General features: G+C 43.4%; 1 protein-coding gene across 1 annotated transcript; it reads left to right on the forward strand.

The window, feature by feature from the left end:
• Positions 1-59,756: 59,756 nt before the first annotated feature.
• LOC144756183 (vitellogenin-A2-like) lies at positions 59,757-119,800 on the forward strand. Its single transcript, XM_078645780.1, has 34 exons — positions 59,757-59,861; positions 60,125-60,145; positions 60,268-60,419; positions 61,901-62,152; positions 63,840-64,001; positions 64,091-64,239; positions 66,725-66,875; positions 70,008-70,165; positions 70,252-70,417; positions 72,401-72,526; positions 74,178-74,396; positions 76,451-76,674; positions 76,793-76,890; positions 78,003-78,127; positions 83,571-83,672; positions 86,939-87,058; positions 87,149-87,338; positions 87,489-87,582; positions 92,732-92,917; positions 95,759-95,906; positions 96,536-96,761; positions 96,878-97,050; positions 97,431-97,964; positions 105,176-105,226; positions 105,898-106,002; positions 108,307-108,519; positions 108,615-108,757; positions 110,536-110,674; positions 110,767-110,902; positions 111,780-111,966; positions 114,577-114,665; positions 116,618-116,715; positions 116,810-116,991; positions 119,534-119,800. The coding sequence occupies exons 1-33, from the start codon at positions 59,822-59,824 to the stop codon at positions 116,966-116,968; spliced, it is 5,136 nt and encodes a 1,711-aa protein (XP_078501906.1). The 5' UTR covers positions 59,757-59,821; the 3' UTR covers positions 116,969-116,991; positions 119,534-119,800.
• Positions 119,801-144,179: the final 24,379 nt, after the last annotated feature.

A 144,179-nucleotide genomic window follows, 5' to 3' on the forward strand; every position in this document is an offset into this window, starting at 1 on the left:
ATAAAACTACTAAATATTCTGTCCAGTTTTCTAAAAAAAAGATTGCTAAGTGAAAGAGGAATAGAACGGAATAAATAAAGAAATTTGGGAAGTATTTTCATTTAAATCAAATTAATCCTGCCGATGATATTTAAAGGGAGTTTATGCCATTTTTTTAATGATATAACAGTGGCTTTAACTAAAGCATCGTAGTTAATTGTTACTATTTCCTTAATTTTTGCTGAAATTTTAACCCCCAAGTAAGTGGCCGTCTGACATAGTCTGGATATTGCAACTGATGGTTTATGATTGACAGTTATTTGAGTTTCATTTAGATTTAATTTATACCCGGAAACATCTCCGAATCTACTAGCCTCCTTAGTTATTTCATGTATAGCTTTAACAATATCCGTAGAATAGATGGCAATGTCATCGGCGTATGCCGTTATCTTCAGTGAATGAGGGTCCAAATTAAAGGGAATAAGACATGATTGTAACTGTAACGCATGAAGAAATGGTTCCATCGAAAGGGCAAACAAAAGAGGGGACAGGGGACATCCCTGAGGGTGCCCCAAGATATAGAGAAAGTAGCTGATGTCAGACCCGCATAACTAACTTTCGCTGTAGGGTTATTAAATAAAGACCGAGTCCAGCTCATAAATTTACCGCTCAAGCCAAAATTGGCCATCACTGACCAGAGATAATACCACCCAACTCGGTCGAAAGCCTTCTCTGCATCAAGCAGAATCATACCGAGTGGGGTGGATTCAATTTCTGCTATATCAAAGGCAGTTATGGCCATATTGATATGCGCGGTGGTATCCCTACCACTTACGAACCCATGTTGTTGTGGGTTGACTATTTCAGGTATAAAAGGAGCCAGACGAGTAGCCAACACTTTTGCAAATACCTTAGCATCTGTGTTAATAAGCCAGATGAACTACAATTCTGTCTATTAGAACAAAGACTAGGCTTAAAAATCCTGACAAGCAGTGCATATGTTTACAATCAATTCCAATTCCGGCGGAGATAGATACATATAAATTGATATGTTGATGTGCAAATTATGCAATACGTTTTTAAGAAAAAGTACAAGATTTGAGTGATTTTTAAAACATCATGAGTAATTGTTGTCAAAGTGATTGTTAAAAAACACATATCATAAGATGTAAAATACGTTGTTGTTATTATGTGTTTAAAATTGAAGCAAATAGATCCAAATAATAAAGTGACTAGTGCATATATTTTGTGAACAGTGATTTGTAAAGTACATTTCACTCACTTTACCTGCTCACTTCGGATTAAAATGAATCGTTCTTTGTTGAATAAAGTTTGAAGTGTAGAATTCTCATTGACTAATATTCAAAAAGTACAAGGAGTAGGAAGTGAGAACTACGAGGTCAGATTTTCTATAGATACATTCCTCTACCCTAGCAACAAGATGCAAGATGAGGGAGAGGAGAAGGGAGGGAGGGGAAAAAAGAGGGGTATAATTTTCAATCCTCAATTTTAAAATGACTAGTGCACATCCTAAAGTGATCAGAAAAATTACATAAATTATTATAACAATTTTCTGTAAAGTACATTCTAGTTTGGTAATCCCCATGCTACCTCATTTCTTTGTTCAGTTCTTACTAGATCTTTCATGATTAAGAAGACAATACGGTTTCTACACTCAATTTTCAAAATTACAGTAATTGACACAATGTTCCATTTGGGGGATGACAGTGTCCAAATTGTTCACTTCTTGTATTTTCTTTACTGCCTTAATAATGAAATAGCCAATAGGTTAAGCTGTTGTCATTTTTCTATTGATTTTTCTGAGGAGACCCATGATCCACTTTTAGAGAATTTAATTAGTATAAAAGCAATGTATGATCAGGTTTATAGGTTCCTTGATAGTGATGGTGATGACTGTATTATTGTCGATCGTTGCAGGTTTAGTGCATCTACAGTTTCCTTGATCAATTTGCATGTCCTCATTTATTGCAGATGGATGTGCAATTCTGCATCCAGGTTGTGACAAATGTTTTTTTTCTGTGCCAATTGCTACGATTAACCTGGATTCTGTTTTTCACAAGTCCAGAGTTCTGTCCCCACCTGTTTCTTTGGCTTTCACAATTTTGATCCCCCTATATTTTAGGTCATGACATTCACTTGAATGGAACTTGTGAAAGTGTTTGGCCATGGGGTAGGTGAAGGCTTTATTCTTTATGGCACGTAAATGCTGTAGAATTATCAAATGTAACTTATTTATAGTGCTCCCTACATATTGTTTTTTCCAGGGGCATTCCAGTCAGTATACTACAATTTTTGATTTGCCAGTTATGTGGTCCCCTATGTTTTCAATTTGGCCATTGTACAACTGATAAGATGCAGCATTCTCACCATGTTCACACGCTTTACAATTAAAGCATTTCAGGAATCCTGGTAAATTCAGCCATGATGTTGTTGTTGATTTTGGAGTCTCAAAGTGAATCTGTATGAGAATGTCCCCCAAAGATGCAGTTTTTTTGTATGTGATGTTAGAATGTGGGGACAACGTCTTTTGTAATGTTTCATCCAACATTAAAATGCTCCACTTTTTTCGAGCAATTTTCTTTAATTTCCCACTCTGATTATTGAAGTCCATTATAAGTCGAATGGTGTTATTTTCGTCTTGGTTTCTTCCTGCCATTTCTTGTTTTGGTTTTAACAGTTCTGTCCTTGCTTTCAAGTCCACTCTTGCTTTCACTGTTTTTATTACATCTTGTGGGTAGCCTCGTTCTGAGAAGCGGTTGCTCATTGCTTCAATTTGGGAATTGATATCTGTTGCTTCAGAGCAGTTTTGTTTGCCCGAACATTCCACCATAGGATATGGACCATTTTAAATTCCGTGGATGCCCACTGTCAGCATATAAAATGCTGTTGCACAAAGTTGGGTTCATGTGCACTCTGGAGCATATTCTCTGGTTTTCAATGAACACTTCCACATCCAAAAAGATGATGTTTGAGGGGCTTATTGTTGATGTGAAGGATAGGTTATACTTATTTGTATTCAGTGATTCAATGAAATGTTGGAGATCAGTGTGTTCTCCCTCCCAAATTATGAAGAGGTCTTCGATGAATCTAGACCAAAATGTTATGTTCTGGGATTTCCGATTCTTCAATACTTCTGCCTCCCAGACTGCCATGAGTAGATCCGCGTAGGTTGGTGCGAAAGATGTACCCATGGTAGTCCCTTTATTTTGTAGAAAGATTTCACCTTGAAACAGAAAGATGTTGCGTGTCAGACAGTATTTGAGCATTTCAATTAACGTTTCTGAATGTTCAAGATAGCTGACTGATCCGGTCTGTAAAAATTGTTTTAAAGCAGCTATACCATCAGAGAATTGATATATAAAGAGATGTGACATCAATCGTTGACATAAACAAGTCATCTTCCCATTCAATTGTTTTGATTTTGTTCAAGAAGTCCATAGTATCTCTCAGATATGAGATAAGTGCAGTGACATAGTTCATTTGGAAGATATCAAGGAAGCGTGATGTGGATTTAACCAGAGAGCCAATGGAGCTGACTATTGGTCTGCCTGGTCGATTCAGTAGTTATTTACAGACTTTTGGGAGAAATTAAATTGGAGCCGTAACAGGGTAATCATTCTTCAAGTATACAAATTCTTCTATATCAATTAGGTTTCTTTCTTTCCATGTATGTAGCATCTGATGGTAATTCAGTCCAAATTTCTATTGGATTTGATGTTAATTTCTCATAATGATCTTGATATTCCAATTGTCTTACAGCGTCAACTATATAATCCTTTTGGTTTTGAATCACAATGTTTCTGCCCTTATCTGAGGCTTTTATGATTATCGATGTATCTTCTCGTATTCCTTAAGGGCTTGATGTTCCAGGATTTCATCTTCCCTCTGTTCTTCTTTTCATCTGTGTTTTTTGAGATATCTTTGTTTCTCTCAAAGGTGTTATATGCCATCCTGTTGATTTCTTCCACCATCATTTTGTGAAACAGGTCGACCTTGTTTCCTGCTGGCAATTGTGGACAGAAGGTAGATTTCGTTCTTAGTCCACTGTTGCCTCCTTTGTTTGGTTCAATTCCTATTCTTTGACACAACTCTCGATCAGTTTCTAATCAAGATTGTTGTTGTTCTACTGCTAGTTCTTGCTCTTCTTGTAAGGTGGTTAATGCTCGTAATGTGGGTATATCTCTTTGCTTCAGAGTTGAGATTTCCTGATTGGTTGTTGACGGCTGTTGGTATGCTGGTGTTTTTCCTCAAAGTACTTCTCCAATTTTATTTTCTGGCAAAATTTGTAAAGATCAATGCGCACATTTGGTATGTTCAGGTCTTTATTGGGGCAGATATATATATGTGGAATTATTCATAAATTAATGATACTGGAATTTGGGGGTGTGGCCAGCAGCTGCTAAAGATGGCCATGTAGTACGAGAACTGCACTAGACAATCGCGTATAAGCCCATTAAATCCAACATAATCCGGATAGCAACCGAGGACAGGACGCCACCAGATTGCGAGGAAGCCACCCTGCAATGCTTCATTGCTGCTTAAATCGCTGACGGCCGAAAAGCTGAGGAACGAAGGAGTGGCAGGCACGAGCAAAATGGCGCCGCCTGTGTAATGTTTGAGATGAGGAGGCTCATTGGAAGTCCTGAGAAGAGAGGGCGCCCTGCGGGCTCGCAGGAAAGGCTCCAATACAGGTGACAGGCATAGCACTCATCGTGACAAAAGTAGTGAATGGCGCTGAGCCCGCAGCAGCAATATCGATTATCGAAGCAAGTGAGTGTGGGACTGCGCAACGCCCTGAATCAGGCTGTTCGCGTGTGCTAAAGCCTGTGTCTGAGCCGGTGAGGGGATACACGGCCAGGGGTGCGAGCACTACTGAGTCAGCGCAAGACTAGAGATTTATTGACTGAGGTGCTGGAGGGCCTAATGAGTGCTGGTGATGCGCCCCCCGCTGCAGGCTCGAGAGGAGGACTGTTTTTGATCAGGTCAGGCTGGGGCATGATCCATCAGGGCCTTGGGCATGGGGGTTGGACTATGGGCAAGAGTCTTGATACCAGAATGAAAAGCACAGCCAACACGTTCAGTAGCATAATCGGCAGCCAGACTGGGAGCCAGGAGATGCACTCCCCTCACCACCCCACCCCCCTGCGGAGATTATTGTGGAGTTTCCCTGAGCTGAGTTGTCACCATGCTGCAAGACGAGCAAACCACTGCAAAGAGAGGGATCAGACCTGGTGAATCCACTTGGTTGGGGACCACATTGAAGGCAGTAAATAAGTGCCACGTGCACTGTGGGCATCTGGACGAAACAGTTGGGGGCATCTGCAAACTGGAGGAAGTGACTGAGACGGTCTTCTGCACTGTGGCGGTGCCCGCGAGGGGAGCACATGCAACATACATCCGAGAGGTTGGTGTTGGGGTCTCATATACCAGCTGGTGCTGAAGCATTTCCAAGAACCTGAGACATTGCTACTGGCTTGCAGACCGGGGGCCATGGGTCGCAACAAGATGTTGGGGCGAGGTCAGGCCAACCACATTGACAAATACACAGTGGCCATGCGTCGCACCGATGGTGCGACCGGAGGGTGTCTGCAGGAGGAGCAAATAGACCAGACCCCAGACCCCTCCCTGAAAGACATCATGAAGGCAATCAGGGAACTGCATGGGACCCTGGAAACGAAACAAGACTCCATCACCGAGGAGGTAAACCTCTTGCGAGCAGATCTCGGGAAAATGTCTGAAAAAGTGACCACAGCAGAGGCTGGAATCGGAGGGCTACAGGCCAAAACTAAATGGTTTGAAGACCAAGTCCCAATGCTTATGAAGAATCAAACCAATATATTCGCCCAGCTCAAAGACTAGGAAGGGAGGACTCGACGAAACAACATTTGGTGTAGTAGGCATGCCGGAGGGAATGGAAGGACCGTCAATGGACCTCTTCTCTTTAAAGATTTGATCCTGAATCACTTGAAGCCCAAACGCCTTTCCACATTTTTCTCCATAGAGCATTCCCCCAGGGCTCTGGGGGGCAGGCCTCTCCCCGGGGCGCCTCTGCGCACGATTATATCCCACATTCTGAACTTCAGAGACAGAGATGTTATCTTACAAGTGGCTCATTTGCATGGCAATCTCCAGCATGAGAATGCTACTATGCGTTTTTTCCCAGGTTTCATGTTTCACTTCCAACGCCAGAGGTGTACTTTTGATGCTGAAAAAAGGGCCCTCCGTGAGCACAGTGTGAAATATATGATGCTCTTCCCTGCTAAGCTCACAGTCATTGATGAGGCGAAGACATACTTCTTCGACTCACCAGTGGAGGCGAGCGACTGGCTGGAGGGATGGCGCACTGTGGGTCACAAAGGAGGTAAAAGTCAAACATTGTCTAAGAATGGGAATACCACAGCGGAGCAGGCATTCGGTAGTCAGGAATAATGGCACGGAACAGATAAGTGACTTGAGACACGTTCTCCCAGTCATTGGAACTGAGCGTTTCCTTCCCAGATACATCCGGGGAATTTCTGGTGGGGTCCAATGGTGGTGATATCAGTGGAGGAGCCCACATGAAGTGTGACTTTGAATGGGCACCCGCAGCGTGAGACCCTTTATTTTCCAATATAAAGGCCAAACATGTAATCCTACGAGTGAGGTTGCCTCTGAGTTAATCTACGTGGGCTTAAGTGTATTACACAGCATATATAGTTTACTTCATGCTGGAGGCTGGCTCACTGCCCCTGATTAATGTTTGTTAGTGCACAGTTAGGGTGACAGGAACTCTGTGCATTTAGGAGGTGGGAGGTTGGTTACTCAACTAGCAGGGTTGCAGGGTTGCAGGGAGGGGGGAGTTAGGTACAATGTGTAGTTCTTTTGGGGGGGGGTTAATGGGTTCTATACACAAAATTAATATTTATTTTCACTCAACATCATGGGAGATCTAGCTAGTCTGCAGGTATGGACCTGGAACGTAAATGGACTGGGGAACATAATTAAATGTACACTTGTCCTTCAGCATCCTAAGGGGCATTCCCCAGATGTAATATTAATTGAGGAATCACACCTAAGAGGGATTAAATGCAAGGCATTAGGATCGCTTGGGATACAAGATGGTGGCCCACTCCGGATATTCGATTGGGGCTTGGGGGCTGGGAATCCTGTCCCGCAGCACACTGCCCCTAGTTATAACAGGTACTTGGACAAATGACACAGGCTGTTGCATTGTAGCAGCTGGCTAATGGGAGGGGCGCTTAATCGTACTGTGATTGATTTATATACCCATGGGATTCCATGCAGTGGTCTTCCCAAAGATAAGTTAGTTCCTGATGGCACTGCCCTTGGGTACTCTTTTGATCGATGGGGACACAAACGCAGTTAGGAATCTAGAACTAGATGGGTTTGGCTCCCATACGGGCTGGAAGGAGGAATGGGGTCTGGCAGGCTTTGTCACAGCCAAGGTCCTACCCTGGCTGGAGAAGCAGGATAGAGAAAGATCGTGGGTGACGGGGGTGCGAGACATAACTGGGTCAATGAAAACAATAAGTACAGAAATAGCAGAAGCCTTTGCTAACCTTTTTGAAGTGGTCTATGCACCGGAATGCACTAGGTATGAAAATGATTGCGAAGCACTTCTAGGAGACTTTGCTTTGCCCACAGTATCAGGGAAAGTGCGCGAAGCACTAAAAGCCAACCTCAATGAGGAGGAGCTGAGTGGTGTCCTGGGTTCCCTGAAATCAGGAAAAGCAGCAGGTCTCAATGGGCTCCCGGTTGGATTATTCAAAGGTCAAGCCTCCATAATAGTACTACCACTCCAAATATGCTGATAGAGGCACGAGGGAAGGGGCAACTCCCATTAGATCAATGAGTGGCCAACATCGCAGTAATACACAAAGCGGGGAAACCCCCGGATCAATGCAGCTCATATCATCCTATCTCCCTGATCAATGTGGAGGCGAAGATATGGGCCAAGGCCCTCGCTAGACAGCTGGTGTCAGTCATTTCAGAATTGGTCCACTTGGATCAATCAGGTTTTATGCCTAACAGAAGTATCCTATGAAAAATCCAAGTTCCAAGGTTCACTTGCCCCTACCCGCAATGCTAAGTGTGCTTACTGATTGCTAAATATGTATGCTAACTGCACTCAATTCAATATACAACATTCAAAATGCTTTACGCAGTTTTTTATAAACACACATATGTAAATGAGTTTATTGCGGATCAACTCTCCGCTAATATATCACATTGTTCTCGTGAAATACAATTTGCATATACAAATTCATGAACGATCGCAAAATATAGTCATCTCCTGAACAATGATGTAATGACAAATATTCTCCAGAAGAGACTTTTCCCAATGCATTTCGGGATCTGCACTTATCCCTATTTCAGGGGAACTGTAATAGATTCTGAACATGAAAGTCTTTGTATGAAAGGCCAGGGAGGATTTACAGAAAAAAAATATTTAAATTGATGATTAGTACATCCAGAATGTTTTCCCACACCACCGATCTCTCGTAAATAGTGTTGTGTGTTAACCAGTGTGATAGGTTTTGATGTCCAGGACACAAAGAAGATGAGAAATGAATATAAAAATGACTCAAAGAAAGACAAAGTTCACTGCATGCTTCCAGGTGTCTTACAAAGTCACTACTCCAAACATAATATGTGAGGCACACCTAACCAAATGCAAAAATCAAAACCACTCACTTCATTAAAAACCTGTATATCTTGAAATCTTATCGGATTCATGAACTTTGATAAAAATTCCCTCTGAAATAAACTAACTTAACAACAATGCATATGTGCAACTCGTATGCTGTAGTTTCACAAAATACTATCGGACCAATCCGAATCAATACGGGTTACCTTTCAAAGCTTCATGGTTCTGTGGGAGAATGCAAAAAAACCTGTTGCCTCTTATTTATAATGGACACCGGAACAAGTGCCTCTGTGACCAACGAAATGTAACAATCAATATAAGCTTACTCTAAATAGTGCTAACTCATTTCCTGCCAAAAACCACAAGCCTTTCACCTGCGTCTTGTATACCGACACACTACATTGTGTTCTCTCCTCGATCTCGAAAAACGCGGTCTACTCAGTATCTTTTTCCCATATAGCCCTGCGCTCGGTACAAAAACAACAAAGGACTATCTCAGTATTACTCATCTCTACTGATTCAAACAAAGGTTTTTTAGTAAACAATCCTTTGAAATCTGATTCACTTTGGAGTAATTCCCAACGATGGTTAATGATCTTTTTGATTTGATAAGACCTTGTTGAAAATTTAGAAACAAAATCCATCCTGTCTTGATCTTTTTGTCTTTGGTTTCTAATAAATATCTTCTTGGAACTCTCTCCACTCTTTCTTTGGCTGCAGTAATAACTGTCCTGGGGTATCCTTGTGCTTGAAACGTATCAATTTGTTTTCCAATTTCTTCTGATGATGCTTCTGATGTAGATGAGATTCTCCTGATTCGTAACATTTCAGAATATGGTAAAGTTTGTAAAAGAGTGGGTGGGTGAAATCTAGTGTACAACAAAAAATTTGTTGTGATCCGTTTTTTATGGAAAACAGTGCTAACTAGTCTTCCTTGTGTTTTGGTGATGAACACATCTAAAAACGCTATTTTGTTGTTGCTGATTTGTTGTGTGAATTGTAGTGGTAGGTGCACCTTCACACTTGAATTTTTCATATAGTTCTACGTGAGGCAGGCCACCTCATTTCCCTACCAGCATGCTAGTTTTTTGGAAAGCAGAGTACAGTAGACAATTGTGTTTATACAAACTAAAGGAGTGCACAACACATTATTCAAATTCATAACAGAAGCACCTGACATAATCTACAGAGACTCTACGGGGTTATCCATATAACTGGTGATCCTGCTGCCCAACAGACAGCATTGATGGCGCTAGATCCATCAATGGCAGTCGATGGTATAGAATAGCCCTATCTGTTTATGGTGCTCCACAGGATGTGTTTTGGCCCTAACTTCTGTAGTTGGGTATGGTTACTGTATGATACACCTTTGTTCCGGGTGCGGGTCAATGGGGCGTTATCCAGACCCTTCCAGCTGCGAAGAGGCACCAGGCAGGGTTGCCCTTTGACCCCATTACTTTTTGCCCTTGACCTAGAGCCACTGGCACATTCGTTTAGGAGAGATCCAATGATCTGGGGTAGATTGATGCCAGGAGGGTGGGAAGAGCGAATTTTGCTGTATGCAGACGACAAAGTCTTGTATCTTGCGCATTTGTACTACTCACTGGGAAGATTGCTTCACATTTCTGAGCAGTTTGGTAGCTACCCGGGATACACCATCAATTGATCCAAGTTAGTGATCTTCCCACTACCGAGCCCCCCACCCTGGGTTCCAATGAGGTGTGCAGCCCCAGTCATAATGGAGAGTTTTAGGTACCTAGGCATCCATGTTACGCGAGACCAAAAGGCATTTCTAAAAGAAAACCTTGAGCCCCAGATGGACTGACTTGTTACAGACATACCTCCCTGGCGTACCCTCCCGCTATCTCTTATGGGCAGGGTTGCCCTGTTTAAAATGATGGCATTGCTGCACCTCCTATATGTTCTCCAGAACACCCCAATTCCCCATGCCCCAGACAATCTTTAAACGGATAGTGCAGGAAGTTAGAACGCTGTTGTGGCAGGGAGGTTCTCCTAGAATAGCGCTCCATAAACTGCAAAAGGGAGTTGATGATGGAGGTCTGGCAGTTCCACACATCAAGCAATAATACCAGGCCTCACAACTACTGGTGATAAATGACTGGGTATACACAGACACCAATGAGCCAGCCTACAGAGTAGACTGAACTGTTATGCCAGAAGGGAACTGTAAGCCACTACGATACTCCCGGAAAAAACATCTTGAGCGGCCAGCACACACTGGGGTGGTGGTAGAGTGCTGGAAGGAGATTACTCGGTTGGACTGGGAAACTAACCAGTCGAATTCCATTATGGGTGGGCGATCCACTAAAAGATGCATCTGGCCTAACGGGCTACAGAGGGTAGAAATTGATAGGCATTGAGTACCTGGGTGACCTATGAAAGGGGGACACTCCCCTTGCTTTTGAGGAGCTACAGCGGGAATATAATTTAAATCTGACACAGAGATACCATTACCTGCGACCAATGCATGCACTACGGAGCCACATTCAATGTGTTACCCATGTCCTGGATCACTCCCCATTAGAGGATAGGTTGTTACTCAATCCCACTCCTGAGAAAATGACATCCACGATATATCGCAAGCTGATACACAACATACCAGACGCCCTGATGACCCTGCGGGACATGTGGGTTAATGACCTGGGGAGCATAGATGATGAAAAATGGTAGGAGGAGTCAATACAGAGTCCAAGAGAGATTACAACTTGCCCCAGATTTAGACTAGTACAGCTTAAGACACAACATCGTACCTATTAGCCCCCATACACACCTATATACCTGGGGCAGGGCTCCAACAGCATGCGTCAGAGGTTGCCAGCAGGAGGGAACTTTCCTAGATATTATATGCGAATGTCCAGAAATTACCAGATACTGGCGGAAAGTCACAGACGTTATGTCTAGGATGGCAGAAATGAGGGTTCCAATGGACACAAAATGGCTTCTTTTGATGATTAAAGGTGACTCTGATTGTCCCAGATAGGTAGGAATATGGTTGGCATGCTTAGCTGGGATCACCAAAAAGGAACATTGCCAGGGTGGGGGCGTCTTCGCCTCTGTCATTAGAGCAGTGGGAACGGGATCTTGACTGTTGCCAGTGGGCTGAAGAAACAGTGTATCAGAGATGGGGTTGTGTTAAAAAATGGGAGAAAGTATGGGCACCATGGTGGCGACACAGAGAGACGCTGGTGGGAGAGTGATGCACAACAACTTCAATGGGGCGGAGTGGGGGCTAGATTGGAGGAACCAGGCTAAGACACTTCTTGGATATTATGTTGTGCTACGAAATTACTCCTGTAGAGCCATTAACGATGTACAATCTCCTATTTCTTGTAAAAACTACTCCTTGTCTATCTAAACCTCACCATATATAAACACAAGTGATTCATGTAAACCATGGTCTTTTGAGCATTGTTAATAAAAAGAGCGTTTTTAAGAAAAGAAAAATATACTGGAATTTACTGAAAGGCATTGTGTCAGTTCATTCAAAGTGATTTCTTCACTTTTTAAATTTCATTTTATAAGTCTAATTTTACAATTTGTATGTGCAATCTATTTCTCTGTTTTAAAATTGGTTTTATCGTACTACAAGAATAGATGGTATTGGAAAACAGATGGACTATTCCTAGATAATGATGAAATGATAAATGGTAAATTGCATTACATGTCGTAGTATAAATAGAAAAAAACGGTGTCAGGCATTCTTTGTGAAAAAAAACGCAGAGACGATCGAAGCGCGTTACCTTAAGCCACAATAAAGTCGATTGCAAGAGAGGCCGAGTATGTTGATATATAAACGGGTATGTTGAAAAATATATATATAGATACTCTGTGGTGGAATTGGCACTGAGGAAAGCCTCACGGCTGAAACGCGTCTGCCAAGCACTTCACAGAATTTTTAAACTTAATGTCATGTGTAAGATCTGGTGGTAATAAATTCGACTTGGTACCCTACCCAAGCAGTGTCGGACCCTTCGCAGTGTGAATGGGTTGTTGGACTTTATATATGTATATATAAAATATATGACAAAATTATACATTATACGGGAAACATCCTTTACAACACAACTTTTACCACGCAGTGCCTTCACGACGCAACTTTTACAACGCAAACCATTACAACGCATTGCGCTGGGGGGGGGCTCTAGGATAGGGAACAAGTTTAATTTACTATCCCACACCTTCCCTAGTGTCCACGGGGACTGGAGTTGGAATAGTAAATTAAACTATTCACTATCCAGCACCCCAAAGCGCTATGCGTTTTAAAGGTTTTCGTTGTAAAAACCGCGTTGTAAAGGCATGCGTTGTACTGTCATACATCCACATTATACTGATAAAATTTAATTACTTAAATAAATTAAACTTTTACACTTAAAATAAAGTTTTCAATTATTATATACCTAACTTATAGCCAGGTTTACTAAATATTACAAATAAATAAAACTTTTAGTTAGGGTTCATGTTGTTTTAATTATTGTTTAAAACGTAATACTCTTAAATGAAATTAATATATTTAAATTGAGTTTTCATTTACTACTCATTTACTTTGAAGAGTTAAACTGTGTTTCATCATTTCTAGGTTAATAGTAAATATTTTAAATTAATGTATATTTTACTTAAAGATATTTTTGTTGTTTAGTTTAAAATAAACGTTATTAAATTTCCCAAAATGTTCCCCTATGGAGACCTCCACCCAAGTGGTGGAGAACTCCACCAATAGGTAACAAGTTACAAAGAGTACATAAACTCTCATGAATTATATTGTTAAATGCTACAGCTCCTCATTAAGTCTACATCTAGGTGTAAATCTCCGCTTAAAAATTGTGATCAGCAAAGTGGGGATAGAAAAGTGAAGAGTTAAACCTAGGTGTCGAAATAAAGGTTCAGGTGGGTAAAGACACTCAAGTATATTTACCTTTGTGACTCTGTCTCTTTGTTTTCATTCAGGCTCAAAAATGTAATGTCATATTGGTAAACCTAGTGAGAAACAGTTGAGGATACCAACACAAGTAACATCAGGTGTGCTGTGATGGATGATGCTTTATTGCTGCACAAGCCATGGTAAAGCTTCCTGTTTTCTAGGGTCAATCAATCAATCAATCAAGACATTTGTAAAGTGCGCTACTCACCCACGAGGGTCTCAAGGCGCTGGGGGGGTGCTGCTTCAGCTCAAACAGGCAGGTCTTGAGCAGACTCCTGAAGGTTAGTAGGTCTTTGGTCTGCCGTAGGAGGATGGGGAGGGTGTTCCAGGACTTGGCAGCGAGTGGGAGGATGATCTGCCACCAGTGGTCTTTCTCCTGATGCAGGGGACGGCGGTTCGGGCAAGGTCAGTGGAGCGGAACTGGCGGTTCGGGGTGTAGAAGGTGAGCCGTTTGTTGAGGTATGCTGGAACGGTGTTGTGGAGGGCTTTATGTGCGTGGGTGATGAGCTTGAAGGTGATCCTCTTGTTGACGGAGAGCTAGTGCAGGTCTCTTAGGTGGGGTGTGATGTGGCTTTGGCGTGGGATGTCGAGGATCAGGCAGGCAGAGGCGTTCTGTATGCATTGCAGTTGTTTCCGTAGTCCAGTCTGCTGCTGAGGAGGGCCTGGGTGACCGTTCTTCTAGTGTCAGTGGGGAGCCACTTGTAGATCTTTCAGAGCATGTGGAGGGTGTTGAAGCAGGAGGATGAGATGGCGTTGACTTGCTTGGTCATGGAGAGTGTGGAGTCGAGGATGAATCCCAGGTTGCGTGCGTAGTCGGTGGGTGTTGGAGCAGCTCCCAGGGCGGTCGGCCACCAGGAGTCGTCCCACACTGAAGGTGAAGAGCCGAGGAAGAGGACGTCCGTTTTGTCCGAGTTCAGCTTCAGACGGTTGTTCTTCATCCATTCCGCGACAGCTTTCATACCTTCGTGGAGGTTGGTTTTGGTGGTGACAGGGTTCTTGGTGAGTGAGAAGTTGTGTGTTGTCGGCATAGGAGATGATGTTGAGGTCGTGCAGTCATGCGATGTGGGTGAGTGGGGCCTTGTATATGTTGAACAGCGTTAGTCTGAGTGAGGATCATTGGAGTATGCTTTTGCTTGCGCTGCTCCCTTGAGAACAGCGTCTCCCCAGAGCACTCGCGTTTGATTTCAATAAAGTTTCAATGCTTGTAACCAAAGTTCATTGCGTTTTTATTCAGATTTTTGTTTTCTTTTTTACACATGATATTTCTCTTCTATGCCATTGTAACCCATTTGGCCCAATGCATTTCGGGCACTAGCCCTTCCTCAGGGGCCATGTAATTCCTGTAAGGTAAACAAGTACAGTTTCAATTCACTGTCACATCTATTTAAACACATATATATACATCAGGTTCAGCTTACGCATTTCATTGGCATGCAATTTGAGAGAGGTCACGTATTCCAAATTTCATATATAAACTGTATAGAACAATGAGTCTTGTCATATTGAGCGTACACATTGTACCAAACCGCAAAATTATACCAAACCAAATTATTTTACCAAACCATAAAATTGTATAACTGTATTGCCTCTGAACCGTGTTCCTAAGCGGTGTTCTTGTGAACGTTAAAAAATGTTTGTATATAAAGTAAAAAGCTCTGACCTTGTCTGACGAGTGGGCTTTTAGTTGACGGTTAACGTGCGTGAAAACGGGTCTGCGCGAAAGTAAAAAACGTTGTCAAACAATTGTAACGGGATGTTCAATGCTTAACGCTCACGCTGATTAACTAAAATTGTTTGGCCCGAAAACGGGACTTACCACGAAAAAGTTCAGTTGCGCGTTCTGTGCTCCTCGTTTACCGGCGTTGAACACAATCAGAAGTCCCGCGTGTTAAATGGACGTTCTGAAGTCACGTGGGTCGTAAAATTGTGTAACGGCGTGTGATAGGTCCAGGTTGTCTGCTATGTGTGTCGGGGATTTTGTTAGGTCGTGTCAGTGTCACGTGTGTAAACACTGTCATCCGAAGGTAGTGCGACTGAAAAAGAATGTTTAAAGTGTACTGCACTTAATAACAATGCGAAACCTTGTGAAATTTACAATGAGTAAACCATTATATTGGCAGTGACTTATCAAAACGTTTTTCAAAACGAAAATTGTGTAAAATACAGTAAATATATTACATTTAAATGTATAACGATTGCTGATGATAAGACTCTACAAAAAGTCTATAAATGGCAACTAAATTCCAAACGTTCATTAAGCCCTCTCGGGGCGGTGGATGATAGTCTATTAATCCAGTACAGTTCTCTTTTTAAGAGGTATTGTTCATTGTCTCTTCCTGGTAATATCGGTACAATTTCCAAAATGCAGTATTTCAGTTGACTGAGATTGTGTTGATGGTCATTAAAATGTGTCGCTACCGTGGATTTTGCAGATTTCAATCTGATGTTGGAACGATGTTCTGTTAGGCGGGTTTTTATCTTTCTGGATGTCTTACCCACATAGGGGAGCCCACATGGGCATTTGAGCATATAAACCAAGTTAGTACTGTCACATGTACCATTCACTTTTAATTTGATTTTTGCGCCACTTGATGGGTGATTTATTTCATTGCCTTTAATGATTGAATTGCAGTTGCCGCAATTGTGACAAGCCAATGTACCCCTGTATGTTGTTGGTAAAACCGTAGGTTTGGATTTTAGAAGTTCTTTGAGGTTTCTGGTCCTTTCATATGCGAATCTTGGATTCGAGGTGAAGATTCCTTTGAAATCATCTTCAAGGGCCAGTAGTTGCCAGTGCTTTAAAATGGTTTTCTTGATGTTCTGACTCCTTGTAGAGAATTTTGAAATGAATTCGGATCTCTGCTCTTCCCTTTTAGTCGACGGAGTAAGTAGCTTCTGTCTGTTCATCGAAGATATTCTGTCTACAGCGAGTTCCAATGCAGCTTCTGGGTATCCTCGATCTTTAAATTTCTTCATCATGTGCACTTTTTGTTCTTCATATAAGCTCTGAGATGATGTTATACGTTTGACACGTAAAAGTTGTGAGAATGGCAAGTGCTTTTTTAAGGATTCCTGGTGGAAACTCTTGTAGTGTAAAAGATTGTTTTTATCGGTTGTCTTTTGGAATACAGTAGTATGTAGTGTGTTTTGTTCTTTGATGATCAATACGTCCAAGAAGGATAGTTGTTTGTCATTGACACTGTGCGTAAATTGAATTCTATCATTTACGTTGTTTAGTTCTTCAATTGATGTGATTAATTGTTCCATTGGTCCTTTCCATAGTAAGAAAATATCGTCAATGTACCTTCCATACAAGATAAGATTCTCCTTCCATTGTGGTTTGGTCAGAATGTACTCGGTTTCGAAATAGTGCATGAAGATGTTTGCATACGCCGGTGCGGCGCAATTTCCCATGCTGGTTCCGTTGCACTGGGCAAAAAAGTCATTTTTCCACTCAAAATAGCTATGAAATAGCGTGAAATGCATTAATTCCATGATGAATACTTTCAAATCTTCCTCTAGGTCACTCTCGAGTAAAATATTCTCTAATGCTGTTAACCCTATATCATGGGGGATTGAGGTGTACAATGACTTTACATCTATGCTTGTTAATATCATGTCGGTGGTGAATGATGTCTTCTTTTCTTCCAGGATGTTCAAGAAGTGGGTAGTGTCCTTTATATAACTGGGAATTTGTTGTACTAGTGGTTGCAAATGTCTATCGATAAATTTTCCTACGGGCTCATGGATGGAATTGATTGTGGACACAATTGGGCGGAATGGTGGTATTGTTGGGTGCTTGTGTATTTTGGGTATCATGTAGATATATGGTACTGACGGATTGTCCTTAATCAAAAACTGTTTTTCTTTGTTGCCAATGGTTCCAGTGTCAATTGCTTTTTGAATGATCGTTGTTAACACTTTTTTGTATTCGTTTGTTGGATCTCCATTGAGTTTCATGTATGTATTGATGTCGTTGACATGCTCATTCACATTTCTTTCATAAAAGTCTGTGTCCATGATAATGAGGGCGCCGCCCTTGTCTGCTTGTCGTATTGTTAATTCGGTATTTTCAGCCAAATTTTGAATGGCTTGTCTCTCTTTTTGAGTGCTGTTGGTTCTTTTGGATCTTGGAGCTTTAAAGATTTTTGTAATGTCATGGTTCACTAGTTTCTCAAAGGCGTCTAATACCTTGTGACTCACCGGTGGTATAAACTTGCTTGGATTCCTTAGTCCCTTGAGTTTGTCAGGTTCAATGTTTGTAATAGATCTTTCTACAACATTTGAAAAGAAGTGTCTTAGACGTAAATTTCTCAAAAATTTGTATACGGCGATCTGAGTTTCAAGTAAGTTGGAGTGGTATGTCGGAACAAAAGATGTTCCTTTTTGTAATGTTTGTAGCTGAAATTTGCTGATATTTTGGTTGGAAATGTTGATTAAACAAAGAGTGCGTATCCCAAACACCGCTTTGGCTTTGAATCGATCATTGGAGTATGCCACAGATGATGTTGGTGGCTTCGGATCCGAAGGGAGGGAGGCGGATGCTCTGTGTTCTACCAGAGAGGAATGAGGTCGTCCAGTCCAGACCTTTGCCTTGTATTCCTAGGCCGTGGAGGTGGGTGCGTATGATGCTGTGGCAGACAGTGTCGAAGGCGTCTGACAGGTCCAGGAGGATGAGGGCCGCAGTCTCGCCATTGTCCATAAGGCTCTTGATGTCATCGGTGGCGGCGATGAGGGCTGTCTCGGTGCTGTAGTTGCTGTGGAACCCGGACTGTGATGGGTCCAGGATGTTTTTCTCCTCGGGGTAGCGTGTCAGCTGTTTGTTGACCTTTTTCTTGATTACCTTCGCAGGGAATGGGAGCAGGGAGATGGGCCGGAAGTTCTTGAGGTCCTTGGGGTTTGCTTTGGGCTTCTTGAGCAGGGAGTTGATCTCGTTATGCTTCCATCTTTCCGGGAAGGTTTCGGTCTTAAAGGAGATGTTGATGGCTTTACAGAGATGGGGTGCGATGGTGGTGCTGGCTTTGTCGAAGATGTGGTGGGGGCACGGGTCTGATGGGGAGCTGGAGTGGATGGTGCTCATGATTTTGATGGTGTCGTCATCATTGATGTTGGTCTAGGTGAGGAAGAGGAATCTGTGGGCGGTGGCCGAGGGGCCTGAGGTGTCGCGGGCTGTGCAGGAGGCCTGGTTGTTGAAGCTGGCGTGGATGTCTGCGATTTTGCGGTGGAGGAAGGAGGCCAGGGAGTTGCACAGGTCTTGTGAAGGTGGGATGTCGTTGGTGCTGGCGTTGGGGTTGGAGAGTTCCTTCACAATGTTTTTTGAGCTCTTTGCTGTTGTGTGCGTTGTTGTTGAGGTGGTCCTTGAAGGAGGTCTTTTTGGCAGATCTGATGGGGTGATGATGCTGGTGTATGGCGTTCTTGTGGGCTGTTTGGTTCTTTGGTGTTTGTTCAAAGCGTAATTTCTTTTCCAGCTTTCAGCAGTTTTGCTTGGAGGTCTGGAGGTTCGCGGTGAACCAGCTGGAAGTCTTGTTCGTGTGGCTGTTGGAGGGATTCTTAATCGGGCGAGGGTGTTGGCGCAGTCTTTGATCCAGCATCTGAGGCTGCTGGCGGCAGAGTCAGGGTTGGTGGGGTCTGTGGGTGGGCTACAGGCAAGGGCGGTGTGTGGCTGGTCTTTGGTGATTTTGCTCCAGCAGTGGCAGGGGATCTGTTGGGTGCTGTGGTGTGTGGTAGGCTTCTTGAAGGAGAAGTGGACGCAGCGATGATCGGTCCAGTGCAGTACGGTGGTGTGGCTGAAGGAGACGTGGGGGCTTGCAGAGAAAATGGGATCAAGCGTGTGTCCAGCAGAGTGGGTGGGAGTCGAGATGAGCTGTTTGAGTCTTAGGTTGTCGAGGCTGTCGAGCAGGGTGATGGAGTTGGTGTTGTTGTTTTTCTGGAGGTGGAAGCTCAGGTCCCTGAGGAGGATGTAGTCAGTGGACGTAAGAACGTGTATGCTGACGAAGTTGGCGATGGAATGGCTGAGCTGTGTTCGGGGTCCGGGAGGCCTGTAAATCAGAGTTCCTCTGAGGGTGGTGTTGGGATCAGTGTGGATTTGGAAGTGCAGGTGTTCGGCGGTGTTGAGGGTGTCGTCGGAGTTGGTTGAGATCTTGAGGGTGGACTTGTGGACAACGGGGATTCCACCTCCTACTCCATTGGTGCGGTCTTTGGGGTGATCTTGTAGCAGTCTGGGATGGCTATGGGGATGTTGGGAGCCGAGGAGTCATTCATCCAGGTCTCAGTCAGGAAAGCAATGTCCGGGGAGGATATATCAAGCAGGTCCCAGAGTTCGATGGCGTGTTTATGTGCGGAGCGACTGTTCAGGAGTATGCATCTGAGGTGGTTGCGTCCTGTCATGGTGGGTGGATTGGCGGGTCTGTTGCTGGTGAAGCTGCAGTTCCGGCAGGAGAAGGGTCCTTGGGTGTGCTTCGGGTCGGCCTGGAAGCAGGAGTGTGTTCGACCGGTGCTGAGTGCGTGGAGGGTGCTGGCATCGGAGCGTAGTCGGGAGTTGTGGCGGTGTTCTTGGGGGTGTGGGGTTCTGACGCTGGGCACCGTCCAGGCGTAGAGGGACACAGACGGGTGCAGACGGGCTTGCCTTAGGCGCGCTTTCGGCGTGCCAGCGGCACACCCGCTGTGCGCTGTCGCCATAAGAAGGGGAGGGGGCGGAAGCAGAAAGGGGGCAGGTGCGGGCTGGATCAGTGGGCGGGCCGCAGGGGCAGCAGCGGCAGGAAAAAGCGCGGGCAAACACTGAAGATGGCTGAAGGAAAGGGATGCGCAATACCAGAAATACAATTTAAAAATTAAAACAACGCACACACAATATGGGGCACAGGAAAGGAAGCAAGACAATTACAGTGAGCGCATGATGGCAGCAGCAGTTACCGCCGGGCGGACTGCTGGCTCAAACCTGGAGCTGGGAGGCAGTCAGGAGCAGTCTGACGTGTGGCGTGCAGGCGAGGCTGCTGGGGATAGTGCTGACCTTGAACCATTGTCAGGTTTCACATTCTTGCTTGCGCATAGCAGTACCTCAAGTATCAGACAGAGTTCTCAAAATCAATGAACCTTCATAGTTTTAAACTCCTTTGAATGGTTTAGGACAGTAGGGTTTCTAGTCTCCTTTGAAGTTTGCATTTGCATGACACAGTGCAATTTTGAAACACATTTTGCACTTTTATCATCTTTACTGTGATTTTTACTTAATGAATAAACCATATGCACAGTAGGGGTGGCTTTACTTTCTGACATTCATTTTTTCTGATTGAAAAGTCTTAATTACTTGTGACAGGATGAGTATTGATTTACTTGAAGTAAAAAAAACGTGCCCATTAGATGAATTCGGGACTATTTGATATTTATTTTAAAGGTCCTGCCATATTGACACCACAAAGCTGCCCACAACGCTGAAAGTCTTTTCACTTGCTAAATGCTTGCCTAATCAGACCACAACTAGCACGTGTTAAGTAGACCACAATATGTAGAATTAATTATTATTTTAAAGAGTAACCTGTGCCAGTTACCATTCAGGCAGTAATGTTTTTGCTGTACACTCCCATTGAAAAGACACATCAAGTACCTTGGAATACACTGCTCTAACTTCTGTTTGCAAGAAGCTTGTTACATCAATGAACAGGTCCTGTGGCCTCCTTTTTTTCATTCTTTCTACACCCCTTTTCATGAATGTATTCTACTCCCGAGATCCCTTCCATCTCTCAGAGAGGAGGCAATGTGATACCTATTGTGCTGAAAGATACCCTAGCAAGTAGCTGCATAGTCTTGCACTGGTAGCCTATGGCATGTGTAGTGCACAAATCAGAAGAGATTTTGATGATGTTAAAAGGTCCAACTACCACAAATTTTGTAACACTTATAGAAGTTTCAGGACTGCTTTTCACATCAGCAACAATCTTGTACATCTTAGCCCTTCGCTTAGTCAGCCTGAGGCTTTCTCTCAGAATCAGCAGCAGCACCGAAGTAGAGAAGACAATCCTGCATATTTGCAGGTTGCAGAGGTCAGGTGAGCCATGTCATTACTGCCAGTGCCTGTAACTCATTTACACAATGGTTTGCATCACACAGCTATGAGTGTGAGCCAACAGTGGTCTAACAGCATATGCGAGTTTGGCAGCTACATTGTTTACCTGGGGCTAATACAAAGATTGGACTGATCTGACTCAGGCTCCACTCCACTCTAGTGTATTGCATTGTCTTATAGTTGAATTCATATAAGACTTACTATCCCTGATGAGTGGTTAATTTATTAAAGAATAAGTGCTGATGTACAATATCTTTCTTAGAAGGACACAGCCCACTTCCATCACTGATGCATCCATAGCCGATGGAAGTAGGGCTGTGGGAGGGTGGTACAGACCCCCAAAATAGCCATGCTGGAGTTCAGAAAGTGAATGAGTGTGAAAATATGGATTACTGTATGGTGTGGTTGAACAACCTCACCATGTATTTCTGTCAAATTTCCGGTATATTACCCCATTAGCTTAGTTTGTAAAACCACAACTCAATCATGGCTAGTAAGTGTAAAGTAGCAAATTAGAAGAAAACACAACACAATAAAAATGTGACAAAGATTTGTACATATACTTAGCCAGGAATATCCAGGACATGCAAAATATCAAATTAACATGCTATTAGAATTCCAAATGTCCCCAAGTAATAGGATGTATAGATGGGACACAAGTGCCTCTTTTTCCTCATCCGTTCTTGAAAATCTTTTTAACGCCTTAACCACGGCCGTTCCGAAAGGGTGGGCGGGGCTGCGTCGGCCGTTGGACATGCGGGGCACCAGGGAGGTAGCTCGCGCGACGTCCAACGGCCGACGGCAGCAGCGAAGGGGTAAATAACATGAAAAATGCACATTCTGTCAATATTCAAGTGGTGTGGGATGCCCACAATTTAAGAACTGATATTGTGTTACAATATCCTCGAAGCACCCACGACTCCTTCATTTTTAAGCACAGTGGAATATACAGACAGAGGGAAATAGGGGAGTTTTGTTATGGATATTTATTACATAATGATTTGGAATCTAACTACAAATATGTTTGTGGTAATCCATTTCAAAATGTATGAAGGTTCAAACTTATTTACATGCGTCAGGTGATAGTGTGTATTCCTTAAATCCCTTGATTCTGAAACCATACCTTTCCCCCACATCCCAAAATGAACAGTGATATAACAGTGCACATCATCACACCAGAACTGTGACTAAGAAGAGATTTCAGCGACTGAAAGCTAAATTCTGCATAAGAGTGGGGGTGCCTTACAATATGTACCAGGATTGCATGTAAGATAGTAGCAGCGTGTGCCATCCGACACAATATTGCCACCAGGATAGGTCTACACATCACTGTTTCAGAGTCTGACTCAGAGGATGAAGATCCTGAGCCACCTGTCCATCAGTCTACAGATGAGAGTAGAGCAGTGGAGGGGAGAAGGTACAGGGACAGCATTGTCACACATTACTTCCCAAAGTAAGCCATATGTGAATGTAGAAGATAAAAACAATTCTACAACACTTGTTTGATTCTTCAAAGTAAAGATACCCTTATTGTCAGGTGTATTGAAACTGTATAAAACAATCTGGAGTGTGAAAAATAAAATCAGTTACAGCACTGACATACCCTAAATACTCGTCCCAGAAAATAATTCTCATACATGACAACAATCATTTTTTACTGGACTTAATGCTCACTCTAGCCTGCAAGCTCATTCTAAACAACTGGTAAAACTTTAAAGTGGTCTCTTTTTCTATGTGGCAAGAGTGGTAAACTTTTCGCAGAAGCGTCAATAACATTGTTCACCAATTTTCCCCATGGATATCTGCGCATTGTTCAATTTGATTTGATTTGATTGGATGGATAGGTTTTTATAAAGCACAATATCACCACCAGGTCTCAAAGCGCTTTGCATTGGGAACCCGTCCTGGTTTTTCCCTGTGAGATAGCCCCTACTGGGTATCCCCAAGGTGAAAGCCAGGCATCCCGCCGTGGGGGGCCGTAGTGGAGATTAAGCAAGCTATTGCCCAGAGTTGCAGAGTGTGAACCTGTGATTCGAGTAGGCACCGAAGTGAGAATTACGTGGACATTTTGGGCTCAAGACCCTGCCGCGTCGGGAATTGAACCCAGGTCCCGTGTCTGATCTCAGCGTCCGGGTCTGCCTCCTCTAACCAGTGAGCCACACTTCTCCTCAGGATTTCTAGAGCGCGTAGCTACCCTCGGGCATCCCAGCGCTAACGTAAAGCTTGACAGTACTCCTGGGGGTGGATTATTGGGGGAACAACCAGGGTTTCAACAATCTGCGAAATGAGAGGAGATTATTTTCTTTGCGGATATTAAGGGGGAGGCTGTTCCAAAGCTTGGGAGCGTTATAAGAGAAGCGGCGACCGCCAGTGCGAGCTTTCCTTATTCTGGGTACGCTCGCCAGAAACAGGTTGTCTGACCTGAGTTGTCGGGCTGATTTGTGTGGCTTGATTTGGAATGCGCTAGACACAAGTGCCTTCATTTACAAGCCCCCATGATCTCTCGTCCATGAAAATTACTTCCCCTTCAGTAATCTCCTTTTACAACGGATAAAAACTCGTTCCTGCAACTACTACACCAGGCTCCACGATCACCCTCGACTCCATCTTCCCTCATTCTTGTGAGACAAAATCATTTTATTCACACCTGTGCATATCGATGTGTTATAGAAATCAATGTATATTATTCAGTTTGCATCTATTTCTCAACAGCATCCAAAAATGTATTGTATGAACATGTATGAACTTCGCTGAAGTAACACTTATTCGAAAATGTAAAGCTCTTCGACGATTTCATTGTGTTATTTATGCCTCTCTGCTTATGTATTAACTCTTATGCAACATACTGATCTTTACCAACTGAATACTGTTTACTGTATCATCTTATGCACAGCCTCTCCCCCTCCCCCTAAATGTATCCTGCCTTTCCTACTGTATATTTGTTTCTTTGACTACTGTCTAGTACTGGTTGTAAACGTAATCAAATATATTGAACATTAAAAAAAAGTGTAGCAATGTAGGTATTTCCTGTCCTGTGCCCGTCCCTACTTCTTCTGGCTGTTTCCCCAATGAGATGTGCTACCATGTTGAGCTGCAGGAGTATGTCTGCATGTGTGCATCTGTGGCGAGATGCTGCTAAAGCTGGAAATATCCTTGCTAGCATGAGGTTCTGTGACTACCCACTTGCAATTTGGCAAGTGGGTAGCAATCTGACATGAGCCCCTGGATACATTCCCACTGCAGTTGTGGCCCATTTCCACCTGTAACTGCAAACACAACAATGATGGACAGAATGTGGATCAATGTCACACATTCACCCCAGTCCAAAGATCTGGGCCCAAATCCATCGTTTTTCCACTCCACACCACCCTGGGTTAGACAATGGCGATATGCAAATCAGCGCTGACCCTGTGCCCCATGGGAACAGTCCAGTCCGAACTACAAAAGCCATGTCCTTCCCAGAACGGAAACAAGCATCCGAGGACCGGCCCGGTTTCGAGGTAACACCTCTCTTCAGCCCGGCTAGCTTGATTCCAGTGGTGTGGAGTGCCTGGGACTCACGACACCTGTGGCATAACAGTCTGCCTGGATAAGGTTAAGGTGGTATTTGAGAAGTTGCTGTCATGGTCGAACAACTGTTTGCAGGATTGTAATAGGTGGCTGTATTACATCAACCTCATCCACTGATGGTGGATGTGGGGGAAACATGCACTGCTAGAGTGGCCATGAGGTGTAGTTGACTACTTGTCCCATAATGCATTATGATAGGTGTTTTTGATAAGTTACAAAACATTACTAAGTTGTCTGTATTAAGATAAATTATACATGCATAACAAACAATATCCACGTACTTAATGCTACAGGTGCTGATGTGTCAATATTGGTGAGGTAGTCTCCACCATTGCCTCCAGTGTAGTGGATGGTTGAACAGTAGAGAGGCCGCATCCTATTGCCGGGGACTCACTCAGGTGCGTTGCTTTGTTCTCTTTAGTGCAGGACCTGGGGGTCATACCACCTCTTTTGTATTTGTGTTCTATGGAGCTCTGTGCAAACCCTACAGCATTTATATTCTGATGCATCTCCTCCCAGATTTTACACTTCTGAGCCTACGGCACAGTCATGTGTGACTGCCCAAACAGAAGGGCATGATTTTTACAGCACTCCTCTGTCAGTATTTCTAATACTTTTTGAGATAAATTCAATTTTCTCTTTTGTCCCCCTTCCTCCTTCTCTGAGTCTTGGCTGACCATTCTTGATGTTGGAAGATGTTCTACGGAGGGCCCAGTCGCAATTCTCTCAGACAGCAGTTCTCCACCTCCACTCTTGCTGCTTTCCAGGTATGAAATGAGCACCACTATCTGGCTGAGTCATCACACAGAACAGGAAGTACTTTTCTTTCTGTGACCGCATTTGCTATTTGCAACTGCGTTTGAAATGTGATTTCGAAACTAAAGAAGTGACTCATTTAACCGCATCGCTGTGGCGGCTATTCCGCCGCAGCTCTAAGGGAGCGGGGCGGCCGCGCGGCGACCGCATGCTGATGACGGAACCGCTCCGTCATCAGCCGCGGTTGTGCTGTGCTCATGACGGAGCGGTTCCGTCATGGCCCCGCCCGCTCAATAGAACGCGCCTTGCAGGCGCGGTGGCCGGGCCATGACTGAACCGCTCCGTCATCAGCACAGCCCAACCGCAGCTGATGACGGAGCGGTTCCGTCATCAGCATGGAAAGGGTTAAGAGTTGCTATTTTCTCTGTTATAACATATATACATTTTAATTTGCAATTTCTTAATTGAGATAAGCAAAACATCGCAATTAGGTCATCGTAAATCAGAACGTTCATACATACTAAGTTCTGATATGCAAGTAATGCCAGCTGGGAACCAAACATTACAGCTAACTGCTTCTGAATTGTCAGACAGTGCTCAATTCAATTCAAAACCCACAAGTACTGCAACAGTACCTCCTGTGTTTGAAGCTAAATTCCCACAATAATGTAAAGAGATGTGTTTAATGATTCAACATATATATATAAACAAAAGGAGGTCTCCTTAGAAATCCATCAGGGGACAAGGAGAAAACAGTGTAAGAAAAAAAACAAATGTCCCTGGGGCCCAGGGTGGGGGAAAGAGCTGGCAGCTGATTTCAAGATCCACTAGTCTTCAATAATATCAACTTTTCAAATTTTACAAAACAAGTAGAAAATTTCTGACAATAAAAGTTTGTGTAAAAAACATTTCATTTAATATCTCATCAATATGTAATGGCACTTAAATACATTGTATTTGTTTGTTGATGAGATATTAAATGAAATGTTTTTTACACAAACTTTTATTGTCAGAAATTTTCTACTTGTTTTGTAAAATTTGATCTAATAATGTAGTTGGACTTGGCCCTTTCTTTAGGGTCATCCCCAAACTTTTTGCTTTCATCCTCCTGCTTTCTGAACCTGTTTTGTTGGATTGTAGGACTCTGCACACTTTACTTCTACCAATCAGTGAAAACGGGCTTGCACTCTCTCCTTTAAACATGGCAGACTGGGCTTTCACTCAATTAACACATTTAATTTGCTTGCAAGTCCCTCGTAGAGTGGTATACCATATAGCTTAGGCCTGCAAAGTGAATGCCATTTTGCATTTAAGCAATGGGAGCAGGTGGACAGGGCGAGTTTGGTGTCTAAAGAATTGTTATTAAAATTCCTTGTTAATGGTAAAGATAGATATTTAGGCACAAATCTGAAAATACCACTTTTCAATTCAAAACCCACAACTACTGCAACAGTACCTCCTATGTTTGAAGCCAAATTCCCACAATAATGGAGAGAGATTTACTTAACGATTCAATAACAGTTTCTACAAAGGGTAAAAATATGTGAAAAGAGGATGAGGATAGCATTATATCTAATAATGTAGTTGGACTTGGCACTCTCTGCAGGGTCATCCCCAAACTTTTTGACTTCACCCTCCTGTTTTCTGTACCTGTTTTGTTGGACTCTGCACACTTTACTTCTGCTAATCAGTGAAAAAGTGCTTGCACTCTCTCCTTTAATTTGCTAGCAAGCCCCTCGTAGAGTGGTATACCATAAACCTTAGGCCTGTAAAGTGAATGCTACTAGTGGGCCTGCAGCACTTATTGTACCACTCACCTAAGCAGCCCTTTTAAAATATGCCTCAGTCCTGCCCTTGTAATCTGCCATTGTATGTAGTTTTAAACTGCCAATTAGATAAGGCAAAATATGTCCATTGGCAAGCCTTAAACTCTTCTTTTCTTATATTTACATTATTACATGTGTCACCCCTAAGGTAGGTTCCTCACAAGCCAGCGGCGGGATGCAGTCTACTTTAGAAATTGGTCATGCACTTTTAAGTTGACATGTCCTGATAGTGAAAAACTCCTACATTTGTTTTCACTACTGTAAGGCCTACCTCTGTCATAGGATAATATTGAGTTTCCATTTTGCATTTAAGTGATAACATTCAATTGGGAGCAGGTGGACAGGGCGAGTTTGGTGTCTAAAGAATTGTGATTAAAAGTCCTTGTTAATGATAAAGTCAGATATTTAGGCACAATTCTGAAAATGACACTTTTACAAAGTTGGCTTTTTCTTGTCCTAACCATTTGGGGCCTACAGCCGGTTTCTGGGTCGCATGACTAAATATAGCTGGCAGTTAGTCTTTGTGTATCGCTCCCGACAGTAAGACAAAGGGAAGCTAGGTGTTGGCAGGATGGGCTGCTCTGACTTAGGTGGAGATGCTGTCACCACCCACACTTGTACATCACAAAGGCTTTGCCTGAGGGCTCTCACAAAGGGTTTGCACTAGTCATTTGTGTCCCCAGAAAAGCGGGGGCCAGGGAATGGAGGAAGGGGATGCCTGACACCTCAGGGGTGGAAGCCTGTAGAAACGTCTCCTATTTCAAAGTGGGCACTGGGTATAAATATTAGACCTCAGCTTCCAGCTCTGCAGTACACATCTAGACCTGTGGAGCACTCAGACTAAGGACTGCTGTTTTGCTTTACTGCAAGAAGTACTGCCACTCTGCTGCCCTGCTGTGCTGCCCGGCTTCCCTCCTGCCTGAGTGAGAAGGACTGGGCCTGCAGATGGAACCCAGGACTACTCCCAGAGTGACTCCAAGGCTAGTTGGCTGGCCTACTGATCAGAAACCTCAGGGACAGAACAGGCTTCCTCCATCTTGAACCCAGCACTTGGTTATTGCCAGCTGTAAGTGCTGCCCTCCCATGTACTGGATCCTTGGAAGTGGGCCTGAAGGTGCTTTGCCAGTTCAGCTGTGGTCCCCATCAGAATCGGAGGAAAGCGACGCAAAGCCCTGCAAAGCCTCGCAGCACAGCTGCTAGCCTCATCGGAGTTGACGCCGAGAAACGCAAAAACCCGCAAAGCCTTGCTGCACAGCTGCCAGCTGCATAGGAACCAAAGCAAAGTGGCAGCAAGCCCGTCAAGCTTTGTCGTGCAGCTCCCCAGAACTGACACAAATAAATGCAAAGCGCTTAAAAACCACACCACACAGCTTCATCATAACAGATACCGGATGATGTGAAGTCTCATAAATCCATATCACACAGACTGTGAATTAGGATGTAAGGCATTTTGTTCAGTGGGCCTAACTTGTTCCATGTAGGCAGTCCACACTCTATCGCTGACGGCCTGAATTTGTGACTTTGTCCTGATCCAGTGTGAACAGATAACTAATGTTGGCACGTTGTGCTTTTTAGCTCTATTTGCTTTCAAATCTTTAAAATTGCATATGTCTGGCTCTACTGGTTAATTTAGCAACTTTTGTGCTTAACCCTTTCTAGGACTGTGGCTGTTGCTTGACCAGTGCTTACACCCCACACAATCAACAATCCAATTTCTCATATATATGCAAACCAAAGCAAATTAATCACTCATATGCAAAACTTGCTGCGCTGGACTCAGTCAGCAACCTAAGCAGAAAAACTGTTTGATCAATCAGTTGGCTCTTATTTGAATTGGACTAGCTCAATCAATGCACCCTTGCAAAAGGTACATTTTAGTGTAGAATCAGCAGAGATGCAAACTATCAGACAGATGCGGGCTGGTAACCCAAAAACCATATTAAATATATGAAACTTGCAGAAGAGATAACATCAGAGCAATTGAAGGAGAAAAAATGCATCGACTTAAAATGTTGACAGTTTTCTTCTAGAGGTGAAAAAGTAGTTTTCTTAAATTGAAATCTTACAAATTACATTTTAGAATCAATAGTAAAGACTAATGGAAATGACACTGAAAAAGCATAGAGATTCACTAGTCCTCAAATCTATGAATCATGTGCATACCAAAACATAAAGAGGACAGTATTGATTCTCTGACTCTGCAAGAAAAGTTGATGAGAACCTTTAATTTAACTCAGCCTTACCACATTTTAAGTATCTATTTACAATTCTGGTAAAAGTTGCAGACTATAGAACTATAAAGCAGATTCTGAGTAGAGTAATTTCTTTCTGATCTTTCAAAATCATAATGAATATGATGTACAAATGTCTACAAATATGGCTCATGACACTGCTACATGCTAATATGTTACTCTTGAAGAGTTTGTGAAGCTATATTTTGTGCTCTGAAATGGATATCTCACAAACATTTATTCACAGACCAATCAGTGCAGAAATGAGCAGCTGAATAGTGTGTGCATTCTCTAAACTGAAACATTTCTCAAGTAGAAAGTAAAAGTCTGTGTCAGGGTGAAGCCACAAGCAAACTCCAAATTAACCTGTGCTCCACTCCCTGATTGTTTGGCTTATAGCATTCAGGCTTAACATAGAGGCAATCTGTAAAGTATGTGTGCAACACTTCAAACAGTACCATAAGGACAAACACACCAAAAAAGGATCACACACCAGGTATATTGAAATAGATTATTATTCTGTATTAAATAAAACAAGACTAAAACAACAGAAACCCAATCTGTGGAACCAAAGATATGTAATTTTAAAGAGATTTGCAATTTTAAAGATGTTAGTGAAAATTGTCACATAAATGAAATCACAAAAATCGGCAAACGTTTGATATCTGCTCTTGCAGGATGGGTCAGCTACAGCAACCCAGGTATGCCTACAGAACAACAATACCTTAAATCCTGGTTGCAGGGCATTGGCAGGTACTGTGTCATGGATGAATTGCACAGACTTGGCTGTGCATTGGTTCAGAGGAGCTGCTGAGCTTCAATTAAAGTTTCAGCATCACTGTTGAGGATTCCATTGACAAGGGTTTGTGATGCAAAATCCGGCACTGAGGATGCGTCTCATAGTGGGGGCGATGTGTCAGTTCAGAGGGGCTGTGTTGCAAGAACCTGCATTGTCGGGTAGGCTGCCATTAACAAGAGATTTGAGATTCAGGTACTTGCATCAGGGAAGCTTTGCACAGCGGCGGTTCCGATGCGCGCTGCTAGGTCGATGCGGAGACCTTGCTTTGAGATAATCCTCATAGCAGAGGCATGAATCAGGTCTGTCCGGGATTCTGCAGTGCAGCAGAGGAGATGTGTCAGTTCTGATGGATCAACAGATGGGCTGGCAAAGCATCGTCAGGCTCACCTCCTGGAGTCCTGGACCGGGGTGGTACCACTTGGCAGGGTAGGACTCACAGATGGAAGAGTCCAATGCTGGGTTTAAGGTTGTTGGAGCCTTCCGTTCCACAGACTTTTAGCCCTTTGAATCATTCTGGGGTCCTGGATTCACCATATGGCTGTCCAGTCCTTCTTACACAAGAAAGAGGCCAGCAGGTCAGCACTCACCACAGTAAGACAGCAGTCCTTTTTCTTAACAGAGTATCCACAGGTCCATATGTGTGCTGGAAATTTGGTGTCTGAGGTCCAATATTTATACCTGGGCCTTCCTTTGAATTGGGGAGAAGCTACTAGAAGTTTCCCATTGAAGTCAACAGGCTTCATGCCTTCACTCCCTTGGCTCCAGACTAACTACAGGGGGTATGCAGCCCTTTGTATGGAGGCAGGACACAGCCTTATCAAGTGTAAGTAGCTCTGTGCCCAGGTCCGCTCTCCTATCCTGCCAGTAATGGTCGATCCCTCTGCGTGAAGTAGAAAGACTGCATTCTTCTTCTGAGGTCAGAGCATGACCCAATGCCAGAGTGGGACCCTACCCCTTTTGTTTAGAAACCCATGCATCAAGTGGGCTTTCCACCATCCACAGAAGGCAGAATTAGATCAAACCCCTCCTCAATCTGCCCCCCCAAGTGCAAGGGGCACAAAGACTGTTTTGCTCTTGGACGGGGGGACAACACTCCCCCTGACAAAACAATACCTTGTGCCCTCTCAAGTCAATCCCCAATCAAGGATTCACTATTGAGGGATATCCCCGAAAAGAGGAAACCTCCTCCTTTCCAAAAATACCTCTCCCATGAAAATCAGTGCTTGAAGGGCTAACATATGACCCCTTGCACTGTTGAAAGTGAAAGTAAAATGAACTAATCAGTTCATTTCACTTACACTTTTAGCAGGAATGTTATCACCTCACCATGCACACTGATTGCCATACAACAGCTGCCCAACCTAAAATGAAAAAAGAGAATTCCTCTGGTGCAAGAATTCCTGACCTTGGCATGCTGACGGGACATCCACATCAATAGTACCTGGCTTGGAGTTTGCTTGATGTGGAGGCCACATCAATATTCTCCAATAGGATAACTGGCAGACTGCTGCTGGTGTTCGAAGTACATGTTTCTCTCTGGAATGTGCCATGACATGGATGAAGAAAATATTTGAAAACTAACTGAAAATGTGCCCTTGTTTAGCTTTCTAGAGAACTTACCATAATTTCTATGGTAAAAAGATCCATCATTTTGTTACTTTACTGCAGTCCCTCTCTGTAAGAAATAGCTTCAGTTTTACAGATTTTATTCCATAAAGGTGATTTTCAGGTGTGCCACACTTTTGTCATAAATACAGAATATTAATGCTTGACTGCGCTGCAAGTGTGCCAACGCAGGGAGAGAGCAGACCTACTCTAATTATTTGTAGATATGGCACTATTTGGATCTCTTCGGTTCATGCAACACAATGCAGCTACTTTGAGTGCTGCCGTGCATGGTGTCATTCTTTTGTAACTCTAGGCCTCTGTGTGGAACACAGAGCTTCTCTTGTGATGCACTGCTTAGGGCCCGAGGGCCATGAAGTATTTGAACATCTTCCTGATCTGTCAGCAGATGAGGCCTTGGGCCAAAGAGAATATGAAATTTGTCTGAAGAAACTTGACTTGCAATATCGTCCCAAGGTGAGCACCATATTATAACGGTAGCACTTAGGAAAGAGAGTGCTTCTCATGCAATTTTGGTAGTTCAGAGGAACGTAAAGAGATCAATTAATGTTGGATTGTAGAATGAAGATTGCAAGAGAATGTTTTAGGCAAAAGATGATCCTTCTTTGAAGGAAGTCTTAACCTTTACCAAAACATGTAAAGACAGTACGTCGTTTTGAAGGAGACGAAGAAAGATAATTGTGATGTGACAAAGGAAATGGTGAAAAGGTGCATGTGGTTAAACTGAAAACATTTGAGAAGGATTATGTGAGAGAGAAAGAACTATTTCAGGGAAAGTGTATAGGTGTGGAGTATATGGCCACGTGCAAATATGATATATTGCAGTGGGTGGAGGTTAATCTTTAAATTGTGTCTAAAGGAGGGATATAATGCCAAGAGTTGTACAACTGAATGAAACTAAAAAAAGAGTTGTGACGTGTTAAGGAAGACAAGTGTGAGGATGTGGTGTTGCAGGAACTTGGCAAGTTTGAGAATGACCCAATTGAGGAATTACAAACTTGGCCAAACACTTTGTCACTGGATTTCACTTTGGTTTATCACCAGGTGAGGCTACGTCACAAATCACAAGAATGAACTTGTAAGTTACAATACCCCATTCTGGATTGTTTATGTGCAGGAAGGGACAAGGGACAATTTCCTGCTCATAAACAATCATCCCGCCCACACATCACCCTTGCACTATGGTACAAGGGTACCTGCATTGGCACTAGGCAGCAAGATTTAGGTCCAGCACTAGGGGAAACACAGGGGAGCACTGCATTCTTGTGAATAGGGCACATCTCTGCATGTTCAGAATGGCAGAGTGTGGCATTAGCAATGTTTGCTTAATGTCACACTTTTCCATTCCCTTGTAAATATGCCCCTCTTTGTTTGACATTACTTTTGTGCACAGGGGTAAACAATTCCTGGTTGATTGCTTTCCGAGGCTAATTGAAGTGAACTTTAAAATGTGAAAGAAAGAGATAAGATAGAGACTAAAACTGAGGAAGTGTGTAGATAGATGAGGTATTATACAGGGAGGAGAACAAAGGAAAGTAATGGAAGTGTATCAGGTATTACTAGAAATTTTGGGCAAAGCAAAAGAAGGTTGGAAGGTAAGTGAAAGGTGTAGTGAAAGCACCCAGGATTTTTAAAATTTAAAGGATGCACTTGTGTGCAAGGATGGATAAATATCATGTGCCATTCAGTTGATTCCTTGTGTTGATTTAAGGAAACACCTGATTGATTGTGTTCATGAGAATTGATTTCTGTATTACATGCATTATGATGTTGCGTAGTGTGTTCGTGGTGGTCGGCACTCGCAGAGAATTCTGTGGAGTTACATAAAACTTCTGTGGGATTCCACAGAGTTCTGGGAGTGGTCTGAATTCAGCATGTTGCACTGATTTTTATCACCAGAAGATAGTTCTGCACTGTAAAATCAGCGCAAAAGGCACCACGCAGTATGCCAGAGGCTGCTGCTTCTTTCTGCTGCTTGAGTAGATTTTCTACTCGAATGGTAGCTTTCTCAATGCAAATGGCAATTAACTGCAGTGACCACCCTTATTGATAAATCTCGCCAGGAGGCGTTCTAGCACCCGGAAATCGTGCTAGGGGAAGCAAATTCTAACTCACACTCTCCAATTTAACATTGGTGAGCCGCACAAAAGAAAAACTTCCGCCACGTGGCCCTTGGCAGAGTTTTGCTGGAACTCCTTGCTCCAAATGGAACACAAAGTAGGCAAAACTCCACGAACTTCGCCAGTGCATAGTGTGGCAGCAAATGATCTTGCCAGAAAGCAAAAGCTGTCTATAGCAAGACCTAAATAGGGTTCTTATATGTTTAGGAATTGCTGTTGAGAGAGTTGTGTGCAGTCTGAACCAAGTATAAAATATTTGAGTGGTATGAAGTATGCACTCATCTTTTACACTCTTTAGTAGATGTGAAAGATAGTTAATTGGTGTCTGCAAGAGACCCCGAGTGCTAACTTTTCTCATGCCCAGAAGGTATATCACAGTCAGAAATAAAGCAATTACAGAAAAGACAGCAAAAATGCAAGCTAAGTACAGAAACAAAGCAAGCACTGCAAAACAGAGAACTCTCGCAAAGTCCTGAATCTGAAAAATGTTTATTATTTTAACTTGAAAGACACTTATTTATAACTTTTTATGGCACACATAGCAGTGCAAATCTTTTATGTTTTAGTATACTGCCGTATATATACTTTGTAATGGTTTTCATTAACTATACAATAAAGTTTCATTTCATTTCATTGCACAACAGAGGTAAGATTTTCACCAAAAACTAAAACATGTCAATCAGAGACACTAGGAAGGTAGACTTCTCTGATGCACACACACAAAGGGAAGGTATTGTATAGGCAGCAGCAATCCTACATTCAGACATTGATATTATGCAGTTTTTCTTTTATACATGTCTGGCTAAAGTGTGCTGCTAGCTTAATAGTGTATCACTGGGGTCCTGATTATGAGCAGCCCGGTAATTGGTGTGATATTTCTCACACCTGAACAAGCTGACTCTGCTGAGTTGGATTTTATCAAGCAGGATAAATACCACATAATTACAGAGTTTGGGGAATTTCCATGCATATTTTGGTGCTTTAACATCAAGATCAAGAACGATGGATTTCACCCAGATCTTTTCACTGGGGGTGAATGTATGATTTATTCAGCATTTCATTCATCATTTGTTTGTGTAGCACCTTTCACCCTAAGTGAGATGGGTATGCCCAGACGTAGGTCCCTTTCTCACCGTGCCACTGGATTCAAGCTAGCCTGACTGATAAACGGTAAACCCAGACACTGGTCCCAGGATGCTGGTTTCCGGTCCAGGGAGAACCTGCCTAGGCAGTTAGGTCGGGACTGTTCCCATGAGGCACAGGGTCAAGACTGATTTGCATACGCTGGGTCTAAACTGGGTGGCATGGTGAGGAAAAGAACGATGGATTTAACCCAGATCTCTTGACGGGGTGAATGTATGATTTATTTAGTATTCCATCCATCCTTTGTTTGCATAGCACATACCATCAAGATCAGCATGTTCTGTTAAAGACTGGATATTTTTCTATTGATAATTATTGGCAGGTTTTACCTGGAGATCTTTATCTCAAAACTAATAATTGGAATATGTGCATTAACAGGAGTTACGTTAGAAGTTAACTAGCCAGCCTATGAATGTGGAGCTTCTGGTGTACCATCACAATTTCAAATCCTCAATTTTGCCCTGTTAATAATTTTGAACTTTGGAAACCAAGCTTTTGGATTAACCAATTCAGTGTCTGAAAAAGGGAGAAAAATGTAATGGTGGAAACGTCTGGCGGTAAATTAAGGTTTATTTGAAGCTTAATAGAGAACACCAGTTGAGTGCATCCTTGAATCTTGAAGTACGATCTACCAACTGTTAGTGGTAATCGTGGTTTCAAAGAGGAGTTGGAGTGTACGAGAATACACAAGGTTAAATAATAATATGTTATGCCAACGTTCACATACAAAGGAACAGAGCGCATGCTAGAAGCATAATGTGTTCATGTAATGCAGTGGAGCAAGCCTGTGTGCATGTACACTTAGAGCTCACTATAGTACCCTAAAAGCCAATGACACTGTTTTTTTAGGGCAGTGCTGCCTGCTGGCTCAGACCTATAGTACGGTCCAGCAGGTCCTTAAAATGGGACAGAGATGTGACTGAATGAGGTCAGAGATCACATCATTACGCACGGCAACATCGCTTGTTCGCACCGGCGCACCCAGGCTGATGCACTCCACCCCTTCCGCAGCACTGCGGTCAATTGCAGCCCCTGTGCCCCCAGGCCCCACTGCTCACCTGCTGTCATTGTTGTGTGTCCAAACACGACAAGCAGCAGTGTTCACAATTCAGATGCAGTGTTGATTGCAGGATGGTGCATGGATCCCTTTCGAAATACGACATCCAGTAGGGTTCCCAATTCATGTCCAGTGTTAATTGCCAGTATGGTGTATGCCTTATTTATTGCACATTGTGATATGCGAGGTGGATGCGTCTATATCACCTGAGGCAGTATGGAAGAACTGGGACATATAGCGTTGTTGTTATCCTATTTATACGTATGCAAAGTGGGCTGGGCTTGCATACGCCGGGCCAGCGTAGGGGTGTGAATAATTGTTCGGGGGACCTGGGTGCTGTTCATTTCCTGCATGGCCAGGAAGTATTCTTATGTGAGTTTCTGTTGCAGTTTTGACATCGCAGAATGCGCAATTTACATTATTGTAGCATGTACCGGGTTGGCAGCAACTATCGCTAATGAGATGCTGTTCAAAAACATTGAATGGCCAAATTCACATGTCGTAGTCAAGGTTGTGGATATGCGCAGACACGCATGTAAATGGTGTGCGGTATTATTGAAAGTGTTGCTATCACGAAGCGCACACATGTGAATGTGCTTGGATGGAGGGAGGATAAGCAGTGAGGCTATGTCATACATAGTGATAACTTTCTTTACAGTCAAGCAATGCATGTCAAACGTGAATCTGAAAGTCTCACATATGACACACTACTATACTGGTAAAGCCTAACAACAGAGCATACAGCAATACAAATCTACACATTACTGTTTACTGTTTGTCACATGTGGTCTAGGATGTGCACTCTGCCCGTAGCTGGTTATACTCCTTAGAGCCACCAATACCCAGGTGAAAAGGCAGCACAATAATGTGCTCACACTCAGACCAGGGGCATCATGTAACACACATTTGTTTTTTGATGTAACGTTTGAGATGCATGGCCATCACACGTGGAAGGCTAATGTACAGACCATGAATATTGATCAAGATGATCGTTGCATATTGTGTGATTATAATAAGTTATGTGTACACAGCAAAAAACATCAAAAAAGCGCTCTAAGCAGAAGGGGTGTGTCTCATTAAACGCTGTAGAGAGAATGACTAAAATGGGTGGGGTCCTTCAACTGTTACAATGGGAAATGTTTTGAAATAATCAAATGCATTTTTCAAGGTCACATGGCAATCACGCATCGAGGGCGCAAGGAGGCCACACCTGACGTTATTTTGAAAAATATATTTATCATAATATAAGTTTATTACAGTTAGAAATATATAAATGTTTAAAATATTTTAGATTATCGCTTGCTCTCATATACAGTTTAAAGTTATGTAGATATAGTCTTCAGACATAAAAAAAAAACGAGGGAATGGCGTACCCGGCGGGACACCATACGTATATGAGTAGCACAGGGCCTGGCAGCGTGCACTCATCGCATATGCAACGCGCAGCGGGCACGACCCCATAAGCACATGACGTAACGCTTGGCTTGGTACTGCATATCCATCAGGTACCAAAGTAGCAGCTGGCGCCGACCTCATACGTATGTGATGTTATGCGGGACGCGGTGCCACGAACCTGGCATATACGAAATACACATCATTTACGAGTTTAGCAATATGGCGGATAGGATTTGTGTGGTGATGGAGCTTGGTACACTACCGGTATTGGAGTGCAGTTTTCTGAACAAAAAAAAAGATATACTTATTTTTTTGGTAAGATATAAAACATTACATAATTTTTAAAGTAAAAAAAAGCAGTATAATAGAGTTCCAAAATATTACAGAAAAAACTAGAAAAAATGTAGGTTTTATAAACATTAAAATATGAAATTAACATTTAAACAAACTTCGAAATTGACTGAAAAAAACATAGGTTTTATAGACATTATAGTTAGGAATTAGCATTTTAAAAACCTTTGAAATTCACTAAATAACCATAGGTTTCAGGGACGTTAAACATCATCCACGTGATAATCTGATGCACATACTGATGCTCTAATATAAACTTTGATACACTTTATTTTTTCATTTATTCAATTTATTTATTTTAAAGGTTTTATATAGCGCTGGCTAGACCCGAAGGTACCAGGGGGCTTTACATGAGTATCAGATCATAGTTACAGGTTACATCGTTAAAAAGGTTACACAGTTATTAGAGCATGGCAACATAGTTACTTGTTAGGTTGAGATAAACAATAAGCACAAATATGTAAGGGGAAACTTAAGCAAGGGGAGATATTCAGGGGAGCTGGTAGGAGCAGGGGAAGTAGACAGATAATGAAGGCGGGAAAGAGGAGGGGAGGGTGAGAGGAACCGCTTGGAAAGAGGAGAGGAAGGGCGACGGGACACAAACCGGTAGATGAGTCAAAGCAACGTCCAAAGTCCAGTAATCTGTGATCCCAGGGGAAGTGGTATCACTTCCCTATCTCTGTTGCGAGAGGCGCCCTTTACGCAGTGGACTCTCTCAGAGGGGTCTCTGAGACTCCAACGCCTACATACTGGATCCTTCCCCAAAAAGGGGAGAGGGAGTGCTTTGGCAAGGGGTGCCATACCATACCTCAGCTGTGAATGGCTCCCTTGGCGCAGTGGCATCTCTCAGCGGGTTCGCTGAGACTCCAGAGTATAAATATTAGATCTTTCCCCAACAAGGGGGGAAAGAGTGCTTAGTCAAAGGGCACAACGGACAGGGGGCTAGGCAGAGTAGCAGGCAAGGGGAAAGATTCAGGGGAGAGGGAATAGGAGCTAGGGAAGTAGACAAAGAGAGAAAGAGTACTAAATAGGAGCATATTTAATTAATGAGTTATTATATAGCGCTGGCTAGACCCAAAGGAATCAGAGTGCTTTACATGAGGAACAAGAATGTTGCAATTAACATCAGTTAAAAGTTGCATAAGTATCAAGACAAGCATTTAAAGAACATAGGGACACGGTGAATGGAGCGGGTGAGGGGATAGGGTAAAGGGGAAGGAGGAAGATAAGACGTAGAGACGAGAGGAAAATCTGCCCAAGGTCTGGCTGGGTAGGTGACGGCGGGGGGGGGGCACAACCCATCTCCTCTTTAGCTATCTGGTAGCTCCACCGGGCATCAGCCAAATCGCTTGGTCTGCACAGTCTGTGGTAAGGCCCAGAGCTTACAAGTCCTGATGGGTAAGCGTGTTAGGGGATAGGTTCAAGGTCTGGTCAATGTCCAATTGTTGTCCCAGGGAAGTAAAACAACATGGAGGGGACCACTATGGCAGCCATCTTGGGGTCAGGCAGGGGACTGTACTGTACACTGGTGGCCATCCTAAGGTCAGGCATCTGGCAGGTGGAGTCAGTATCCAGGACAGCGACCGCTAGAGAATAATATTCCCAGCCCTAGAAGGGACACATGGGATGGGGATGCCCAGCCTACTGTAGCTCCTGTGATCCCAAAGATGCAGTGACAGGATCAAGAAGATGACAGCTCACAGCGTGGTTGCTTTTTTGAGGTCAGGCAGGGCTCCACGTGGAAATCTTTCCTCATGCCCCAAAGTCAAAAACTGTGAAAATTATGTTGAGAACCCATCAGCCCACGGTGGCCATTAGCCGTGGTATCTGTGCCCCTCGGTCCATTGAATCGCAGCCTGCTGTGCTCTGTACTCTGCTGTGACATTCAGGTCTCCTTCGTGGTTTCACATTGCCGCGACGGCCGCGCTCGTCCAGACATCCCCAGGTAAGCCATCGCATTGGGGAAGATCGTCTTTGTGGGAGGTAATGGAGCGTCAGGTCTGGGAGTGCAGGGTGGGGGTTAGCGGGTGCCCATACCGACCAGCACCGTTCCCCGCGCCATGATGGATGCCTCTCCGGCCCTCGCCCCCCAACCGATCCAGGGTATTTTCTTGTCAAGGAGCTTCACGAAGGGCAATCCGTCACCCTCCGCAGCGGCTCTGTATCACGCTCCGCTAAAACAGGCCATTCTCTGCTCTCCGTGCAGCTGAAAAAACACTCATGGCAGCTAAGGGGGTACGGAGCTGAAGCGGCTCACGTCCGCTCAGCCATCTTGTCCCCGCCACTGCCATTCAAAAAATGCAGAGTACTATTTTTGAAACCATACACACAAGAATGCCATATACTACATACCACTCACTATTTCCTAGGTCTACACACACATCCAGTCACTTATACATGTAGTTACTCATCAATCCAGGACTATACTATGCACTCATACATCTATACATGCAGTCACACTCTGCCACTCATCCATAGTTACTCACACACCTAGTCAGTAATGCAAAGAATCAATCACATACCCATTTACTTATGTATACAGTTATACACACCAACTTCGTTATTTATAGACATACCACATAACTTATTTATACAGATACTAACACATATTTACTGTCTTATACAATCACTGATAGAAGCAGACACTTATATATCCCCACTCTTCAAATAGCTTAGTCTCATGTATAGTCATTTATATACTCCAACACTCACATATAGAATTGAATTGAATTGAATTACGCATTTGTATAGCGCATGGCTACCCGGAGGCATCCCAGCGCTTTAAGCTCATTCCAACCTCTGAGGTTTAGGCGAACAAGAAGGTTTTTAGCAACTTTCTAAATCTTAAATGGTTTACTTCCATTCTGATTGATTCGGGGAGGTTGTTCCATACATTTGTGGCTTGTAAGGAAAAACGTCTCTCCCCCATACGCACTCTCCTTGTTTTGAGAACCATAAGCAAATTTTTGTTATTGGATCTCAGAGTCCACTTGGGGTTATATGGGCAGAACATTGATTGAATAGGTGCTGGTCCAATTTTATTGACTGCCTTGTGTACCATAGTCAAGGCTTTAAATTCTACTCTCTGTTGCACTGGTAGCCAGTGAAGCTGGCGCAATCCAGGCTTAGCGGATGACCTTCGTGGGACATTCAACAGCATTCGTGCTGCACAGTTCTGTACTGTCTGAAGAATTTTTACTGTCCCTAGAGGAGTCAAAGGTATAGTGCGTTAGCATAATCTAGGCGTGATAAGATCAGCGCTTGCACCATGATCTTCCTAGCTTCAAAAGGAAGGAGCTTAACAATTTTTCTCAGTAGCCTGATCAGAGCAAAGCAGGTACCTGCTACCTTCCGGGCCTGTACCGCAAAGTTCAGAGCTGGGTCTAGCCAGACCCCCAGGCTCTTGATTTGCCGCTTTGGTGGGGGCGGCTGGCCAAGCTGTCAGGCCACCAATTTTCAACAGTGGTGGGTGGGTTGTATCCCAGCATCATCACCTCCGTTTTCGCACCGTTTGGCTTTAAGAAGGATTTATCCATCCATTCATGGATCTTGTCAAGGCAGGTGGAAATATTAACATACGGGGCGGCTTGAGTAGTCAAGGAGATGATGAGGTGGGTGTCGTCTGCATACGTCACAAGTTGTACCCCCCAGGGCAACACCACCTCAGCCAACGGCCTCATATATATGTTAAAAAAGGTAGGGCTGAGGGATGAACCCTGGGGAACACCACACTGTTGACGCATTTGGGGGGAGAATACATTGTCCTCAACCACCGCAAATGACCTGTCAGACAGGAAGGAGCACAGCCAATTAAGCGCCTGGCCCGTGACACCTACTTCTCTTAGCCTCTGAATCAGAATGGAATGATTCACGGTGTCAAAGGCCGCGCTGAGATCTCAAAGTACTATGGCCACACAACTTCCACTGTCCATGGTCTTTCTTGTTTCTTCCACCACTGCGATCAAGGCTGTTTCAGTACCCTGCTTGCTTCTGAAACCTGTCTGTGTGGGGTGTAGGGTATAGTGCCTTAAAACATACGTAGTTAGTCACAGATATATCACTGAGACATTCATTCACTCACCAACACACCAATACATACACTAACTCACCCATACAGCGCTTCCCAGATGCACTTTTTAAGCCATACAACCAGTGAGTCACCCACTCAGATATCTATGCACATACTCATACATCCCCCCACTTACCCACACAGACACTCAGGGATCTATACAGATACTCAGACAATAAATCAATGACCTATATAGACACTCATGTAGCTATTCAGCAACCCATGCAGTTGCTTACACAACAAATGAGAGACTAATAAGGACTTTCACACAGTTTAGTCACTAACCCATGCATTCAGTAAGACACGTTCAATCACTCACGCACCTATGAAAAAATCCCTTTAGGCACTAGTAAATGCATTCATTCTTCAATACACCTTGGCATATATATATATAAAACATATTTAAACTTTACAGAAACACGCATTCACTAGATGATGTCATGAGTGATGTCATGAATGATGTCATGTGAGATGTCATCAGTGATGTCACTGACCAGGTCATGAGTGATGTAATATGTGACATCATCAGCAGTGCATTGCGGGTGTGCAAGTTATAGTTAGCTCAACTAACTACAACAGGTGAATTTCTCTGGTTTTGCAAAGGAGTCAAATGTCCAACTAACTATAACGTCCCTGAAACCTATGTTTTTTTAGTGAATATATATATATATATATATATAGAGAGAGAGAGAGAGACAGAGAGACAGAGAGAGACAGAGAGAGGGTGTATACAAATAGATATAAATATAGACATGGATATAGATATTGATATATTATGAATAGATAGGCTCGCTTAGGGCAATGTATCCCGGGGCCCTCTTATTGCACGTCTTCTTTCTTGCTTTCTCCTATAGACCCAAAGCCCCTCAGAGGAATTCCCCATGCAAACGACACCAAGCCACAACCACAACGTAAATTCTACACTCTACCTAGATAATCCCTCACTTATCAGTGACCTTTCGCCTCACCCTAACCCCACAGGGGTGACACACCCCACCTGGACATACCTCACTCATATCCTAGCTAGGTTCCCCCCAATCCGCATAGCCCCATATCATATCACTGTGGAGTGGCTGATTCCCTGTGTTTCCATCTCACATAAGACGGCAACCCTATACCCAAACCCTCACCATGGCACCCACAGCACAGAGAGATCCTAGATTAGGTACCTGAATGTCCAAGTTCCCCCACTCTCGCCAGCCAACCAGATTGTGATAGTCACCCACTCAACTCTGTCTATCTATACCCCACCAGCTATCCATATCGGATATTGGTTCACTGCTGCAATCCTAAAGCAAAGCCTCTCAGACATCCATATTGCCAACTTATGCCATACAGATCAATACTAACACTGACACACGGAGACCAAACCTGAAGAATACAACTCTATCCTCAGCTCCAGGGGCAGAACTTAAATGCAAGCTACACAACTGCAGATCAGTAGCCAAACATGCAACAAACACAGCAGAAGCAATCAGACAAAGCTAGACGTTAAAGGGCTTATTTACAAGCCCCTTGTGTCTCTGGTACATCACCTTTTCCCATAATAAAAGTGAGGCATCAGCAATGCAAGGGGCTTGTAAGTAATCCCCTATATTCCAGAATGAAATGTCGCTAAATCACTCCTTTACCCCCAAAGGATATCCTAGTGGTTTTGAACTTCCAGATCAGCCACATTAACAGGTTTACTGGATTACGGTCATTCAGTGAAACTTCCTAAATATCGCTTCTTTCACAATTGATAACTTTCCCACCTGTGAATGCATGGGAGTCGAAAGGTTCACAGCAATAAGATCATCAGCTAAATGAATCGCATATTCATTGGCACTAGACCAGGAGACAACCAGAGTAATTATCACAGTAATCAATCAATCAATCAGTACATTTGTAAAGTGCACTACTCACCCGTGAGGGTCTCAAGGCCCTGGGGGGGGGGGGAGGGGTGCTGCTACTGATCGAATAGCCGAATCTTGAGAAGCCTCCTGAAGGTTAGTAGGTCCTGGGTCTGCCCTAGGAGGGTGGGGAGGGTGTTCCAGGTCTTGGTGGCGAGGTGGGAGAATGATCTGCCACCAGTGGCTGCTCTTAGGATGCGTGGAACGGTGGCAAGGGCGAGGTCGGCGGAGCGGAGCTGTCAGTTCGTGGTGTAGAAGGAGAGTCGTCTGTTGTGGTATGCCGGTCCAGTGTTGTGGAGTGCCTTGTGTGCGTGGGTGAGGAGCTTGAAGGTGATCCTCTCGTTGACCGGAAGCCAGTGCACGTATCATGTGTGGTGTGATGTGGCTGTGGCACAGTATGTCAAGGATCAGGCAAGCAGAGGTGTTCTGTATGCGTTGCAGGTGTTTCAGGAGTTTGGCTGAGGCTCCTGCATAGAGGGGGTTTCCGTAGTCCAGCCTACTGCTGATGAGGGCCTGGGGGACCCTTCTTCTTGTTTCGGTGGGGATTCACCTGTAGATCTCGCAGAGCATGATGGAACGGTGTTGTGGAGGGCTTTATGTGCGTGGGTGATGAGCTTGAAGGTGATTCTCTTGTTGACGGGGAGCTAGTGCAGGTCTCTTAGGTGGGGTGTGATGTGGCTTTGGCATGGGATGTCGAGGATCAGGCAGGCAGAGGCGTTCTGTATGCATTGCAGTCGTTTTCGTAGTCCAGTCTGCTGCTGAGGAGGGCCTGGGTAACCGTTCTTCTAGTGTTAGTGTGGAGCCACTTGTAGATCTTTCAGAGCATGTGGAGGGTGTTGAAGCAGGAGGATGAGATGGCTTTGACTTGCTTGGTCATGGAGAGTGTTTAGTCGAGGATAAACCCAGGTTGCATGCATGGTCAGTGGGTGTTGGTGCTGCTCCCAGTGCGGACGGTCACCAGGAGTGTCTCAAACTGAGGAGGTTGAGCCGAGGATGATGACCTGTGTCTTGTCTGAGTTCAGCTTCAGACGGCTGTTCTTCATCCACTCGGCGACAGCTTTCATTCATTGCTGGAGGTTGGTTTTGGCTTTGAGGGGGACCTTGGTGAGGGAGAGGGTCAGATGGGCGTACACTCCCTTCTACACTCCCTTCTACACATTAACACCATATTTCTAGCAGAATTCAACCTCCACTGGAATGATGAAGAGAAACACCAACTACTTCTCTAAAAGCCTTCTTTGCAGACCTTAACCTACGAGCATGTACAGGCCAAACACACATCAAAGAAAAAATGATTGAACTCATATCCAAGGATAGAGTACTGCCTATCAAATCCACCATCCCAATTGACAGCTCAGACAACCATTCAACAATATTCCATTCCACTGGGCACATACAGAAGCCAAGGGATCAAACGCAAACATTGGATAAGGGACACTAAAATGTAAATAGGAAAGATCTCATCTCTCTTTTCAGAGGAACCTTATACCCACAAATAAATTGCAGAATACACAGGAGCTAATCGAACAGTTCAACCAGACAGTGACAGACACTATGGAGGTATTAGCTCCCCTAGCCTCAGAAGATACAAAAACATAATGTACAACCCTTGGTACAACTACAACTTAAATGTAGAAAGAAGGGGACTTCGACTAGCAGAGTTAAGATGGAGACAAGAACCATAATATGGAATGCCAAGTCCTAATTCTGCAGATTCTACCTCAAGAATGTGAAGACCAGCCTGGCAAATGTTTCAAAATTTACAAACAATAAGCAGGCACCAATACTACCACCACGACCAGGAACACCTCCACGGAGAACTATGATGAATTGCAACCTTTTGTGAGGAACATATTTGAAAAATTAAATGATCTGTTTCAAATGACAGAGGCAACACAGACTATGAGAAAGGGCATGCACTTTTCCTAATAGGAACACAAAGTTTCTGAGCATGTTTTTAGGCTCTTGACTTTCCCCCTAAGACCTACAACAATACAACATGCAGCAATTTCAAAACCTTCAACCGATACCAACTCACTCACTGAAACCAAAAGATCTCAGTCACCTTTTAACATTGGATGAATATTGTAAATGCATCACTTATCCAAGGCACAATTCAAGACTTCCTGTAAAAAAAGCAGGTGTTGATCCAATTTAAATTACATTTGTCCAGATATTAAAATCCCGTTCTGTTAAAAAAATACTGGAAAAATGTGTACACATCAACTCTATCAATACATTAAAAACGTTGACCTTCTCAATAACTTCCAATCATTCTTTAGAACAGCACAGAAAGAGCAATATGGACAACACACTCAAATTCCCGGACTAGAACAGCTCCAGCTTTTTCGTTCTCCTCGACCTCTTCTCAGCTTTCAACATGATCAACTCACAGCAGTCTTTTGGAGGTGTTAGAATTCAGATTGGGGATGAAATACTGAAATGGTTCCCCTCACAACAAATCAAACTCGGTTCCTCAGTATGAGGACCATCCTCAGCCATGTTTGGAGTCCCACAAGGATCCATTATATGCCCCACAAACCTCAAGATCTATTTGGAACGACTGACTGCGATCTTCCAGCATGCAAATCATGTGCAACACATGTACCTGGATGAGACTCGGTTGCACCTGCACATATTCTGCTGACACAAAACCACCTCAAACTGAACTCCTTGAAAAACTGAATTCCTCCTCATCTCCCCATGACAGTTTTCCTGCATACAAGAAAGGCTCAACCTCCTCAAATGCAAACCTGTCATTATTGAATCAATAAAATCCCTTGGGATAACCCTAGACCAAAAACATAACATGCCCACAGGACTTCTTTTATGTGAAATGCCCTTCTCAAATCAGCTTCCTCAAGAAGGTTGAACCATGCCTCCTGACTTCAAGGCTGCAGTGCAATCCATGGTTATATCAAAACTAGGATATGGAAGCAGTACCCTAATAAGAATATAGAGCACAATTTTTGCACAGCTCAAGGAGGCCCTCAATGTATCAGCACCACTGATAACAGGAACAATACGTTTTAATCACATGGCACCTCTTTCATGTCCCGCCAATGGTTCCCAATTGAAGACAGGCGCCTACTTAAGGTACAATGCCTGATACAGAAAGCACTACACAACTGCACCTCCAAATACCTATCCCTCAATCTCACCATCTCATTAGGCTGCTGCTCCCCTGAAGGCAAAAGATTCTTTTTACTGGAGCCACCCAGATCCAAAAAAAGAAAAGCCTATGCCTTCACTTTCTCTAGATTTGCCCTCAGAATCTGGAATTCTCTTCCACAAGAGATCTGTATGAACCCACCTACGATTGCTTTCAAGAAAGAGGTCATGACAGTGTAAACTGCTCATGCCAGCCCTGCAGTGGCAGGCCTGAGACATCTTTTAAAGGGCTAATGAAGTGGGAGGCACAATCAGTGCTGCATGCCCACTAGTAGCATTTCATTTATAGTCCCTGGGCACATATAGTGCACTTTTCTAGGGACTTATAAATAAATTAAAATATGCCAAATGTGTATAAGTCAATGTTGGAAAATGTCCCTCTCTGAAGGGTCACTGAAAACTTTTTTCCTTCTTCCTCCTCTGTTTCTGGCCATGTTTTTGTTGACTTTGGGTCTCTGAGCACTTTACCACTGCGAACCAGTGCATGCATGTGCCCCTCCTATAAATATGGTTTAATTGATTTATCCTCAATTGACACATTTAATTTACCCATAAGTCCCTATGCAGTGCACTACATGTGCCCAGGGCCTGTAAATTAAATGCCACTAGTGAGACTGTAGTACTGCTTATGCCTCCCACTCAAGAAGCCCTTAAACATTTTTCAGGCCTGCCACTGCAGAGTGTGGGTGTGCAGTTTACACATTTAAAAGCCTTTGCCATGGTTTAAACTCCCCTTTTATTACATATAAGTCACCCCTAAGTTCGGCCATAGGTAGCCCATGGGGCAGGGTGCTGTGTAAGGAAAAGGTAGGACATGTACTTTTAAGTTCTGCATGTCCTGGTAGTGAAAACCGTCCACATTCATTTTTCACTACTATTAGGCCTACTCCTCTCATAGCTTAATGTTGGGAATTTCTTATTACACTTTTAGGCTGCAATTTCTGCATGAGAAGGAGAAGCCCTGTCATGTTTTATATCATTAGTATGGTAATGATAAATCTTCCTTACTGGTAGAGTTGGATTTAACGTTATTATTTTAGAAATGCCACTTTTAGGAAGTGCTGAGTGTTCGGGGGCTGGGCCCTTGACTGCAACCATTGTGGACCTCTATCAATATTCGAAACAAAAGAATAGGTAGCTGCATGATTTAAATATAGAGAAGAGGTGAGGTGATCGAGAAGGTGTGACAGTGAATATAGGGGATTGTCTGGTTCTACATAGGTTGATTGGTAACCCAATTAGCCTTTATGGACCCTGACAACCAAGCCACATTGGTGTTTACTGACCTCAATTTACCCCATAATCACTATCAGACTACCATATGACTTTCTATCACAAGTGCAACGGCTCCTCGTTTTGAATTTTACCTTACTAATCAAATATATGCAATTAATTGCATATTTTACTTTGGTACCCATCATTCTCCTTCTACATGTCTTATTGATTTAAAAAAGCCTGGAAATAGTCATGAAACACATGTTTAAAATAATGCAAGACGAATGGAAGCCCATATTGCCTAAACCAAAGTGGATTGTAGAATCAATACTCATTAAAAGACCTGTCAAAGCTGTTTTACGGGAGTGCAAGGTAGATGATGGAGGAAATTGGATTATTGCAAAATTAAAATACAGAATGTATGGTATGCTTTGGCAGGATGTTATGGGCCAAACATTGATGATGTCACACCCCTGAAATCCCTATTTTATCAGCTTTTGGAGGTTAAAGCCCCAATAATTCTGGGAAGGAATTTTAATGTGTTACTGAATCCTAATCTTGATAAATCTACCAAATGGGAGTGTACTACTTCTCCAAAAATGAGAAGGTTTATTAAGATAATTATTGAAGATCTAGGATTAAAAGATATTTGGATGGTTAAAACAAAGGGGTTTAGTGGAAATCAAAATGTTAATTTTCACAATAGAAGGCATGGTCATGCTTCCAGAATCAATATTTTGGGTTGATACTAGCTTGGTAATAGAGTTAAGAAGGTAGAACATATCCCAAGCATCTCTCAGACCCTTCAGCATTTCTCTTAGAGGTACAGTTGGATAATAGGTCTGCCTACAGTAGCTGGATTTTTGAGAGATCCCTATTAGATCCAACTGTATCTTAGTTAAAGAGAAACACAATGGATTTTTTAAGTTAATAACTCCTCAGCTCTACACACAAAAAATGGGACACTTAAAAGGCCTATATTAGGGATTGAGTAGTCAGCCACACAGCAAAAAAGCATAAGGAGAATAGATACAAGATAAAGGATCTGGAAGGTGACATCTTAAGGGCTTTGAGTGAGAGAGTCTTGCAATAAGAAGACCAGGAACCGGCTAATAAAGACAATGACATTAAAACTGCAGGACAGGCCTTAGTAGACTACTTAGACTGTATATTAAGAAAGAAATGGGAGGTCAGCAAATTAGTCCAATATGAATATGGGGAAGGATGTGGGAAGCTTCTTGCCTGGAAGTCACAACCTGAATACACTAGAAATATAATAAAAGAAATAGTATCTAAAGAATCTGTGAGGGGCTGGAAAGAGAACATAGAAATAAAACAAGCATCCAAAGATTTCTTTCAAGAATTATAGAAGGAGGACCGTTCAGCCTCTGAGATACAGTTAAAAGACTATATCAATGGTATAGCACTGCCTTTGCTCAGTGACAATTTAGCACAGTTGCTTTCTCAGAATATTACTCTAGAGGAGGTTTAAGCAGCAGCTGAAAAAGTAATGAGAGGCAGTGCTGCCAGGTTGGATGATATTCCCAATGAGTTTTACAAATCTCGTTCCAAAGAAATTGTGCCCATTTTGGCTAAGCTAATGGGGGAATATTTTTTGAGGATCTACAGAGCCTGAAGTCTTGAGACAAAACGGCTTAATCATGAAACCAAATAAAGATCCTAAAAATTGTGAGTCTTACAGACCAATTTCATTGCCAAATTGTGATTTTAAAATGTGTGCACAAATTCTAGCAAAGAGGTTGGATCGAGTAATCAGTTCGCTGGTTTAGAATGATCGGAAGGGTTTTATTAAAGACCTTCAGCTGCATAATTCAACACTTGATTTGATACGCTCAATTGACTTTTCTTTATTTGTTCTTACATTTGACACGGCAAAGGCCTTTGATAGAGTATGCTAATCTTTCTGACTTCAAACTATCCATAAATTTGGTCTGGGTGAGAAGTTTTTTAAAGCTGTCAGTGCCATAAATAGGAAGCCTACTGCAAGGATTTTATATAATGGGACCCTCACTAAGTCAATTAAGATAGAACCAGGGACAAGACAGGGTTGAACGTTATCCCCTTTGCTTTTAGATTTATATATCAAACATGTAGAATGTAAAACTTGAACAAATCAAATTCTCTTGCCATGTGTGGGAGAGGATGTAACCATATGGTTAGAGCGGTCAACCTCAAATCTGGGGAACCGGGTGGGAGTCTCTGCAAAAACACTTAACATCCTGTGATTCTGGGCAAATCACTCAATCTCACTATGCCCAATAAAAATAAATGTGTCCTTCTGTAACGAAACCGGTGCTCTTGTAAAGCGCTCTGATACCCGATGTCTTTGGTCTAGTTCGCGCTGTATACAACTAAATAAAAAGTGTCATAATACGCTGACAATTTGATGGTTTTTACAAGGGACTTTGCACATACCTTTCCTGTTAGATCAGATTTTAATTTATTTTGAGGAGATCTTGGGTTATCAAATTAATCCACACAAAAACTAGATCATGTCATGGAATACTCAATTAAAACCCCCCCTGATAAAACAAGAGATAAGATATCTCACGATACAGGTTACTCAAGACCTAACAAAGATGGCCCAATGATGGAAACTAGAACTTTGTTAAGGTCTTGGGCTGTTCACCACTCTCAATAATAGTCCTCTCAAATCCGGTGTACTTTTATTTTTGATACAATCCCATTATCATTTACACTAAAAGCTATAAAAAACTCTACAAGGAGAAATTACAAGTTTCATTTGGTCCTGCAAGTGTGAGAGGATCGCTTGAAAGAAACTTTAAAGAACTAAATTAGAAGGAAGCATTGCAGGGCCCGATTTTTGTTCATACTGCTGGGCCTTCCAGCTAACAGATATAAGACCTCTCTTGTGTAATTCAGCTTGTTTTTCTCCTTGTTTTTGAGCAATAACAAAAGACTAACCTTTTGGTGGTGAATTCTTTCTTTTTAGATTTGGTCACCCAAAGTTTTTCAGAGTGTTAAACTTAAGGTATTAAGAGCCGCAAGTGAGCTTTGGTACTAGATCAGAAGAATTTTGAAGATACCCTATTACAGTATTAGTGCACCTATTTGGAATTCCCCAGGAACTCCTTATTGCCTACAGGATAAAATGGCTCTCCCATTGATGGAACTAGGAATAAATAAATGAGGGCAATTACAGTAGGATAACAAAATAGTTTACTGGGAGACCTTAAATACTATCACGTACCAAATTTTAATTTTTATCAATTACCGACCTACGCACGCACCTTATGGTAAAGACAGGGAAGGAAATAAAGAATGGGAAAATAAACTGCAGGGGCCCCTTCATCAATGCAAAGACGTTTCCAAGTGGTACTGGGTGCTGGTAATGGGGAAATATTTGGTTTCAGGACCTCCTGAGGAATCCTTGAAGAGAGACCTACATACGATAGATGTAGCATACCTATAACATGTATTGATGCTCATTCTATGGTCGGTTGTTAAAGCTGTACATCACAGAAGAAATCATAATTTTACGATTCACAGAGCGTAATGGACCCCTAAAAGACTGGGAGGTGAAGGAACCAAATCTTGCTCAAAGGGTTTCCACATAATGCTGATGATGTACATATGTTCCGGCAGTGTCCTCAGATCCACGTCTTCTGGCGAGATGTTGGTAAGGCTATCTCAGAAATGTTGGAAAAAGAGATCGAGGTAAGCCTTGCTTTGGCTATTTTTGGGGTCTTGCCAGGAGAGGGGTTACAATTTAAACTTATAAAACAGCATGCACAACTGTTATGTGTCTTAATATTATTGTCAAGAAGGAAAATCTGCTTGAAATGGGTGTCTCCTTCTGCTCCAGTATATCTGGATTGGGTCAGGTCTCTAAATAGAGTAAACAGTCTAGTAGCAGTCTATTAAAAAAAACATCAGGAACTTGGGTGGTTTTGGAAGATTGGGTTAACAATGATCATTAGATAATATCTATTAAAGGTCCAATAATTATGAAATAAGTAAGACCATGGCAGGATGGAGGAGTCATTCTCAGGGCATTATTAATCCTCCCTTGGCTTGGTTCCCTTGAGATTGGCTCTTTGGGAATCTCAGAGATGGCTGGAATCCCCCGAGTAGCCGAGCCTCTCTCCAATTGGAATTGCTTTTGAACCCATAAGACAAATTTCTTATTTGTAAATGAGGAATAAAAAATTATATAAAAGAAAGAAACATGGTTGCTGTTTCCACACTCACTGCAACTGCGTATGACACTAATGTTATCATCAATTGACCATATTTGCAATACTGCCAGTCTAATTATTAAAAGGACCCTATTATATAAGTTTTGCACACCTCATGACAAGATCTACACATCTGTATACAGCAGCACATTAGAACTATCTTTATTCATATTACAAAGGAACAAACAGTATATCAAACTTGGCAATAAACTCGGACCTTGTAGTCCATATCACAACATGAGAATGCTTGCCTTTTATACATACATTATTGCTACTGTGCATGGAAACATATAAGGTGTGCTCCAGACAGTCTGAGTATACTCACAAGAAACAAACCTAAGCCTAAAACTGGATTTACTCATTTTTCATGTAACACAGTGCAGCAACCTAATTTGCATCATACAAGTGAGAAAATCCAATGCAGTTTAGAAATGACCACCACTCCAGTGGTCATCACTGTACCTTGAGAATTTCCTTCTAAGTGCAAAATGTTTTGTCGGTGGTTGCCATCAGTTCCTCCAAACCATTACACTGAATAGGAATTTGTTTCTGAAAAACACCCTGAGATCTTTCTCACAGGGCCAAAGGGTTATTATTACTATTGCCTGTCATTCACTGCCAGGTTTTACCTGGTGGTGATGGGCAGAAAAAAGGAGATTACATTGTCTACCCTCAATCCATCAATCAATCAGGGGGATTATAAGCGCACTCCTCACCAGTGAGGGTCTCAAGGCGTTGGGGGGTGGTGGGGTCAGAAGGGCTGCTTAGCCGAAGAGCCAGGTCTTAAGGGTCTTCATGAAGGTGTTCAGGGAAGGGGGCGTCTGATGTCTGCCGGTAGCTCATTCCAGGTCTTGGCTGCGATGTGGGAGATGGCAGAGAGGGGGGCCATATAGATGTTGAAAGGGGTTGGGCTCAGAGGCGAACCTTGTGGACTCCACAGGTGATTTTCATGGGATCGGAGAGGAAGGGTGGCAGTCTGATCCTTTGGCTTCTTCTGGTGAAGAATGATCAGATCCATTCCAAGGCTGTTCCCTGTATGCCGGCATTGTGTAGTCTGGTGGCTAGTATGTGGTGGAGGACTGTGTTGAAGGCCGCTGATAGGTCGAGTAGGATGAGTGCTATGGAGTGGCTCTGGTCCAGGAGGGTGCGGATGTCATCTGTGGCAGGGAGTAGGGCAGTCTCGCTGCTGTGGTTGCTTGGGAATCCGGATTGGGAAGGGTTGAGGATGCGTTCTCTTCGATGAATCGTGTCAGTTCCCTGTTGACTGTCTTCTCTGCAACTTTGGCTGTGAAGGGGAGGAGCGAGATGGATCGGTAGTTATTTAGTCATTGGGGTCAGCCGTGGATTTCTTGAGCAGGGGTCTGACTTTTGCGTGCTTCCAATCATCTGGGAAGGTGCCTACTGTGAAGGTGGTGTTGATGGTGCGTTGTAGTTCGTGTGCGATGGCGGCCGTAGCTCTGTGGAAGCAGTGAGAAGGGCAGGGGTCGGTGGGGGCCTCGTGGAGATACCTTCTATGCTTGAGGCGGTGTCTTCAGTTGTGATTGGTGTCCAGTTGGAGATGGATCTCCATATAGGGGTCGCCAGTTGTAGCAGCTGTTACCACTGGCATGTGTCTTGTTAATTTTGTACAAAAATACCTCCCTCCTCCAATTGTTTGTACAGATGAAAAAAACATTGCTCTTTCAAATTGGGATCTTGCAGTTGATGCTGCAGTACAACACATTGCCCTGATAAAGACTTTTAAAACAAGCCTTGCCAGGAAACAAGAGGTCTGGTATTCAGAGGAACTACGCAGTCTCAAACGCCTGGCTAGAAAGTCTGAAAAGACATGGAGAAAATCCTCCAGGGAGGAAGATAAAATCTATTACAGAAATAATCTCAACATCTATCATAAAGCCATACGATCAGCACGGAAAAATCATGTTACTGCTCAGCTAGAAGCAGCTGGCAATGATTCAAAAGTTTTATATCAGATTGTCAACACATTTCTGAAACCAACAGCTTGTGAAAGTGCTGACATGGCGTCACAACATCTCTGTGATAGTATTTCCTGTTTCTTTTCAGAAAAAATTGATGCCATCTATAACAAAATAGAGGTACTTAGCCCTGATATAATTAGCCAAGATAACCACACTTTGATACAGACAGCACCCATCAATATCTACTCTTTTAATGATTTTCCCGAAATATCGCTGATAGAGGTTCAGAAACTGTTTTCTGATATCAAAAGTGGAAGCCCGGCAGACCTGCTCCCAGCCAGACTTATGGGTCCGCTAGGGAGTACACTAGGTCCTGATGTTCAGAGACTGGTCAACTTATCACTTACATCTGGAGTTGTTCCACTGTGCTGGAAAAAAGCCCTAGTTAGACCCATTAGGAAGAATACATCTATTCCTTGGACCAACATGTCTAACCTGAGGCCCATTTCCCTTTTGCCATTTCTAGGGAAAATCATCGAAAAGCACACCAACAAGCACCTATCCACCTACCTAGAACAATCTGGTAGTCTCGATCCCTCGCAGTCAGGTTTTAGGCCTAAATTCAGCACTGAAACGGCCTTGCTGTCGATAACAGACGACCTACGGCTGTACCAGGACAGGGGTTACTCTGTTGTCCTGGTGCTGCTAGACTTATCGGCAGCGTTCGATACGATTTCCCACACCATCTTGATCGAATGACTGTCTGTGAGTGGAATCGGCGGTAGGGCACTGGACTGGATCAAAAGCTTTCTCTCCAACCGCACCCAATCTGTCACCATGGGTGAGTTCAAGTCGGAGGAAGTTAACATTACCAAGGGGGTCCCGCAGGGTTCCTGTCTGAGCCCGACCTTATTTAATACCTATGTGGCTCCCTTGGCAGATGTTACTAGAGCTTTTGGATTCTGCCCAGTGTCCTACGCTGATGATACGCAGCTGCTCTTCCCTTTTAAACAACTTACCCCGGAAATTATACAATCTTTTTCCGATGGGATGAAGGTAGTTGCAAGGTGGATGTCTTCCAACTTTCTTCAATGTAATGTTGGAAAGACAGAGGTGATGCTCTTCGGGGAAGCCAGGGTCCAATGGTCCCCCGATTGGTGGCCTCCTGATTTGGGCCCAGTTCCTGAGCCTAAAACAATAATCAAGAACTTGGGAGTTAGATTGGAGCCGGAGCTGACCATGAAGCAAAATGTCAATACTACTGTGGGATCTTGCTTCCATGTGATTGGTCTACTCCGTAGAATCTTTCCCTTCCTCCCTGACTCCCATAGGAAAACCTTAGTTCAGGCTCTGGTTATCAGCCGGCTTGATTATTGTTATGGTCTTCTGGCAGGTGCAAGTGAAGAGGTTTTGGATCGTCTACAGGTGGTGCAAAATACAGCAGCTAGGTTGGTGCTAAATGCACCCCCCAGATCCTCCTCCAAACCGTTACCTCATAAACTTTACTGGTTACCAATACGCCAACGAGTGAAGTTTAAGACCTGCTGCATTATTCATAAAGGCCTCAATCAATTAGGACCAGAGTATTTGGCGAATAAATTTGTTCCTTATGTCCCCACTCGTGCCCTTAGATCCAGCGACCAGTTGTTATTGAGTGTCCCTAAGATAACTAAATCTAGGCTAGGTGGCAGGGCTCTGTCTGTAGTAGGTCCCAACCTCTGGAACTCACTCCCGCTCTCTTTGAGGCAATGCCATAACCACCTTCAATTCAGAAAATACTTGAAAACTTTTCTGTTTAGTTTATTTTAACTGGCACCTCTGTAGGCTTATAGGAGCTTCACAGCACTTTTTAACTTCATTGCTTCTTTTATCAGTTTCTGTACCGGTTGTCTGCAGCGCGGAGATACTCCTACGGGAGTTTATTCATAGCGCTATATAAACATGCAAATAAATAAATAAAATAAATAAACGCTGGTTGATCCATTGCAAACCCTGAGCACTGAGCCTGCAGGAAAGTTGTAGGAATATAATGGACTCTTTCAATCAATTGGGGGGTGGATCACTTGTCCTGTCAACCTGGATTCCTCAGGTATTTAGTACGTCCCTCGGTAAAAAACCCTCATGCACTCGAGTTGTTGTCGTAAATAGCGGTATATCTTGATTCTCCGCTATGGCACTCGGGTGTCTGCATAATCACAGGGTTAATTTGTATGCAGCCTCCACCAGGAGGTAGTCATCCAAGGTTATGTGCAGTAGTGTCCAGTGATTTGTGAAGGTGGTGAAGTTTAAAATAACTCGGACAGCCAGAAGGTGAATTTATTGTTCTGGATTCGAGTTAATTATGGTGAAAATATTCCTGGTATGCGTTCAGAGAGTTTTTAGGGTTCTCTACGCTACCTATTTTCGTGGTCTAAAAGGTCGACATGTTTCAGCCCTTATCGTCAAAATGATCAGTGGGCTTTCTTCAGGACCGGGGTGTGAAAGTGAGAAGGCGACGTATTAATCCCTTCTTCTTAGAGTCAATCTTTGTGCCTATAAAATAAAGATGTGTCACCTTGGAGGAGGGTAAAGGGACTTATTTTACATATTAAAATGAACTTCCAGCTTTGTATTTTTGCTGGATGTGAGTTATCAACATTGCCATACATCACTTAACACTTGTCCTGCCTTGAGTAACCACGTACTCTAGCCCTACTCATTATAAAACTGGTGGTTTCCAGTCTTTAATTTTAATCACAATTCAATCGCATGCCTCTAGTATTTAAATCCATATCTATGTTCCTTAGTCATGAATTCAATTAAAAACCATCAAACTCTCACTCTTTATGTGATGTTTTTCAGCATTTAGTAAATCAGATACTACATTCTAATGAATATTCAAAATTATGCAAAATTATGCCCATGCTCAACTGTTTGTTCGTAACCAAAGGGCATATTCTCATGTTGCCAAATGTGCTTCCAAAGAATGTGCATTCGTACTTGCCTTTGTTAGAAACTACTCATTTGTACTTTTACTTAAACGCGTTGTGTTATTATGCTAATGCTTGTCATTCGCGCTTTCGATGGAGTGTAAGTATCTGTACTTCAACATCAATTTTGAACAAACCGAGCAGACATATCTTCAAAGAGCCCGCACACCCTAGATTAAACGGCACGTATTCCTAGGCCTCGCCCACTGTTCAGCGCTCCCTTGATCTCTATATAGCGACACTTTTCTGTAAAATGCCCCCCCTTATTCCCGTATTTCAGGAGTGGCATAGTAATGCAGCATTGGCTGCTATTTGCTGACAGTCGCATGAACTATCTCAGGGAATACATCAACAGGAACATATTACTAAGATAAATTCTTTAAGCTCACTAGCATTTTTCGTCTGCTTGCTGATATATAGGGCAGCAATATTACTAGTGCTTTCTTGATATTGAGGTCTATGACCATGGTTCTAACTGAGGGTGAATTATGGGAGTGAGGTATATAAGGCGGAAAGCCTATTTCAAGCCACAGAGGAAATATGTGGCCCTACAGAGGAATGAGGCTAAATCAAGAATACCACTGTAGAGGCAGAGGACTATGTTATGCCTTGGACGGTAATGCAAGGGGATAATGTACCTGTTACAATATATATCATACTTGTGGATACCTCCTTACTCACCACTCACCCCTCACCCCACAATGCTGGGTAAGTAACTCTTACAAGGAAGTGAGTTTCTTGTTACACTTTTATAGAATACATTTGGAATATGTACAGTGAAAAAGATATGACCAAAAGCAGCCTCCGACTTGTTGAAGATAGTTTAAAGCAAGTGAATTTCGATGTGTAAAATGATTGCCAATGTGCAGATGAATTGCTGCCCTCTTACATTGAACTCAAGGCGGGCATTTTATTCATAATCTGACACTGATCGCTCCTTATCATATCAAGCCCGTGAATGCTAATTGTATAAGTGGCACTTGGTGATGTGCTTATGCAGCTGCTCTTCCCACTGTCCCTGGTCTGGCTCTGGCAGCAGGTGTTGTGCACCACACCTGCACAGCAATACATTAATATGATAGTGATGCTGTTTTCTATTACAGAGGAGTAGCATTGACATGACTACAGTCTGATAAGGACTTGGATGCAAATATATACACAGGCATAGGGGGCTTTTTATATATCATATCTGCCTTCCAGCAGTGACCTCACTGCCTGTGCCTTATGGTGTAAAAAGAGGCAGCTGCACTAAGCGACAGATCCAGGAGCATGCAGCATTAATCCACACATTAATGTTATATATAAACCAAGGAAGGTGTCACAGCACATCACTGCATTCACACAAATCCGTTAATGTGGAAAATAAGACATTCCTGGGGCAACTGTCTACTCTGATGTCATCATGAGGTTTGCACAGTGCTCAGACTCACTATCATTTAGATAAGATCTGTCGGTCGAGTCAGAATGACCAGAGCAAGGTCATCACAACCGTTCATAGGTGTACAGTAAGACCTGCCAAAAACCTCCAGTGAATCTCATCAGCATAACCACATATTCATTTATTTCATCGCTGTCTGACAACCAATCACTTTTTATAAATCTTTCCAAAAGTACATTTGAATTATTTTAGTGTATACAATATGTAGAATAATACTAGCTATGTCAAGCCTTTCTGCATCTTTATTTCCAGCTAGAGATCGATATCATTGTAGGTGAAAACAATGTTTGTCGTGAGTGATAAAAAACTGACGCATCAGCTAGAATCAGCTGGTAGATAGCCACACACTCCCCTTTCCCGGCTATAAAAGCAGCAGCACAACCACTCACCTCCATCCACCGCCACCATGAGGGGAGTCATTCTAGCCCTTCTGGTTGCTCTTGTGGGTAAGCTCGCACTTCTGCTCTTTTCAATGGAAACTTGTGGGGATGGATAGAAAATCTTTCTTTTAATTGTATTTTATATCGTTTTTAATAGAATTATTAAATCTAAATGTTTCTTCCAGAGCGCTTGTGGTAGAGTGAATAGTAGGACAGTGAAAGAAGCCTCATTTATTTAATGTAGTGACCTTCATTATACTGTTAACCTTTTATGAATCTGGTTCTTTCTAAGCTGCTTCTCACCTTTCCTGTTTGTATTCCTCCCACAGGCAGCGAGCAGTCCAACTATGGTATGTACCTTTGTTGGTATAAGTGGTGTGTTCACCTGTAATGACCTCACTGCATCTCATTACCTTGCGTCAATGTCAGGTGAAATGTTCGTCTCTGTGCTCAGCTCTATGTTTTCTTGCAGAACCCGTCTTCAGTGAAAGTAAGACCTACGTCTTCCAGTACGAGGCCATTATCCTGAATGGATTACCGGAGGCTGGCCTGGCCAGATCTGGAATAAAACTGAACTGCAAGGTGGAGATCAGTGGATTCGCTCAGAAGGCCTATCTCCTCAGGGTAAGAACTAACACAGTGTGTAGCGCACAGTGATGACGTGGCACAGGGGGGGGGGGCAGTGGGAGGAGGCCCTCCTACAATCATAGCATTTTCTTTCAGAGTTAAACTAATATGGCAGACTTAGCCAACGTTGCCAGTGGAACGACTCTTCATTTAATAGCAATTGCATCATTTAAAATTAGTTTTAATCTTCTTTATTAAAAGACAGTATTGTCCCCACTGTACCTTTCATCATGATAAAAGACCTACTGGCTCCATGGTCAATACAAGTATAAATATCAACATAAAAACATATCTTGGGTCCAACCGGACAGTAATGATTCGCTGCTTTGATATCACAGTAATACGTTCACAGCGATGGTTCACAGGGCAGAGTTCCTTTCCAGTCCTGGTCATTTGGAGGAGATTCAGTCAGTATATTCCCTCCAGAGCGCTGCACTCTGCTCTGCTTCGCTTTTGGGTATGCGTCGCTGTAAGCCTATCTCAAGGGGTGGCAAAGCCTTCTCCTTCCTGGCTGCTAAGGCCTGTATTGAGCTTCCTCGAGGCTTGTGCTGGATCTCTTCTGAGCTCACTTTCCCCAAAAACTTCAAGCCTGGTAAGTTCTCCGCTGTGGGTTTGCGCACCTCGTCTCTGCCTGTTAGCACTCTTCAGAGTCCGCTAAACAAATCCCACTCATTCATTCATTAGGTTGTTGTTTCTCTGCTATGTCACCAGTGGTTGTGTTTGCTTTCCTGGCGTTTCTTCACCTTACCCAGGTCACCAGAGATTGAGCGAGGCAGCAGAATGGCACATAATGCTCTTCTTTGTCACTAGGCTTCTCCCACTTCTGTTGGATCTCCATAAACCTGAGGGAGGTGGAGGAACTAAGGTCGTGCCCTGTCAATCCCCAGCTAACATCTTCGTGATCAGCTGCAGGTCTGCAGAGACCCACAGCGGGCAGGGGATTCAGTATGTGCTGATGTGGCTTTCAGAGAGCCACTACTGGCGCTGCGCCTACCCTAAGGCACAGCTTCAAGTGGGGTGGGGAAGGCACAAAGAGTGGCAGAACACCAGATAGTGCATTTGATATATTTGGGTGTAGTTGGGAGGGGCAATAAAGAGAGGGTGATTTGGACATATGGCAGGACACCATATTTTATTCTTCAATATTTTGGAGTTGAAAGATTGGAAAATGCTGAGGGTGGTGTACAAACTTGACAGGATGATGTTTATTTTGTTTTCAGTTGGATTGGGGTGGCAATGGCAGCCAGAACTTGGTGGGAATGAACTAGGTATGCGCAAAGTGATCAGTATTACAGACAGTAGTGCACTGTGTAATACATAGGTACAACGTGTAGTACATAGGTGCACATATCATGGGTAAATCAAGAACCTCAATATTCTACAGGATGCACTTAGCATCTAAGTTTCTAATGGTATTGTCTTCATGAGACATAGCAGTACCTTTCAAAGATACTAACAATAACTATTTTTTTTTCCAGATCACCTCTACGGAAATCAAAGAATACAATGGCATCTGGCCCAAGGATCCATTCACTCGTTCCTCAAAGCTGACACAAAGCATTGCTGCTCAGCTGAGCAGACCTGTGAAGTTTGAGTACAGCAATGGACGTGTAGGACACATGTACGCCCCAGATGGTGTTTCTGAAACTATACTTAACATTTACAGAGGAATCGTGAACATGCTGCAGGTCACCATCAAGAAAACACAAAATGTCTATGACTTGCAAGAGGTTAGTGTCAATTATTTTAAAACGGTTGTTAGCAATATTGAGATCTATTAGTGACACCATGTGACAATACAATCTTAAATATATATTTAAGTGGCATGAACAAATCTATAAAGCCACCTACAAAGTGTGGTAAAGGCTCCCTCCAAGATATAAAAATGCTGATGTCTGAGTGTTGTGAGGTTAGTTTAAAAAAAATCTTATTTCTTTCCCAAACTTAACAAATGTGTCTGGTGAAAGTACACCTTCACTTACAATGTCCAGTATCTACACCTCCTATAGCTTCCATGACATCATTTGATGTTAAACGGGAACCTGGTCAACAACACATTGGATGTCTTTCTCATTGTTTCCAACTAGGTTCATGGATGGTGTTGTGTGATGATGATATCTCTAAAGTATAAAACTGTTGATCAACGTTCTAGGAGATATTTTGACCTTCTGAAACAGTGTTGAGAAGAAGTCCTCACATTTTTTCTCCAGAGTGATAAAGGCACGCCTGCAAAGACTGTCCTAATGTATTGTTTCCATCGTGTTTCACATTGGCAGAACATGCTCTGTGTTTTGCTAATCTAGTGAGTTCTAAGAGTTGTAGTCTTTGTTTGCTTTTATGGAGTCATTCAGACTAATGCACTCGATAATAATATTTAAAAGCAGAAAACTTGCAGAGAAAATTGATTCCTGCATACAAAGAGAAAGATGAGTGATAGGTATCAATCTAGGCAACAACCATAGTAGACATAGGAAGGGACTGAGCTACAACAATAGTTTTTAGAAAAATTGTACAATTTTATTCAATATATAAACAAGGTGGCACATTTTGAGATAAAATTTGCCACCTTGTTTATATATTTTTCTAATTGTTTATTCTTACGTGTATCCATCCATCTAATTGAATGGAAATTTTTATGATACCTTGATTGTTTATTTTTATTGTGATATATTTGCCTCTTTTAAAATTGAAATTGACTGTATTACATGAACTTAAAGCTGTGTTAATAATTCTGAATAAAATTGTACAATTTTTCTAAAAACTATTGTTGTAGCTCAGTCCCTTCCTATGTCTACTATGGTTGTTGCCTAGATTGATACCTATCACTCATTTGTTTTCCCTGGTCTAGGAACTACAATTCTTTGTATTCAGGGGGTCCTTGTTAAATATATGCATTACAAAGAGAAAGATAGCAAGGTACTCTTTGAGTTTTGTGCTTTCAAAAGAATGTGTTTCTAATTTCCAAAGTGCCTGACTCAGGTGGACCTAGATATACTTAGACTCCAAAGTTTAAGCAACATTCATGATGGAGATGCTAACCCTATTTTACTAGAAACAAGACGGTTGATTTTCTCAACACCTTGCGTCCAAGGGTAACTGATGCAGACTCCATAGAATGGAAGTGAAGTAAGGACACTTGTTTGTATTACTCACACATATGAAAGAGGTATGGTGTCCTCCCTTAAGAGTCAGTAAAATTAATTCTAGATGGTTTTCATAGAACATTCAGCTTGCAGCAAATCAAGATATCACCCATTGCTGTTATGGCCTGCAGATCAGTAGGTTGAATCGAGTGATGGGCTACTTACAGCAGAAACCTTTGATAATTGGCAAATCTTACCTTATCTGAATATGTTCATATAAGGACCCAGACCACCACCTAGCAATTTTGATTGTCTCTGCTGCTAATTTCCACAGTCTGGTGTCACCGGTGTCTGCCACACAAGGTATGTGATCCAAGAAGACAAGAGAACAGATAGAATCATCGTTGTGAAATCCAGAGACCTGAACAACTGTCAGGATAAAGTGGAAAAGAACATCGGCATGGCTTACATGGAGAAAAGCGATTCTTGGCAGAAGGTACATGCTTGTCACATATGTAGACTCAAATTTGACTTTTAATATCGTACCTCTCCATGATCATTTTATCTGCTTCTATACTTTTATAGATGGTAAAGAATCTAAGAAGGGCGGCAACATATACTTACAAGATGAAGCCCAGAGATGGTGGCGCTCTAATCACTGAAGTGACTGCACGACAGGTTTATCAGTTCTCCCCCTTCTATGAACTCTATGGTGCAGCTGTAATGGAAGCTAGGTGGGTGTCTTATATTCATCAATCTCTGTGGGTGCTGTTTTGTGCAGGATCATCACAAAATTACATGTCAAGTGTCCAAAGGATCATAGCAGTGTTAATCAGGAATTTAGCAATTCCAATTCAAAATGAATTTATGTTTAGTGAAACAGCTATTCAATATGTTTAATAGACCAGGAACAACATGGACCGAGAAACCATAAATGTTTAAGAGCTTGCACATTAAACTTGAACACAAAAAAATCAATATTTATCAATAGATAGATTCTTCCTTTTATAGAATCCGCTACCCTTAATTCCCTTCTCTTAGCACCGGTTTTATCCCCATAAAAACAATTGTCTGTCTGCCAGTGAAAGGAGAAATGACATCTCCACCTTCATGGCCTTATGATTTGATTATGGAAAGAGCATGTGTTTACACTTGCTTTTATATCCTATCTAATGCCTCAGATATATCAATACTGTGGCAATAGCTTTTAAGCCACAAGTCAACTTTGTTTGATTCTTTTTTTTTTTTATTCTTGCCAATAGCCATACCAGATCAATGAAATTGGCTTGGCTCCTAAATGCTACTACTTAGCTCGACTGGTTATATCATAGAGTACTATCCAGATGATCACCCCCAAAAACATCTTATATGTTCCAAGGCATACTAAAATGAGAATGGGGTTTGCCCATTGTTCTTCCAACAGGCAAGCTATGAGACACCAAGCCACTTTGAACTTGAGCTCAGAAAGACAGTTTGATATTTTAGAAACAGCTAAACTGCCTGTCTGTTCTCTCAGTAATCATCTGGTACATCATAAGGACAAAATACGGAGCCTTAAAACTCCATGAAGCCACACATATTGTGCCAAACAGCTGTAAGCAAAGAATAACACTACAAAAGGTAATGAGTCCACTGGCGATGACTGTATTCCACACATTTATTGCTAACAGAAAGGCAGGAACTTTTCTACAGTGCATGGTTCTTTGTACTATTGGAGGTTGAGTCTTGGAAGGCAAAGGATGTTTGGTCTAAGTCTTGTTAGAATATGTCTGAGATTTAAATGTGTGTTTCGATGAAGCTAATGCTTTCTAGAGGACATTTGTAAAATTACACATGTCAAGAATTGAGTGACAGTTGAAAAGGGTTTGTCAACACCTGCCTCAGTGGTTTAGTGCCACAATGGCAAGTTTTTGATTTGCAGAATTAATGATCACTTTGGTATTGCATAATTTCAGAGAGCAAGCAATACAAATGAATTTAAAGGCATAGAGGAGAGCCTTTTGTTTTTTAGCTATGTGAGTTGATTTTACTACAAGAAATAAAAAATATTGCCCTTGAGTTTGCTTTATACATTGGATAACTGTTGAGAGTATAACAAGATTTCCCCAACATATGAATTCTGATTCATCTTTTTAATTCATGAAGCTGTTGTCCATTGACATCATTTTAAGCTAGCCAAGGTTTGCAGCATCTACCTATTGCATGCCACCCCTGGCTCTGTCCTTGCTATCTCAGGCTCTTATATTATACTAGGATTAAAACCAAAAGAAAGTAAACAAGGCTCCGTGAGCCCTATTTACCTTTCATAGCTTCCACTCACTGACTTTTCCTCAGGCACTTGGCAGCAAACATAAGTCTGTTGAGGGGTTCGATTTGAGACAAACAGTCAATGTATGTGATGACCGTTGTGGTCGAAAGTATTCAGGATGTCCCTTCCGCTACACCTGATGAAATAATGTCCATGGTACTTTCTTCAAAAAAGCATTAGCAGATTTATAACCATTATCTAGCAGAAAACTGGCTTGATTTTTGCTTGTAAAGTGTTGTCCTTCAACTTTCTGCTGGGGTGTGTCTCTGTAAATCATTGACACAGTTATGTTAATATACAACCATAACTGTTTATTGTAGTATCTCTAAAATGATTTTTAGCATCTCTCTATATCACCGGATCTTCTCCTTCAGATAGGTTACAATGAAGGAGGAAAGATTGAAAGGTTTCAAGCCGAAGATATCTTTCACAACATAGAGCTGTACATAGAAAGTGAAAGGTGGTTCGGAAAATAAAATCCAGATTCTTAGCTCATCAAATCATAGCTATGTAATGAAGTCAAACAGAGCAATGTTTGAATCTTAGGCTAAAGCGCTGGCCTCGCATCTATATATGTTCATAACTGTGAGAGAATCTGGGCTGATGCAACGTCTGAGTAGGGCCAGAGAAAATTAAACTTCTCAGTGATGAAGACAATGAGCATCTACTATCCCAAAAAGGTCCATTAGGAAGTAGGATGAGATGAACATCTGCCCTCATCAGATCAGCACAAAAACCTTTTATTTTCAGTCTGTATTCCGAGGTCCAAATATGTGCATGTATAATGTCTGGAATGGCAGACTCCAAGCACATGGCATTTTAGGACCCCTGCTTACCTGATCGTTTGCAAGCTAGGGTTCTTGACAAGACAAATAGGGAGCTAATACATTTTCTATTCATCTTTCTTTCAGGCAAGTGCTCACCTTTGTTGAAACGAAAAGCAATCGAGTGAATGCTCCTCAGACTGAGCTACAGAACCGCGGTGGTCTTCAGTACCAGTTCGCTTCTGAAATATTTCAAATGCCTATTCAGTTAGTGAAGACAAGGAGTCCTGAAACCCAAGTATGTAAATCTCAATATATCAGTGTGCATGTGACATTTAAATTCTCTCTGAATCGCAATTAGGAACTCCTAATTAATGACACTCATAAAGTTTCATTTAGGGATTGCTTGTGAGTTGCAAATCGACATACCTTATACATATAAAGGAGGTAAGTTGCAGTTTGCGACCCATTAGGAGTCACTGCCATCACTGGGATGATGGCCGGCAGAGATCAGCAGACCCCCATGCTTGTCACTGCTTTTTAACTAAGCAATCTTTTTTCTTTTAAATGTAGTCTGTTTTCCTTTAAGGAAAATGATATGTGTTTCAAAATTTATATTTACATTCTCAACAAGGAAGGGGTCCCTTAGGGACCCCTCCATATTTGCAAATGGGTTACCACCAGTTTTAAACTGGCGGGAAAAGTATTACTGAATTGCAACCAGAATGCTATTGCAAAACAGTAATACATACCATATTGATTTAGTATTTGGAAGGGAAGCCCCTTCCAAATATCGAATCACAAATGCAAAATGTGATTCAATAATAGGATACAGAATCGCATTTTGTGCACTTGAAAAAACATTTTTCATAGAATTATATTTGGGTAACATAGTACAACTGGAATGTTTCTCACTGAGGTGTTCTGAGTGGCATTGAGTAGACAGCAAAAGAAACTGTCAAATTGTGTATGATGTCACTCAGAACACTGAGGTGAAAAAGATCTCTGTTATTCATATTATACCCATATATACTTTTATATTCAGTTTATATGGTATGTTATGTATGGTGTCCAAAATCATTTGACCCTGCTTTCATCAACTACAAAGGGGCAGAGGAGTAATTGGGGAAGCGTACATAACATGGCCTCTCCCCCTCTCCCAAATGTCCAAATGTAAAAAGGGAATATCTGGCCACCTGCTACCAACTTCCAACAAGCTCTGTGTACTTCCACTCCCCATCCTCTCAAAGGTGGGCCAGACCAAGTGCTGCACTAACTGGCTTGCAGAGAGGCCTGTCAGAGCAGTGTGGACTTACTTTAGGGGTCGAAACTGTGGGAATCAACCTTTATTTCTCACAATTGCTACATCATAGCTGTGAATAATCAGATTTAGAATCTGGTATTCACAATAGATGCCTCCAATGGAAACATACATAGCATATAGACACATAGATGAGTAACTGTGTTTTACAGGGATTTTGTTCACTCAGGGGTTCTGAGAATAACATCTCTGTAACTCACAATTATCCATCTATAAAGTAATGGATGGCACCTAAAAGCATCTGCCCCTGCTTATCACTGCTACCCACGGGGCAGAGGAGTAATAGGGGAGCATGCCCTCCAATCCCAGACCCAAATATGGAAAAATAGCTTACTGGCCATCCTTAACTAACTCCCACCCCAACCCCACCTATGTTCCTACTCCTGCAGCTGTGCTCTCTGCCTTCAGCCAAAGCAAGCAAGCAGAACTGTGCTGGCAGGCTTTAAGACAGCCCTGTCAGCCTGGTCTGAACATCCTTTATAATGTAGCAATGGTGGATAACGGGTTTTCTTATCAACTTTTGCTATGTCATAGCAGTGAGTTACCAGATTTGAAATCTGGTTTAAACAGTAGAGGTTTACTATGGAAGCCATGCCTGATAAAGGAACATGTACTTTCAACCAGTTGCACTTCATTACAAATCATCACCAATAAGTATTGTAGAAAGTTCTTTGTTTACTGATGTCTGCTTTGGCTTTAAGGTATATTGAGTCATTTACCCCCAGATGTCCCTTTCGAATGCTTGGAAAATCTGTAATAGCACACAAGTATGTAATTCCCTGTATCTCTTAAAGAATCATATCTAACCCTAAAGACCAGGTCTGCCCCCCCCCACCCAGGCACCATATAAGACTAATAGGACTTCCTCAATGCCTACCTACATTGCATCTACTGATTATTGAATTCAGAGTTGGCAGTTTGTACTCACTCTGGACACATCAACATCCAACTTATGTTCCCATGCCTCTCTCATGTCAAATGTACACCCATTCTAACCCTAAAGCTAATCCTCCGTCTGTTCACTCCACGCACAAATACCTTCATTCTTGATTTATTGCTAGTGATTGATCAATGGGACCAAACTGAGCCTCCATTAGCATTCAGCCCAACAAAGTATTGTTCCCTTTGTGCGCAGACCTTCTATGGCACTGGCTGTGCCTACGTTTGAGTAACAATTCAGATATTTGCTCGAGAAAACACTCTCACTTATTTATTTTTTAGACATTTTTTTAATCACCAACCAGTCAGAGTGCTGTACTGTGGTAAACGCTGGCCAATATGATCATAGATTATAATTGGGATAGATAGAAAAATCTTTAAGCTCAGCCATTTAGCATCAATCAAAAGCATTTTACAGGTCGTACACTGATTGACTTTGTTCTGTAATCCATACGTTATTTGTAAATACAGTCGTGCACAAAACGTACTTCTAGACACTTTGCCTCTATAAATTAGACATTGTACTAATACCATCTAAGAGCCCACAAATAGAAAGTAATACCAGTGGGAGAGGCAGAGGAGTTATAGGCACTGCACATTTTAGACAGTAGGAATGTTTTGATCACCAGGGTCTGATTAAGCATTGGATGATGATGTAATTCCAAATATTTAAAGACAAATCTGGAGGATAGTCCCACAAGAAATTTCCCACACCATGGTTATATTGTGTAGGAGAAAATAGAACAATACCTGCGATTAATTACTTTCAGAATTCAAACGATTTTCCTGGGACAGTTTGGAAAAAACAAACGATTATTCAATGATGCCACTGAAGATTTTCCATCTTCTGTTTTTATCTCTCTGTTTCATATCATAAATACCATTTGTTGTTTGTCCCTCTGATGCACGCTGCCCCTCTAGTGCTCCATCTCTAGATAATGCTAGGAAACCCAAAATGACACAGAAACTAATTAAACAGGGATGAATGTCCTTATAGATGTAGTGTGAGAGAAGAGGCATGAAGAACTATCTTTAGCAATTTAACAACTTAAAATTTGCGAATATACTCCTTTCCTCTAGCTTCTTGAAAGATATGGCACAATATGTTTCATGATACTTTCCATAAGTAAAAAAAAAAAAAAAATCCACCTATTTTATTTTTTGGTACAGGTTGCAGAAACCCTCCAGCATTTAGTGCAGAATAACCAACAACAGGTACATGCTGATGCTCCTGCCAAATTCCTACAGCTCACCCAGATTCTTCGAGCAGCAAACTATGAAAATATCCAAGCCATATGGAAGCAGTTTGCAGACAGACCTCAGTACAGGTGATTTGCTGTTATTATGTCAACCAATGGCTTGTAATACTAGAATTGTATCTGCCTAACACCTGGGATTTGTATCCTACATGCAGGCGCTGGTTGCTGAATGCCATCCCAGCGGTGGGAACCATTGATGCACTGAAGGTTATTAAGCAGAAGATCCACAACCAGGAGCTGAGCCCCAGGGAGGCAGCCCAGGCTGTCACTCTAGCTGTCCAGTTCACCAGAGCAGATCACCAGACCTTGCAAGTGGCTCAAGTAAGTCTAATAAAGTTTTATCATGTTGTTCTCTCATGTTAGTGGACATAGTGGACATTGTGCAGTTATGGCGGACAGTGTAGTATGACTTAGAAGGGAAGTCAAATGCATGATAAAACAACCAAATGTCCCCTCTTAAGGCCTCCTCAAACTGGGGCCTTGGCCCACCATTATTTCACATGTAGAATACCATCCAATAGTGTCACAGAAATGGTGCCTCTGCTGATGTACAAACAAACTGCAGCACTTTTTTGATTGGTACCCTGTCTTTGATCCTATTTACATCAAAATAACAGGAACAATAGTAGGGATGCATAGTTCTCCAAGGACACTCGACCACAGTTAATTTTAAAGTCACGTTTTGAGTCACCAACAGCTACAGATATCTTTTCCATTTCAATGACAATTTAGAGTCTGCTTACCCTTCCATCTGTGGTTGATATGACTTCCCTTCTCCTATGTTCTGTTGAACTTTGATCGTCTGTGAAGAGACCAGGTGGCGTTTGTTTTCCTGATCGAATATTTCAGTTTGTTACAGGGCATACTAGCAGTACATACTGCGGTAACATTGAGTGTTCAGTGTAAAAATGTCATCTAATTTTGTTATCACTTCATTGCAGCTAAAATTTAACTATTGTAGTGTCCAATTAAAAAAATATTAAAAAGGAAAAAAACAACAAGGCGATAGGTGGAGTGATTGCAAAAAGTCACAGCCACTGTGAATCTTTTGGGCTGCATTCCAGTCTATGATTTTCAGCCCAGTATGCAATTTAAGACGTCCAAATTAGCTCAGGGGCTGCTTGAATAGGAATAACAATGCACAAACTCTGAGGCATGGTCTGTATGAGAACACATACAATCCCAGACAAGTTTTGGCCTATTTAGGCCTTGTCAATGAGGTATACCTTCAATCCCATGGCACAATGGGCATGGGACCAAAACTGGATATTCCTTAAGTATTTAAGACAATGTATAGAGGAAAAAACAAAGGTGAGGAGGGATGGAACACTTGTAAAAAGCCACAGCAACTGATAAGCGATTGAGTTGCATTCCAGTCCATTATGTTTTCCCTACTACTCCACTTCAGATAGAGACCAGCCTTATGCATGTATATATTAGTCCTGTTCCAGTAAGAATAATCGCGCTTGAGCTTCTAGCCAGGTCCCCTCTGAATGAGAACACAAGCAACCCAAATCTTTTTTCTGCCACTATGGCACTTCAACTTGTCTGGGGTTGCTTATGTCATCGGGGACTGTCTGGCAGTTTGGACTGAACTTTTCCCATTGAAACAGGATCAGGGCTCATTTTCATTTGATTGGCTTCTGCTAGATTGGCATAGTACATGGAAAACACTGGACTGGAATACGGCCCCCAAGAGATTTGCTCTGCCTGAGATTATTTATAGCATTCTATCCATCATATCGGTGTCTGATACAATTTGTGAAAAATGTCACACTTCGGATCAACATTCTAAATTCTTCACTCTACAAAGATTGTTTGTGTTTAATTGTGTACTTTGAAGTTTTTATCTAGCATTTTATGTATTTGGTACTATTACAAACCCGTGAAATTCAAATTGTGATCATGTTGTACCTGCGTATGCCATACCTTCATGCCACCGTTGACTTTTAAAATCACCCTGTCGTTGCTATTACACACCCATAACATGTTGGCTCACTAATATATCCGTAGCTGTCTAGCCTCTGTGCCACTAGTGTATGAAGTTCAACAAATGGCCCTTAGGGACATGTAAAGTCCTCTCTTGTAAAATCACTTGATAAATTGTTGTTATGTAGAGTGCTGAGTGATCTGTATGATATACCTCAATGACGTGTTTTTTGTAATGTGTTAGCCATCTTTTACTTTTTAACCCTATTCTCCATAATTGGACAAATGTTGTGAAATGTCCAAACCATGTTTGGTGTATAAAATAAACACAGTCTACAAACTTCCAGTGATTAACCTCTGTCCATAACCTTGCAGGATTTAGTCAAAGAGGCAGAACATCAGAAATCCCCTGTCGTATACATGGCAGCGATCCTGGCATACGGGTCCATGGTGAACAAGTACTGTGGTGCTCATTCTTCCTGTCCCGAGGAAGCTCTATCCGTGAGTAACTTTTCAGTATTGACAAGGAGAATAGTTTTACATATTTCTTTCATAAACACAATCGGTGTGCTTTAGTCAATCTATGCACTGAAGTATGTGCATTAATATGGTAAAACAGCATCTCTGACCATTTTATGTCCTACCACAATTTAACAAACAACAAGAAAAATGCCAATACTGGTTCAATGTTTTCAATATTTCAACCAAGGGTGCAAGAGCCATAAAGCAATACACCGTAAGCTCATTAGTAGCTCTTATTTCAATAGCACAGAATCTTTTTCAATTTCTTTCCTCCAAAAGGGAACACATGACTAAATGTGATGACCAAAAAATAAATTGTGAATACATTTCAACACAAAAACCAATAATCAATCCACTTGCATTCCTATACTTCCAAACACATTCACTCTACACAACACCATACCCATTCAACCTCCTTGGTGCAAAAAGGGGTGGGACAAGTAATCCGCCTAGAAAGCACCTACAATGCCTAACAAAGCTGTGATTAACTTACAAAAAGATTTTTTCTATAAATGTACCCTGTACAATATTTACACTAATGTACAACCAATGGAACAGTTACATTAATTGGGCACAACACAAACAAGCCTAATCAACAAAACCACTGTTTGGCAAAAAAAACGTGGTCTACGCGTTTCAAATCCCTATGTTCATGGGATTCTCTTCAGGACCAAAAAAGCCACAAGATCAGTTTCAAAGAAAGTAGTTGATGAAGCTGTCAAAAGTTGTTTATTGATGCCCACTCCAGCTTCATATAATCCTTTCTTGAGCGTGTGCTGCAACAAAGTTCCGTGCATGAATGAAGCAAGGTTCCCTTTCCAAACAGTCGTGACCAGAAACCTCTATTCTGAAAACGCCACAAGATCAGTTTTAAAATAAGTAAAGCTGTTGAAAGAAGTTGATGAATGCCCACTCTAGCGGTTCATAAATGACTTGACCCAAAATTCCAATAATGGATGGTGACGGCATCCTTTGGCACCATCTGGCGCTTGAAAAAAACCAGCTTCGTATAATACTTTCTTGAGCGTGTGCTTCAACAAAGTTCCGTGCGTGAATGAAGCAAGGTTCCCTTTCCAAACGGTCGTGACACTCAATATTACTTGTCACAATTTAGCCAGTGCCAGTCATTTGCGCACACTAGTGCTCAAATTCAACCAATGGAAAGAATTCTCCTACGTGCATTGCCCATGTCCAATAGACCATTGCTCATGTAGAACCTGGGTGTCTCTGTATCAGAATATATTTTCCTCTTTCTTAGGGTTATAAATCAAACATTATTATGGATATTTGTACTTTATGTAGAGCAATGTTAACAATAGGTTCACTGCATGGAGATGTAGATGTTATTTATGGCTTTCGAGAAGAGCCCTTAGCTTGCAAACTGGATTTGAAGCCCAGTTATTCACTACTATGGCAATAGGGAAGTAAGAACTACAGAAACACAAACCAACTCTCATTTGGATTATGGTAAGAGGAAGAAAGTGAGACAGAGAGGTCATTAGACAGGGTGACAGAATTATGGGTAAATTAATTTAATCCAAAAAAAGAAGGTACAAATAAAGAATAGGAAAGAGAACCTAGGAGTGGAAAAGTGGCAAAATGATGAGCATTAGATGTGTTTCTTTTTCAGCCTCTACATGACTTGGCAGCTGAAGCGGCCAGCAATGCCCATGAAGAGGACATGTCACTGGCTCTGAAGGCTCTTGGAAATGCAGGACAGCCGGCCAGTATCAAGCGGATCCAGAAGTTCTTGCCAGGATTCTCCTCCAGCGCTTATCAGCTGCCTGTCAGGATCCAGACTGATGCAGTGATGGCTTTGAGGAACATTGTGAAGGAGGATCCAAGAAGGGTAAGAAAGAAGGAGCGAGATTCATCAAAACAACCATCATACTAAGATGCATAGCAGAATCAAAAGAATAATTGTATAGCTCACCCTGAGCACAATATGTGATTCAATATCCATTTCAGTTGGTTTGTTTGCCTACATACGATCACCATAAAAAACCCTAGAAGAACTCAGAAGTTTCATATTTATACAAAATACAATTAATAATGTAATTTATGTGTTGCTTTGTGCACTGATTTATTGTCTTAACAAATAGGTGGTGCTCTCCCATAGATGTCTTTCCAAATGTTGTTCAAATAGCGCATTCAAGTGGGTATGCCATCAAACGTGTATGTGTGTGACTTTAATCTGCACACGTTTTCGTAAAATTTCCAATATCACATTCTGATGTCAGTATATAGCCCAGATGGAGAGTGACTTTAAGATATCTCAGATTTACCATTAACTATCGTTAGTTAGCGAAGGAAGCATTCATTGATCTATTGTATGTCCCTAGCAATAAGATTAAATTTAGCCTTCCATGGAAGGTCTTTGTAGTACCAAAGTAGTGGAATTCTATAGGCACACCACAATATGAGTGTAAAGAGTCTACAGAAAAAGATGTTCATTCTTCAGGCACTTTGGAAGCAATTTTACATTAGGTCTGCCTTCTTATAAAGCAACACAAAAGAAAATAGACCACATATGTTAAACCTAATATGAGTTGAACAAAGAAAGTATACATTTATTCCACATTGATGTAATTTAATATACTCACATGCTTCACTGGATTGATGGTTACAAAGTCGTTCTCTATGTCTGGTATTCAGGAAGATTTTCTAAGAAGTGGACAATTTTTAGTTCAGTAATGTTTTCTGATATAAAATATCATAAACAAAACCTGAGGGCTGCAGAAGTCTCTTGTCAGAATCAGGTGCCTTCTAAGTGTAATTTAATGGAGATCCAGTGGGAAAATAGATTGTATCTTATTTCTGTCAACATTTGATAGGCAGCAGCTTATTTTGTAATAGGCTTTTCACCATTATGGAGACACACAATAGGTAACTGCATTCTAAATATAGTTTTTATATTTCTTTATTATACGTTTTACTCATACCACCAGAAGTGATTGACCCACTTTGGTTCATCTACTAAAGTAACACCAGATTTCCCAATGTTTCACTTACATAAATATTTCATCATTAATTCAAATTATAATATAAGAAAAGGCCTCTGGTGCACAAATGTGGTTATATCTCAGATAAAAATAGCCATTCCCTATGAAGCATTCCAATTTTCATACTTTTTCCCACAAAATCTTCCTAACCCTATGTATATGAAGTCTCTAAGTTTTAGAAAATCCCCATCCTGATATTATGATGCCTCACATTACTGACCTGACAGTTTTACATGCAGGGTTTCCGATGTTGTTCCACAAAGGTCTGCTTTACTTAAGATAAGGTTTGTAACAAAGACCAGAAATATGAATTTAGAGGGAATACACTGTGTTCTATGGTAATTGTTTCAAGTTAACATATTGATTCTCATGGCCAGAGCTTTACAGGCTCAGGCACATTAACATATCTGCAGGTTCACTCCTTGAGAATGGTAAAGGTGCTGTTGGAGTACACATCTCGAATAGAGTGTGTCTACTTCACTGATACTCTGCCACTTCTTATCACTTGCACATTTTGAAAATAAAACTTCTGATTACAATTTGTTGCTTCATATGAGGTACATTGAGTATTTCACCTAAATCTTTTTAATAGTAGTTGAATATTCATAGCACCTTGTGATTCTGTTGTAGTTGTTGCACTGAAGATAGATGGTTTGAAAGTTAGACAAGTATTGATGGTTGCATGTCCGCCATCCTGATATCATCTTACACAGATGAAGAAATAACTGATCAGGAAGGCGCCTCTTTAGTGACTACACACCCCACAGCATCTTCTGAGTATCAAGCTATTTATCAGTACAAATACATTTATTTTATAGAAAGGTAAATTTGAATCCCAGGATACTGGTTATGTGTTTTCACACTAGATATTTCAATTGATATATTATGTTTCTGACTGTAGGTTCAGGAAATTCTTCTGCAGATCTTCATGGACCGCCGAGTTCGTACTGAAGTTCGGATGATGGCCTCTGTGGTTCTGTTTGAAACCAAGCCTGGTCTCGCCTTAGTGACAACCATCGCCAACATTGCATCAAAGGAGAGCAAAGTGAACCTACAACTCGCAAGTTTTGTATATTCACAGATGAAGGCCTTGTCCAGAAACCGTGTCCCATCGCTCCATCAAGTGTAAGCATCAAAGTGGAAGGTTATGTTATGGATAAAAACTTAGAATAAAATGTGATCATATATGCCAAATCATCTGTAACAAAAACTCAATGATAAGAGTTAACATCATTTCCTTTAGAGCTGCTGCTTCCAGTGTTGCTGTAAAGATGTTGAACCCCATGCTCGACAGAATGAGCTATCGTTACAGCAAAGCTTTACATGTCGGTTCATTCCAACGTAAGTACAAAAAATGTTTAGCAGACAATTTTCCAATTGTTTTGCCTGTCTGTCTACAAGTTTCCCAAACTCTACCAGCTATGATGTAGGCCAGACAAACACATAATACACAAATATATATAGTTCACCCTTGAAGTTCTATAGAACTATGACTACAATTAAGTAATAGTGTTCATATAAGATAAATGCAAGTAAATCGCAATTATCATAATATCTTTACTACAAACTATCAAAAGTCAACCACTTTTTTACAGACAGAAGATATTTTGAAATCATGGAAAGCTTTTAACCCTCACTCACTATCATGATTGCCTTCAGTACCAAATATTAGTGCTCGAACACAAACACATCCTCCACATGGACAGGAGGAAGACAGTGTGCTGTTGATACCAGGAGTACACCAAGAATCTCGGATGTGGAGATCTGGAGGAACCCAAATTGAAAGAAAAAGAACTCTTAGCTTCAGATTAGAAAGTTAAATTAGTGTTTGAGGACACCTTGATCTAGTGAGTACACACCACATCTTTGATGGTGACACAGATAAGAACAATTAAAATTAAAATTTGGGGGGATACAAAATACACATGCAGTGATAATCGATCATTTGTCGTTTTACCTATTTCCACACAGTGCTAAGGTGGTAAACATTGACTGCCATTGGATCAAAATGAGATACCACTCAGAATGTGCCTATGAAATAGAGCTTGTTGTGAAAGTGTATTTCCAGAAGTTGTTCCTCATCGAAGGGACCTCTATTGAAATGTATATGAATTGCGAAGGTGATGTGTACCTCACTTGGCCAATTACACATTCCTCATAAACCAACATGGATGATCAGCATCTTTAGGTGGTATGTAGAAGTGAAACATGGGCTTTCTGTGCATATATATATCTGAGAACATTTTCTCACAATCTTTTATATATTTCAAGCTCAACGCTTTTCACGCTGATGGCGTAAAATCGTATTATTAAGTGCACATTTCCTGGAAACTTAGAATCTTGTACAGTGTCTTAACTTGTCATGCACTTATGCGAGGGCCACAATAAAGCAGCAGGATGATGAACCATCTATTCCATTTTTTAAAGAACATGCATTTATTGTTTTACTATAGATGCACTTATGGCTGGAGCAACTGCAGATGTCTTTATCATGAACAGCGCAAACACAATGTTCCCAGTGTTCCTCCTTGCCAAAACCCGAGGGTACATCATCGGTGCAGAGGCTGATATTCTTGAGGTAAAGACTACTAGTTTGCCATGGTAAAGGAGCACACTTCTAGACCAGTAAATAAAGTATGGATGAATTGTCATATTAACCAAAGCACTGAAACCGTCAAACCACTACTTTGACCCTTTACCTACAAATTTCTTGATTGCGATGAACAATTCTATGCTTCCACTTTCGACCAACATATTCAATGCCTCCCTACTTCAAGGCAAGATCCCTGATTACCCAACGACGGGGCAGCTAACTACTATTTTCAAAACTCCCATGGTTGACCACGAAGACCTCGACAACTTCCTCCCAATCACCAACATTCCGACTCTGGTGAAGCACCTCAATAGATGTGTCTAAGTACACTTTGCAACCACATAGACCAATTTCATCTCCTTGACTGGTTCCAATCTGGCTTCCCTAGGGGTCACAGGGCTGAAACAGCTATTACACACATAGTTGATGACATTAAAAATACGGGATCAAAACTAATCTTGCCTTCTAATCCTCCTCGACCTCTCATCAACTTTTGAGGATACAAAGAATTAAGGTCAATCAGTCTCAGTCCAAGTCTACACCGGTCACACTAGGGGTTCCACAGGGCTCCAAGCTCTCATCCACTCTCTTCAACCTGTTCATTGAGCCTTTAATTAAAATCTTGAAATAACCTAACACCCACTATCACATGTATGCCGATTACACCCAAATTGTGGGACACCCACGCGCCGCACGGCCACCAGCTGCTGCGTGTGCCCCTCTGCTGTGCCCTCTGCCTCGCTGCCTGCCTCGCTGCCGGCTGACCCTGCTGTCGGTCGCTCTGCTCTGTTTTGCCTCCCATTTGTGCTTGTTTTATTTTTCTCAGTTTCTGCCCGTGTCAAGCGGTTTGTACTGTAATTTGTGCTTGTTTCTATCTTTATTTGTTTTAGCCCGTGTTAAGCGTTTCTGACTGTATTCTGTGCTTGTTTCTTAGTCTCTGGCCGTCCTCCGTCCTGTTTCCCGCCTCCCTCGCCGCCCCCCGCTTCCCGCCACCACCGCCGACCACGCCCCTTTTTTCCTTCTGTTCCCTCCCCGCTCCCGCCTCCCAGCTGCTCCGCCCACCCGCGCACTTCGCCTTAAATGGCGACCGTGCGAACGCGCAGCGTTGACGCGCAGCAGGCGCGCCGATTGTGCGCCGAAGGCGCGCCAAAGGTAAGCCCGTCTGCGCCCGTCCGCGACCGGATCGCGACCAGCGCCAGGACCCCTGGCCCCCACCAACGAAAGCCGACCCGACGAACCTACACCGCCACCGATCTCATCGCACTCAACACCGGCCGCATCCCAGGATGTCACCGAGCCGCCCCGAAGCACACCCACGGACCCTTCAGCTGCCACGCCTGCAAGTTCACCTGCATCCGGACCTTTCCTGCACCCACCAAGCCGAACACCAGCAGCAACCACCTCAAGTGCATCCTGCTCAACACCCGCTCCGTCCACAGACACGCCGTAGAACTCTGGAACCTCCTCGACACCACCGCCCCTGACGTTGCCTTCCTCACCGAGACCTGGATGAACGCCTCCTCAGCCCCAGACATCGCCATCGCCATCCCAGAGGGCTACAAGATCACCCGGAGGGACCGCACCGCCAACCAGACGGGAGGAGGCATCGCCATCATCCACAGAGACACCATCCGCATCACGACCAACACCGACGACACCCTAACCACCGCTGAACACCTGCACTTCCAGATCCACACCAACCCGAACACCACCCTCAGAGGCACCCTGATCTACCGACCCCCGGGACCACGCACACGATTCAGCGAGGACATCGCCGACTTCGTCAGCCCGCATGCCCTCCCCTCCGCCGACTACATCCTCCTGGGGGACCTCAACTTCCACCTGGAGAACAACAGCGACCGCAACACCATCAGCCTGTTCGACAACCTCGCCAACCTCGGACTCAAGCAGCTGGTGTCCACCCCCACCCACCTCGCCAGACACACACTCGACGCCGTCTTCTCATCCAGCAAAGACGTCACCTTCAGCCACGCAACAGGACTCCACTGGACGGACCACAGCTGCGTCCACTTCACCTTCAGAAGAACGACGATCCACCATCACCAGCAACAGGTTGCCCGAAGAAGCTGGAACAAGATCACAGCCGACCAGCTCACCGCTTCCCTGAGCCAGCACCCTCCCGCCAGCTCAGCGAACCCCAGCCAGGCCGCCGACAACCTCACGAAGTGGATCAACAACTGCGCGGACGAACTCGCCCCTCTGAGAACCCCACCCAGCAGACCCTGCAGCAGAAAAACACCATGGTTCACCGACGAACTCAAGAGCTCCAAGAAGAACTGTCGAGCCCTCGAGAAAGTCTGGAGAAGGGAACCAACTACGGACAACATGACCACCCTCAAGCTCGCCACCCGGAAACACCACCAACTGATCCGCGCCACCAAGAAAAATACATACAAGGATCGACTGGACAACAACGCACACAACTGCAAGGAACTCTTCAACATCGTGAAAGAGCTCTCCAACCCCAACGCCGGAAACAACGACATCACCCCGTCGCAAGACCTTTGCAACTCCCTCGCGTCCTACTTCCACAACAAGATCACGGACATACACAACAGCTTCAACAACCAACCAACGCAAGCCACAACCGCAACAACGCCACCCACCACCACCCTCCGCACCTGGACCCCGATCAGCACCGAAGACACCATCCGCACCATGAACTCCATCCATTCCGGATCTCCGACTGACCCCTGCCCTCACCACGTCTTCAACAAGGCCGACGCTGTCATCGCACCCCACCTGCGGGACATCATCAACACCTCCTTCGACACCGCCACCTTCCCTGAGAGCTGGAAGCACGCCGAACTCAGCGCTCTTCTCAAGAAACCCACAGCAGACCCCACCGACCTCAAGAACTACCGTCCCATCTCGCTCCTCCCGTTCCCGGCCAAAGTCATCGAGAAGACCGTCAACAAACAGCTGGCCGCCTTCCTCGAGACGAATGGATCCCTCGACCCCTCACAGTCGGGCTTCCGAGCGAACCACAGCACCGAGACCGCCCTCATCGCTGCCACCGATGACCTTCGAACTCTGATGGACAACGGAGAAACAGCGGCCCTCATCCTCCTGGACCTCTCCGCGGCTTTCGACACTGTCTGCCACCGCACCCTAGTACAGCGCCTCGGCAACATCGGAATCCAGGACAACGCACTGGAATGGATCACCTCCTTCCTCGAAGGAAGAACACAGAGAGTCTGCCTACCACCGTACAAGTCAGAGGCCACCAAAGTCATCTGCGGCGTCCCTCAAGGATCCTCACTGAGCCCCACCCTCTTCAACGTCTACATGAGCCCCCTCGCGGCCATCGCACGCCAACACAACCTCAACATAATCTCCTACGCCGACGACACCCAGCTGATCCTCTCCCTGACCAACGACCCCGCCACCGCCAGAGCCAACCTGCACGAAGGGATGAGAGATGTAGCCGAATGGATGACGACCAGCCGCCTGAAACTGAACTCGGACAAGACGGAGGTCCTCATCCTGGGCTCCTCGCCCTCCGCCTGGGACGACTCCTGGTGGCCCCCCGCCCTGGGCACCGCACCCAAACCGACGGACCACGCACGCAACCTGGGCTTCATCCTGGACTCCTCCCTCTCCATGACCAGACAAGTAAACGCCGTCTCCTCGTCTTGCTTCAACATCCTGCGCATGCTACGTAAGATCTTCCGGTGGATCCCCACCGAGACGAGGCAGACGGTCACCCAGGCCCTCGTCACCAGCCGACTGGACTACGGCAACGCCCTCTACGCCGGAACCACCGCCAAGCTCCAGAAGAGACTCCAGCGGATCCAGAACGCCTCGGCCAGACTCATCCTCGACATCCCCCGACGCAGCCACATCTCCGGACACCTGAGAGATCTGCACTGGCTCCCGGTCAACAAGAGAATCACCTTCCGTCTCCTCACCCATGCGCACAAAGCCCTACACAACCAAGGCCCGAGCTACCTCAACAACCGGATCAACTTCTACACTCCCAAGCGCCTCCTCAGATCAACCAACCACGCCCTCGCCGCCGTCCCCCGCATCCGAAGAGCGACAACAGGAGGAAGGTCCTTCTCCTACCTGGCCGCCAAGACCTGGAACTCACTCCCGACCGACCTGCGCCTGACCCAAGACCACCTCTCCTTCAGGAAGAAGCTCAAGACCTGGCTGTTCGAGCAGTAACGGCACCCCCCCCCCTACCCAGCGCCTTGAGACCCTACGGGTGAGTAGTGCGCTCTATAAATGACCTGATTGATTGATTGATTTAAATTGACCTGACAATCACTTCCCTGAGGATATCAGGCCCCTCAATGTATCTCATCTATTAACTCTCAAATGGAATTTCTCCTAATTGCCCCACCCTAGCAATTTCCCATTATTGAAGAATATTTGAAACAACTAACTGCTTTTAACTGCATGCTACACATCATAGATTCTGCAAGCTCACTGGGAATAACACTAGATAAGAACCTGAACATAGCAATTAAACACTTTCTATCCCCTGATGATTTTAAGTCTGCAGTTCAAGCCCTAGTAATGTCCAGGCTGTACTATGGAAGTGCAACCCTTTGAGGTGTATTGAGATACAAGATGGCCTTAACTCCGCAGCAAGGCTCATCACAGGATCCAAAAGAAACAACCTCATCTCAACAGATTTGAAATCTTTAAACTAGCACCCATATAAGGCTAGGATTCCACTACAAATTGCCTGCATAACCCACAGCGCCCTACACTTCAACACCTCACTGTACATTGCACAAAAAACTGGATTGACCTGGTGGCTGTAGGTCCTCTAGAAGCACCAGCACTTTATTTCATAAAGAGAAAACCTACAACTGTGCCTTCTCGGGCATTGTCCATAGAATTTGGAACTCTCTGCCCTCCGAATCCATACTGAATCCCTTACCTGTGACTTTCAAAAAAGAAGTTAAAGCCTTGCTGATGAAGACTAAAATTCACAAACTCTACCTCTGGACCACGTTATGGAGCATTCTCTTCACGCATGTTTGCAACTTCCTACCAATGCTTCTGTTTGTTTTCATATTTGCATTGTCCTTCAGGGGGAATTAATACCCCGCCCCTTGACTTTGCAACAGCTATTTTCATTCTTGAATTTGTTATTTAATTTTGATCCTCTTGTTTCCTTTCCCTGACTATATGTAAAATGCTTGTATACCCTCGTGGATCTTATTTGCGCTTTATAAAACTCTATTATTAAAAATAAATAGAATAAATAAAGGTAGATATAATAAAATGTGTATCAGGAGATGGGAGAAACCTTGCAAACCAAAACCACTGTCATGCTGCTGTAAGGGAATAACTATTGCAGTTCTTAATATACCAAATCAGTGATCAACATGCTGCTAACTGATACATCACCGCTCTCTACAGAAACTTACATTTGAATATTTGTTACTAGATTGCTGTCCGAGCTGAAGGTCTGGAACAAGCTCTCAGGAAACAGAATACTCCATTTGCTGAATACCCAATGCGCAAGAAAATCCAGCAGATTGTAAAAACGGTAAGGTATTCATTTACATTTGTTGAACTTATTATTTACACATTAGATTTAATCGCAGGATTTCCATAAATACCAAGGCACATCCATTTCCTCTTCAGTCAGTCAATGCCTGTCAAACATCAGACACTCCCACCGAAGTCTCCCACAAGTTCTCACTATGTGCACTGTTGCTAACATTACCCATTTCAGGTAGTCATTGAATCACACAAGAGTATTGTTTGAAAATAAATGTTGCCTAAAATTGCTCAAATAATTTTGGTTATGATTTAGCGGCAGGCAGCTATGTGAAACCCACTGGTTCCTATCAGATATAAATCTACCACTGGGTGTGTTACTGATGGCTGCAGTGGTGTGACTGCTGTCTGGATTTGCTGGATCTGCCACGAACCAAAAGATGTTTACAAAAATGCAAACCTTTGTAGCATTATGTTTGGTAACACTAAATTTTCATTTAAAAATTTCCAACAAAACTAAATTGAGCCTAGCAATGTATATTAAATTAGTCATTCATAGACATGCATCTCTTATTTTAAGTAATAGTTATTCATTTTCTGATAAAGTACAAAGATGTATAAGCACAGAACAAGGATAGTAAACTTTGCTGCTAGATTAATGAAGAAGAGCTATAGGAATAGATCTGTCTAATGATAACAAGTCTTTTGGAAAATGCAGGTCTTTCTTTGTGCCTGAAATGTCATTTGGTTTGGCTAGCATGTGTTAAGATATTAAATAGACTAGGTCACTCCATTTTTTGTTGCAATATGAACAAATCATTTAGGTGCAATTACAGTGACCCATCGGAGTTAAAGACACTTACACAAAATGAAGCAAATTTAAATCTCACTTGACACATGAGGTCCTTGTTTCTACTTTTATAGCAGAGCACCACACATCATTCAGATTTCTGCCTTGTTGGTGAGTTGTGTATTGATGAAAGCTCTACAGCTAACACATCAAGAGCCCCTTTGGAAAACTTGACTTCCAACCACCCACCATGCATTAGTGGCCTGTAATCATTACTTGTGAAACAAGTCCCTAAAGTCAGGCCGTAGCAAATCAATGTCCTTGAAATGCAATCTGTTTGCACTCTGAGTATGGTAGATATTGAGTTCCCTGCATGTGTCAGTCCCTGGCAGGAAAAATAGGCCCATCCTATTTATGAGTCCAACAGAGGTATAGACCAAGTGCATAGGCCAGGTGACCTATACATTTGGTCTATACTGCTGTTAGCCTCATAGATAGGGTGTGGAAGGTGGGTGATCGGGTCAGGAGTTTCCCACGCCAGGGCCTGCTTGAGGCTCTGCTGTCTGACACATAAAGGTTGTCCTAACCCTAACTAAAGTGGAGGAACTTAAATTTTTGTGGCACCTGATCATTGCTGAATTACAGCAGGATGCTCATTCTGCCGAACTCTTAATGGTGTCCATAGTTTCCCATTACATAAGCTGGCCAAAGGGTTCGCTGGCACTAGTGGTTAGATAGTTCAACTATAGGTGCTCTTGCAACCCATTTATTTAATGTGTGACTACTGTGGTGACAGACACATGGAACAATTGCTTTTGGACGGATCACTGAAAGAATATCGACTACCAAAATATCGACTACCCAAAATATCGAGGAAAAAATATCTACAACCAAAATATCGAGTTTGTATGTACAAACAGGTAAGTACAAAAATATCGAGTACAAAATATCGTTTACAAAAATATCGTTGTAAAAAATATCGACTTTACTAAAAACAATATTTAATTACATTAATATAAAAAATTAATTACTAAAATATAATTAACAATACTTAAAATAACTTTTAATAATTAAATAATTAATTAAAGTAAAAAAATAATATTTTTTTAATCATATTTCTTAAAACATATATATATATAGTAACAAAATTTAATTAAATAATAGGCAACATTGTATATGTACCCCAAAAACCCAAAACTGACCCTGAACCCTAAAAATACCCCTTTACCCAAAAACTAAAAACTGACCCTGAACCCTAAAAATACCCCTTTACCCAAAAACTAAAAACTGACCCTGAACCCAAAAAATACCCCTTTACCCAAAAACTAAAAACTGACCCTGAACCCTAAAAATACCCCTTTAATTTAACATAATTAGCAATTAATCAATTAAATTAAATTAATTACCAATTACATTTTAATTAATTAACAAATATTTTTTAATTAACAATTAATTAAATATTACTACCAATTATTAAATTTACATATTTAATTAATTATAATTAAATTACTTCCCACCCTATTCCCTATAAACCCACAACCCGCTACAGAAAATACATTATTTTAATTTACATAATTAGCAATTAATCAATTAAATTACATTAATTACCAATTAAATTTTAAATAATTAACATATATTATTTAATTACCAATTAATTAATTATTACTACCAATTAATAAATTTACATATTTAATTAATTATAATAAAATTACTTCCCACCCTATTCCCCTATAAACCCACAACCCGCTACAGAATAAAATTACACAATAATTTAAAAAAACTCATTAATTAAAAATAATTATAAAATAAAATGACACTTTTCACAAATATTATAACATAAAAACACTATAAATAATTAAATATTATTTATAAAACTATATTTTTTACTATCTAGATTATATACTTGGATATTTTCACTGTCTATATTATTTACAGTCGATATTACTTCACTTACCTTAAAAACGATATTTTGGCTGTCGATATTCTGTCTAGTCGATATTTTCTCCAAACAATATTTAAAACTCGATATTCTGTCCAAACAATATTTTGGAGTCGATATTATGTCTGTGCACCCTTTTGGACATGTGAGGGACTTCAATAAGTATCCTAAGAACCCTCTCTGATGTAGGGCATCCAGAGACCCAACTTCTCAATGGGAAGATGATCTCAATCAACATATGTTAGATGGGTGGTCTGAGAGTCTGTAGCACTCTCTCTGAGGGAGATGATATGTTTCTCTTGTCACTGCCAAGACAGAGAATCCTCAAGCAAACATCCTCAGAGAAGCAGCTGAGAGTGTTACTTCTTCTCAGTTTTCAACAGGTTGCCGGAAGCCCTGGTGAACACTGATGCGGCCCATGCCTTGGGCAAAGGTTGACTGGCTAAGATTTAGTTTGAATGGTATCTGCTTTCAAGAGCATTGCATCAGACACTAATTACTTAGTGAAGTTAGTTTTACAAAGCATTTTGATTTTATAAAGCTGTTTTGTATTTCTTACTACTTGTGTTCTCTGTTTCCACAGCTGTTGGGCTTTAAGGCTCTGCCTGCAGATGCCCCATTAATCTCAGCTTACATCAAGCTGTTTGGTCAGGAGATGGCCTTCCTTGACATTGACAAGGAATTTATTCAGACTGCCATTAAGGTAACAACGCCTGAATTCTGCATTCTCATAGCTCTCTACAGCAGCAGTACCTCTCATTCAACTATCCTCTGTTTTTTTCACTCACTACAGGCTCTCAATGAACCAGCAGCAAGACACAGTATGGTAAAGACTGTTATCAACAAACTTCTTAATGGTGTTGCAGGGCAATATTCCCAACCGGTGTTGGCAGCTGAGGTTCGACAGATCGTTCCCACTTGTGTTGGTCTGCCCATGGAATTGAGCATATATTCTGCTGCTGTAGTGAATGCTGCACTTAACAGTAAGTTTCTAATATTCATGTATTTAATATTTATATCAAGAAATTATGATGGGAACAACAGTTTAATATTGAGCTAGTGCTGCACAGAGATGTGTGCCTATTTTGAATGTTTCTATCTGTCTGCTTCAATACTAATCTTTCTTTTTGCAGCTGATGTGAAGGTGACTCCCTCTCCTTCCTCGGATTTCAGCCTTGCTCAGCTTCTTGAGTCTAATATCCAAGTTCACGCTGATGTATCTCCAAGGTAAAATAAATATACATTAATTTATCCAATGAAGACTGGCCGAAATATAAGTGACAAAAATGATCATTGTTAATATCCAGCGTGACTGAACATTCTACACCTACATTTGAAAGAATTGCCATTGTATCAAAGCTCCCACAAAAATAGGTTAAGTGGAGCAAGCAAAAAAGCTTCTTAAATGTATCCTACCATTGGGTTCTATGAGTCAGGTTGAAAGCGAACTCTAGGGAAATAAGGAATGTACAAAAACAATGATTGAAAAAGCAGGAAAATTAAAAGAATAATGGATATCTAGTTGTAATCTCTGCTTTGAAAAAGTTAACTATAGTATACAGTCCTTACTAATTACGCTTTAGAAAAAGAATACAAGTGAAATATAGGAACATGTTTTAGAAGCAATTCAATGTGAGCAACAAAATGATGGACTTTAGCAGAAGTCAAAAATGACTATTAATCTGTGTGGTCCTTGAGCAGAACAGGTGCCAATGTCTAAGCCGATTCATGTATAACTACAGTTCAATAATACTTTGATTATTGGATCAATGAGTGCAGTCACCACTGAGGTTGAAGCGTAATCAGCTTACTAGCGACAAAACAGAGATAATCCTCTTTAGGTTGAAGAGAGGTCTATCTATTTCACTGATGAAAGTTTCCTTCATTGAGTTACTATAATAGATCAAACTTAAGTATGAACTTTAAGTAAGACGACAAACTGGCAATGTAGAGCACAACATTTACTTCCAAGCAGCACTGTTAACATACTAAGTTTAGACTTACTCTGGCTCTTCGTAAATATGATGATAACTTGCAAAGATAGAGGTTGATTCAATGACTCAAATTAGTCCATCAAATTAGTTTGAAGGTCTATGGGCATTTAATCAAGAAAGGGGGTTACATTATCGCCGCTTTTATCGGCAGGAAAATGCCGATAAAGCGGCGATAATGGGCTTGATAATATGCTCTATGAATTCCATTCGTAGCCCGTGTTAGATGTGAAGACATCTAACATGGGCTACGATTGGAATTCATAGAGCATATTATCTAGCCCATTATCGCCGCTTTATCGGCAGTTTCCTGCCGATAAAAGCGGCGATAATGTAACGCCCTTACTTGATAATATGCCCCTATGTGTTTACATGAAACTCTACATGATACAGCGCTTAAATGCCAGACTGCCTCCTAGAACAGACAGGAACCTTATGATCATCTGAAATTAACCTGTTGAATATCTTTAAATGCCATTGACAGAAGATAGGGAAAGAAGCCTCTCATTGCTACAACCCGGAATGTGAATTGCCATTCCTGCCATTAGAAGAACCAGTACCCTAGAATTTGCTCCTTGGAAAAAGTGTATCAAGAATCCAAAGAAATTAAATGTGGATAGACATGTAGTTGTTTTGGACAAAGCTTCATCAATTAGGTTCTAGCATACAAACTTGAACAACCTTGCAAAACTTAGAGTACAATTTTTGTAGAGTAAGTGCATCAGAGATGTTGTTTAATAGTGCCCAACTAGTATTTGTAGTGCAACTGAGCCCTCTCATTTACAAGAATTGTACACAAGCTGCACATAACGAATATAATTATTTTGAATCAAAAATGTTCTTTTTTAGTCGGTGAGGAAATAGTGTTTTAAACAGCAATTTAGCCTTATCTATAGCAGTTTATTAAGGTTGTAGCCAGCACATGAGCTTAATGTGAATGTTGTCTGTAACTAGGATCTTTTTCTTACCTCTATTTGCTAATTGGGTTTTAGAATTATTCTTCCACATACATATAGATGGAGGAAGATGAATGGGACGCTTTCAGTTTGTCCTGGTGGAGCATTAGCAGTGCACACAGTCATCATTTTCCTATTTTGCAAAAGTAGAAACAAAACTACCATTCCCAGAATGAAATTGCACCTTTATAAGGCCACAAACCCTCACGGTGACTCACAATATGTCTGTAATGTATAGTTAAGTACGCATTATCCCATACACATTATAGTAGAAACTTGTGATAATGTTGAAAGGTGGGGGGTCTGGCTGAGAGGGCCTAGATGGCACTTGCACTTTGAGAGTGCTCCATGACCTCCCCCCAAATCTGCTGGTATCCTCCATTGTCAGCCACACTGGTGACTCCCAATAACCGGAGGCCCAGGGAAAGGCCGACCATTCCAATGTAACAAAAGAACAACTGAGACGCTGGTCAAGGCAGGCGAGAGGTATGGCCACCACATTCCGCAAAGCAGGATTGACAATGGAACTACGGCAGCTCCAAGGGGAGACAGTGCTGCAGCTGAGAGAGAACACATCCAGGTATTTGGAGAGGCTACGGACCCTGCAGAGTTTGCCTGCACCAAAGCTGCATGACTGTGGTCACAAGGTGGGTGATTGGCCTAGGCCTTGTCTGCACTATTCCACAGCTTTTCGCTCCCCAACAGAAGTGGGCTTGGAACCCTGCAGGAGGCACCCAATAGCTCACGGCCCACTCCAGCCTGTGAAATATTTAACAACATGAGCCGTGCCTCATAAGAGGATGGTCCCTTCCCCTCAAGTGGAAGACAGATGCAGTCGGCGATTGCCTGCTTGTACTGCCCACCCTCCTCAAATAACCACTGGGGGCAAGTGGGCTGACGGTAGATCACCAACAAGCTGATCTACTGCCACCCTTTGCCCCCTAGCCACACCAGATATTCCCGAGCCAGATCACACCAGACCCACATGACCATGCCTGGGATGCATTCTCAATGGCCACTTATTTCCCCCTGTACCTAGTGAGGCGAGGGACTTCTGTGAGGGGCGGGGAGCAGAAAATGCCTATCATGGGCATTGAAAAGAGGCTGCCATAGGGCCACAAATCCCGAGAGGTTGGGTCTTCCCTCCCCCAATAGAGACATGCAACAGTAGTCTGCTGGCTTCTTCTGCTGTCCTTCCCCTCCGCAAGGACCTCCTAGGGAGGGTTAGCGGGCCAGTGACATGACATCTTACATCAGGCCCTCTGCAGGGAAACTTGGGCAACAAAGGTGCTGCAGCACTACAGATCTCCGTGGGAGACTCATGAGATAACCCCTGAGCTGGTCACCCTTGTCTGGGCCTTGGGGGACACAGGGTAAGTCCTGGAGAGACCAGAGGTCATAAGGTGCCATCAGCCTGTCTCTGGAGACCTGTGGAATCGTTGTGTTACCCAACCCCTGCCCTTGCCTCCAAGAACAGTGTGGGGTGGGCACTGCATCATGGGGGAAAGACAATGGCATGGGTGCTCAATCTAAAATGGACGAATACATTGTTCGCTCCTCTGGTGTGACCGAACCCCACAAGAATGTCTCACTCATGCAGCTCCCTATGGAATCTGGAGATCCAGCAACCATCCTGCAAGCCATCCGGTCCTTCCAGAAAGCAGTGGAATCCAAAATAGGAGTGATAAAAGTTGATGTCTCGATCTAACGCCAAGATCTCCAGAATGTGGCATCCAAAGTTACCGAAGCGGAGAGCAGGGTCTTGAGCCTTGAGGATGGCATGGCATCCTTGAAAACGACAGCTCCAGGCTGCTGTCCACTCTCATTGCCCTTGAAGCTCAAGCAGAGGACAGCATAAAATAGGTCCCACACAAAAAAGGTTGCGCCGGAATAACCTTCTTTGCCGATTTCCCGGAAGCTATGAAGATTAAGAACACTGATTCCTTCCTAGAATCCTGGCTTGTGTCCTTTATGCTCCCACGTCACCTGTCCAACTTGTTCATAATTGGAAGGGTTCACTGCTCCCTAGCACAATGACCCCCACGGGGGGCCCCAAAGACCTCTGATTGTATGAATAGAGAACTGTAAAGGGAGCCACATGATCCGTCGAGGAAGCCAAACAAAAAATGTGTGCCATGAGCCACCACTCTATACGGATATTCCCAGCACAACTCTTAGTACTCCTTCAAAAGAGATCCTATTTCTTTGAGACACCCTAGGCGGCGTAGTAGAGGGTGATGGAGAGGTCTGAACTACTGGATCCTGAGACTCATTGGGGTCATTCCCTGAGCAACACCTCTTGTGCAGCAGTGACTGCACCACAATGATCCTCCTGGTGCTGGGCCAGTACCAATAAAGGGTAGATGCTGTACATCCTCTCACAGCCCACCCACACCCAATGATACCAGAAACTGAGAGACCAACCAAACCTAGATACTCTTCACCAATACGGTCACCTCTGTCCTGGACACTCAATTCAAGAAGAGAGTCTGGATACAGACCACATGAGCAGAGACCTTATGACTACTATGGTTTGTCCTGGTACTATATGGTGTGGATGGAAAAATTACTGTGTGGTCCTGGGACGGAGGGGGCTTAACTCTAAAGACCGTTATCTTTGGCTTGTGTTTGTTTATGAGTTTTTTAAGTGGATGTATGAGGCGACAAATGGTTCTGGGGAGGAAGTGCAGGTGGGTGTTGTTGGGGTGGGGTGACATTATGGTGATCTGCTGTTAGTTTGATGTTTGAGCGAGCCCTTTTCCCTAGGCCCTGATACACAACACAAACAACTTGTAAACATCAGTATTTTTTTAGCAAATTGCTCACCAGGATGGAGACACCTCAAGCAGGAACTCCAACCCATCTAAAACCGCATCCCAGATAAAATGACGTTCTTCTTAATGGCTTGAAATTTGAACGGTCTCCTGGACCGCATACAATGATTTGCAGTGCTAAAACATGCCACCAAATCCAACCCTCAATTCTAATGTTACAAGAGATACATGATTCTCATTTGCTCCAAGTGCCTTTACCTTGAAAGATCTTGGAAGAACAATTTTGCTCGTCTCTTGCTACCAAGATATTGATCCAAGAATTTGAACCAGCATATTATTTCTAAATATGGGCTTACCTTTTTCTTTCTCTATCTACTATGGCAGATCATTTTATCTTATATTAGGACTAACCTGAATGTGAATGTGTACCCTAAATTTAAATTATTTCATATTACCTCACTCTGGTGGCTTTCCTCTACAAATCAAGTGTCGCACATATTGTGTTAACAAATACTCATACTCATCAGATACATGGTAGATGAGAATTTCCTATTGTATGCATGCAGTCCTACTTTGACCACTGGCTGCTGGTCCACAATATATTTGTCTCTCGATACTGAGTTCATGACCACAAATAGTACAATTTTTCTTTCAGTGTGTCCAAGCACACAGTGGCGACAATGGGTATCAACACCCACCTCATCCAGGCTGGAATTGAGTTTCATGCCAAGGTTCGTGCAAATACCCCAATGAAATTCACAGCCAAGATTGACATAAAAGAGAAAAATATCAAGGTTGAGACAACGCCATGCCAGCAGGAGAATGAACTATTAATAACCAGGTATTCAATCTATTTGTATATATTTGTTAACATGGATTTGTTGCAAATGCTGACGTGTTGTTTCCTTGATCATAAAAAATTCTTTACATTTTAAAAATAGTTTTCCTGAGAAATTGACGTGACTACATTTTTTAACTAGAGGATCTTAATGTTTCTTTGATTTGGTAAATTTTCAAGGTTCTGAGCATTCCTTTTTAACAAGGCAAAAGCACTGACATGTAGCAAAAAAATCTTTGGTACTGCATTGCCTAACCGGTTGCTATGCTTCATAAAATATTCCCTTTGTTTTAACGATAAATGAGAAGATATGCACCACTCACCTACAATTTCATTCTATGAGGGCATAGGCATGAGGTTTGTTTTTACAAGGTAAATGCATGGAAACAGCTGTACTAAGTGTGTGTGCTCTTAATTGAAAATGTGGAATCACTCCTAAAAAGCATACAGCTATTCTCTCTATTTTTGAAAGGTACAGGGAGAGATGGTGTAAATTTCATAGACAGACTCACACTCTATTTCCATTTAACATGTTCGCTTAGCCCAAATATATATGGGTGTCAATTCCTGACCTAAAGAAGTGTTGGGTTTTTCATATCTCTAACACTAGTTCTGGTTAGTACTTTTCGCCCCTACATGGTATTATATATCTATCACTCAGAACTTTATAGTAGGGATAGTAACCCATTACCCTTATCTTCCAAAAACAAATGCTCCAACAAACATTCCATAGTCTCTGTTGTGTTTTTATCCACCAACCTTCACTTTTTACCATTATGTCTATGAGTGAAAATGTCAAGACTAAAATGTTCTTTGCCTCAGAAAATGATGGATCTGCATGTATTGAAATGGAGAATAAAAGTATACAGTGTCACAAAAAGCAAAGTACACTGATGCTTCAGTTTTTGTAGAAAGGGTCATCCATCTTGCTTTTTCCAGACCCACACCTCCCAAAATATTGGCCTGTTTGGCATTAGCTGAGCAGCTCTAAAGCAGTAACTAAAATTACACAGTTAGGTTAGACATTAATAACTTCATATTTCTTGAGTCATTAATTATATATATTGTCATCTAAATTTCAGAGCACTGCCCTAGAACAGACCATGGATAATTTGCCCTATCTTTACCCTCCTTCTTATAGTCCTATCTGGACTTGACTCCTTCCTAACTAGTACTGTGTTTATTTGATGAGGTGTTCATAAAATATATGCTACTTGTGCCTATGACAATAAATTAAAAGCTATTTCATATATAAATAAAAGGTAGATTCAACTATACACAAACCGTCCAGTAGATATAAGATGGTGTGTGGCAATTCTCTTCACTGAGAGTGTGTTGAAAAGCCATAAGACTTTTATTAGCAATCCATGAAACAGATGGAAGAGCTGTAAGTGGAGATATAAAATGTGTGTACCCATCACAAATTAACTTACAGCTTAATTAGCTACCAGACAAGACTTGTGTAACCTTCTCTGTTAAACATGTATTTGTTTCATAAAAGCAGCTTGGAGTATACCTTTGAGGCTGAACTTGAACCTACATGGTCTGACATAATTATTGGGCAGTGCATATTGTTTACAAGGATGTTGTCCTTTTACTGCAGGCTTTTTATTATCACCTCCAACGAGGCAATTTTTTTGTAGGAATATATAGGACAGAATGTTTATATCTGAGAATAATCTGATAATGATGTACTGGTGCCGCTCTTCCTGGGATTACCTCATGGTTGCGCTTTATGTTTTAAGCCACAATCAGATGTGCAGCCTTTAGTTAGAAGGAACATAAACAGCGAAGTCTTCAAATATAACCCTTCATGGATGATCAACTAGGTAAAGTGTAAATAAGTACTGTTTTTCATTGGCTACCAGTGGAGTTGTTAATACAATTATTACAATCAGTTTTGTGACCTGAAGCAAGAGCTACAACAGACCACTGTGATGATGCCATATATGAGCTGCAGAGAAATAATTTTTATCCTCGACAAGGGTCAATTCTGTGGCTCCAATACTGGATCAATCTTCCAGGGAATGCCAAATGCACATGTAAATATTTGCATTGTATTTCCCAACTGTACATGGGCATTGTGGCATCTGTGGAAAAGTTAACAAAACAAAAGATATGCTAGTCTGAACATCTACCATATGAACTTTGTTTTAAGAATTCCTTGCCCCATGCCTGAAACTTACAAATGCAGCACATTGTCTAAGGACTAAGGGGCATATTTATGAGCCCCTTGCACTGCCAGAGCATCACTTTTTGTGGCACTCTGTCAGTGAAATCTTATCTAAGAGGCCACACAAAGCCACTTTGAGTGACTTTGAAAGCCCAGCTATGAATTCTCACGCAACACCCATGGATTTTGATTCTTCCTCAGATTTTCAAAACCATGTAAACCCAGTATACACCAAAATATTATGCCTTTTGAGGTGAGGCATAACAAGGGGAAATAACTTTATTTCTCCTCGTTTTTTCTTCATTCCATGTGTGCTGCATTCTGCAGCACACATTGAGTAAGGAACACGACTCCCAGGGTTGTTTTTGTGCAGGAAGGTGGCACTTCCTGCAAAAAAACAATCCTGCAGACAACACAGGCTGTCTTGCACCATGGTGCAAGGGTGCCTGCATTGGCCCTATTCTGCATAAATGCCACCAGCACAGGGGGACAGGACAAAAATACACCGTATTAGACATTTCACTTTGACGTAGGGCAGTGTAGAAAGGTTGCCCTACGCCAAAACGACATAAATATGCCTCTAAATGCAGAATGTAAAGCTCACCTCTGAACCTTCTGGTGCACCCCAGTCCATCCATCAGATTCATAGTATTTATTCTTTGTGTCACCAGAGCTCAGGTGTTTGCTGTTACAAGGAATGTAGAAGACCAGGATGCAGCCAAGAAGACCCCATTATTGACACAAGGAGCTGTGCCAAACATTCTTAAGAAACATTTTGAGACAACAGGAAAGTCATCAGCAGAAGCTGCCAGCATGATGGTAATATGGGTTTTACTACTTCACTGATTCTAATTGAAAAGGGAATAAACAGGCATATTGAAATAAAGTTAATTTAATTCTGTTCAAAGTTCAAATGTTTAATGCAACAAAATTACAAATGAGCAAGGTTTCAAACTTAATGCTCACTTATAATCAAATACTTAGGTTTCAGATCAGGACAAAGCTGAATAATTTGTGACCAGATGTGGAAATGATTTAGAAACGTATATGCCTAAAATTCTAAACAGCACCTAATTCAATGAATGGATTGGAATTCAAAAGAAAAGAAAAGCAAAGAATAATATCAAAATTAGTTGCACAAAAGGTATTGCATTCCTTTTGACTTCATGTTCACAAAATATGGTCTACATCTAAAGGAATTCTTATTAACTACCTGTGCAAGACAGAGAGCAATAGATAACCAGACAATCACAAAGACAGACCGACACAATGACCACTAACTAGCTAGATGTACAGGAAGACAGACAAACAGAGAGATAAACTAATTTATAATTATTTCCTACACAGTCACACAATGAAGAGACCTAGCAAGACAATCACAATATGCACTACATGTACAAACACGAAAAACACATTTATGAATAATCGTTTTTCTATGTTTAAAACAGGAAGTATCATCTGAACTTTTGTCCAAGAGGTATGCCTACTCTGCAGAAGACAGAGATCACCACAATGCTGCCAGAAGTACTAATGCATATCAGTCCTGTGTGAAGGCTAAAACCTTTGGCTTCCAAGTCTGCCTCGAGTACAAATCACAAAATGCTGCTTTTCTCAGAAATTCACCTTTGTACAAATTAATTGGAGAGAATGAAGCCAAACTTGTCATGAAACCAGGTACGTTTGAGCAATTCTTGTTTGTGTTCAGGGACAAAATGTTGAACATAATTGATAATTGAAGATTTATTACAGCAGATTGTATGCAATAATCTAATTCCTCTGATTGGTTGCAGCTCATACAGATGCAGCTATTGAGAAACTGATGCTAGAGGTCCAGGCAGGACCAAAAGCGGCCTCAAAAATAATCACCATGGTAACTGTGGAAGAGAACGAAGGTGAAGAGCTTGAAGACTCCGTGGTTCAAATGAAGCTGAAGAAGATTCTGGGGATTGATGAAGAATATAAGGTAATTGGTAACATAATATACTAGCCCGCTTAAGAAATTGTCCTTAATAATGTAATTTATATTAAATGGTTTTCTAATAGAGTTCACCATTATTCTTTTGAAGAAAGTTTTGCAAATATTGGACCAATATGCTTATGTAATTTTTTGTTTTAAGTTTGACTTTACTTACTGTGTGCATATCTGTTATACGTCTTGTTTAATAATCATAAGAACATCATTTGAAATGGTGGTCCATTGTCCATTGTGCAAAATTACTTTGGTCACACCAAACACCTTCTGGCATTATGTAACTGTGCAAGAGAGTATTGTTAGAGAAACACTAATGCTATTTTGAAGAGCAGATTCAAGACGTTGCATTCATATTCTTATTCTGATTGCAGGTTAAAAATGGAAGCTTGCTTAGAAAGAAGAAGAAACATCAAAGGAAAGTCAAAAATTCTAAGGAGCATGCTCCAAATGTTGCTGAGGTTGCTACATCTGGAAAGAAGAAGAGTTTATCTAGTTCTTCATCTTCCTCTTCCTCGTCATCATCCTCATCATCTAGCAGCCTCTCAAGCAGCAGCCAGCAACAAGACAGCAGAAATGCTAGAAAGAACAAAGGTCGAAGCAGTAGTAGTAGCAGCAGCAGCAGCAGCAGAAGCAGCAGTAGCAGTAGCAGCAGCAGCAGTAAGAACAGAAACAAAAAGAGGCCAAACAGCAGCAGCAGCAGTAGCAGCAGCAGTAGTAGTAGCAGCAGCAGCAGTAGCAGCAGCAGTAGCAGCAACAGCAACAGCAAGAGAAAAAGTCTCAGGCGCCATCAAACTTCTCACCCTGGAAGCCAACAACAGCATCAACATAATCACAGGAATCAATGGAGCATTAGCAGTGCAAGCAGCAGCAGCAGCAGCAGTAGCAACGAGTCCCACAGGAAACAGGTAATGTACTGATTTTATTGTGATATGAATGATATAATTTTGACAATGTATTTAATGAAGTTAATGTAGTAATCTTTAAAGATGGGTCTACTTGTCTGCAGCTGAGCTCACTGCATGCGCAGTCCCTGACGGAAACCAGAAAGAAACACCCAACGAGGGCCAGCCTTTGATAAGATAGCTCCCTGGGTGTGAGTGGATGAGAAATTTGGAGCCCTTGCTGATGATTGTGAATTGAATATTCCTTTATTTGATGAAATAGAGATCATTCACCACATTTATATACAACAATCTTCCTTAATAAAAAACATTATACAGTAATTCATAAATGGTCATAGCATAAAAGTTATACAAATTTTAAAAGAATAAAAGGTAATTAGGAGCATATGACCTTTGACATTAAAAACAAGTGTTATCAAAAAAGTCATAATGTTATTTGCAAATTATGCCTAGCCTGTGTTGTCCTCAGCTTTACCTTGTGGTTAACAACTTAGACCTAATGCACCAGTTATAAAGCAAGTACGTAGATATGGTGAATACAAACCATTTTGTAGAATCTGATAAAAATATACTGGTCACCTACACGATAAAAGCCGACATGGAGGTATAAGCCACTTTTTCCTAATCTGTGCATAGCAGGGACAAAAAAACATATAATGGCCTAATGATTAATGACTAAGGATACATGCCGGGCACATCGGAGTTACAGTAGCCTTAGTCCATCACCTCTAGTGTAATTCAGGCGTAAAGTTCCATACCTTAATTGTAAGTAAGGTGCACGTGTCTGTGGGGGTTAAATTTCCTCCATGATTGCCTCAACTAACAATGTGCATTTGAACTCTAAACACTTCCCTGTTAGGGTGGCCTGTGCTGTGGCTACATGACAGGAGTCCGGACTGTAAACCCAGAACTTCGTTTTTAAAAGAGGTAGTGTGTCTTTCGTCAGGGATTTGGGGTCTTTCCACGTAGCCTACAGCCCCAATCTCATTAACCAGTACCTTACCGCTCTAAACCACTAGCCCCATACTACTGCTCTATCAAGGTTTTTTACTTCCTCTACAGTTTCTTTTACTGAGATTTGGATTGTGCTGGTCCATATTCTGACCCAAAACACTAGGCATTTCAATTCTGCTATGCATTAAAAACTTCGTAGGCCAAGGTCTAACTGAACCAGTAGGAGTGGGGTACTATTTGGCAGTTTTAGTAATGACCTTATAAATGTATTTTCTGCCAGCTCTAAGCTCTTCGTCTGGTCCAAGCCCCACTGTTCAGCACCATAGAGTGCTGCCCCCAGACATCTAGCTCAATGTATTTCTAGGGCTGGAGAAATAGGGCAATAAACATATTGATTACGTTTTTTGGCCACTGCTGAGTCAACACACTGTAGAGTAATGGTGCTCTTTTGGATTTGGTCAGTCCAGCTTGAGTTGCTATTCAGTCTGACACCTAGGTAGCCGAAAACCTTGACTTGTTCAAGCATGTTTGAGCCCACCTGATTTTCACTTTGGGTGGGGGTTCGAAGCCATGAATTTAGTCTTTGAGCAATTGGTCTCTCGACCAAAGTCAGTGCAGGCTGTTGCAAACCTGATTGTATATTGTGCACGCCCATAGGTGTTTTTGCAATCAGTAGCCTTTTATCTGTGAACAGGAGGGATGGAATTTGTATGCCCACAAAATTAGGAGAATATCCCCCCAGAATTGTACAGCGCTTTAACGAGCCCATTCATGTATAAGGTAAATAGGGTTGGGGTTAAGATGCATCCTTGTCGAACTCCCTTGTGCACTCCTATCTTCCCAGTGAGTTTGCCCCGTTCGCTCCAGCAAATCTGGGCATAGTTATCCTGGTGCATACGTAAGTTGTAGCAGCCCATTTGGCAGACCAAGATCCTGCAGGGCGACCAATAATTTGGTGTGGTTTATGGAGGAACATGCTTGCTTAAGACAAACTCAGCATAGAGATGACCCTGTTTGATAATGACTTCCTTCAAGGTAAGCAGTAAAAAACGGAATAGCTGCTGTAAGGTGCTAGTGGTTTCCTGAAGCCAGCTTGTAGGTGAGACAGTATATTGTTTGCCTCAATACAAGTATTTAGGTGCATCAGGATCAACTTACTAAAAGCTTTCTGAGCAGTATCTATGAAGCTGATTGGTCTGTAATTGGAGGGGTCCCCCTAATCCCCTTTTTTTTAAATCTGGCTGATTTCAGGACCATTCCGAGTACTTGGGATATCCCCTCCTTGCGCTATTTTGTTAAATGTTATGTGAAGTGCAGGACCCCGTATGGTGGATTCTGAACAGTAAAGATCGCCCGGTATCTTGTCTAATCCTTGAGCTTTACCCTTACCCAGGTTGCTGAATGCAGTTACAGTTTTTTCTAGAGTAAAGGAGAATGCTTCTTTTACTACTTTCTCTAGGATAAGGCTTGGATCATGCTTTGCGATCTCAGAGTCCTTGTCGTTGCCCTCCATCACTTTCAGCTGTGTACAGTGCTCCTCCCAAACATATGAACGAATAAAAAAATCCTCTTTTATTACCGGGTGCACTGCTCCTTTGGTTAATAAATGCCAAAATGATTTACTATTTTTCTTTCTTGATGCTTCAGCCAAAGTGCACCATTTCTCGTCCTCCCAACTTCTCTTAGCCTCTATCTGTGCCTTGTTGCAGTCCCTTCAATTAAGGCGGCCTTAGCCTGTTTTCAGTTACCGTTGAACCAGGGCATATCCCTACATCTGTGGGTCATGCTTACTGTCTGTCTAGAGAAACGGCTGTTGATTACCTTAAGGAGATGGGTGAAAGTAGGCATGATAGTTAAGTCATCCCATCCCAAGTTGCTCATGTTAACGAGGGCAGATGCTACCTCAGCATATATGTTAGCTCAGGACTTTTCATCTGAGACTCTGTGGCTCCATTTGATCGATCTATTATCATTTGAAGTGAGTATAGGAGTGACCATTCCGACAGAACTCTTCAGCAAAAAAGGAATGCTGACTAATCCCAGAACCACTGCATTATGATCACTGTCATGACCATATCATGTACTGTGTCTAGATTGATCAATGTGCAATCAAGCCTGCTTGGAGTGTTCACCCTCTTAAATGTAAAGGTAGCTTCTAAATCAGATTGTGTTGGTCTGTTGCAGGCACATACTCCCTGGGTTAAGGTAAAAGCTAGAACTTGCTGTGCCCAACTTTGTACATCTTTTAAGCGGGGTGCCTGCAGTTTTTGCATGAGGTCCTGGACATAGGCCACACACTCATATGTAAAGTTAAACTCTCCAGCTGCAAGAAAAAATTTCTCTCTATCTGAGTTGTAAAAAATTGGTCAAAAGAGCTAATCTGTTAGATTCCTGGTTTTTGTTTTTGAAACAATTATATATATTGATTAGTCTTCTTGAAAACTCCCCTTTTAGAGATATGGGGTCAAAGCCTATTAAATCGATATTTAGTCTAATGACTTTGCAGGCTAGGCTTGTTCTAACCCAAATGAGTAGACATCCGGACGGTCGGCCTGCTGGTGACGGTCTGGCTTGAATGCTAATGTTGGTGTACCGTACTGTACAAATTGGTTCGGTACGCCATGTTCACTGGAACATGCACATACGGCATTCGTCTATTAGATTAGCCCAGTTGGAATCTGACAGTTTGGACCTTAGCCCTGCAATGTTCCAGGAAGTTATTTTTATTTGGTCTTTGAGATTTGGAAACACCTGTAATGTAGGGCACTCAACTTGTTCGTCTGTACGTGGGTTTGAATCGTGTTCTGGATATACATAGCCTTGTGATGGGGTAATTTCCATGTTAAGTGGGGTATTGGCTCCAGGGGATCTGGCCCTCTGGGGATGAACAAGGCTGGATCAACATGAGAAAGGTGCTGCTGTTGATATAACCTTAAGGCACATAGCTCCATGCGCCCCTAGGAAAATTGGTTCCCTTGGGCTGGGCCAAGGTCGACCATGCTAAAGGCTGGAACGGCACTCAACTCATGTAGTCATACAGTAGTATATCCAGAGTAAATCTACTTCGCTTATTGGATTAGACCACAGCATAAAGACTACACTGAATCATCATTCTTCATACAGTTGATTCATTTTGATTCCTGCGCATGCAACACTTGGTAATTAGAGATGAGTATTGTGATAATTCCCTACCTCTCACTCAAGCCCAATTTATTCAAAACAAACCCTACAAATCTTAGCAAATTTCCTTGCTCAGCCTCTTTTGTTATACACTGCATTGTCAGCCAAAATTCACCAGTACATGTTCCTGCTCCAGTCATGGGTGTGCGGCAACTACACCATTTTTGTACAGTTGCTTTATGTACCACAATAACCCTTTTCTGGTGCAATCGCTTTTGTACCTAGTAACATCATTAATTTTTCATATGCCCAAAAGTAGAGAAGGTGCTTTCAGGTCCAGAGGTATTCCGAAGTTTGCTTTCAGTTCCATACACACTCTTCTCCACTATATCTATATAATGATTGGGCAGCTCAATAGCATGTGTATGAAGGTGCCTCTTGACCAACATCCTCTTAAGTGATGCGCAATAGTAGACCTGTATTTATATTTTTCCTGAAGCATCATGTAGTATACTCAGTGGAGAATCTTTAATTGCATTATTCAAAATCCTGAGTGATAGTTTGCTCGGGTACATCAATGGCTTCTTCCACAAACTCTCCTTAGGGCTGCCTATTCCTTGTTCCCTGCTCTTCCTCATGTTCATTAGATCCATCTGTGTGCTCATCTTTATGGTGACATATGCGAGTGATTTTACCTCCTTTCCATCCTGCTTTTAAACAGTCTGTGTGTACTTCAGCTGTGATTCTAGCTGATTCGATTATTGATACTCTATAAATGGCTTGCGAAGGGTATTTAATCCTGCAATAGTAATGTCAGTTACAAACCACATTTTGTACAAATATACCTTAGCAGTACTATGCAAAAAAAACCTCTATTTTGTGAACATGTTTACAATATATCATTACTTTTGTAGACAGTTACCCATGTTAGAGTATATGTAAAATAGCTCAATACCAAATATTAACATTCATTGCAACAGGTGTGTAAATACAGTGCAAAATCACATTACGTGGCCAATTTCAAATATGCAGCAGAACAGGTATAGCCAAAACGTGTTATTTAACACACATTTCAGCTTTCCTTTTCAACCATCCCTCCAAAATTCCCCCACAAGGATCCTTCATCAGCCAACCCTGTTCAACATCTACATGGCCCCGCTCGCAGCCATCGTCAGAGCACATGGCCACAACATCACTTCATATGCAGACGACACCGAACTCATCCACTACCTATCCATCAAACCCAACATCACCCAATGCAACTTTCAAGACGGAATGGAACCTGTCACCATTTGGATGAAGAGCAGCTGCCTTCAACTTAACATGGACAAAACAGAGATACTCATCATGGGCCTACACCCCAACGCCTGGAATGACACCTAGTGACCCCCACCGTCGGGGACCCCACCAGCCCCACAGACCACGCACACAACCTCGGGTTCAACCTGAACTCCGAACTTAAAATGGACCACCAAGTCAACGCCATCACCTCCTCCTGATACCACACCCTCATCCTACTCTGCAAGACCTTCAAGAGGACCCCCCCGAACACAGGAAAACGGTCACTCACACCCTCATCAGTAGCAGACTGGACTACGGCAACCCACTCTACGCCGGTATCAACAAGAACCTTACCTGCAAACTGCAGAACGTCCAGAACACCTCCGCCAGACTTGTCCTCAACCTACCACACCATTGCCACATCAGTCAATACCTACTGACCCTACATTGGCTCCCCGTCGAGAAGAGAATCACTTTCAAGCTTCTTACCCACACACACAAGGCCCTCCACAACGCCGGGCCTGCCAACATGAACCATGCCTTGTGTTCTATGCTCCCCTGCGCTCTCTCCCCTCGGCCCAGCTCTCCCTCACAACTTTAACTCGGATCAAGAAAAGCAGAACAGGAGGGCGCTCCTTCTCCCTCCTCGCTGTCAAGGCATGGAACTCACTCCCGCTCCTCCTCCGACAGACTGATTCGCTCCCCAAGTTCCTAAAAACCGCAAGACCTGGCTCTTTGATGGAACTCAGCGAACCTACAGGAGCTGCCGAACCCCCCCACCCACTGCCCTCTCCCTCAGTGCCTTGAGACCCGTTCCAGGTGAGTAGTTTGCGCTAAACAAACACCCTGATTGAACGATTGATTGAACTCATCCACACTTTGAAACAAACTATAAATGCAAAAAAAATATTGAAAGCTAGTTACTCATGATACATTTGGGAAGACAAATGGTATTCTCGAAAAGTGGATGTAACAATATATATGAAATCAGGATAAAGAACACCTCTTTAAGCCTTTTAAAAGAACTAAAAACATCTTCAACAGAAGTTGTTAAGTTGAAATGAATGAATACGACTTATTACTCATGATGCTTGATTCCTCAATCACCTCTAATACAGAAGATCATGGCATTCTACTTGAAGAATAAAAAGATGTATGTGCACTATTTGGGATGCAGCTAGCAGTAAAGTTGAATTTCTAAAATTAGTGAAATGCATTTCATTTTATGTGAATTACATTTGGGAAATGTGGAATATTAATGGTATTTAAATTTTAAAATATTGAACTTTTAACTTGTTTTCTAAAGTTTGAATCTAGTTACAATGCAATGAAGCGCTGTACAGGAGACAATGTATGTAGGTGAGAAGAAATACAACTTTTTAGGATGGGGAGGGTGGTGATGGGGACAAAGTGAAAAGGTTTAGAAAGCTGATAGCAGAATGAACGTAAAGCACGAGAGATGGGGGACTGATGAAGTGGGGGCACCTTACATTAAATGGCAGTGGGGGAAACTCCTTCCAGAACTGGAGCAGTGATCTGACCTGCTTGATTTGATTTGTGGAGTTAATCCAATGTTTTGACGCAGAGTAGGTCTCGGTGTGTAATCACTTCTTTTTCTTCTTGCTGTTCCACATTTGCAGCCTGGAGACTGTTCTCCTGGATGTTGTTTGTGGTTTGTTAGAGGTTCTCTTCTTGGTTTCAAATGTATGGAAGGATGTTGGTATTAACAGTCTTGTAAATGATGCAGCTAATGTTGAATATTTTGAGTCAGGCGTGATAATCACTTGTTTGTGCAGTATCAATTGCATGTTTAGAGAAAGGACCACTAAACAAATCTGTTCTCCTTGTTTCTTCTGCAGACGAACCCTGACATTTATGACCTACGTTTCACCCCAGCATACAAAAGCTCTGTAAGTGGTGTTCAAAATAATCTGAAGTTAATATTTCTGATACTTTATGTTAATTTACTTGAATTATGTGTAAGGAGCGATTTCTGCAATGTTAGCACCACGCTGCATATGTCATAAAAAACAGAATGTGTGGTTTTCATGTGGGGACCTAAGCCATCTCTCTCCGTTGAGCACTAAGTGGCACCAGTCAGAAAATTAAGACACACTCGTTAAAATATTAACTACCTTTTACAGGTCACAGTGTTTTGATATAGTGTGGGAGTTTAATGATAGCTTTGTAGATAGAAATTAAAGAATGTTTAAATCTTGAAGGCACTTGTAGTTCCTTTACTTTGCTTAGCTCAGGTCATACAATAGCAATATTCATGCTTTAGCTGCTGCTTGTATGTGGAAGGAAGACCTTCGAACACATCCATGGCTGCCATACCTCAATCCAAGATATCTTTAGGAGGAGGACAGAAAGATCAGTAAAATAATGTTTGATAGAAACAGAGAAATACATGACCATCGAGCTCACTCGTGAGGGTTTAGTTAGACCTGCGATCTCTAAGGATCAGTCAGGCCTGCAAATATATTTTAAAGTTGACTTTTAAAAGTTATTGCCATGATTATCATTTATGTAAACTGCATTTAAATTGTGAATTTCTATAAACTATTTTCCATTGATCCAGAATCCTAGGAAGAGAGCCTCAGGACACAGAGCTTCTTCCCAGTCCAGCTCCAGCTCTTCAAGCAGCAGCAGTAGCAGCGCCTCCAATGCCAGAAGATCTCAGAGGGTAGGTGCCCCATGAAAATAGATCACTATTACATTATCCCCTCATGTTGGACATCTTGGGAGGGCTCCTTTTCAGATTCTGCAAATTAACAAATTACGTTAAGCCAACTCTGAGGAAGTGGAGATGGAACGCTGGGCACCTTGGGGGATGGATGGATCACGAAAACAGGACTTTGGGTGCCATCCAAACTATTTAAAAAATGCTGTATTTCAAGGAAATGCCCACATTTCTAGAAGCAAACAAGTTTTATGATTACAAATATTCACAACATACTGCTTTGAAACTCGATTTATCTGCTGTGACCATCAAACTAGGAAATTCTGTACCACTCTACCACTGAAAAGTGCATACTCTCAATTTATTTTAAAGTATAAGTTCAAAAAGGTTCCATAAAAATGTGTTTTCACGAATTTGGATTGCTTTCTGCCTTGGTGAAACTGAATTGTGTTACATGAAAACCGATCTGTTGATTGGTTAACTTTGTCTAATGTCAACCATGTACATATGATCTTATGTTATTTCCTTTTGCTTTGAAGCGGTTCCGTCATCGCTGATTTCGCGTTCGTTTGAGCGGGCGGGGCCATGACGGAACCGCTCCGTCATGAGCACAGCTCAACCGAGGCTGGTGACTGAGCGGTTCCGTCACCAGCATGGGCGTGCCGCGCCTCCCCCCCCTCTTAGCGCTGCGGCGGAATAGCCGCCGCAGCGAAGGTTTTAATGTTCTGTACATATTCCAAAGCATGCATATGTGGTTCATAAGTGACAAACAAAATATCATCATGAGTGGAATGCTTGAATTAATTTCAGCCATTGCTTATTTCTCTAGCTGCTATCCAAGTCTAGACAGAGACCAGTCATATGCACATCACACTGGGGTCCTGCTCCAGTAGATATAGGCCACTCTGAGCTACAATGCCAGGTCCCATACAGTTGAGGATACCGGCATCCTTAAACATGTTACAAGCTATGTGTGACGTCAGTCCAATAACACAGTTGTTTGGGAACTTATGCCTGGGTTTCCCCATTGCACTTAGGGTGTCTCTTAGTTTCTGCCTTGTCTGGTGTAGCACGTTGAGAAGAAAACTATTGTTTATTACGAGGCCGAGTTCATTACAAGTGATACATTCAAGTAAGGCACTTATCACTCTTTATTTTTCCTGTAAACCATCTTGACAATGCATAGTGCTGTCTACAACAAACTCATGTAGAAGATATCTTCATGTTCTATATGAAAAATTTGAGGAATCCAAGCAATAATTCCCTCTGCAACTCAGGAGAAGAAGTCTTTATGTTGCCTAAAATAAACTTGAGATGAGATGTTTGTTTCTATGATAAACAGCCACTGGTGTCAAATGGTAAATCTGCTGATTATCGCTGATGCAAAGTGTGTCGTATGAAACGTTAATGAAGATCATTTGGAAAAAAGCAATTTTTTCAATGATAAACAGGCTACCATGTGTTTTCTTCAGCAAATCAGAGAAAGTGCAACTGTTGTATTAAATAAATTAGAATAATCTAGATGAAACGTCAGTGTCCCCTACTAGAGACTGTGGGGCACATTAGCAAGAACCTCGTTCAAATTATCGCCGTTTTGCTGCAGGAAACTGCTGCTAAAATGGCGATAATGGGTTTGCTAATATGCGTTATAGAATTCCAATAGAAGTCCAGGTTATTGGAATTCTTAAACGCATATTAGCAAGCCCATTATCACAGTTTTAGCGGCAGGAAACTGCAGCTAAAACAGCGATAATTTTAACGAGGTCCTTGCTAATATGCCCCATAGTTTATGAATTATTTACTAACAACAAGTGCATCAGGCTTCATGCTTCTTGATTGTCTCTGGGTCGAAAAAGCTTGCAATCACTAAAGGCAGAGGCTTAGAAGAGAGATCTTTTCAGAGTCCCACAGATGGTGGTGAAGATTCTAAAGACTGTGCAATTGCAATTTGGAAAGCACAGAATATGTTTCCTATGATGGACTGTGAAAGTCGAGGCATTATGGATTCTCGGGGCTCTGCTGTACAGCATAAGTACAACCAGTTGCGTTATACACAACCTGGCCGAGCAATTTTTTGCAATTCAAATCTATGGAAACCAAAAATATTTGCACACGGCCCTTTTTTCTTATTATATAGCAAGGTTATCCTCTGAGCAGAGTGCCCCATGTTTAATTGTGCAAGGGTGTTACCCGAACAAACATCCACTTTAGAAAGTGCCTGTGCATCCCTCCTGACAATAGAACTGGTGTAGAGTTTTCAGGTCTCCATTGTAATAGCTGTTTTCCACTTTTTTCACATACCTCTAGCCTGCATTTATGGGAGACAACAAGCCCCCAGTGTTGGCAGTTACTGCTCAAGCGGTGAGAAATGACAACAAGAAACAAGGATACCAGGTGATCGTATACGCCGACTACCACGCCTCCAAGCCCCAGATCCAGGCCTATGCTGTGGAAATCGCCGGCTCCAGTAGATGGCGGGCTTGTGCAAATGCGGTTGTTGTCAATTCTCATGAAGCACAGGTGAGGCCAGGCGAGCAGACGGCACAGGGAAAGTAACATCTTCTCTGTATATAATACATCAAATTAATATATGTAATTTTTTACATTATGATTAGGCCTACCTGAAATGGGGTCAGAATTGCAAGGACTACAAAATTGCCGCAACGGCTCAAACTGGTCACTTTGGCAGTCAACCGGGCTTGAGGCTGAAGGTGGAGTGGCCCAAAATTCCATCAAAACTGAAATCGGCTGGAAAATGGTAATATTTCTACATTACGTAAGAATTAACTGATTGTACATGTTCAGGCAAAGAAAGAAATTCTATATTCTGAGGTAGGCACCAACAGGTGATTTCCCCTTGTGACTTACACATTAGCACTATGGAAGGTCTCAATTCAAGCTGTAGTTAAAAATAGTGTTAAGCAGGTTGGTAGGTCTTCGGAGTCCTGAAAATAAAAATGGGTATTCAAAATGTTTTATGTTGAAGTACTTCAGAATAGACATCTTACATCATATTCATCCTCAAAGTTCAAAATGTACCCAACATACGACACAAATAACCAGATGCCTAGACATTTGCTCCTTGATGTTAGTCTCCACTAACCTGTACTAGCACTGCAGCTTTACCTGAAGGTCATCTTCGAATTTATTTAGACTTTTTTCTCTTGAGTAGTTTTTCAATGATGGTCATTTAACAGTCTTTGTAAAAAAAAAATCCTGTTTCCACTTTTAACTTAACCTGGTGCATGTACCTCATTCCGCTGACAAGTCATTCCATTTCTATCCCAATATTCAAAAGAAGGCATGCTTTGTAACATAAAAAAATCATTCAATTCTCTCAGCATGCATTTATAGGCATATACTATAATCCTTAACTTCTAATCAATCCAACATTTTAGCGTATTTTAATTTAGTTGCATAACATACTTAAAATATTTTCACAAGTTCAATAAATATGTGTTTTCTCATGCGGTGCTAGGAAAGAACAAATGCTACAATTTTTTTGAATTTTTCAATAACAGGCTTGCAGTCAGGATTGGGTACTTCTTCTAATGGGAGAGAGGCACAAATAACTGAAACAGTTACAAACATTTAGGCGGCATTTAGAGTCTGCCGGCATGCTGCAGCCTCCATCAACCAATAGATGCATCTCTACCCACTACTTGAAGTTCCTGTGCCCTGCAGAAATGGGAGGCTGCAAGGTTTCCACTGGTAGAACCTTAGCTGGCTCTTCTGAGGGAAACCCTTGAATGGGGGTCCATTAGTCATGGGACCACAGGCCCATAGTGGGCAATTGCTCCATGCTATTTAGGGTGGTGTGACTGTCACTCTTATTGAAAATCGCATAGTGACTCACACACTACATGTCTGAGGCATTATTTTGTTGTTGTGGAACAAACTTCCACTTCGGGAGTTTGTTCTTGTAGCAGCCATATCAAACATGGTGCTCACACATCAGATATTCAGTGCCTTTGACGAAGCCTCCTCAGCAGCGCCTTCACGCAGAGCACAGAAATCCGTGTCTGGCAGGTTGTGATGGCTGCATCTGCTCTGGGGTGTCCTCTTCTAGGACTGTGGAGGACAGAGCCTCTGCTGACCTGGTGGGATCGCAGGCCACACTCTAAACTCTAAAGCAATGCCCAGGAATGATCTAACTCTACACTCTAAAGGAATCCCATGGGATGATCTAACTCACCAGTGATGGCACTGACGTAATCAATGCCGAAGGGCTGATGAAGTGATTGCCAATGCCTACAATAGGACAGAACATGCACTTGAATGATGGAAGGAAAGACTCCAATTTGAAATATACAGTATGCAAAATCTCAACTGATCGTAAATGACTCCCTACAAATAGATCAACTATTTTTACATTCCTAAACCAAGCCAAACTCACCCATTAAGGAGCATGATTAGCTACTTAAACAAATGCTACAATGCAGATCACTGTATTTATGGAAACATTACCACCTAATTTTATACTTCATCTAAATGAGTAAATCAGCATCATATATTACTGTTGTTTCAATTATGCAGGGCTGCACAGTTTGTCCCAGGAGCTGCACTCATGGCTGGGTTCTCTGAAAAGATGCAGAAAAATCCCTCTAAGAAAGCAACAGTGGTCCTCTCACTAAGCTCTCCAAGATCCATTGATGCAGTTATGCAGGTTCCAAAGGTAAATATTACAGCTACTGACAGTAACACATTTCTAACCATGTAAAGGGTGGATCCATCGATATGTAATGCCTTTTTCTGATTACTTTGCAGCTCACACTTTATTACAGATCCATTCAGCTTCCATTTGCGATCCCTGCTGCTCACCCTACACAGATCTCATCCCTTCAGTCCCCCAGCTGGAATATTTTTACTGAAGCCCCTGAGTACCTGCTGGACAACCTAAGAGGTAAACACCTGGGAGCACTTATATCTAACTATTCCTTTGCTCTCGAATGTCAATTACATTTTCTTTTAAGGCCACACATGCTGTTTGTGTGGAATTTAATTAATATCAGAACATGGCACACATTTGTGTAAAAAAAAACTAAAAATATAAAAGTGCAAACATTTGAATATATACTTGTCCTCCTAATTACAATAAATAGTTTGCGGAATATTATAAAATCACCGAGCACACGTCCCAATAAAAACTGGTACTACATCATACTTTCAATGTAATATACGTGTCTAAACTTTTAAACGCTCAAATAACAGGCACTCTAATAATATGTATTCATACCATGGGCAAGGCATGAGCATTGAAATTGGGAATACATATAGGATTTTAACGAGGCATGTTGCAATCCATGCAACCATGACTTTGCCATTGCAAAATAAAGGAGTATTCATGACGAAGAAAATGTGCACTCATTTACCTGATGTGAACATAAATAAAATCAGGTTTTTACAATTAGGCACTTGGTGTTGATGATAGGGCAAAATATTTAAACACGGATGCCAGTTAGTAGTAGCAGCAGCTATCCTTGGCTTTCCCTTTGGTAACTTTGATCTCAGGCATCATGAGGTCAGAGGCAGTAATATTACAAAGGTTAATTTCTTTCATTTCCACTCCTAGCATTTCCTCATCACTAACAAAGATGCATCTGATGAGCTACATTTGAGAAAGGGGCCAATGCAGCAACATCCACCTTTAAAAAAGTGTCCTGTCACTTCCAGTGACCAGTACGTTGTTGATAACCAATATCCTGTTTGTAGCGTTTCTATTTTTCTCACTGTAGGGTGTACAAACATAAATATTTGAGTTCTTGTTTATAATTTCTTAGGTCGCTGCACGGTTTCCAAGGACACAATCACCACCTTTAATGATGTTGCTTTTAACTACTCGATGCCCCGAAGCTGCTACCATGTCCTGGTCCAAGACTGTAGTCCTGATCTGAACTTCCTGGTGATGGTGAAGAAAGTGGAAGAGTCTTCCGAGCAAAAGGCCATCAATGTCAAACTTGGCAGCTAGTGAGTATTTTCAGTCTAACAAGCCGAATGTTCAAAAGTGTGTATCCGTGGTGTTACCCTTAGATGTTAATCTCTCAAAACCAGTAGAAATGTGTTCCTTGTGTGTTTTATTCTATGACATGGTTGTCTAATGATTTTTATGCTTTATCGGATTCTAGAGGTGGTCAGGGCAATATCTTGCATCTCGGTGAGCTACAAACATATGACAATAGCTATAAAAAGGACTAAAAAATGATGCAGAATATCTTACAGTGGATCATCTGGCTAGTAAGAATCCAGTTGATCCCTGTGGTACCCTGTGCCAATCATACTGTTTGATATTTCTGACTAAGAAAAAACTGTAACCAATTAAGCTCACTCCCCTCCAAGCCATCTCTGATGATATGATTGAGTAGGATAACATGATAAACCATATCAAATGCTACAGATCTAAGTTAATTTGTAGGTCAATTAAAATAGATAACAGAACAGATTCAGTATTATGTGGTGTGTGAATGACAGTTTGCGAATCATCTAGAAATGTTGTCTCTTGTAAATGAGTACATAGAATACTTCCCACACATTTTCAGTGGTTTGGGGAATAATTGGTAAAAGTGAAATAGGATGATACTCTTTATGTCTTATGAGTCACTGTCTTTTTTTAACATTGTAACAACAGTTTCTTCTTTAAGGGTGCTAGGAACTAATCCTTGTTCAAGTGGAGAATTAAACCAAACAAGCAAAGGGTCAGATTTCGTGCTGGGTAATTGAAGGACAAGGTTCCAATGGGGTGCCTGAGTTTACTTTGGCAATCATAGAGAGTAGGTCTTCCCTAGTCAACTGGACTGAAGAAGATACGTTTCACAACTGAATTTTATAAATATCTAGGCCAAAGTTGACAAATTTTCCAAAAATATGAGGTGAGTTGCTCGCAGAACACTTGTGCTGGTATCATGCAAGATGTTATTGTGGAAGTGTCAGAGAGCTCCTGAGAATCAAAAAGATGAATTTCTGCTTGGTTGCAGAGACACTGATTACAAAGAAAAAAGCAATTTTGTCTGACCCAAACAAATGTGCTATTTGTATGCAGATAGCCCTTTTCTAAACTCTCTGTAACCTTTAACATGATCACTGAATGATGCCCCCATTTGCATTGTAGCCAGCTGAGTTTGAATTTGACCTGTGCTAAATCATGGGAGTACTATAGAGCAGAAACTCATTTAGAAGTCAAAGGGGCATGGTTATCAAATGCCATCATTAACCACTTTGATAAAGCAGACATTGATACTAAGCTGAATTCTGTTTTTTTTAAACTAGTCTCACCAAAGGACTTGGCAATATCAGTTAATATTGCTCTGTTCACTGCAAGAGATCCTAATAGTATAAGAAGTCTGTGTTTCCTCGGGTAACGATAATCAGATTTAATAAAAATGATGGTCATATAGGGAGAGGGAAGGACAGAAGGTTTACCTAATGACAATTAATGATTGGACATGTTCTAACGCATTTCCTTCCACACGTGTGGGTACAGGTATTGATTGTATTAGTTGCCCTTTGCCTCTCACCTTATCTTTCTGTAACCTGAGTGCTCTGTATTGGGTTATTACGGCAGTGATGATGCAACACCAGACAAAATGTGATCAGCTTGTCTCTACTGGGAACATTTTCAGATTTTGTATTGTTATGTCCAATTGCCATTTAAAACACAACTTTTATATATATAAAAAGCTACTTTGAACAACGTTCATATCCAGTAATATTTGTTTTGTGGAACATAGAGTGAAGGGGCTTGGTTCAATGGGCAGCAAAGGTCTATAATACTTTTTACTCGCAGGATGTTTTTTGTCGGTCTATTTCCAACAACTTGGTTTCAGGCATAGACTCCAAGAGGAGTTGTCCAGTTTGCTAATTGGTTTTCCCAGTTAGTGAAAAATGGCTATTGGCCAGTAATTTTGCCAGTGAGCAATTTAGTAGAATAGAAGCATCCCTATTCTGAATTTGGCCATTTAAAAACAAATCATACGACACCATATTAATTAACTGAGGGATCTAGCATATGTAACACGCAGCATGGATTTCTGCAGTAATTAAAATCATGGTAAAACACGGACTCTTGCTAATTGACCAGTCCTATCCCAAAATGCAACTGATGTCAAATTAAGGGAAATGAGATAACAATAGAAATACAAGCTATAAGATGGGAGGTGGCCCATCATGCTGACCCAATCTGCTGACTACCCCGAGCCAGAGAACAGGCATGTGGTATGGGCAGTGGGTAAAGCCCATTTTCTGGGTGGAAAATTAGAATTACGACTCTCGCTTGTCGAATCAGATGGTGCAATGTTTTTTCTTAGGAACGTGCACCATGCAGAAGGGATTTCTTGATTTGCGTTAAGTATGTGTCAGGGAAATTCTTGAATTACACCACCTGACCATGTAAGTGTTTATGCAGTGACACATTTTTGGTTTTACAGGAAGGGCCTTCTTTTATTCCAAAGTGCAAGCCTATCAAACAAACAGAGCAAAGTGTTATAAGCGCTAGGCCACACACTTACCATAACAAAGCATGTGATTTTGCATTGGAAGTAAAAGATATTACAAACATACATATAATCTGTTCTTCTTTTTCAGCGATATTGACATGTATCCATCTGCTGACTCCCTGAAGCTGACGGTAAATGGCATTGAAGTCAACAGGCTGCCATATGAATCACATTCTGGTAGGTGACAGAGTTGTATTGGATGCATCAATAATCAAACAATCAATTTCATCACAACTGAAATGAGGACCCATTTTAGGGTCAGTGGCAGGGGTCTACCAGGTTACAGCTGATAAGTTAGTATAACTCATTTGCTTCTATTATGAGATGAAGCCAGCAGTTGATGCTGCGGTATCTTCAATATCAGCATCAGGGGATAATGCTCAGTTAAGAGTCCTGTAGTTTTTCATTGTCCTTCTATGTGTAAATGAATTCAGACTCTTCTCTGGCCCGTTCTCCTGCACTCCCCTGCTCTCCCTGTCCTTTCGTTTGACTATATTGTCTTCCCTTGCTGGTCACCAATTCTCTCTATGGTTTCAAATTGTATAAAGTGGTCAAAAATGTCACTCTAGTTCTGTAACACACGTAAAAAGATTTGTGGTGCAGATTGGATTGGTTGTTGGTCCTACAATGAGTAAATCATGTACATGCTTGTCTTTCTCTTGAATCGATTCACAAAGACCACCTTTAAAAATACAGGAATCTACTCCTATGTTTTAGCAGATTTTTGACTTTTTGTGTTGCTTAACCATTATAAGCCAAAATGGCAGTCATACTATTCCAAGAGCACCACTACTCCCAAAACTGTACTTATTTGAGTTTTCAACGCTCATAAAATGTGCATGAGTAAACATGAGCATTTTTGAAATTTTTCTCTGGAAGGAAGGTTTTCCCCTTTGTGTAAGCCCCGTGTTCTACCCTTTATGCTTACATTAAATATGGGAGTGTTACTTTTGTTCTCTTATACCGAAAAGGTATTTGCTCATACCAGTGACATGAGTAGTGTTATGTATATTTCCAGGATGGGAATCCAATTTCAAAATGTTCATCGCACTTTGTGCTTTCATAATTCACAAAAATTACACACAACTCCCAGGTTTCCCAAAGTAACTATGTTTATCTGACAAGTAGCTAAATCAATAGTTACATGTCTGAGATGTATTAATTTCAGCCTTTTCTACAAGCTTCGAAAAATCTTAACTTGAATTGATCACGTGAAGTTAATTATCGCATTTTAAAGATTTTGAATGCTGACTTTTTGTGGCAACACTGGTTGATCTTAAGCAGATAATTTGATCCTAAAACTGTATTTGAATTTACTCAAGGATACATAGATGCCACCTTCTGACTTGATGACATGTGAATCATGTTTCCTTGCAATTTTGTAGGTTTGCTGAAATGGGATTTAAAGTATCACCAGGAGGGAAATCAAATATACACGTGGTAATGGTACCACAATATTACGTTTTGAAAGCTGACATGCACACATATGGAGACCAGCATATTAACTATTAGAATATATTGAAGATAAGTAGGCATAGGCCTGCATTGATTTACTATACTTAACTCTAAAGGTAATACCACAAAAATACACACTCACACACGCACACACTCACACAGACACACACACACACACACACACACCGTTATATACCTGCTTACACAATATTCTGGTTGTCAATTTCTTAACACAATATTTGTACATTTCAATATTTCTGTAATCAATATTCTGACACACAAGCACAAATATATTTTCCCTTTATTATTGAGTCAGACCTAAAGTGGAATTGATAAGCCTTTATTGTTAGTCGATAAAGTGTGATGATTTGGCATAGAACAGGCCTGTAATTATTTGAAAAATGTTCTCTAGAGATTGCACTTTCCTAGGAAATAAATTAAAGGGCCCCCTCCTGCATAGTATGCATGTTTATATGCATACTTGTTGCATTCTAAATAGATGTTTCAAATTAAAACTATATGTACAGCTCCAATTTATTAACAGATAAATCTCTTTCTCTTCTTGGATCTATCTCTAGCACTTTTTTTTATCTCTGCTGCATGTGTTCTACAATATATTCTGAAGTTCTTTGTTCATTTAAAATTCAACCACAGTACACTTCTTTTGATTCCAGAACTGCATTTGAAGATTGAAAAGGAGACTGATGGGCTGATCCTCCTCGCACCGGACTTTGGCATTGAGAAGCTTCACTACAATGGAGTCACATGCCAGGTATTCTGATGTATTTCACTCACTGCATGGTTGGCCGTTATGACAAGATTACATAGATTTACATCAGAGGTCTCTTTATTTCTTTATCATAAAGGTTACACCAGCTTTGTGGATGAAGGGCAAGACATGTGGAGTTTGTGGCCATCATGACGATGAGCGGGAACAGGAATATCAGATGCCAGATGGATATGTTGCTAAAGATGAGGGGAGTTTTGTCCGGTCATGGATTACAGAGGAATCATGTTCTGTTTAACAGTGAACAAAGGTTCTGAACTGGTGAGTTGACACAACGGATTCATTTGAGGAATGCAATAACTCTAGCAGAGTGGCCATCATTTTATTGGAACCAAGTCTACCATATAGATTGGCAGAGAGGCCCATGCATCCAATAAAACATTTCCTCTCTCAATTAGTTTTCCCACATTTAGCTTCCTGGTATTCCTAGTCATTACTGAATATTATAACTTGATATGTAAGCCCATTTCATTTTGTCTCCATTTCCAAATAGTATCTAGAATGTCAAATTATGAACATGATTTGTTTAATGGTAGGATGAATATCACAATTTAACTTGTAGCACAAATGTTTGCATGTTTCTTAATCATTTTGCTTAAGACTGTCAAGGAGTAGCAGGGTTGTGCTGCAATGGAAAGTAGGTTGTTTCTACCCAATACACACTCCATGCACAAACGTTACTACACATACACACACATAAACACACCCACACATAAATACCTGCATCTTCTATTTGCTAAAGAGATGAAATATGACACTAAAAGTGGTTCCAAAAAATTTCAAATTTCAAAACTATTAGATGATATTGTCTGTGAAGTACAAAGCGTTTAACAGTCATATCTCCTCAGATTCAACATTTGCGACATGGTATTCCGAATGGATACCAGTTCCATTTTTGGAACAAATGTGTTTAGGGCTCCCCTTCAATGCCAATTTGATATCATATGAATCAACATTTTGCCAACCCCCCACATTGGCATGGTAGCCCTTCACAAAAACAAAGTGGTCCAATTTGGAACTCTACTAAAAATCAAACAGATAAATCAAACTCATCTTTTTAAATGCATCCCCATTTTCTTTAGGGAAAACAGCTGTATTATAAAATAGATATTTTATTGAAAAGCAATAACAGATATGGTGATTTGTTGACCCCAGCAGGCCACCATCCTTGTGATGGCCTCCAATTGGAATGAGTTGCAATTTGCAACTTACCTGATGAATATTAATGAAGTAGGTTGAATTGCGACCCACTCTGACTCTGAATTTTCCAACTAGACCCAATGATACATAGATCAGTTCAGAAAAGTAATTACTGGACACAAAATTAGTGATTTCAAACTGAGACCTGTATTTTGCAACAAGCAAATACAATATTGGTCCTATGATTCCTCCTCACCTTGGGTTTTCCCTCTTAACTTTTTTCCATCACTTAGCCTGCCCTTCACTATGCCTGTTTACGAGATATTCATCCATATAGTAATTGATCACACCCATGAGAAAGAGAACCAATTATGCCACAGCACAGAGAAGCAAGTGACTCTAGAAGGTTGTTGACGTGTTTCAGCTTTGTCTCAGAGATGTACCTTGAGTCCCCTGTTGGTGACGTTATATGAGTTAGGCCCAGGTGATCCTAAGGAGCTGATATGTTCCCCAATGCAGAGAGTGTTAAGGTAATTTGACTGAAATAAGTACCCAAATATGGGTCAGATGAAGGGGTATGGCTGATATCCTGTATGACGGATTGATAAAATGATGCCCTTTGGAAAAAGCCAATGGACCTAGACACTTACGTATTGTTCTGCTTGTGATTAACCTACCCTGCAATTGAGTGGACAGGAGGGTGGGGGTGCAAATCAAATTCCAGTCTTATTTGGTCTATACTCCTACAAATGTTGTGCTATTGGAAAATATAATCTTGCAAATGCAGCCTTTACTGACTATAAAGTGGGGTTTACTTATGTAAATGTAAATGTACAGGAATTTATATAGCGCAAATCACCGAGCGGTTTCTAAGCGCTTGCTTAGGGAACCCGTCCTGGTATTCCCCTGTGAGATAACCCGGCAGGGTATCCGCAAGGTGAAAGCCAGGCATCCCGCCGCGAGGGGCCGTTGTGGAGATTAAGCAAGCTATTGCCCAGAGTCGCAGAGTGAGAACCAGTGAATCGAGTAGGCACCGGAGCGAGAATTGTCGAGTCCATGGACATTTTAGGACTCAAGCCCCGCTGAGCCGGGAATTGAACCCTGGTCCCGGGCTGACCTCTGCTTCCAGGTCTGCCTCCTCTACCCAGTGAGCCACACTTCTCCAATCTCTACCCAGTGAGCCACACTTCTCCACATGATTTAGATTAAAACAGTTTTTAATAGAATTTATAGAAATAGAAGTCTGCAACCAAAGAAGTATAAGAGCCTCTCTTATAATACTATATTTACAAGACAACTTGTCTTGTAATACCACATATTTCCCCATACAAATTTTGCAAGGCAAACCCTACTGTAAATTGTGTGAGGAAAACACAATTTGGTCTTAGTTTCGCAGCTTGTAGAATGAGAACAGGGCACTGGAAGATAATATGGCATCCAGTAAAAATTGCATCCTGTGGTAATGCCTGAACGTATTCTGCCAATTATCTGGGAGCTTACTGCTAAAAAAAACTACTTATACTCATATATGTTCCGCCACTAACAACATATGTATCTGCATTTGTTTGTGTGCATTTATTGATGCCTAGTACAGTCAACACTGTCAGGGCCTCAGCATAAACCTGGCTGTTGCATGTTGATAACTTTCACTCTTTTTGTACAGATTCTACTCTGAACTCTGCTGAAAGTCTAAAGTGGGCAAGAAGTGAAGATTTTAATGACACAACATGATGCTGATTTGAAGAACTACAAAGCACTCCGCAGAACAACCACTCAGAGGATGAGATTTCCACATCAACCTTTCACCAGTGTGTCATTTTAAATGATTCTAAATCTAAATTGACCCATGATTTGCTATTCCAACTATAAAATGATAAATTCCATATAAATATATTATTTCCAAATAAACATTTCTTTCATTCAAAAAGAAGCACAGGCGTCATTGTTTCATTTCAGTTAGCAAGTCATTAAGGTGTAAACATAAATGTACCTTTTTGTCCAAAGAATTAAGATTGGATCAATTATTTTGCAGTTGCACTGGAGTTAGGGGTGCAGCACCTGATGCAGTCCCAAAAGAAAGGTCAGTAAAATAATGGAATATAAAGAGGACGCTTTAAAATGGTTTATTTTTCCTTTCAGAATTTCATCTATTTTTAAATACATATGGTTAAATGCCAAGCACACTTTCCTTTCACTAATAATTCATCGATAAAACAATACCTGTTTGGTTTCTTTTTGGCTGTGTAGGACCTTCATTTGGTAACCTGAAACCAAGTAATGCTTAACTAAAAATCAGGAGACTGGAAATGAACGTTCTAAAATTGTTCTAAAACACACAAAAGTTTGGCTCTTACTAGACATTAAGCATATTGAAAAATATATCACCTTAATGAGACCTACAAATGAGATATTTCCTGTAGTTGTTTGTGTTAGATACCCTACATTTTAGAAGCTTGAACACAAACCGCGTACAATAGTTGTGCAAAATGATATGTATACAAGCCTACATTTTAAAAAGCTCCCTCTGAGTTAAGATGATCGCCTCGAGTACACACAGTATACCGCCGAGCTGAACTCGATCTGCAACAGTACGGCAAGGCAGTGAAAGACCATCCAGAGAGAAGCAGTCATTCACGGGAGCCTACCTTTCCTTGCTACCGAAGCCTTCAGGGTGGTTTGACGCAGACGGCGGGGGTCAGAAGCCCTGTCGGTGGGCGCTCCCTTTCGGGTGGGTTCGGTGTTCTCTTGAGGGGGTATACCGTCGGCCCAGACAACACTTTCGGCGCGGCGGGTGCCTCCTCTTGGTGCGGCTGAGTCTACAAGCACCGCTTGACGCGGCCGGAGCCGTATTTTGCCTGAACGCGGCCCCGGGAGCCGCCCTCGAATGCGGCTGGAGCCGCAAATCCCGTTTCCCGCTGCGTTTTAGCAAAATTGCGGCTCCAGCCGCGCTGAAACAAGGTCTGCGGCTCCGGCCGCGTTGGAGGACAGTTCGCGGTGGGAAACGGGATTTGCGGCTCCCGGGGCCGCGTTCAGGCAAAAATGCGGCTCCAGCCGTGTCAAGCGGTGCTTGTAGACTCAGCCGCAAGTCGCCCTCCAAAGCGGCTGGAGCCGCAAATCTTGTTTCACAATAGTTCTAGCCCAGCAGCAACTGGCACTTTAGCCTGGGCCGGCAGTGCAGCATCCTGCTCACAAGTGAAAATACACTCCTTTAACACAGGTCACCAACATGGGGCCGCAACTTACTCCATCAGCGTGGCTGTAGCCACAAACATTGTTTGAAATAGCAGGAGCCACGAGGCATTTTCTTCAACGCTGCTGAAGCCGTAAAACCATTTGAATGCGGTAGGAGCCGGCAGCACTCGAACGTGGCCGAAGCGGCAACTATTTTTTGTTTCACGCAGCATGGTCAGTCAAAAACTCCCTAAATGCGTCATGCTCTCCACTTATATTTTCACCTACTCCATGGCCCTGTGGGGGACTTATATTAGCAAAGAGAGAGTCTTAAATTAGTAAAAAAATTCTATCTTACTAAGGACGCAGGCGCGGAGCCTGAATCCACACAGAAACAACAACTAAGCCACCAAATACTAGGGGCTCCCAGCGTAATAACTTGGGAACCAACCATGTGGCATCAAACTCTGTAGTCTTCTCATCTCAAGGGCCACTTCTCATTTTTTTTTTAAAAAGCACTCAGATAGCCCGACAGCCCGGCAGTCCCTTAACTCAACCGTTCAACTAGTACTCTAACTGCTCAACAGCTTAATAGGCCAGTAGTTTTAACACACCAATAATTTTAAAAGGAGGCCTTAACCTATTTTCCCTCATCGACATTAACTTTCCTTCACGCGAACTCAGGGCAATCTCAAATATGAGGACAAGAAATTCAAACCTGGTCCAACCTCAAGCGAAGCCTCGCCCCCACAAATCAGCAAAATCGGCAAAATTTAAAATTGCTCTACCCTCTAGCAGAGGTGGTTCCAAACTAGGGCCAAGTCCCAAGGAGGGCCCCCCGGAGGACCAGCAAACAGGAGACCTATTATCAGCACCAGCACCAGCACCTGTAACTCCACAGGGAAGGGCTTCCACTACACACGAGCCCACGGCTAACAAGAACAGTCCGAGCACCGCAAAGAGAACGATCAGCATAGATGGTAACAGAGACATAAGAGAGTTCCTGTACCGTACAACTCCCGACGACAAACTTGGGGCATCGGGAGGAGCAGCGTGTTCATCTGGCTCAGGAAAAACCACCAGAATTGCCAGAACATCAACAGACGTTAGCAACAGAACTTTAGAACCCCACTCACCTAGGCACCTAGCCATTCCACTTTCACCAGATATAATCATCGTTCGGGGGGAAAGAACACCAGAAACAAATGCAGCACCGGGTATGCTGAGCCACAATAGCCCACGCAATTCAGCTATTCAAAAATGAGGGAACTCGCAAACGGGACCCGAGGCTAGTGGAGCCAATGGAGCCATTGGAGTCAATGCTCACATAACAAGTGAAACAGCAGAAACATTAGAAACCAATCCCCCAAATCGCAGGGGTCCGGTACAAAACAAAGATCCTTGGATCCCCAGCCCTCCCAGAGGGGGAGCGGATAAAGAGCAGAAGCGCCCTAAAATCGAAAATCACTTAGCACTAATCAAAGAAGCCTTGATCTCAATGGCAAACGCCGCAATAATGCACGCCGACAAACTGGACGCTCAAATAAACATACTACAAACAGTCGCCGGTTTGATTTCAGGGATAGACTCCGATGGGTGCAGCAAAAAATTGTCGTCTTTATGGGATAAAGCAGTACTGGCAAAGAGATCCCATGCATGGACAGTTATTGCTTCGTACGGTATGCTAAAACCCCAAAGATATTTAGGAGACTCAAATAGCCAAAGGGCAAAGCTGAAGCTGATGAATCTACGATTTGGAAATAGCCAATTTCTTGGAGACGCCCCTACATGGAAATTGATGAGTAGTGAGAGGGCGTGTCGCCTCTGTTATTACAAGAGGGAAGACATTTGTCATATCATCTGTAGCTGCCCTGCACTAATAGAAGAACCTAGGAGGCTGTTAAGGTCGGACTTTAATAGTCAAATTATACGAACATGCCGACAAGCAGTCTTAGCCAGTTTACAAGGAGAAAGCTTGCAATTCATGGGTAGACTTTTGAAGTTTATAGAAATAGTGGAGAAGAAATTGCTTAACTGTGGACAATGAGGATGGTTTTATTTATATTTGGTTTTATACATTGATGAAAAGTTTCTTTTAATTATGTGGTCTTAATAATGTATGAAATGTAAGAAGAATTATATAATGTTGTTTTAACTGTAAGTTTTTAGTAACTGAACAATACATTTTTTCATTCATTGAAACTTTTAGAAAGTTGCAATTTTCATGTCCCAACCACTTGCCTGTATCCTGTGTCACATGACAGTGAGAAGCTTGGCAGTTGGCCTTCGTGTATTCCTCCTGGAGAGTGAGACAAAGAGGGAATAGTGGTTGGTAAGATGGGCCAGCATGCCAGGATCGATGGGGCAGGTCAGTTCCCTGCCCTGCTTCCATTTCAAAGGACTGCCTCCAGCATACACACAAGAAACTTGACACCAGCCTTTTATCACCCTAGGCTACTTGGAGCCTTGACAGGAAAAGGGAAGAACTTTACAGACCAGATTTGGCTGTAGATAGGATGGTAAATTCACTTCAAAGGCTGGGACGAGGTATACATGTTGGGCCTCCTGAACCACCTCTTCAGTACACTCCTGCACCTGTGGACTACAGAAGAAGGACTACCTTGTTCCCTAGAGGACTGCCCAGCTTCTTGAGGTCTCCTTAGCTCTTCAGAGGATTGCCCCACTACTACCAGAGGAGTGCTCTGCTGCTTGAGGTCTGCCTTGTTCTCCATGAGATTTCCCTGCTGCTTGAGGCCTGTCCTGCTCTCCTTGAAAGAAGAATGGACTTCCGACCTTCATCTCAGGGTACCTGATTGACTCCAAGGGTCAGTTGGCTGACTTCCTGTTCTGAGATACAGGGACACAGCAAGCTCCAGAGACCTCCTTATATCTGCCCCCTGACACGCTGCAACTGGGCCAGCCTGGACCTGTAACTAGACCTGCCTGAGACCTGCTGGCCTCTGCTAGATTGAGTCCTTCATCTGCAAGAGGGGCCTCTCCAGGACGGACCTGAACCATTGTTTGGCATCTGAGTGCACTTCTCTGCAAGGAAAGGTGATATCCTGAAGTTTCAGTTTCTTCGCATCCGCAAATGGGCCCATTCCCTCCTATACTTTAATGCCTGCTACTACTGCCAACGCAATGCTCTGGTGAACCAGACCATTTGCTCTACAGCAATCTTTAATTACATTAGACAGGCAACATGAGTAAAGAGTATACAAAAAGAAGATCAGACAAATAACAGAGCAAAACAGATAATTCCTTTGTCTTTTAAATCTTCTTATTCTTGTTGTCTGTCAGTGTACACAAAAGTGGAGCCAACGCATTTTGGACTATAAGGGGCTTCATTAGTGCAGACATAGGTTCTGGCGATCATGGCCTGTGGGTTTTTTCCTGGTCCCGCCCCTGCTGTCCAAGGCTCCCGTCACTGTCCGAGGCTTTAACAAGGCTCTTACTGCTGTCCGAGGCTCCCAGTTGTGTTGGAGGCTCCCACCACTGTCTGGCTGTCCGAGGCCCATGTTTGTGTCTGAGGCACTCCTGCTGTTGCCCGGGGATCTCACTGCTCTCTGGAGTGCTCCTCCACTTCCTTCCAGCGCCGACCAAGGCCTCTGGTCCGAGGACTTCGCTGCTGCCCGAGGCACCCAGTCTGAGTCTTCCTCCGCTGCCCAAGACTCTCAATGTACAAGGCTCCGACCTCTCTCTTCTGAATTGAACCCTGCAAGGCTGTTACTGCACTCTGCTGGCTTGGATTGCCTAACAGACTGCTACTGAAAAGCAGTGTGGGATTGGATTGGCAGACCACCAGCGATAACCCCCGAAACAAGATCTGCACTTCGTGCTACAGCAACAACAGCCCACAGAGACCACCAAAGTGAAGCTCCAGTTATAATCGTCTGCAAATCCCCATCAGATCTACGAGCTACTACACTGACTGTCCCTGATGCCAGTTCTGCTCTTCTCACTGCAACCACAGCCATCTAGTATGTTCTCCTTGTGGCCTCGTCCACTACGAATTGGGCTTATTGCACCAGACTTTGAGAAAGTTACTTTTTCAGTTGGACTAACCTGGGTCCTGAATCTGGCCCATCCTCCATCTCAGTTGGCAATAACTTTTGACTTTCCTGTGGTTAGCATGACCAGATGATCTCTAAAGATAATCTGTACTTTGAGGCACTATAGTTACCTAAAACCTTTGACATTGCATATCTCAGGTTCTGCTGAAGGGGATTTTTATCATTCTAGTGTCATTTTATTTATTATAATTTACTCTATTTTTCTAAATTGTTGTGTGATTCTTTTGTGTTTAGTTATCCCTTTATTACTGTTGGTGTGCTACATAAATACTTTGCACATTGCCTCTAATTTAAACCTGACTGCTTTTATGCCAAGCTACCAGAGCGAAACTCCTGCAGGTATCAAAGTCGGCCAAAGTGGGACAACTGGGGCTGATCAGAACAGCAGACAAGGGACAACGGAAGGAGAATCAGATCTCCAGCCTGCGTTACTGAAATGAGAGGAAGTGAAGACAGTGGAGCTCTGTCTCAACCCTCACTGCAGAGTGGCGCTCGCCTTAGTAAACCACGAACAGCTTGACGCCTGGACGAGCGATCGAGTAAGGGTGAGGACCATGGATGTGCCTCACGACACTAAGGCATGGTACGGAAGCCTGAAGTAAACACAGAGGGACAAACTTGGCATCCGGGTGATCAGGCAGCCACGATCGATGCCCAGAAGGATTCGGGGCACTGAGCGGCAGGGACTCAGGCTGAGAGGAATTAAGGTGGTCACATTGCTCGAACGATGGAGGTGAGTGAGCCCTGTTGCTGGGTAAGTCTGAAGGCTGTACTTGGGGCGAGAGGCCTAGGGAATAGTGGAAACCACCTGCGGGCAGGGGCCCCTGGAGAACAGGACCCCTGGGAAACAGAAGGGACACAGGCACAAGCAGAGGGAGAAGGAGGCTGAGTGAAGAGCAAGAGGCTGGCGCAACAAGCAGAGACATGCCACAGGTGAGCGCAATACCTCAACCCGGGCGCTGTGTCAGAGGGCCCATTAGACAATAGTGAGACCAGGCTGAAAAAATTCACGGCCCCGGCTGGAAGAAGCGGCCACCGGACAGCTAGGCACATGGGCTGGATTAAAGAAAAGAGTGTGCAGACCCCATCTGGGACTCTGCCAGCAGTGAGAGTGAAGAGACTGGACCGGGAAGGATAATCAAGGCCTGCAAGATCAAGGGAGAAATTGAAGGCCTAGACCTGAACATGGATAGTGGGTCACACGTAAACTAATGCAGGACAACGCTCCTGGTTTCCTCAACATTTGTTGAACGATGGGAGTCTGACAATTCTAGCAATACAAGCTCCTGGACACTCAGGGACTGGAGAGGGGGTGGAAAGAAGAGGCTGAAGAGATGTTGAAAGAGCTTCCCATACTTCACCTTTAAAACCGTAAAACAAGGGGGGGCGGAGCTAGCCGGCGTCCATGTAAGACGTGCGAGCGCGGAGCTCCTTACCGATAACCCGCCAAACTCTTACAAACACATCCTACAACAGCCCTGCCGACGTTCACAACTGTGGCGGACCACCGCACGACACCCCGGTAGGACAGTGGCCCCTCTACCCGGTGGAGAATAGGCGCGGTGCGACTTGGCGCCGAAGCGATCGGGGCAACGACATCCCAGGCCGCGATCCCCGACCTGAACTGAAGAACTGCCCGGGTTACGTCGCAGTGCGTGCGGCGTGGGAGATCGGGCGGTCCCGGCTGCCAGCAGAGACACCTGGTCGGTCGGCACACTCGCGGCCGGAGCTGGCGGCGGCAGTGAGGACCGGCCCCCGTCCGGTGTCGACAACTTGAGGGGGTTCCCACAGTGAGTACGGAGCACACATAGACTGGGATGAGAGCCCCAAAAAAGACTTGCAGCCCTAAAGGCGAGGCGTACTGTTCGCCGCCACCGCGCAGTGAAGAGACATCGGAGGGGCGGTGTGAGGCTTACCCCCAAGCACAGGTCCAAGTCGGCCGCCCTCTGGACGGACAAACTGCAAGGGGTACTGCCCAAGGGTGTGACCTGCGAACCGGCCAAAATCTGCAATCCGGTGCGGGCGGCCGCCATCTTGGGCAACGGTCCGGCTGAATACCACCCTAGACGGGGGGGACCTCCGCCGCTTCGCTCACTACTAAGCCTGACCACTGCTCACAAGTTGTGGACCCCACACCCCTGAGCCGGCCGGCTGTGTGTCCACCAGGACTACCATGGGGAAAGGGGACAGAACGCAGCCCAAGCTATCTTTTGACCAGAGGAAGGCAAAGGGGGCCGAGGGGGCAGCACCAATTACCCCTCCACGCCCTACAACGTCCGAGAACTCTCTGTGCTCGGAGATACGGGGCATGCTGGGGAACATGGAAAAGGGCCTGCAGGACAGCATGACGGAGATCAGCACCAAAATTGACGCGCTGACGTACAGGATGGACCGCATGTCCGAGAGGGTGGACAAACATGCGGAGAGGCTGGACATGGCGGAGAGACGGCTCACAGAGGCGGAAGAGGCTCAAACAGAGTGGGACAAGGACCGCAGACAGTTTGGCCGGCTGCTCCAGGTAATACAAGATAAGACGGAGGATTTGGAGGCGCGCTCAAGGCGCTCCAATCTACGCATTACGGGAGTAGCAGAATCCACAAGCACCGGTAAAATGGAGCTGTTTGTGGAGAAACTCCTTCGGACCCTGTTGGGGGAAGATGTCTTCTCCCCTATGTTTATTATCGAGAGGGCCCACCGCACTCTGGGGCCGAAACCACAACCGGGCCTCCCGCCACGTCCGATTATTGCGAAGCTATTAAATTACCGGGACAGGGACTTGGCATTGCGTCTGGCCAGAGAAAAGGGAAAGCTACAGTTCGAGGGCATGGACATCTCCCTATTCCCGGACTTCACGGCGAGAGTACAGGAGGAAAGGAAGCGATTTGCCCCCTACAAGAAGCAGCTGAAAGACCTGGGGCTCGACTACGCCATGCTGTACCCTGCGAGGCCTCGCATCAACAGGCAGGGTCACTCTCACTTCTTCACCGACCCTGCAGAGCTTAAGAAATCCTTAAAGGAATGGGAGAAGGACAACCGCAATGGTCAGAGGAGCCGGCAGGAGGACCTGGAGGCCTCATCCCACTTGGATGATCAGGAGTAACCGGACACTAGAGCGACGCTGCTGAACTGATGGCGCTGTGCGGCGCTCGGACTGACACACAGTCGGTGTGGTCCGTCGAGATATGACTTTGGGGTGAGATCTAACTGATTCTATCGGAATGGTTTGTCTGCGCTGTGGTTTGGGTGGGGGGCCGCTTAACTGGCTGAGGGCAATAACGGGCTAGACCCCTCCACATAAGGGTCTGTCCTTAACAAACTGCGAAGACTGGAGCTGGCAGGGCTCAATGCTACGGGGCGGGGGGCGGGTCGGGAGCGCGCGAGTGGTTACTAGCTCTGGTCTCCCTGCTGAGCCGTTAGCTGGCTAGACTTCTCTGCCCCTGCGCTTTTGGCTTTTGGCTCCTTCGGGGGCTACTTGGGGTTCTGTAGAGTTTCTTGTTGCATAAAGGGGGGGATGGTGGGTGGCGATGAGTCCTGTCTGACCGGGTTGGGGTTGGTCGGCTGTGGGTGGGTGGGAGGCTGTTCTCTGATTCACATGTTGGGACTGTTATGCGGGATGATTATGGGTGGTGCTAGGGGGGGGGTATTTGTGTGTTCAGGGTAGTGGAGACGCTCATGCAAGAAGGTATATATGGCTCGAGGGGACTCCATGTGTAATGCTGTGTTTCGCTGCTTATCGGGTGCTCTTGGTGTTTGGCCCTGTGATGGGGAAGACTACTCATGCTACCTGTAGACTAATGATGGAACAGTTGAAATTGAAATGTCGAATGCCGCCATGACTGATCGCACGCACACCCCACACACTCTCAAACTGATGACGTGGAATGTACGGGGGCTAAATGATCACCGCAAACTGAGGAAGGTCCTTAGTTACCTGCACCGTCATAAGGTGGACATAGCCCTTCTACAGGAAACGCATTTGCCCACCCATAGCAAGATGCTACAGACACGAGGGTTGGCGGGACACATAGTGATGTCTGGCTTTACGACACACTCTAGAGGGGTACTGACCTGGGTTAGCCCGTCCTCGCAACTGACATTGATCCCGGTGGAGATAGATACTGAGGGGCGGTATGTCCTGGCCAGATGTGTAGGCAAGGGGCTAGACCTCCTGATTGTTAATGTTTACGGCCCTAATTATGACAATTCAGACTTCTATGCAGCTCTGTCCGCACTATGTAGGAAGCACACTCAACCAGGGGTGTTATGGGGGGGTGATTTTAACTTTGTCTTCGACCCCGAGAAGGACCGTTCCTCAGGACCAGCCCGGAGGCCGGTGGCTTCTGCTGCTTATATGAGAGCCGAATTACTCAAACTTGCCTTGGTCGATGTCTGGAGGGAGAGGCACCCCACGCTCGGTGGCTTCACCCACTACTCGGCCTTCCATAATGTCCACACTCGTATAGATTATTGGTTGGCGTCGTCTTCGGTCCAACGAAGTATTGGCAGGTGCGAGGTGCTGCCGCGCACCCTATCTGACCACTCTCCCGTGGTGTTACATCTCACCACGGCCAGGAGAGGTATCCCAGCTTTTACCTGGAGGTTCCCCCCCTTTGCCCTACTAGACGAGGTGTTTCGGGGCGAACTGGCGGAGGATATTGAGGGATTCTTTGCTACAAAGCTGGGCTCAGTAGATCACATTTCTACGATCTGGGAGTCGTTTAAGGTCTTCACTAGAGGCATGGCTATGTCCAAACACTCCAGTACACTGCGTACTATTAGAAGAGAGTTGACCGCGCTGGAGGCCTCACTAGCGGACCTGGAGAATAAACAGCTCAGAGACCCGGGTCCCGACATCGACTCGAGGTTTGCCCCTCTGTTATCAGAATACCAGGAGCTGGCGGATAGGGAGGTCCTCTTTATGGGGAAATATGCTACGGCCCGCGCTTATGGAGAAGGGGACAGGCCAGGCGCCCTTCTGGCCCGCATGGTGCGGAGTTCACGCAAACCCCTAGTCGTAGAAGAACTGACCACCCCGGAAGGTGACGTGGTCACAGATGAGGAGCAAATCCTAACAACTTTCCGTCGATATTACGCGGACCTCTATCAATCCAGATCCCTGGGCGTGGAGGAAGCCATGGACGACTATCTGGGACATATAAATATGCCATTTTTGCGGAACTCCGACAGGGAATTCCTTATGGCCCCCTTTCATGGGGACGAAATACTGGAAGCCTTGGCGGGCATGAGAGCGGGTAGTGCTCCGGGTTCTGATGGGCTCACGGTGGGCTTCTATAAAGCCTATGCTGGGATCCTCCTTCCTCATTTGGTCACTTTGATGAGATTTGTGAGGATGGGGAAATGCCCCCCACCATGCGGGAGGCACTGCTAGTCACAATCCCGAAGCCGGGGAAGCCGCTGAACATGTGCAATTCCTACAGGCCCCTTAGTCTGCTAAATGTGGATGCTAAAATTTACGCGAAAGTACTGGCCAATCGGCTAGCCCTCCTAGTCCCGGAACTGGTTGCACCTGAACAGTCTGGGTTCGTCCCTTGTAGAAACCTGACGTACAATATACGCACGGTCCTGGGTACGATGCAACATGTGCGGCAGGAGAATGGCGCTCTGGCGATTTTCCTGGATATGGAAAAGGCATTCGACTCAGTTGAATGGCCGTTTCTGGTCCGGGTGCTTCGGAAGCTGGGTCTGGGTGAACCATTTCTGCAAAGGGTTGGCGCACTGTATCACCGACCGTCGGCTAGATTGAAATTGGGGGATAGAGTGTCGGCACCGATACATATCAGCAGGGGGACGCGGCAAGGCTGCCCACTATCGCCGCTGCTTTATGCACTGGTGGCGGAACCACTTGCTTGTGCCATCAGGGAGTACCACAGTTTGGAGGGGATCAGCTTCCCCTGTTATAAGATAGGCATATCCACGTACGCTGTTGACACCTTGCTGTACGTCCGCGACCCAGAGACTAACCTGGCATCCGTCCTCAGAGAGGTGGTCCGCTTCGGCTCCCTCTCAGGCCTGCGTGTGAATTGGGACAAGTCTATCGCGTTCCCCCTCACTCCTGTGACGCAGCCCTTCACTATGGAGTACCCGCTAAGGTGGACAACGGACTCGGTACGATACCTGGGCATCCACTTACACACTGACCCGGACATTCTTGTCTGTGATAACTACGGCGTGGCCTTCGCCAAACTGGTGGAGGATGTGGACGCTTGGTGCAGGCTCCCACTGTCCCTACTGGGCAGAATAGCCATTATGAAGATGATTGTTTTACCCCGGTTTCTGTTCTTATTCACGAATCTACCAGTGGTACTCTCGAAGGCCTTCTTTAACCAACTCACGCAGGTACTCATTCGGCTGGCATGGGCTGGCAAACAGCCCAGGATACGGTGGGCGACACTGATTCTCCCTTGCGAACTGGGGGGCCTGGGAGCCCCTGACATGGAACGTTACTATCGTGTGGCGCAGGCTACCCACTTGCACTCATGGGTTCACGGAGACGCGCGTACACCGCACTTGCTCCTGGAGCGACTGTTCGCAGACCCGCTCCCTCTTCCAGCTACGATAAGCCTTCCATTGGATCGATCGGTCGGGCGCCTTGACTCCCTTAAGGCGACTAACCACGCATGGCATGCACTGGTGCGCGCCCGTGCTTGCGATCGATTATATTCACCCCTGATGCCGATAGAATGGGCGCTATGGTTGGGCCCCCTGAGAGAGAAAGGCGTTGTAGAATCCCTTCGCTCTTTGGGTCTGGAGAGAATGGAGGATCTATTCGAAGAGGGCACACTTAAAACTTGGGGTCAGCTTACTATGAAAATTGCGAGCCCCACGCTGCTCCAACGATTTCAGTTTCACAGACTGCGATCGGCTTACCGAGACGAGATGGGCCCGGCTATGGAAGAACCTGAGGAGATCCCGGAGCTGACCTATATTATTAAAACTAAGTCCCCGGCCAAGCTCCTCTCGTCGGTCAACAAGTTAGGCGTTGCACACCAGACATCTAAAGCCAGCGAGGCATGGCAGGAGGATCTGCAGTCGCCCATAGACGATGCCATGTGGAGGTACTGCTGCTCCAGCACCCGTAAGATCTCACTCAATGGTAGGCACAGGCTGGTGCACTTTAAGTTTCTCCAAAGGGTGTACTATACTCCAGAGCGACTACACCGCTATGGCCTACGACCTTCGGCGGAATGTGAGCGCTGTCGCACCCAAGTTGCCGACTTTTTCCACATGGCGTGGCTCTGCCCTGGTGTGCAAGCGTTCTGGAATGAGGTGTTTGCGGAGCTTGACCAGATGCTAGAAGAAACGCTACCCAAGACACCAGCGCTGGCATTGCTGGGCTTTTCTAAGCCACTCACGCCATCACTTCGCCGACTGGCTGATATGGCGTTGTTGATAGCCAGGAGAGTAGTGGCATCCTGCTGGATGCGCGGACCGCTGCCCACTGTGGCCAGATGGAAGAGGGACCTGCGGTTTTGCTGTACCCAAACTGAGCTGTACAGTGAACTGTTGCCTCCTAGGAGTAGGCCGAAAAACTTCTGGGACCTCTATAAGGAATACTTACGGAAGGGGGAGGAAGGTAATTCAGACACGTCTGAGGAGGTGGATCTTCAGGACCAAGTTTCAGAATAATGGGCGGGACAGGCGGGGGTTCCTCTACGAGTAGGAGAGTGAAGAGGTTGCTGGGGGGGGTGCTGGGACGTACATGGGGCTCCCTGCGTGGGAGGGCTTAGAGGGAGGGTCCCTACAGGGTTAGACAATTGGGATACGGGATGAGGTGTAGCACGGGACATGGTGTTCACACGACACGATACATCCACATCAGTCTGACTGGGCATTCCACGGAACACACAAGGGTGGGTGGGTAGAGTTGGGGGTTGAAGTTAGGGTAGGGTTTCTGGGCGTTCTTGGTCTACTATTGACCTCATACGCACGAGACCTTCCCTTCGAGTTGTTATTAATGTGTGATCAGTTGTCGCGCTGCGATGTGTGCTGCCTTTGTGGGGCAGCTAATATCAATACAGCTGGGTTGAGTCCTCTACATATCGCCGCCGGGCCCCCGGGATGCCGGCAAACAAGGCTGTGTAACATCTTTGACTGAGGACTTGTTGTGCCCCGGTGGCCACGAAATGTATGCTTACTAGTGCATTTGTAATGACGCTGATGTTGATGCTAATAAAGGTCTTTAAAAAAAAAACAAAAAAAACGTAAAACAAAATGCCGAAACAGGCAGGCAAAATAGGGGCCATTCAGCCAATTACAAGGGAGTCCTCTCCAAACCCACTTGAAAACGATGGCGTAGAATCTACAAACTCTGACAACGCACTACATCTTCATCAAGATAAAGTGCTTGCTGCAATAGATGATACCAAGGCGGCACTCCAGCAGGATATCGGGACAGTGTCAGTGGGGCTGAGACTACTACAAGTTGAACACAGAAAATTGGCTGATAGGGTCAAGGAAATGGAAACTACTCTGGAAGAGCTCCTCCCAGAACACAAAAAGGGGCAGCCCGCCTGAATGATTTTGTCACCAGAGTAACCGAACTGGAATGAGGGGCCGAAGTGAAAAATAGGAGAAATAACATAAGAATAGTGGGTATCCCAGAGGGAACAGACATAATAACATTTCTTTAGAAATGGCTGAATGAAGAAATGCCCAATTCCCTCTCCGAATTCTTTGCTCTGGAGAGAGCTCACTGAGTCCCTGGACAGGTACCTACTCCGGGGAGACCTCCTAGACCAGTAGTAGCTAAACTCCTACATTATATGGACAGAGACTCGATCTTACAGGCATGGGCTCATGGGCCCTTTATCCTGGGTAACAGTAAAGTACTGATGCTCCCTGACTTCACTGCTCAGTTGCAGGCACAGCGAGCCTCCTTCATCGCGCCTAAGAGTGCTCCCTGAGAAGCTGGACTGCAGTAGTCCTTGTTCTATCCGGCAATGCTCAGAATTATATTAGATGGCTCTACGCAGTCAATCAATACTCCTGAGGAAACATGGGCTTGGTTGGAGGCATGCGAAAAGAGCTCACCCCTTCCCAAAACACAACAGGGCCCTCGAGGGACGAAGCTTGCTACTAGACCCAACAAAGACGTCCGAAGAAAGCCAGTGTACTTCAGAAGCCCACATCATCCCAGACACAGCAGGAAAGTAAGGCTGCTCTGCAAGCAGTGGGATCACTGATGTCTTCCCAGAATTCGGACAAATTAATGAGCTCATCCTCTGAGCAGCTTGCCGGATCATCAGAGTTGGAAGTGAATAAAAAGACCGAAACAGACCCTCCGGAAGTCACTCCCTGCATGGAGGATGAAATCATGTAAGAAGTAGGTCAACGGGTAGACCTAACTTGCATGGGGGGTAGGGACCCAGAGACCTGGTAAGACCTGATCTCATGGAGGGTCAGTGGTCGGTCTTCCCTATGAACTGGAGTACTGGGACAGACTCAACGCCCTATCTCCCTTTCTTTTTGGGACCTTTCCACCCCCCCCACTAGAGTCCCCCTTCTGAAGGAGCTGAAAGTGGCGTTCTATCTGAACTAATGTTTTTTTGCAGGTTTGGGCAGCTGGCCCTTGCCGGTCTGCTCTTGGGTTGGGGGTTGTTAGTTTTGGGGTTTGTTGTTTGTCATACTGGGGTCCTTCACACAGGATCTGAGGTTGGGGGATCGGGGGTCAGTGTCTGTAGAAAATGGTTCAATGCATGGATTAAGCTGAGGAATTTAAGTTGATCTCCTCGAACATCAGGGGAATTGGTTCTCCTGCCAAGCGATATAGCATCCTTAGCTATATCAGACGCAGAGGCACACAGGAAGCAATGCTCCAGGAGACACACCTGACGGCAGAGAAAGTACATCGGCTTAAGCATAGGTGGAGAGGCCAGCTGCTTGCGATGACGTATTCTGCTTATGCTTGAGGGACCCTTGTATGGATTAAGCCTGGCACCACGCTACACACACAATTATAGACAAAGAGGGGTGTTTTGTACTGGTGAATGGAAGCTGAAGAGAGGGAAGTAACACTAGGGAGCATACATGCCCCGAATCAGGACCAGACCGAATTCCTGCACTGATTATCTAATCCTCTATCTGAAACAGCATCAAACTATCTGATCCTAGGGGCAATTATAACTGTGTGCAGACCCCGACTTAGATAGATCCAGGCCACCATTGAGAGGTACAGCGGCAGCAGTGACAACCAAGGGCCCTCGGGAAAGGATGTCTAAACGGGAACTGTTAGATATCTGGAGGCTGCAAAAGGAGCTCAGGAGCAAATACTCCTATTGCTCCTCACTCTATAGCCTACATATTAGGTTAGACATGTTCCTTTGCTCCAGGCAATGGGCACCAAACATGGCATGGTCAGAATATTTAGGACGTGCTATCTCGGACCATAGCCCCCTATTATTGAATTTTGCCACGACCTTTGAAAGGTCCCCCCCGCTGCAGCTCCGCCTGCACCCCCGCTGTCCCTGCTGCCACCGGAGTAGTAGAGGTCCTCCACCGCCCGCAGGCTCCACCTGCGCCTCATTCCTGGTGGCCAGTGGTGGCCTTAGGTACGTTCTCACTGCCGCCTGTTGTCTTGCCTGTTTCTGTCTGTGCCCCCTGCCCCCCGCTCGCCGCTTTGCTCTGTGCCCCTTTTATTCGGAACCCCTCGCCATCGTCTTTACCCTTATGCTGATTCTGTGCCCCCGTGAACTTTGTGCCTGTATCTGTTCTGTGCTTTGTGCCCCTTTATATTCTGTACCCCTCGCCATCCTTCGCGCTGACTTTTGTGCCTCTGTGACCCGAATTGTACACTTTCTCTTCTGTGCCCCGGTCCCTGATCCCATGCGGACCCGCCCCCTCCGCACCCATTCGTCAACCCGTCCCTCGCCTCCCAGCTGCTCCTCCCCCCACCTTCCCATATATGGCGGCCGCTGCGCCCCCGCACCAGTCAAGATGTCCGCCTCTGCTACGACGCCAACACCCTCATCGCTCTCAACCCAGGAAGGACCTACACCTGCTGCAAGGCCGCCCCAAGGCACACCCACGGCCCCTTCACCTGCCGGAACTGCAGCTTCTCCTGCCACGAAAGCGCAAAGACACCCACCACAATGGAAGCCAACCAGCTTTGATGCATCCTGATCAACACCCGCTCCGCACACAAACACGCCGTCTAACTCTGGGACCTGCTTGACACCACACCATCGGACGTCGCCTTCCTGACCGAGACCTGGATGAACGAAGCCTCCTTGCCTGACATCGGCATAGCCATCCCAGACGGGTACAAGATCACCTGCAGAGACCACACCAACAAGGCCGGAGGAGGCATCACCATTGTCCACAAAAACACCATCAAGATCTCAACAAACACCAACGACACCCTGATCACCGTCGAACACCTGCACTTCCAGATCCACACGAACCCAAAGAACACCTTAAGAGGCACCATCGTCTACAGACCTCCAGGACCCCGGCCTCAATTCTGCGACTCCATCGCCGACCTCATCAGCACACACGCACTAACCTCCACCGACTACATCCTCCTCGGAGACCTGAACTTTCACCTGGAGAACAACAACGACTACAACTCCTCCACCCTGATCGGCAATCTCGCCAACCTCGGACTGAAACAGCTTGCCACGACACCGACCCACAACGCCGGCCACACGCCAGATGTCATCTTCTCCTCAAGCCCCCACGTCACCTTCAGCCACGCCTCCGAACTCACCTGGACAGACCACCACAGCATCCACTTCTCCTTCCGAAAACCACCCACACACCACCGCACCCTACAGACCCCCAGCTGCTGCTGGGGCAAAATCACTGAAGAACAACTACAGACAAACCTCGCACTCAATCCCCTGACGACCCCAACCAACCCGGATGAAGGGACACTCGACCTCCAACACTGGATGAAAGACTGCGCCAACACCGTCGCTCCACTGAAAAACCCCACCAACACAGACACCAGCAGAAAAGTCAGCTGGTTCACCCCGGAACTCCTCAACTCCAAACGCGCCTACCTAAAACTGGAAAACATATGGCATAATGAAAAGACGCCAGACAGCCGCACTGCCCATAAAGACGCCATCCGCAACCACCACCACCTCATCAGGACCGTCAAAAGAACGTCCTTCACGGACCGGCTTGACAACAACGTACGCAACAGCAAGGAGCTCTTCACCATCGTGAAGGAACTCTCCACCCCAAGCACCAACGCCAACGACATCCCACCATCGCAAGCCCTGTGAGACTCCCTCGCCTCCATCTTTCACCGGAAAATCACCGAAATCCACGACAGCTTCAGACCCCGGATGACCCCTACTGGCCACACCGCACCGAACCCACTGCACCCCACTGCCCACGACACCCTGACATCCTGGGCTAACGTGAGCATCGAGGACACAATCAAGACCATGGGAACAGTCCACTCCAGATCCACATCGGACCCACTCCCGCACCACATCTTCAACAAAGCCAGTGAGTCAATCGCTCCCCACCTGCACAAAATCATCAACCTCTCCTTCGAGACCACCACCTTCCCTGAGATCTGGAAGCACGCAGAGATCAACATCCTACTGAAGAAACCCAAGGCGGACCCGAACGGTCTCAAGAACTTCTGGACCCTTGCTCCCATTTCCAGCTAAGGTCATCGAGAAGATAGTAAACACCCAGCTCACCCAACACCTCGAAGACAACAACATCCGAGACCCGTCCCAATCAGGATTCCGCAGTAACCACAGCACCGAGACCACCCTAATCGCCGCCACAGACGACATCAGGATCCTACTGGATAATGGCGAGACAGTGGCCCTCATCCTCCTGGACCTCTCCGCCGCCATCGACACCGTCTGCCACCACACACTACGCACACACCTCCACGACGCAGGGATCCGTAACAAGGCCCTGCACTGGACCACCTCCTTCCTCTACGGCAGAACGCAGAGAGTCTGCCTCCCCCGTTCCACTCCGAGGCCTACCAAAGTCATCTGTGGCGTCCCTCAAGGATCCTCCCTCAGCCCGACGCTGTTCAACGTCTGCATGGTGCCACTAGCACGCATTGCCCGACAGCACGACCTCAAAATAATCTCCTACGCCGACGACACTCAGCTGATCCTCTCCCTCACAAAGGACCCCCTCACTGCCAAATCAAACCTCCACCAGGGAATGAAGGCCGTCGCCGACTGGATAGAGAACAGCCGCCTCAAACTGAACACAGACAAGACGGAAATCCTCATCCTCGGGTCCAACCCCTCCGCATGGGATGACTCCTGGTGGCCCACGTTACTGGGGTCCCCACCAGCCCCCACCGACCACACACGCAACCTGGGAATCATCCTCGACTCAAAACTCTCCATGACCAAACAGGTCAACGCAGTCTCCTCCACCTGTTTCAACACCCTCCGCATGCTCCGCAAAATCTACAGGTAGATTCCGACCAACACAAGGAAAACAGTCACCCAGGCCCTAGTGAGCGGCAGACTCGACTACGGAAACGCCCTCTATGCCGGAGCCCCGTCCAAGCTCATCAGCAGACTACAGAGAATCCAGAATGCCTCCGCACGCCTGATCCTCGACATCCAGCGCCGCAACCACATCACCCCCCACCTGAGGAACCTGCATTGGCTCCCCGTGGACAAAAGAATCTCCTTCAAGCTCCTGATCCATGCACACAAAGCGCTCCACAAAACCGGCCCAGCCTATCTCAACAGTCGACTCTCCTTCTACGTACCCAACTGGAATCTCCCCTCCGCTGACCACGCCCTGGCCGCAGTCCCACGCATCCGGAGAACCACTTCCGGAGGCAGGTCCTTCTCCCATCGCGGCGCCAAGACCTGGAACACTCTCCCCCTTGACCTGTGACAAACCGAAGTCCTGCTGACCTTCAGAAGACAACTCAATACCCGGCTCTTCGACCAGTAACAGCACCCCCCCCCCCCTCAAGGGGGGGGGGTCGGACTTTCAGGGGGGACCACTCCCGGCATCCACAGGGGAGGCACTGGTGCTTCCATTGCCAAAAACCAAATCAGACTCGCTGGGTACAGCAGGCTCTAGACCGCCATCAATGTGGAACCTTGATTTTAAGCTCCTAAGCAAAGTGCTGGCTACAAGACTAATGCCATATCTGCAGAGACTGGTCCACTCGGATAATAACAGGTTTATCCCGACCAGGTCAACCTCTAATAACCTGAGGAGATTGTATCACATTCTATTCCATAAGAATCTACTGAGATACCCAGAGGCTATGGTGGTGGCGGTTGACCTGGAAAAGGCCTTAGATTCTCTGCGGTGGAACTTTCTGTTCCAAGTGATGAGGATCATGGGCCTGGGAGAAGAATGGTTGCAATGGGTATGATTGCTATACTCGAAGCCCATAGCACCGGTACGCAAGGGTGGAATGGTGTCCTCATCTTACTTTATATATAGGGGAACATGGCAGGGCTGACTACTGTCACCTCTGCTCTTGGCCGATGGAGCCACTGGTGGAAAGCTTTCGACGAGAGGGAGGAAGACATGGGATTGAGCTTGATAAATCAGTACATATGATCTTGTTATATGCAGACAATATCATACTCTACGGATGGAAGGCAGGGGATACAGAGAGCATTCCACATCCTGGGAAAATTTGCACACTGTCAGGACTCCAGGTGAACACACGCAAGACCCAGATTTCTCAAATGAGACCCACACTTAGCAGACCAGTGGGCTTGCCACACAGGCCTACATGGGCACCTTCATCCTTTAAATACCTGGTAATCCATGTTTTCCATAGCCAGGTAGACTTATTAGAGGGGAACTTAGGGAAGGCTGGTCATGCCTTAAAGATGAATGTGCCTTCTGGCAAACACTCAAACTCCCAGTTATGACTAGAATAGCACTCTCCAAAATGGTGATATTACCGAGATTGTTTTACTTCTTCGTAAACTTCCCGGAGGTGATCACCAAGAAATGGTTTAATTACATGGGAGCCCTGTTAAGAGATCTGATATGAGACAGAGGCTGGGATAGAGTGTCTCTCAAGACCCTGAGATAGTCAGAGACTATGGGAGGTTTGGGAGCTTCGGATTTTGAGGCATATTACCTGGCAGCACAACTCCAGTGTTTGGCACAGTGGTTAGATGGACTAGGACTTGAGACACTGGCACTGCTGGGAAACCCCCACATGGAACACTACTGCCCAGTATGTTGCAACCCAAACATAAGATTGAAAATATGACAGTGCTGTTTAAGGTGGCCCTGAAATGCTGGATCAGGTGTGTGAAGTGCAGAGTGGGGTTTCCCCCATATGCACCTTACTTGCCTGTGGTGGGGCTGCGTCAGGAGGGCGGTGGGTCCCCCCACACATGGCCAGTTGAAAGAATGGGTGGAGGCGGAAGTGACCACTGTCCGGGACTGTTATCAAGACATGAATTATTACCCCTTAAGGAATTCCTGGAATACCACGAACTAGGACATGGCCAGTTCCTAAATTTTCAAAGTCAGGGGAGCGAAGGCTGCACTTTGGGGCAGGGACTCACACCAGCCTAGATTACACCGGGTCCTCCAGATAGTGGTAATGTGGCATCCAGCAGACACCTGATAAAATGGTTAAGTGGGGCAATTATGGAACTGTTGGTACCGACTCTGACCCACCTGCACCAGAAATGGGGGGACCTAATCAGCAGACCTCTGACTGCTGTGGAAGGGAAGAAATCTTCTGGGAGCATTAAGAAAATATCTAGAAAGGCTAATTTCAAACTTATACAGTTCAATATTCTTCATATGACCTACCTAACCCCACACAAGCTCAACATCATGTATGGGACTTAAGACAAGGCATGCCCTAGATGCGGAGAACACAACACCAACTTTACACACATGATATGGAGATGCATGGAAATACAGAGGTACTGGTTGCCGATAATAAGAACTCTTAACGAAGTGCTTGCATGCGCTTTGAGATGCAGTCCCGAGATTTGCCTGCTGGGGCTTTATCTGAGACCCAAAACCAATAAAATGGGGCACAGATTTATTAACCTAGCCCCGGTGCTAACCAGTAGGTAAATAGCGCATAGATGGAAAGCAGATAAGGGCTCCAGATTGTCTGTCTGGGAGATGGAAGTCTCGAATTGGACTACAGCAGAAGAACGTGCACTGACCCAAGTGGACAAAGTAACTAAAAGGCGAAAACCCCTAGATGAACCTTGGACTGAAATAATGAGAGGGTGGGAGTCCAGAGGAACAGGAGACATGGAGAACAAAAGTGAAGGCCATGCACCAACGCAAGAGGAAGGGCTCTCCACACACCATATGTTAAAGTAGTAAAGACAGAAGAGGCTCATCGGGCATGAGGGAGAAAAGCTAGACCCGTGGCGTTGAATGAGTGGGCCCCCTTCTCCACCCATGCAACACTTGCCCCCCACCCTGAAATGGAAAAGAGGCCAGACAAGCAAGATAATTTAACACATGAGGAAGTAAAGGAGGAGGGACCACAGGAAGAGTAGCAGTTAGTTGTTATATATGTTTGATTACAATCAGAAAACAAAGAATTGAGATTGAATGAAAAGATTACCGAGCACCACTTTCTTCATACCAAGAGCCGAATTTAGCCAGGAGTATGACAAAGGTTTATAGGAAATGAATATATTCAAGAGGGAAAGTACATGACCAGTACTCGAAAGCAGATTGTGGTATGATGTAGAAGTCTTTTGTTCTCCCACTATCCACTTTTCCTGAGGAACAGTGCTACTGTGAAAATTATTTTGCGCATGTTCTGGAAAAGTTATTCTAAGATGATTATTATTGAAAAATGCTAATAAAACAAGCTAAAAAAAGCAACAAAAAAAGAAAACTTCCAGAAGTATAACTATAGTTTAATTTAATAACTTGCATGGTTCACTGTGGCACTATTGTGGTTGTTGCTTAAGAAGTGTTTCTGCCCCCCTCAATCAAGAATCCAATTTCCTACAAGGATATTGTTTTTTAAACAAAAAAACAGGTTACAAATGTGCAGATGGGTTTATCAACATGATATTGACACGGCAGTGGTTTCTGCCACTGTAAGCCTTGCCTGCTGTGCCAGCAGACATCTCTAGATTCGGAGGACAGGTACTCTGCCTGGCAATGGAGTCATTTACTCAGTCGGCCTGATGGAGTAAAGTCCATGGTTCGCAGTCTACATTGGCCTCTAAGTGTGCAAGGAGAAGAGAAAAAAGATTTTTCAGATGACACAACAGGCCTCCTTTTCCCCTTATCTATGGTTCAGGCTTCCATCTCCTTCATCTATATATTTAAGTATTTTTTATAATTTCCATTCTTGTTCCTGCTGTTTTCCAGTATTAAATTCTGTTGTCTCCTCTGCTTCTCCCACTTTCTGCATTTTTGCTTTCCCATTGTTTCCTAGTTGTCCAGAGTGGTTATATTTATGTTTTCAGCAAACATGGGGTTTTTCATTTATTATATTTGTAAGTCACAATGGGAGCTTTAGTGCAATATGGAGAGCATTTCAACGACATACCATAGCAATAAGCCACATATGTAGCTCAAAGCCCTCCAGGAAATCTCCATCAAAGGTATATTTATTGTTGGAGCAAATGATAACTCAAACAAGGTTGACCAACCACTCAGTTATGTTCCTACTTCTCTCTTACATGGTGTTAACACCCAAATGAGTAAAATCAAGACCTACAAGCATGCAAAAAGAGAATACATTTAGATCAAGTGTTATTCAGTGGACCTTAGTGCAATGAAGAGGGGCAAATAAATATGCACTACACTTTCTGATTTTTTAATAGGGAATGAAACAAACTGCATTAGTTCCAAACTGAAGTTTTGCTCAATACTGTAGTTGCTGTGTTTCCATAATATGGAAATCTGATAATGTATTGTATCCACTTTTCAAATTAGAGGCCAAGTCAGTGTGTTTCTATTTTATCAATTAAAAATCAAATAGGGTATAAAATCAGCTAGATTTATTTGTTGTTGAACCAGGTGACAGGAGCTGATTTCCTGCTCCTGTGGTATGGTCTAATTTTAAATTTTATAGTAGCATCACTCATTTTCAAAATCTGCATCATTTGGCAAGGCACACACAGTAAAGCTTTTCACGGCTTAGTCACACTGGTTGTATTCTCTGTGTTCTAGTGAAAATCCAGAATGTCTTATTCACGTTGGCTTGCACATTTCTGCATATGGTTCATTACAGTATTCTATCTGAGAACCGTTTATTACCCATGCAATTGTTTCTAAGTAGGCTTCTGATAAATAGGGCACATTCCTTTTTGTCATATTCAACAGCAATTGAAATAGCAAAATATGGTGTTAATCTATCTTCTGTTACAGGCACACACATGCATCCAAGAAGACAAACAATCTTTTTATTTTACTCTTACCAGACATATGTATTCCTTGGATTTTAGTACTCAGGACAAGTCTTCTAAGTTACAGAAATATTTTAGATGAGTTGTAAAACAACACTGGGTTTTAGAGCCATTCAATTTCATGCAATTAACCTGTGTTCATCTGTGAGCTGATGCAAGATCAGTCAACCATACTCAGGCTCTAGAACAAGACCCCATCAACATTAGAACTGGATTAAACACCCACGAACATCCTGCTTCATTGTAAAAGATCATAAATCATACCTCAGAGTTCCTGCCCTAGGTCACCGCTCTAGTTAGGATTGTGCTTTACAAATGCCTCTAGATTGAAACATCAATTGTAGAGCATAACAACATGTAGACAATCCAAGATCATCAGCATAAAATGCGTGCTCAATATATTAACTCATATGTTGATACATAAATATGTTAAATCAAAACAGAGAGAGATGAGAGCTCTAAGGAATGCATCGATCATGGCTGTCACACCACAAACCAGTCCCAACACTCTCTGATACCAAAACCAACTATGAAGACATGGTCCAGGGTGACAAAGGAAATACATAAACCTGACAGAATGAACAACTGAGTTATCCTGGTGCAGGGACTGTCAGGGTCTAGTGTGGGTGGCAGGCAATGCAGTCTCAGTCCATCCACCCAAGCAGCAAAATTAAAATTGCCGTGCATTATATCTGTGCTGTTAACTGAA

Source organism: Lissotriton helveticus, chromosome 1_1 (assembly GCF_964261635.1).
Source record: "Lissotriton helveticus chromosome 1_1, aLisHel1.1, whole genome shotgun sequence".
Taxonomy (NCBI): domain Eukaryota; kingdom Metazoa; phylum Chordata; class Amphibia; order Caudata; family Salamandridae; genus Lissotriton; species Lissotriton helveticus.

What these genes read in the sequence shown, in the direction of transcription:
- LOC144756183 (XM_078645780.1), top strand. Translation starts at nt 59,822, where the DNA reads ATGAGGGGAGTCATTCTAGCCCTTCTGGTTGCTCTTGTGG. An exon ending in TTATTCAGACTGCCATTAAG is followed by an intron (nt 87,059 to 87,148) that starts GTAACAACGCCT and finishes CACTCACTACAG; the next exon opens with GCTCTCAATGAACCAGCAGC. An exon ending in CACGCTGATGTATCTCCAAG is followed by an intron (nt 87,583 to 92,731) that starts GTAAAATAAATA and finishes TTTTTCTTTCAG; the next exon opens with TGTGTCCAAGCACACAGTGG.